This window comes from Mustela erminea, chromosome 9 (genome assembly GCF_009829155.1).
Source record: "Mustela erminea isolate mMusErm1 chromosome 9, mMusErm1.Pri, whole genome shotgun sequence".
Taxonomy (NCBI): domain Eukaryota; kingdom Metazoa; phylum Chordata; class Mammalia; order Carnivora; family Mustelidae; genus Mustela; species Mustela erminea.
Genome location: NC_045622.1, coordinates 104187902 through 104298763, shown reverse-complemented (window position 1 = coordinate 104298763; position 110862 = coordinate 104187902). Strand labels below are relative to the sequence as shown.

Genomic DNA, 110862 nt, shown 5'->3' with positions numbered 1-110862 from the left:
CCTTCTGCTCGGCCCTGCAGGAGCAGGAGCGCGGAGGCAGAGGGACTCCGGCTGTGATGGGGGCTTGGGGAGAGGGCGGAGGTCTTGAATCGGTGGTGCTGGCTCCTGTCCCTCATACACCAACGCCTGTACCCCGGACTTTCCAAGCCTCAGTTTCCCCTTCTTGGCCTCAGGCTAAGGGATCCCATTTACTGGACCCTGGAAACAGGTTAATCGATCCCGTGGGCGGCATGCCTATCTGGACAGCCTAAGATGGGCGGGAAGAAGAGAGGTGTTTCCCCAGGGTCCGACCCCATCCTACCGGACCAGGGCAGAGAGGCTCCCTGGGAGGAGCTGGGCTTTACCAAAGCAGCCCCTCTACCAGCTGGGGTTAGGTCTGGGGTCTCACCGTTGCTGGCCGGAGCCATCTAGCCCTGGAAGGCCCCTATTAACTAGGACACTTCTGGGGGTGGGCGGTGGCTGGCTCCAGCTGACCGGCTTGGGTCTCTGGGGGAGGTGTCCACAAGGGCCAGGGCTTTGAACAAACCACAGAAGGCTTCTGCAATATCAAAAGAGCTCTTAGTCACTAATATATTGGGGGGAGGGGGGCCGCTGTTGGTGAAAGAGCCTCCGCTTGGTTCCCATCAGCGGAGGATCAAAAAGCATTTGGTCAAAGAACCTTTAAATACCTTGAAAGGCAGGTGAAGCCTGTTCGGTAGCCTCCAAGAGGTACTGAAATGCTGGTCCAGAGCTGCTGGCAAGCTGGCTGCAAGCCCAGCAAGTGGAAGGGAAGGGGGCTGCTGAGCCAGGTGAGAGAAATGGTGGGAATGGACCACCAGCCCACCCTTACCTGGACTAGAGATTCACTGTGGGGAGGTGAATAGGGCAGAGAACCGGGCACAGATGGTCAGAGTTGGAAGCAACCTTGTAGGCCTTTGAACCAGGGATTTTAATCTGAAACCTACAGGACCCTCTCCCACCCAATTATGAACAAATTGTTGTGTCTATAGTTGAATAGGCATTTTTTCTAGGGAGGAGGAGGTCCATGAAGTTCATTAGACTCCCAAAGGAGTCCAAGGCGGAATCGAGATAAAAAACAACATCCTTGGGGCACCTGGGTGGCTCAGTGAGTTAAGCCTCTACCTTCAGCTCGGGTCATGATCTCAGGGTCCTGGGATCGAGCCCCACATCCGGCTCTCTACTCGGTGGGGAGTCTGCTTCCCCCTCCACTGCCTGCCTCTCTGCCTACTTGTGATCCCCCTTCAAATAAATAAATAAAATCTTTATAAAAATTAAAAAAAAAAAAAGACTAACATCCTTGTACTACAGATCGGTAAACTGAAGCTCAGAAAGATTGAGTGATTTACCCCAGATCATTCAGCTTGTAGCTGGCAAGCCAAGGTTCTTTTACGGTGCATCCTGATAAGGGAATCTCACGGGTTCCCATGGCTCTCAACCTATGTCAGGGTCCCAGAGTTGCCCAAGACTGAGAAGTAGGGGGTATCTCAAAACAGAGGCCTAAGGCCAAGATTTTGACTGAGTCTGGGGCTATCCCACGCAGCAGCTGGCGAGGAGAAGGGGCACCAGCTTTCATCTTTTGGAACTTGAGGGGCTGAGCCAAGCACATGGGGGAGGGGTGGGTGGCAGGGTGGCAATGGAGAGAGAGAGAGAGAGGAGGTTTCAGGGAGAAAAGATGTGGGTGGGGTTGGGACTGTAGAAGGCGCTTATGGTCCTGAATCATGACCTAAGGATACAGAACAGGGACCCAGTGCTCTGGAAGGTCAGCTTGTGGCAGAGACCTTGGTGCCTGGGATATGTCCAGTGCCTTGGTGTAAGGGAGCCATGAAAGACACCAGGTCCTTGCCTTGCTATCTCCCCACTATATTCTCCGTCCCTATGTGGTGTCATTACAGCCCTATTTGATGGATGAGAAAACTGAGTCCCACAGATGCCAAGTCACTGGCCAAAGCCAAACAGCTGGATAGTGGCAGAAGCAAGACCATAGTTTAAGTCCAGGATTCTTCCTCGGAGGCTGGGAACCTCTTCAGTATCGGGTATCCAAAGCAGGGGCCGGCAGAAGTGTGACCAGCGAGCTGGGGTCTTGGGTAAGCCTTTGAGATTCAGTGATGATGGGTCTGGGGAGAAGAGGACATTGATCGGCAAGCATTGATTCAGTCTCCACTGGGACAAGGCGGCCAGAGCCGCCTTCTAGGACTTTCTCATTGTGCCCTTCCCGGGGAGATGTTCATGTTATGCTTCTACCTTCCCCGGACTCTTGCCCTCTGAAGAGGAGGAAGGGGACGGCGAGCTGCAGGGACAGGGTGGCAGAGCTCATCTTTGCTGCTGGCCTGACAGATCAGCGGGCTCTGCTGTTGCCCTTCAAAGCTGCCTTCTGGCTGGTCTCCGCCTGTCCCTTCTGGATCCAGCAAATGCTCAGCCTGAGCCTCTCGCCACATGGATGGTGATAAGGAGAGAGGTGTGTTTGTTCTGTCTTGTGAGCTGCACAAACAGCTTCCTCAGCGTTTTTATTAATAATTCAGCCCATGGCAAGGGGGAGGGGGTAGGGGGGACCAGGAGCTGTGAGGAGACCAGGCCAGGTAGAGGCGGAAGGGGAACCCAGGAGCCCTGCCTCCAGCCGTGGCCTAGCAACAGAGCCCGGCAGCCTCAGGGGCCCTGTTTAGGAGAGCTTGGGCCTGATATCTGCTCCAGAGGGACAGAACGTCCATTCCTCCCTGCTCTGTTCCACCAGAAGCTGACCCAGGACACCTGGGCCCTAATGACCACACCAGATCGGAAAGAGGCCTGAGGGGCCCACAGTACTCCGTGGGACATCCCTGGGGAACCAGGTGCCGCCAGCATTTCCTGCCACGTCATGGAACCCAGGACAAAGAAGCCAGCAGTGTCGCAGAATGAGAAGCTTTCTCTGGGCCCCCCTCTACCAGGGGATAGGAAGGGGAGGGGCAGAACACCAGAGGCCCAGGCTCTCACCTTAGAGGGCTACAGCCTGAAGTCAGGACTGGGGTGATTCACCTGCTCTGATCTCTTCCCAGAGGACCTGCTCACTTCCGCACACTTCATCTCCAGCCTGTGCCCATTCTCTGAGAAGACAGGGACTCATGGTGGGCGTGGCTCTTGCTCATGCTCTAGCAGGAGAGTGCAGCCTTCAAATGGTCTGAGGTCAGACATCTAGAAGGACTTCCTTGAGAGGCAAAACATGGTGACGAAGGAGTCTGTTCGAGATCCATCAGGAATAAGTTCCCCGTTCCAACTATCACGCGAAGTGCCTTACTGGTACCATCTTGTTTACTCTTTATAATAGTCCAAGAGGTAGTATTTTTATCTCTATGGTACAGATGAGAACTGAGGCCCAGGGGTGTCAAGTAAGCAGCCTGCCTGGGGTCACACGGCTATGAATGGCTGGGCCGTGTAAACCTGTATTCTTTTCTCTCCCCAGTGATTCTGCATCCCCTAGACAAAGTGAATGAGGACCAGAGAAAGGGTGTCATCAGAGCTTTTCCTGTGTCCATGATGCAAGCAGGAATTAAAACCCAAAGAGGTTCCCAATGCCTCAGAGACTCAGTCTCCACAGCGACATCTCATGGGATTTATCTAGTATGTCCGAGGGACTGTCCATCTCTGACGTTCTGGAAGAGTGGCTGTCTACTGCCTCCAGGGAGTGAGCGAGTTTGGGATTTTATGTTTGAAAGGGACAGGCTGTAAGCTCTCAGATGGGGGCGGGCACCGGGTCTGCTCATGAACCTCCTAGTGGTTGGCAAAAGGCTGGAGACAGGACCAAGGGTCTCCCCTGGATTCTCTTACCAGCAATCTGTGTTGCTAGCTGTGGGCCTTGAGCTCCCTGGCCTATTCTTTCTCCCTCTAAACGCCTGGTCTTCACCATCTGTCATCCGAGTGGTGGCCTGTCAGAGGTCGTCTCCCCACCAACTCTGAAAAGCTCCAAGATTCTAAACGCTTATAAAGATCTGTTGAGTTGCCATGATGAATTCTGCGGTCCCCATCTGGACCCTCACATTGATAGATGGAGAGATTTCTGAGCAGGGAACCTTTTTGTGTGGAGCCCATTGATGGCACGAGGTAGGGAAGACATGACTATTTGGTCTTAACTAGCTGGGCAGTGAGAGGGGGAGCTGGTGGAGGGAGCAGGAACAAGTCAAGATGAAAGACCCCAGAGTCCCAGCCTTTTGGCCTGGCATCCTAGGGTTTGCCAAGAAGAGGTTTGTGGATTTATCCTGAGTTCTTGGCTGCAAATGGGTGGGGATGGCTGCAGGGTATACGAAACATAATGGCCCTTGACCAAGGGATGAAGGCTGAGATTTCTGGCCAGGGACTAATTACGGGCTGGAATCTACAGCTGCCTTTTTTTCTTCTTCCATTTTTAATTAGAACATTCAATCCAAGGAAATCTGTTCTCCACCGGAACACTCTTCATGGAGGTTTGCTTGGGGGAATTTCCTTATCTGTTTCTCAACTGAAAAGCTGTGGGTGGAGGTAAGTGTGTGCCTGCGCACGAGTATGTGTATGTAATAGGCTCCGTGCAAGTTCAACGGTATGGGGTGTGTGTATGTATGTGAGTGAGTGAGTATCTGGGGAGACTGGAGACGGAGGCTTGTCCCTTTAGGTGCTGGCTGCCTCCTGTGTTGGGAGAAGGTGGAGGTGTGGTTGGGTGTGAGCTGTGCATACAGTCATTTAAGTGGATTTCTCTGGGTGGGATAAGGAATCCTTGATTTTATAAACCCTGGCTCACCTTCATTTTCAATGGAGGGGCAAGCAGATTGCTGCAGCGGGGCTGAGGGTGTTGCCCTCCTGCCCGCCCCTTTGAGGAGCAGCGTTCCGGTGTGCCTATCTCTCCTGTTTGTGTGCTAGTGTCTGTGTGTGTGTGGGTGGGGGGGTGGTCGTGGTGTAGCTGATTAGGTATGTAGGTGTGCTCAGAGGGCTCCTTACCTGAAACCACCAATAATTAGTTTACTTCCAGGCTTTGCAAATTTGGGGGAGAAGGGCCCCTTCTCCCTGCCCCAGAATCAAACACTTCGAATTCTAGGATTCCCCTGAGTTGGGCTGTGCGGACCTGACGGGCTGAGAGAGCCAAGAGAGCCCCAGGGTTGGAGGAAGGAGGGATTTCTTTCTTACCCACTGAAGTGCTGGGTCAAGGAAAGGGAAGGGGGTGAAGTGGAGGAGCTGGCTTTGCGGCTGGCTTAAGTGGGAAGGGTCTCTAGGCCTCGTCCTCCACTGAGGGTGGCGATCCTGGCCCTTTCTGCTCGGGCTGTGTTCAATTCGGGAGGACGGCCAGAGTGGCGGACCCAGGCTCAGCCCAGGCAAAAAAATCCATTCCTGGTTTTTGCACACACCAGCCCGACTTCCCGGGACCAGCACTGTGTCGAGTCCCGAGCTGACGCCCTCGAGCCGCCACCAAGCGGAAAACCCGGAGTGGTTTTACACGCCTCTTGGAACGGAGTCAAAGGGCACCTGGGAGGAGGTGGGCAGCCGCACAGCCGCGCGCGGTTCGAAGCCGCTGCCATCAGGGGCGTCCCGGCCGGGCTGGTCAAGCAGTGCGGCGGGACCCGCAAGCTCGCAGGGCCCACCCGAGGGCTCCGTGCCCTCCCCGCGGGGGCTGCAGGCGGAGCGCGCGGGGCGGCTTGGTGCCCTCGGGGCGGCTCCGGGCGGCGGCGGGAGCGGGGCTGCAGTGCGGCGCGCGGCCGGCAGCGGGCAGCAGCGGGCGCGGGAGGCCGCGGTGGCTGTGGCAGCGGCGCTCGGCAGCGGGCGGGCGGCGCCGGCGGTGCCCCGGGCGCGCTCACACACGCGCTCACACACACACATACACACGGCCTCGTACACACTCACACACGCTCCGGCGCGCACACGCGGCGCGCAGGCCGGAGGGAGGAGGCTCGGCGCGGCTCGGCGGCGGCGGCGGCGGCGGCGGCGTGCTCGGCCGGCGGGCGGGAGGGCTGGCGGGCGGCCCCCGCTCCCCGGCTCCGCGGCTCGGTGCAGCCCGCGCGGCCCCCGCCCTCGGACCCGCCCCCGGGGGTCGCCCGGCCCCATGCCCTGCAGCGGCGGCGGAGCAGCGCGCGGCCGCGGGCGGCTCTGAGGAGCCCGGAGGGAGCCGGCGACGAGGGGACCATGTACCGGGACCCGGAGGCGGCCAGCCCAGGTAAGCGCGGCCCCGGGCGGGCTGGGGCGCCCCGCACCGGCAGGCAGGACGGCGGCAGCGCCGGGCGCCGTCTCGGAGCCCCAGCCCGGGGCGGCTGTCGGCCCGAGCCGCACAGACCTCACCCCATCCCCCCGGGGTCATTCCAGCCCCGGGGGCGCGGGCTTGAGCGGCAGCGACTCGGACCCCGGGCCCCGCAGTCCCGGCGCTGCCAGGCTTGATGCCCGGCGCCGGCTTCGCAGTGTCCCCACAAGGACCTCCTCCCCCCACCACCCCCCAGCAGCCCAAGGACAACGTGTGTGGCGGAGCGAGGAGCCACTGCCCCCGCGGGAACCGGGCAGTGCCCTCAGAGGCACCCCCGGGTCCCCAGCACCAGTGCCCCCGGGTGCCAGCGCTGGGGGACCCCAGGGCAAGGATCCCAGGCAGCTTTGGGCCAAGGTTGTGGGCACCGGGGAGCAGAGTGACATCGGCGGTGCCAGCTGTGAATTGAGAGGGTGCCAAGGGGCAAGTGGGAATCTGGTGCAGTAGCAGGGGAGGGGGGCTTCGGCGAGGGAGGGAGGGGAGCCGCAGGAGCCTTGACGAGGAAGACAGGAGTACCTGAAGGGAAAGAGAGCAGAGATTGGGGAGAATGGGGTGCCAGGGGAATGTGATCCTGGGTTTGGGGAGGGGGAAAGCGAAGATCCCCAAACTCACTCCAGTCCTGTCGGGGGAAGGAGGGGGAGGGGCGGGCTCCTTTGCATCTCTCCTGAAGGAGCCGGGGAGTGGCCCAGGAGCCCACGTCTGCTTGCCATCCTTCAAGCCCAGCCGAGGAGTTTTTCCTCCTTCCTCGGGAAATTGCTCTGCCATTTCCTCCTTGGCTCCTGACGCCTCCTCACACAGTGCCCACCTGTAGGCAGGTCCCCTGCAGCTCCTGCCCCAGCTGCCTCAGCTCCCACCTGGGGTGCCCCACCCCAGACCCAGCACCCCCCAGGCTGCCAGTTCTGGCAGCGGGGTCTCTGCTTCTGGGTTTCTCTGTGATGCTAGAAGCAAGGCACCCCAGCCTGAGGACTTGCCGAGCCTCCAGGCGTACCACTGCTGGCCTCCCTGGGCTGGGGGTGCTGGCGGAGGGGGCCGCCCTAAGGCTCTCCGTAGAAGGGACCTTGAGCCCCAAGGATTTTGAGGGCAGTCCCATGGACACCAGCTTCGTCCACTCTTGTCCCAGCCCCACATTTGTTCTCCCTCTAGGGACAGCCTCAGCCTGTCCCTGCCTCCTGGGGAGTCGGGCCCCCACCCCCATCAAATCGTCGCAGCCTACTAAGTCCATTGAGAAGGACCTACTGGGTGCCAGGCATTACATTCACTTAGTGCTTGGGGATAAGAGGGAGAGAGACTCCGGCTCCCTCTCCGGAACCTCATGCCCATCCATGAATGTCCTCCAGGTGATGGCTGAAGGAACATTGCCTTCGGACACCCCTCCCTTCATCTCTCTGAACCCAGGTCGCTGACCCTGCCTCTTCCTCCACGAGGCTGCCAGCTCCCAGCTCTCGGACTGAGGGCTGAGGCAGTCTCTGGCTGGGATCACCCTCCCAGAAACCAACCGCTTGGTTCAGAGGCCAGCTCTAGGGTATGAGGTAGAAGAGGAGATGCAGTGAGGACACTCCCTTTCCCCCTGCCCTGCCAGGCTGGCAGCCTCCCCTTTCCTGTTAGCCCGGTGGCCTGGGTGCCTGCCCTCATCCCTTCTGCCTCCCTCCTCTTTCCTCCCACGCCTGGGCACCATGACATCACTGATCCTCCGAGCACCTCTGCCCTCTGCGTGGAGGCCAACTTGACATGCTTGGCATCTTCTGGGCAAAGGGCCTGCAACCCAGTGTTGCCCCTGGCTTCGTGGCAGCCCCTGGGGTGTCTCCCTCTCTCCCCGCCCCCCAAACAGGCCTCCCTCTGTGGTGGAGACCTGTCTTACCCAGTTTCGGTTGCAGGGCCCACCAGTGCCAGGGGAAGGGGCAGCACTGACCCACCGGGAACAGGCAAGGCCTGGGGTTCACTTCCCACGGGACTGGATGGGGTCAGAAACAGGCTGGAGAAGGCAGAATCTGCTTTTGATCGTGGGTTCTCTCTGAGGGGCCAGAGTCATCATCAATCTGGCCTCTGTACCCAAGCCTCTCTGCATCCCCGCCCACCTCCTAGAATCCCTACAGCTCCAGGCCAGCCTACGCATTCCCTCCAACCCCCCGGCTTCCCTCAGGTCCCCCAGACTCTACTTCCCCAGGCGGGGCTGTGTGTCCCCCATTTCTCTCCCCTACCTCCCCTTTGCCTGGCACCTGGTAGGGGCGAGATATGCAAATTAATTCCTGTGTGATTCAGGCCCCTCCTTCTGGTCCCCCCCAACCAGTACCTTATCTGTCCCGATTCCCTCATCCCATTCCCAAGGACACCTGTGGCCCAGTCCTTTTTACAGTTTTTCCTCTCTCATGTTCTCCTGCTCTTCCATGTTCCAGGCTGGTTCCAGAGTGTCCCCGAGGTACCCTCTCCCTCAGCGCACTCACCCTGGTCTCCACAGGGTTCAGCCTGATGCTAAGACCCTGTCCACATTTCCCTACCCACTTGGGCCCAGGGCTCTGAGGCACTTCTGGGATCTAGCTCAGCTGAAGCAAGGGACTGTGGGAAAAAGCCAGAGCCCAGTGAAGAAGGAAGACCAGCCCCCCCCCCCACACCCCCATTGGCTTCTACTCCAAACTCTGTCCAACCTACCCAGCAGGTGCCTGCAACTTCCTCTCTGTCCCCTCCCTGAGGCAGGCGGCCCTCTCTCTGTCCTCAACCCTCCTCCTATGCTCATCCTGGAGCTGGCCTGGCCAGGCCTCCCTGTGTCCCTTGGACCCAGGCCCGGGGCCAGGCAGGGCCTCAGCAGGCCTGCAGGGGTCAGCGTTGCAGTGGGCGGGCAAGACAGCTTCAGGGAGGGGGGGGAGGGAGGGAGGGAGAGGTGACCTTGCAGTGAGTGAGCGAGCAAGGCCAGAGAGGGAAAGTCGGGGCCAGTCCCGGGAGAGAGGTCAGGTCCTGAGGCTGTCTGCCTGCCCCCAGCCCTCTGTGAGCTTGCCCCTGGGGTAGCATGTTTGGAAGTCTTGTCTGTCCCACCTGTTAGTGGGCTCTGCCCCCTACAGCAACTCTGCCAGAAAGGTCATTGTCAGGGAGCACAGGAGACACGCATGCTGCATGGGGCAGAGGGCCTTGGCACAGTGGGTCTCCTATCTCAAGGCAGAAGGATCCATGAGATTGTCCAGGCTCACCCTCCACCTGCTGAGCACAAGTTCAGGACAGAGGCCGTTGGGTGATGTGTGGGGCAGGAGTGAAGGGGTAGGGCTGAAAGGGCCACCAGGATTAGGGACAAGGACTGAGGTGTGGGAAGGTCCATGAGGCCTGACTGTCTGACGGGTTGATTCACCGTCAAACTCTCCCCCTACCCCATCTACCCCTCCACCCACTTCTCTACCCCCCCCACCCCATCTGCACAGGCCCAGACCTCCCTGGCTTGCATCTCGGGCTTTGGTCCCAGTCTAGGGCTGAAGAGCCAGCTATCTGCCAACAGGCCGTGAACAGGACGGGGTTGGGGCGGGGGCGGGGGGTGTCTGAACTCCTGGGTGGGAGGGAGGGCTTCTGTGGGTTTGGCCCCATGCTGCGTGCTCCTGTGGAGACACGACCCCTCCGAGGCCTTGGGTCATGTTCTTTGGTGGCTTTGTGAGAGCAGTGACCAGCCAGCTGGGTGCTTGAGAACTGGGGAACAGTGGGGAGGGAGATAGTCTCGAAGCTCCTCCTGGTGGGGGAAGAGAGGCTAGAGCTGGTGGGATTGGGGTGAGAACATGTAGGCCAGCAGGTGACAGGTGAGGGACAGCTGGAAGGCAAGGGAACAGGTGGGTTTCAGGCCCTGGGCAGCTGGGCCCTTGGCTCGCCCCAAGCTTAGAACCCAAGGGGCATTGAAGGCAACATAGCCTAGCAGCGAAGGACTCTCCTCTCTCACCCCCGCCAGCCCAGCTGTCGCCGGAGGCCTCGAGGGAAAGGCAGGGGAGGAGTGGGTGGTTCCTTCCCTCTCACACCCCTCCTGTCCTCCCACTCCCACTCCCCGCCCACCTTCTATCCTCTGAGGGACTTTGAATACTTATTGAAGCTGATGGACCGTTTTCAATAACTGCTTCCCCCAGGGGATCAAGGCTGGGCACGGCAGTGAGGGAGGCCATGTGGGGCCGGTGGGAGGCCAAGTCCTGAGCCAGGGACTCACGGCTGGAAGGGGAGTCTCTATGACAGTCTCCTCAGAGGTCCCAGTACGTCCCGGGGGGGCGGGGGGGGCAGGGGCAGCTCCGTGGGCAGTGCCCGGCAGGTGGCCTGTGAGGCTGGTGAGGTCAGCGCTGTCGTGGCGGTCACTGGTCTGGCCAGGTGCCGGAGCGGGCTGGTGCCAGCCTCGGCCCGGGTGCCCGCCTGCCTTGCAAAGGGAACCCCGGCCAGAGGTGCCAGGAGGGTTGTGCCAGTTTGGTGGCCATGAATGTGCCTGACCTTCCAGGCAGTAGGGGCAGCCCGGCTGGGCCCTGTCCAGCTTGTGTCTGGAGGGCAGGGCTTTGGTCTCACCCAGCAGCGTTCCCCAGGGGGTGGAACGGAGTTGGCAGACAGCAGCGTGGGACCTGTGGAAGGGGCTGGACAGTGCCCAGAGCCTGCGCCTGGAATTCTGGACCCAGTTGGTTTGGGAGTGGGCCGACACGTTGGTCCTGCTCCAAGGGGGCTCGGTAGCTTCCTCCGGGAAACCCGTTGGAGGAGGTGTGTCTCCTGGGGGTGGGGGGCACTGGACTGGGCGGGGAGCTGACTTGAATCAGGAGCCGGGATCTTGGGGGAACTGATGTATCCTTGTCACTGAATGCACAGAAACAGTAACTGGTGAGGGCGCAGCCGGGGGCGGTGGGGGAGCTCCATGCCCCTGCCCCTGCCCCTGCCCTATATGACGGCGGGTGACAGCTGAGCCGTGCTCGCTGATCTAAGTGCCGGCTGTAAACAGCAGTAATGAGTGTATTTGTAGTTAGGTGCGTTAAGGTGCGCGGAGCGGTGACGGGAAGCAGCGGGGAGGCGCCTCTCCTGGCCCGATCCCCAGTCAGTCCAGGCAGATGCCCTCCAGGGGCCCTGCCTGCCCGCCCCCCCCCACCCCGCCACACCCTCCCACCTGCCGCCTGGCGGCCTCTGAGGCTTCCATCTGCTGGGAGCAGCGAGGGCCTCACCTGGCTGCACGGGCGTATGCAGGTGTGGACGGAGGGCCCTGGGAGCTTTGGTGTGTGCAGATCCGGGCATCTCCGAGACAGCATGTGGGTCCGTCAGCGTGCGTGTGTTTGTGTGCACGTACTGTGATTTCGTGTGCGTGTGTGCACCCCTCCCCCGAAGCCCCGAAAGGAGGCCCACCCCCACCCCCATCTTGGAAGTGGCCCTGCCCCTTTGATGCCCTTCTCAGCGTGCAAGAAGCAGGGGACTCTTGGCAGCCTGCTGAAGGGGGTGACCCGTTCTGCCTAGCAGAGGAGACAGGAGGGACAGGTCTGAGCCCCAGCCTCAGGGGGCACCTACAGAACCCAGCCAGCTCTAGAGCCCTCAGGAGCCCCTGGAATGAGAGAACACGATTGCCAGGGTGGGGTGGGACAGGGTTGGGTAGGGGGGGGTCAGCCCTAGCAGGTGGGGATCTCACGGTGCTGGTTGGTGAACGGTGCACCCTGCCCCCCCCCCTCAGCCAGGCCCGGGTGGCGTGGGGTGTGGGTGGCCACAAGGGGTGCCCGCATGAGGCCCTGCATGAGGGGAGCAGAGAGGACAGTTCTGCGGCTAATGTGTCCAATTAAATTACTTCAAACCCTGCAGCGGCAGCTGCTCCCGGCGGGGCCCTGGGTACAAATTGGATCCGTCTCATTACCACGGGTGGTGTCAGCGGGGCCGGAGAGCGGTGGCCAGCTCCACCAGCACACGGCAGGCCTCCTCCCCCTTGTTCAACCTGGGCCCGCTCCAGCCTCCTAGCACGTTGGCTCACTCTGGTACCCCTGGTTTGCCAGGTCCTGCGCGCCTCCTGACGGTCCTGACCCACCCCAAACAGCTCGAGGGCCCCTCCCAGCCCTCACCGTCTGTCTCCAGGAATGGGGGTTTCAGGCTCTGTAGGGGGACCAGCCTCAGGAAGCCCCTCTCAGGGCACCCAACACACCCTGTGGCCTCCCTTGATGACACGAGTGCCTTAATCATGTCAGGTGATTGCTTGGGGAGCACTCAGGATGTCCTAAGCGCTTCACATATGTGGCACAGGGGGCAGCTTACTTAAGCTAGGTCTCTGGGGTCAAACAGCCAGCTGTATGTTTGAACCTCAGCAGAGACACTGGCTGCTCTGTCCCAAAAGCAAGTCGCTCCACTCTTCTGGCCTCGGTTTCTTTCTCTGCAAAATGGGTTTGATCATGGTTCTTATTTCACAGGCTTGGAGGATGAGGCGGGGTAAGGCGGGAAACAGCCTTAGCTAAGAGCCCAGCACATAGTAAACACACAGGCAATGACAGCTGTTGTCAACACTGTCCTGCACCAAGTGATTGATGGCTGGTATGAGCATTCCCGGAGTTCCAAGGAGGACGTGCCTGCTTCAGCCGTGGTGCTGGAGGAGGAGTCAGGGAGAGCTTCACTGAGGCGGTGTCAGTCCGTTACCTTCGGGATCGCAAACATGTGTTGAGCGACCCCTATGTGCCAGGTGCCATCCGAAGCACCTGGCACACATTAGCTCTTCCATCCTCCGACCAACCTGGGAAGGGGGAGCTTGCAGTTAGAAGTCGGCTGGGAGTTCCAGCAAACACCAGCCCACCCAGGAGCGTGAGCTTGGAGTCCAGGGCCTTGGGTTCTGAAGGAAGAAGAAGAGCTTCCCACGGGACGAGCAGGGGTGACGTGTTCGGTGTGGAGGGGACAGCGCGTGCCACGGCCCAGAAGCAGTTTCTTGTTCCGTGGAAGCAGCCATGGGAGCCTGAAAGGGGCTAGAAGGGAGGGCCAGTAGCAAGAGCTGAGGCTTGGGAAAGGTGGGTTAGGACAGATTCTGAAGGTCTTGGCATTCTGAAACAGGAAGACTGTATTTTTTTTTTAATTAGGACCATGGATTGCCATGGGTGACTTTGAAGCAGATCTCTATAAAGAAGTTGAACTTTGCAGTGGTGTGGAGGGTAGGAAGCCCAGAGGGAGGCAGGTCCATGGAGCTGGAGTCCCAGGTTAACGCATGTGTCCCCACCTTTGCCCCGCCCTTCCTGGGTCTCTCCCCTGTGCAGGGCTGAGTCTGAGGCACCACACCGTGGCGTCTGCAGAGCTCCGCTGGCCTGGGGCCCTGCCCTCGGCAAGCTTGGGCCAGGTAATGGGCAGTCAGGGAGGCACCAGGTGAAGAAAGGTCAGATGGACACTCCCCGGGGGCTTACCCTGGGACATGGGGTATCAGAGACAGCCCCCACCCAGGTAGGCTGACCCAGGGCCCGGTGTACACAATCTATCCTCCTGGGGGTCGACTCTGCACCCACCCCACACCATGGTCATCAAGGCCAGGCCCTGGGGGGCCCCCACCAGAGCCAGCCTGTCTGCACAGCAACTGGGCAGGCACCTTCCTCTCCAACCCCACGGCCCCTGGCACGGAGGCCCATTCCCTATAGGGCTTGGGTACATCATCTCACTTCCCTCGGGGCTCGTCCCAGGGCAAACACCCTCGCCCCCCAGGCGACAGCAGCACACAGACATGTTGGGATCTGGGCCCATGTGCACATGTGGTGTGGGTGTGCACGGGCAGCAGGAAGTCCATGACGGTCTACCTGGCCCGCCTACCTTGACTGGGGATTCGTTTCCCTGGGGATTTGGGTCAGATGGGCACTGAAGAACATAATGGTGAGGAGGGAAGGGCGGGTCAGGAAAGGTGGCAGGGGAGGCTCTCCCAGCAGGGCCTGGCGGGTCAACGGATCACCTTGTCCTTCACGTTTGGCATTCCATCTCACCTTCATGGCAGCCCGACGAGAGAGACACTGCCCCCACTGTCGTACAGGTGAGGAGCCGAAGGCCCAGAGAGGTGAACTGTCTCACCAGGTCACTCAGCAGAGCCGGGATGAGATTACAAGGCAGCCTGACTCCAAAACCTGGGTCCTAACCACCGGGCTCGACGGCCGCGGAGCCTGGTGCCTCTCTAATCCCACTGGGACCCCAGCCAGCCTGTCTCTCGGCCCATCGCTTGGAAGGAAGTGCTGGGAATTGGTACTGGCTGCAGAGCTGGACTCAGAGGGTGTCCCCACTGCCTCTGTAGTGCTGGAGGCATCCCCTGAAGCCTTTGTTCTCAGGTCCCCGGAGTGGGTGGAGCTTCCTTCCCACCCTGACTCCTCTCCCTCTCCGCAGACTCAGTGGAAGGTTCCTCTCAGCCAAGGGGAGGCTCTGAAAGGAAAGGGAGGCACCCCTCACTCCCTGCTTGGCACCTGCCAGCCCCGGAGGAGCCTCATGAATCGGCTGTGTGTGGCCCCCCCCACCCCGTTCCTCCCTCTTCAGCCCCCGCCTGGTTGGGGAGGTGCGAAGGAAGCGGTTTCACAGCCTGTCAGCTGAGGCCTAAAAATACCCAGAACTCTGAGATGCTTGGGCAGGGGGAGGAGAGAGCAGGGACCAGGATGGGGTGCTGAGGGGGGTGCCGGGCTAACTTGGCCAGAGACACCCTCACAGCTCCACGGTCCTACTCAGACGTGATGGGCAGCGATTCCCTCAATGCCCCCATCTGACCCCATTTCTGGGTCTCGAGAGCCCCGACCCTCAGACCAAGGGAGGGCTTAGTGTCAGACAGGAACCGCGGAGCCCAGGCCCTTCGGATCCTCTGGGCGGTGGCTCTTTCTCCCTCCCCGCCCCTGAGTTGGCTGGCATCTTCAGGCCGTGGGAGCCAGGCTGGGCGTGTGCCTGCTTCCTTCCTGGAGAAGGGGCCTGCTTCTGTGAGGGGAGAGGCGTGAGGAAAGGCAGCGTGGATGGGGGTGCTGGCAGGTGTGCAATGTGATGTGTGAGCCACCCAGGCACTAGAGCGGGGCCGAGGAGAAGGGGTGTGGTGGCCCACGTCACTGCCACGTGGCCGTGTGCTGACGCTTGGCACAGGGCCCCCCGCGAGTCTGCTGGCGCCCAGAAAAGAGGACCCGTGTGTGTGTGTGCATGTGGCCCCGCTGGAGCTGGCCTCTTCCGGGCGCCAGGAAGCTCGCGGAGCTGCAGGACGGAGCGAGTGTGGCTGTTGCAGACGGAAGCGCGGGAGTGGGCATAGCGGTATCAGCCGACACACAGTGCATCACGCAGCCCCGTGATGGTCACGGTTGCTTCCTGCGTGGAAGCGTGATGGCAAGGGTGCCCATGCAGAGGGACGTGGGAGGGGCTCCCCGGGGCACCTAAGGGACTCATGAAGGACGGAATGCAGAGTGGCAGCCAGAGCATGGGCTCTGGATCGAAAGTCATGGGGTTCCCGAGGCACCTGACTGGCTCAGCTGCTGGAACATGCCGCTCTCCAGCTCAGGGTCATGAGTTCAAGCCCACATTGGGTGTAGAGGTGATTTAAAATAAATAAATACAAATTAAAAAAAAAATTTTTTTTAAGTAATGGGGTTCATATCCCAGTTCTGGCATGTATCAATTAGTCATGTGACCTTGGGCAAGCTGACCTCTCATTGCTTCATTTCCCCATCCATAAAGGGGAGGTGATAATGGCACCCACTTCAGGGCACCGCTGGGGGGATTCGAGGAGCTGACGTATATGAACTGGCCAGAACCGAGACTGTCGCCGTGTCGGCAGCATGGGTACATTAGCTCTTCCCATCTGGTTCGCCCCTTCAGTGGCACAGGTGGGAGCACCGAGGCCAGAGAGGGCACATGACCTGCCCAAAGTCACACAGTAAGTTAGTGGCAGAGCCAGGACTAGAAACCAGGCTCCACTGTCTGAAGATGGGGCTTGTTCCAATGCAGCACTTCCTGATCGTGCCCCCACTTTGGACCCCAAGAAGGTGCTGGGACTGCAACCCCACTGGCATCGGGGCCTGAATTCTGCCAGCGGTTGGCTGGCGGGAGTCATGGGAACTTGGGGATCTGAGCGTCTTCAGATAACGCCGGTGGATGGGTCCTCCAGGGAGCGGTCAGTGCACTGAATTAGTAACATGCCACTGACTGACCTGTGGACTTGGCCAATGACTCGACTCTCCTGAGTCTCAGTTTCTTCCTTATAGTGGAATTCCAGTAATACATACATTGTAGGGCTCTCGTGAGGACTAAATGAGATCGTGCACGCAGTGGCTGGAACATGGTATCGAGTAAATGCTCAATTATGTTAGCTGCAGTTAGAGCGCATGCGGAGTCCTCCCGCTCAGCGCTCCAGAAGCAGTCTCTTCCTTTGTTTCTCCTTCAGCCTCTGGCTGCCCTTACTCCCCTAGACCGATCAGGGACAGGCTTGCTGACAACGAAGACCCATCTTTGTCTCCTGTTATTGGCTTCGCCCAGGAAGAAACAGGACCCTCCAGTGGGACTTAGACCCTGAACCTTCTACATCTGGCCTCATCACCCACTCGGTATAGGAACTTGGACAAGCACCATTTCCTCTCGGGTCCTTGGTCCTCCCTCTTTCAGGTAGAGAGGCTGGACCCCATAGTCCCAGAGCCGCCTGGTCATGTTGCTGTGTGACCCCAGAGAGTCCCTGGCTCAGGCCGCTGGAGGCGGTGGCAGGTTGATAGGAAGGGAGGCCAGCTGGCTGTCCAGGACGAGCGGAGCATCTGGGGCCTGCGCTGACGGGTGGCTTGCCATCATGCTGGCCCGCACCTGTGGCTGCGTAGGAGGGCGTGCGGGCCCGACTGGCTGGGCGCTGACATTGGGGGAGGTTCAAGGACAATGACTAGAGAGAGCCCTCCTTGGGACCCTGGGAGCTGCCACTGCAGCCATCCTCCCCCACGCTCCCCTCCTCCCCAGGGCTTTCCTTCAGCAGTCCTTTGTCCTCCCTGTCCTTCCTCTCTCCTTCCCCTTGTTGGAGTCTCCCAGTATCTCCCTGTCTCTGCTTCTTCCACTTCCGTAATCTTGACCATTTTCCAGGGTGCCTTCTTCCTTCCTCTCCTTCCACAGATGGGAGGCCTCTTCCCCCTCCTCTGTCTCTCCGCTTCCTGAGATTCCTTCTCTTTCCTCCCTACAATGTGGAACAAATGTCCCTGTTTCTCTGGATCTTCCTGGTTCCCCCTGCTGCTCTAGAGCTCAGGTCTCTGTCCTCCTCTGCATGGGCATGTCTAGACTCCTTCGTTTCCTGTCCTCTGGCCCACTCCCACTTCAGAGTCCTTTCCTCCCCAGTGTCCCCAGCTCCCCCTCCAGCCTTCCAGGTCCTTGGCGCTCTTTACTCCTCCACCAGTTCCCTCGCCCTCAGAGTTTCCCTGCCTCCTTCAGATGATGGGGCTGATGGGGCCGAGCCAGGCAGTTTCTCTGGCTGGTGCTGCTGTTCGGTACCTTAACAATCCCCCACCCGTGTGAGTTGAGAAAGGGGGTCAGCCCAGGGCCCAGGGACTGGCAGCCTTGCCTCCTAATTAGTTGGAAGTAATTGCCTGGAAAAAAATTTCATTTAGAATGAGACTCTGAGACTCCAAGGTAGAGCTGAGCCAACTGATGGCCCCTGGAGACCAGGAGGAGGGAAGCAGCCCAGGTCAGGGTCTCAGGAAGCCCCTGGACCCCCCCCCACCTCCCTGGCTTACCTCCAGGACCCCAGCCTTATGGAAGCACAGAGAGAGCACTGGGTTTGGAGTACCACCGTCTTCTTCTGAATTTTGGTTCCACTACTCACTGTGTGGTTTGGGGCAAGCGTCTTACTTCTCTGTGCCTTAGCTTTCTCTCTTGTCCCATTGGAAGAATGCCTCCGTATCATGAGGGTTGACTCGGACAATGGCTATGAAAGCACTTTGCAGGCTGTAAGTGCTATGGGAGTGTGAGGTGTCACTCTGTTCCTCCAGTATACTCTCAGATGAGATATGAGGATGTGCGGGAGTGGGGCAGCGAGGCTTCCAGAACATGGAAGGATGGTGAGCTGCAAAATGAAGGGCAGACAGATGTGGTGTCCAGCACCAGTCTCAGCACATGCCAGCTACACCATCCTGCGTGGCCACCTCACCTCTCTGGACCCCACTTTCCTCATCTGTAGAAGGCTGACCCTCATGCTTCCTCCTGGGGGAGGGGTTGTAGTTTTCAATGAGAAAATGTTTACAGAACTCTTAGCAGCTCTTGGCCTATAGTAAGTGCTCAATAAACTATATTATCTGTATCTACCATAAAGACTGTTATCTTTACTCCCTACCTGGATCCAGAGGGCTGTGATTTGGGGCATCGTCTCCAGGTGGTTTTATTTGCTTTGATGTTTGTTTTTGGAAAGAGGGGAATTTCCACACCCAGTGAGGCTAATATGAAGCCGTCCCTAGAAACACCAAGCAGATCTGCTTTTCAAAGAGCCCCCACCTGTGGAGTAGCGGAAAGGAGTGGGCAGAAACTGTGGCTTTCTCCCCTGACTCCCACTTTTTCCTAGAGAGGGGCTATGGGCAAGTTTCTTACTTTAAAAAACATATATATATTTATTTGACACCGAGGCAGTGAGAGAGAGAACACAAGTAGAGGGAGTGGGAGAGGGAGAAGCAGGCTCCCTGCTCAACAGAGAGCCAGATGTGGGGCTCAATTCCAGGACTCTGGGATCAAGACCTGAGCCGAAGGCAGACGATTAACAACAGAGCCACCCAGGCGCCGCTGTGGGCAAGTTTCTTATCTGGATGGATGTGAGGTAGGAAGCCTTTGCCCTCAGGGAGGCTAATTACAAGCCTTTGTGTTCATTGTGGTAGGACTCACCCAATAGCAGGAAGAAAAGTTGTGTTAGGGGCAGCAAGAAGTTTTTCACTTGGCCTGGGTTGACTACTGGGTTGAGTCTTCGCTGTGAAGCTGGGAGCACGGTGTTTCAAGACGGCCTCAGGGCAGCAGGACTGCCTGGAACGTGCGAGTTATTGGGCGGCGCTGCAAGCTCAGAGCGCCATATTTTCCTGGGATGGGTGAGGGGGCGGTGACGGCGGACCTTATGCCACTCCTTCCCCACCCGCCCAGCGCCACCGCGGGGGACCTTCTGTGTTTCTGCTCTAAGCGCAGTACCCGCACCAGCCGCCAGGAGGCGGTTCGGCGGGCTCTACTTGAGGGAAAGGGAGGCGGCATTTACATTAGCGGGGAGGCTTTTTCTGTCCTGAGTCCGAGCGCTGACTGGGTCCTCAACATCTGAGGACCTCACGTGGAAAGGGAGCTCTCAAAGTTGCCTGGTCGCCGCCGTGGCTTCAGCTCGTGGCTGATCAGGGAGCAACTGGCAGAGGAAAGTGGGATCACTATGCTTTAGTGCTGCAAACAGCTCCAGTCCTTTGCATCCTGCTCATTAGGGGTGATGCAGAGAGTGATGTAGAGGAGGGAGCAGTCCCAGGACTGAAACGAATTTCAGCACCAAGGACAGGAGCTCCTGCACCCTGTTTCAGAACCGTGGACAGATCCCAGGACAGCGCTCTACACCGCTCCTTCCTAGTATTTGTGGCGCAAATGATACCCCCAGAATATGGTAGTATAGCACCTCCCAGACGGAATCTCAGTCACTCATCCCAAGGAGACTTAGGACCAGAGAGTATAGTTAGTTCCCTAAGGCCACACACCCACAATGACACAGTGGGTGGCAGAACAGGATTCAGATCCCCAGTAGTCTCTCTCCAAATATTTCTCCACACTGGATTTCCAGTAGTTCTCTCCCTCCTTCCTAAATATCCCTGGCAGAAGCTTCACATTCTATTCTATCCCAGAGAGATCCCTTGAGCTGCCAAAGATTAACTGTACCCTTTCTCCCACCAAAACACCAATCAAAAAATCTGAATCTCAAGATGGAAGATTCCTAGCCCCTGAGGCTTTTTCAGGGCTCCAAGCATCAGGTGGGAGGGTGTTGGGCAGGACAGGTGCCCTGGCCTATAAGGAAGCCTGTGACTTGGGGAGCTAGAGTTGAGTCATCAGCATGAGGAATTCTTAAGTGCTCTGAGATCCTCGAATAAAATAGAGCACCATTCCAACCTCAGCTTCTTTGCAGCCGTGTATTATTAATAACAATAAGATGCTGACTTAGGCCAAGGCACAACGATGCATTATTCATAGTAACTAGTGGTCAAGGCCCGCACTTAATCATCACACGTCCCTGATCCTGCCCCTGCTCCACAATCCTGGTGGAGAAGCCGTCCACCTGAGCTCCTCCCTTCCTGAACTCCCGCTGTTCTGATGGACATGAGCATTTTCAGGGGTATCCAGGTGGCTTATCGGCTTTGGGATCAGCATGGTTGGGGAGGGCAGTTGATTCCCAGCTAACTCAGAGCTGGCACCTGATCCCCTTCATCTTGAATGGCTTTGACCCTCATGACTTCCAGACTCACCAGCTCTCTAGAGTTGCAGATGATCTCAAACCCCCTCCCCCATCTTCCGAGGCTGAAAACTGAAGCCAGATGTACCAGGCTTCCCTAGGTCAGGAACTGTGGGAGGTGGGGGTGGCTGTGGTGAAGGAGAGGTAGAAGATACCCCATCACCATTAAATATGGCAGGAGATGTGAAACCCTAGGTAAACTCAGGAGTACTTTGTAAACTCCTCGGCACTGAACAAACGTGAGCTGTTATTACCAAGGCCATGCTCTCTGCTGGAGGAGAGAGCCAAGGTAGAAAAGGCACGGAGAACTTGTGGATGAGGCCTTTGTAGCTCAGCAGGCCCTGCTCCCCTGATGAGGAGTTGACGTGCTGGTGGATCCTGACATGTCCCCGTCCAATTTCTTGCTGGAACAGCTCCTGGCCCAACCGAACAATCCTTCATTTGCTGTTTACTCACTTGGCATCTCCTCTGAATTCTAAACCGTCTGCATCCAGCCGGCCTCTGCGGCCCCTGCCAGCGCTCCCTCCCTAGCTCACTCACGCATTATCTGTTTTTATTACAGTCAAGGTTGAGGAGGCTTGCTCATGCTAAGCCCCTATTTTCAGTTACTTGTAACTTTCCAAAACAATTCCCCTCGGGCCTCCTCTTTTACCGGCCTTGGGCCCGCCCACCCCAGGTGAAGCCTGAGGGTTGTGGGTGTCTCCTTGGCTTTCTGAAGGACACTCAGGCAGACTGTCCAGGGGGCACGGGGCTAAGGTAGAGGCCCAGCTTTCCTGGGAAATGAATGCCAGGCTCTCTTTCCCCCTCCTTTTCCTTCTACCTGCCCATCTTATTTTCTGTTTCCCAAGGTGGGTAGCTTGGAGGAGGAGTTTTAGACGGGAGAGAGAGGGCAGAAAATTCAGCATGTCAGGAGGCCAGAGCTTTGCCTGGCTGTGTAAAGTTCAGAGTTTTGCTCATTGGTTTTCTGTTGCTTTCTCCCCAGTTCTGCCTTTTTCTGGCTCTGTGTGTGTGAAGGAAGGAGGGATAGGTACTGAAAATGTCTCCCTTTCCCATGCCCATAGAGCCCTAGGGCTGGTAGGCTCTGCACTTGTGAATACCCTCTCACCTTCCCCCCCATTTCCATCTGCTCAGCACACACGTGGAGGGACGCTTCCTTTGGAAACCTGTGACTCTAGCTTTTGCTGCTTTCCATCTTGAACGTCATCACGCAGCCGCCAAAAGGATGGAGGGGGGAGGCGCTGGGGCCTGATGTGTCGTAAGTAGTGCAGAATCAGGTGGGAGGAGGCAGGATTAGGATGGGAAGACGCTGGCAGACGTAGCCCCAACCACCCCCAACATCATTCTGCTTTATCTCCGGAATAGTGGTTGTGCCCTAGACGGTACCAGAGACAGAGCCCTGGGCAAATCCTGGGCTCCCCCATTTGTCTGTGCTTCCTGCTCACCCTTGTCTAACCCCAGGGGCCCAGCTCCCCAGCCCGTTCAGGGACCTTTAGGTGGACTGAGCCTCTAATGCTGGTGCTTTACTGAGGCTGAGGGCTGGGCCAGTGCAGGGAGGAAAGATCTCTGGGAAGGGTGTGTGAGAGGAGCCTGTGAAGCTCTTGGGGTAACTCGGGCGTGGCTCTCATTGGTAAAATCTTGGGGGAACTTCCTCCTCCTGACTGCCTTTTCTTTTGTGTTCCCTCTATTTCTTTCTTCTCTTGGCTGTCCTCAGAGTGACTTGGCTCAAGGCTGAGCTCTCCTTGGATAGGACAAGAGAGAGAGAGCTGTAAGGTTTGAGGTTTACAGACTCCAGGTGCAATCCTGGCTTTACCTCTCTTCTGCTCTGTGCCCGTGGGCAAGTATTTAACCCTTCTGAGCCTCAGTTTCTTTCTTTGTGAAACAAGTATGAGCCTGTTTACCCCCAGAGGAGATGGGAACATGATTCCGTGTTTAGCGTACATTACTTACTATAATGAGACGTATTTGGTAGGGAGAACAAGGGCCTGCGATCCAGGGATCCCAAAAGAGGGAAGCGGTCTAGGTTTGGAGGGTGTGGTGGTGATGGGACAACTTTGGAAGGCCTGGATCTGGAGAGTGTGCGTGTCACCAGCTGGGAGTACAAGAGCAGGCAAATTCCGGGAGGAAAGTCTGTGTGCACAGATTTCCAGCGTGTCCAGCCCCTGTCCAGCATGTCAGTCTTGCATCCTGGGCTGCAGGCTGCGGGCTGCGGGCTGTGGGCTGTGGGGGAGCCCAAGAGATGGGGAGACATGATCTTACCCCATTGGCTCTGCTTAGGGGACAGGCCTACCCCCAAGAAAAGGGTGCTGGACAGAAGGTCAGTTAATTCAAACTTGGGGAATGAAGAGACTTCTGTGAGCACTTTTCATCAGGAAGGGCTTCCTGGAAGAGGCAGGCCTACCTGGGGGCCTTGAATAACTTCAAGCATCTGTTCAGCACTTATTTATCCAGCTCTCCTGGGTACCAAACCTGGGGCTACAGAGATGGGTGATCGAGGGGTTCCCATCAGGGGAAAAGACAGAAAGTACTAATTATTAACCCACAATGATGAATTGCCATAGTTACGGGGGAGGCAGAAAGGAATGTGGGAGGGAATGAAGACCATCTCGTCTTGGGATAGTAACAGTAGGAGATAGAAGGAACGTATTCCAGGCAGAGGGAAGCGCTTGTGCCGAAGTGGGAAAGAGGTTGGCCTTCTTGAAGGCGGAAGGAAAGTGAGGCATGGCTGGACCGCGCCGCAGAGCCCACAGGGGAGGGCTGGTACATCCTTCACCTCAGAGGGAAAGGGCAGGCTCGTGTCCCTAATCCACCGTGCCTGTCTTCTCTGCGAAATGGGGATGATCGCAGTATCTGCTAGAACCCCAGCAGGGGACGTTAGGGGAGGTTTCCATCGCTTGAAGGTGAACCGCTGAGGCCCAGAATGGGCCTTCCCCGGGGTCGCAGGCCAGGCATGGAGACGTGACTTGAATCCGGGCCACCTGCCCCCGGGTCTACTTCTTGTCCCACTGCTCTGCCTCAGAAGGACAGACAGAATTTGAGTAGAGGAATAACAGGTCCTGGGAGAGGGTTCCACGCCAGAGGACGTGCGTGAACAACTAGACCTCGTGGATGATGGAGTGGCCTGGGCATCTACTCGTGGCCGTGGCCGTGGCCGTGTGCGCATTTGTGTGTGTGAGTGTGAGTGCAGTGTCTATGCGCGCCGTGAGCCTCCAAGGCTTGTGTGTGTGTGCGTGTGTTGGTGTGAACATGGGTATCTGTGCACAGTGTGTGTATCGTGTGTGAGTGAGCATGAATGTCTGTGTACGGGGTGGGTCTCTGGGGCTCTGTGTGTGTGTGCGCATGCGCATGTGTGTGTGGAGTGTGGGCCGCCTGGTTGTCTGTGCCAAGAGCGAGTCTCTGTAGTGTAGGCACGCGTGTGTACAAGCCATGGGTGTTCATGTCTGTGACCTGTGTATGTGTGTACCTCCTCCCCCTCCCTGCCTTTCTCCCCCCATCCCACACCCCCCCGCCAGGCAGCTGGTGAGCGTGCCCTCAGAAGTCCATTCCCTCTCCAGCAGCTCCCCAGGGCATCCCAGCAGCCAGCCGTCCTGTTTGATTCTGTTCATCCATAAATTATGGCTTGCTGAGGAGATGAGAAGGAGTTGGGAGTGGGGGCAGAGCCTGGCAAGGGACGGGCTCAGGTCTGTGGTTCACACCTGAAGCCCAGCCTGGCTTCCAGCTGTGGGCCCCCCCAAGTCCCCTCGCCCCAGCCCTCCCCACTCCTCGCCGCTGACGGCATTCACTGATGCTCTTGGTCTTGGTCAAGCCCCGGGGCACAGATCCGGGTGCACCGAACTGGGCAAGACAGGCCCCCTGGCCTGTGCTGTTTGGTGGGAAAGAACTAGATGAGTATCTAGTTCAGTATTTTATTCAACGCTCACTGTGCGCTGGCTCCGTGCCCCAGATGTCTCCACTACAGAGCAAACGTGGTAATACCGTGATAACAACGAGCATATATTGCCTACTTATTTTGCATCAGGCACTGTGCAGAGTACATCATATGTGCTCATTTCTTTAAACCTCACAACTGTCCTAGGAGACCTGTACTATGATTGGTCCCCATTTACAGATGGGGACACAGAGGCACACAAAACTTAGGTCATATGTCTTGGAAGAGGAAGAGCCAGAATTTGAACCCAGAGAGTCTGTTCCAGAGCCCTGACACTTCATCACTATACCCTAAAAGGAGGGTGCAGGCTCTGTGTGATAGGAGCTCCTAGGCAGGAGAAATTCATTCCCACTGGGGATCTTACGGAAGGCTTCTTGGAGGAGGTGTTTTTTTATCAGGGTCTAGAAAAATCAGGAATTGTCAGACAAAGATGGCATGGGGAGAGATTGAAAGGGGTCCTCGTGTGTGTGTGTGTGTGTGCGTGTGTGTGTGTATGTGTGTAGAAGAGAGGCTCAAACTCTGTCACTGTGGCCTCTCCCATCTCTTCCCTCCCATCTTGTTTGGGTGACAAGTGGGATAACATGCAAGCACTGAAACAGTATTTACTGAGCACCTCCCATATGTCAGCCTGTTGCAGAATATCCAGAAGGAGCAAAACAGTAAAGCCCTTACTTTCATAGACCGTGGAGTCTGGTACACAGTGGGCACTTAATACATGGTGGCCTCTATTAGTATCATTATTCCTAGAGGCCTGGGGTTCCTGCTCACTCATTCTTTCAGCAAGCTTTTGTCAAGCACCTGCTGAATGCCTGGCCCCTCCTTGGTGCAGGGGAAACAGTGGGGAACAGAGGGCAAGCCCCACCCTCAAGGAGCAGACATTCTAGAGGGGACAAGGGTGTGAGCTCAAGCCTGTCGTGCACCCTCGGAGACACACAGACTTTACCCCGAGAGCCGCTGCGCTGGGGGCGTGGTCTGGAGCATGGGTACCCCACCAGATCATGGTTGACCCCGAGCTCAAGTTGCCCAAGTGCCCACACAGGCCTGGGCGGGGGGTGGGGGCAGCCATGTGCCCAAGCTTGTGCCTCAGTCCCCGGACACCCCTGGGATCAGACCCAGGAAGCCCGGCTTTCCCCACTCCCAGCTGCCCCCACCACCCGCGGCTCCCCAGTGTCACCCGTCTGCCCTTGTCTATGTCTCGCCCCCGGGACCCAGGATGTCTCCTCCACTCAAGGAGAGGTTGTGGAACCCGGCCCTGTCAGAGTCTGACGAGGGCTGCAATATTTTCTTTCCCCCGATGTTAATATGCTGACACTAAGGGGACTTGAAACCATGTATGTCATCGGAGGACGGGTTAGAAAGGCCAGGGCGGTTGTGCCTGGAGAAGACTGGAAGGGGACATGAGCGCTGTCGGCAAGGATTTAGAGGCCTGTCATGTGGCAGAAGGAGCCACGTGTTCTCAGTGGCTCTGGAGGGCAAGCTTGGGAGCCAGGGGGACGGGGGTGGGGTGGGGGAGTTCTAGGGAGACAGACTCCGCTCAGCACGGGGCCCAGCAACCCTCCCTAACCCCGCCTGGCAGTGGAGCGCCTGCCAGAAGCAGCTTCTTGTCCCTGATAGGGCTGCCCAGAGGGTTCGTGTGTTGCTGGGGCCAGACTCCATGACAGCAGAGGTCCCTTCCAGACCCAAACTTAGTGATCCGTGCTCTGGGAATGGGGTCACTCCGGCTGGCAGGCAAGAACACACACCTGCACCCCCTTGATGATAACAGCGCTTGCTGGCTGAGGACACCGTGTCACTTTCGGTCATCACATCAGTGCAATTTGCAGTGACAAGCGTGTGTTTCACCCCAGCTTCGAGGGCTGTGGTTGGGCAGTAGTGGGGGCAGGGGGAAGGGTCGGACTCCTTGCCTGTGAGATGACAGCAGAGGATCCTGGGGGCCCCCATTAGGGGGTACAACTTGCCTTAGCAGCACACCTCCTTCTTCAAATGGAACTTTCAAGTCCCCATACGTGGTTTCAAGTCCCCTTAGATGCCCAAGATGTGAAAACAGGGAAATGTTGCTGCTTTTTGGAAGAGGGCTTGAGAGACCACAGCCTCATCTCGGCATCCTATAGCCTCTGACAAAGTCCGGGACATCTGTAGCCCCTGACAAAGTCCGGGAACCCTAACAGTTCCAGAGAGCACACAAAGCAAAGAGAGCCGACTTTGAGCCGGATGGCCTAGGTCTGAACACTGGCTCCGCTACCTCCTACCCGAATGACCTTGGACAAGGTTCTTGACCCCCCTTGCATCTTGGGGACAATCATAGTGCCTCTTGCTTCCATTGCTGTTGGGAGGACTGAGTTGTTATGTCGTGGGGAGCATCTAGAACACTTGGCTTATTGCCAGAGGAGAGGTCAGCTTTCCCACAGGTGAAGGTGCGGACATCCGAGAGGCTGGGCACCTTGCTCACGGTCCCATCGCTGTTTAGGGGCCAGAACAGCGCCTCCACCCCGTTCTCCTAGACTCCTAGCCCAGTGCTTATGCTGCCTGCCCACAGAAGGCTACTTGTTTTGGATGGGCACTCCCTGGGTCTCTGGCGGCTCTTCTCAGCGTGTCCTCTGGCTTCTGGGGTTGACAGGCTTTATTGTCAGGGGTCCCCTCCCTACAGCAGTTTTGAGAAAGACTTTTTTGGTCAAGATAGGAGGTAGAGCTCCTTGGAGAAGCCCCCCATGGCCAAGATGTGTGTGGAAGGGGAGGTACGTGGAAAGGGTGTGGGGGGCCAGAGGAACCCAGCCAGAGCACGGCCTCCTACCACGGCCCCACAGCTACCAGATCAAGAACCTGCTCATACCCACTCTGGTCCTGACCCTTCCCGGCTCAAAAACCTTCCATGGCTCCCACAGCGAGCCCCTCAGCCTAACAGACAAACCCCTTCCCCATCGGGCCCCACTCCCTTCCCAGCCGGTCCTCCTCCACTTCACACCCACTAACTTAGACCAACTCCTTGGACAATGCGCTTGACCCTCCCCCCCACCCCTACTCCCTCTTCTTGCCTTTGCTCTTGCTCTTCCCTGTCCCTGGATCATCTCATTCTCACCGCATAGCCATCCGCCAGACCACACCAAATACCACCTCCTCAGGGAAGCCTTCCCAGATAGCCCTCTAGTCCAGCAGGCATTTCTTCATTTGTGCTCCCAGAGCCCTCTGTTTACGGCTTAGAGGAAACTAACACTGCCAGCTGTAATTATAATATGTATCTATCAAGAGCCAACAGTAACCCCCTGGGGTAGGTGCCCTGTTGTCTCTACTGGAAGGCACTGAGTGCTTAAGACACTTGTCCAAGGCCAGTCGGCTACAAAGAGGCAGAAACTGCACTCACCCTTTGGGCTTTTCCTGGTTATTTTGGAGTCTGGAGGCCCGAGCTGGGTGTTCTGCCCCTCACTGGCTCTGGGGCACTGACATGCTAAGAGATAATCCCCTGAAATCTTGCCTCTTTCCTGTCCCACGTGCCTCATGCTAGATTCTTAGCAGATAGTGATTGAAGAAAGCTCAGACCAAAAACAGAATTTATTTTATTTAAAAGTGAGTTCAGGGGCACCTGGGTGGCTCAGTGGGTTAAGCCTCTGCCTTTGGGTTAAGCCTCTGCCTTCGGCTCAGGTCATGATCTCAGGGTCCTGGGAACGAGCCCGGCATCTGCCTCTCCGCTCAGCGGGGAGCCTACTTCTCTCTCTCTCTGCCTGCCTCTCTGCCTACTTGTGATCTCTATCTCTGTCAAATAAATAAATAAAATCTTTAAAAAAAAAAAAAAAGTTCAGCAGAGGAAGGTGTGAGGTCACCTGCTTTTCCGGCCCGCATAGCTCCCTCCTCCCAGACTCTTCCAAGGGGGTAGGGGCAGTTCCTGCAGAGACAACTGGAAAAGGCACAGGTCCCCTTCCTGGAAGGTACGTTCGCGCCTCTCTTTACCACAGACTCGAGTCTTGGGGCACCGGTGGCATGACCTGCGGTGTTATGGCCATCACTCTCCCCCCCTTGTTCTGCTCCCCACCACCCTCAGAAGCCTGGTGATTAAAGATAGAATCTCCCATTTGGCCAATGAGGACGAGCTGTGTTCCTCCACCCCAGAGAGAAAAGGGCAGGACCAGGACCTTGGCCTCTGCTAGTTGTCCAGGCCAGAGCTCCTGGGTGCCATGGGCTCTGAGGTTGACAGTGAGCTGGGGGCAAGGATGGGGCAGGGCAGGGAGGCTGCAGGCTCTGGACAGAAAGAAGCTTGGTTGACCTGGCAGGTGGACTGGAGGGGACCTGGTAAAGGTGGCCTTTTCCCACAGCTAGGAGGCTCAGGAAGTTGGGAAGGGAGAGGTGGTGCCCAAGCAGGACTTGAGGGAGAGCAGGGGGTGAACGGACCACCCAGGGCACTAGAGTGCTGGTAAGAGGGAACCCCAAGGGCCCTGAGAGCTGGATGAACCGCTGGGCCCTTCTCCGCGATGCCCCATAGCCAGGCAATGGAGACCGGGAGCCCAGAAGCAAACCGCAGGAACCAGGACCAGACAGATACCGTCAGCTCTTAATTACCGCCCTCGCTGGCACCGAAAAACCCACGCAGGCTCCTCTGTAAATAAACAGCGTCTACTTGCCTTCAGGACGTACCCTAGTGCATACGTATTTACAGTGCACGTGTGATCTCTGCTGCTCTCGTTCGACTCACTCCCCCACACGAGAATTTCTGGTGAAATTTTGCCTGCCTTGCATTTGCTTTGGGCTCATACTTGCAACCACCTGTGAGAAGACAGGGAGGAGGTTTAATCCGCATTTGCATGGGTGAAAACTGAGTGGTTATGTGACTTCTCCAAAGCCACAGCGAGCAAGGGGTGGGATTTGCATGGAACCTGGGGCTTGTGTCCTGGGCCAGGTCTGTCAACATAGCCACTTCTGAAATATAAGACCCCTGAGCTCTTGGAATGGAAGCTTCTGGTGCCCCCCACTCCCTTACGACCCCCCCCCCACCAGCTAAAGCTAAACCTGGTGGGGGGAGCAAGAGAGACAAGCTCAGGGGGCTAAGGGGTGGGAGGGCAGGGCCTACAGGGGCCACTTGGGTGGTCTTCCTGTCCAAGGAAAGCTGAGGGGCAGGGGCTAAGGGCTGGTCAGAGGATTCCAGAAATTCCCTTTTGGACTACACATTTCGCTCACCATCCAGGTTGGGCCAGACACTTCTGGTGGTCTGTTAGTGCCCGTGGGACAGATGTCCTCAGGCGTAGTGCCCTTTGGGGAAATGGGGCTGGAGTCGTGGCTCAGAGTGTCGGAGGGGATGGGAGGGGGCTGAGCAGGAAGGCTGTGCAGAGGCAGTGGCTTTTTTAGGGGGAGTAGAAGTGAGCACTGAGGCCTGGCTGGGCAGAGGGCACCCTTGGCATCTCCCTTTGAGAGAGCCCATGCAGGGAGGGTGTGGGAGGAACTTCAGCCTGCACAATTCCCCCATTTTACAGATGAGGAAACCGAGTCACAGAGAAAGAAAGGAACTTCCCAAGGTCAGCCAGCAAGTGTAGCTGGGAGTGGAACTTGAGGCTCAGAGCTCCCAGTGTGGGGGCCAGCTGGTAGGGTAGGGTAGTTGCTCTGGAGGTGGGGGGGCTCAGGGCTGAGGGAGGGTGGGCAGCGCTGACCAATGAGGGTCTGACCTGTGTATGTCCTCCCCAGGGGCACCCACCCGCGATGTCCTGCTGGTCTCTGCCATCATCACCGTCAGCCTTAGCGTCACTGTCGTCCTCTGCGGCCTCTGCCACTGGTGTCAGCGCAAACTGGTGAGGCTCCTGAGGGCCCTGGGGGGCGGGGCGGGGCCCTACATCCCGCCCCCCACAGTCCCTGGCTCCTGAGCTCTCTCAAGGGCTCTTGACCCACCTGCTCACGTAGTCGGGCCCATTTCCGCAGGAATTGACACGCATGCACGCACTGCATTTGCCTGGGTGCTGGGCCCATGTGTCGTGTGTACACCAAGAACCACACATCTAGGGACACAGCTGAGGACAGACGTCTCTCAGGCATTCGCACACTCTCCACTATAGGCACACACGCTCCGCCCCCTCCCCCAGAAAGAACGGTAAGCGCGGCCTGAGAACCGCCTGAGAACCGGGGCCCCCTCCCACCCCAGTGCCTGGCTCCCCCCTGCCCGCCCCCCGCTGTTCTCCCCAGCCCAGGGCTGGGCGTGGCCGAGCGGGGTCTCCTGACCAATGAGGAGGCGCCGCCCGCCCCGCCCCACCCCCAGCGCCGGTACATCCATCCTGGTTCTTGGGGTTTGTACAAGCACAAACGGCTTCTTTTCATTTTTAACGAGGGCTGGGGAATTAACGAGCAGGATTAGGCCATCAATAAGTAACGAGACCATCAGGAGGGATATTCATCACCCGGAGGAGAAGCCTGGCTGAGCCTCTACCCCACCCGCATGCAGCCCACAGCTCCCCAAAGGGGCCCTGGGCGGGCTACAAGGCTAGACCACCACCCTGCTTCCTCCCCAACCCCCCACCCTCAGTCCTGCTGCCCCAGCCCAGAAGTGCAGTGGGGGACTTTGGGGACTGCAGTGGGGCACCCCCAAAGGTGGTATATGTGCTGCCAAAGCAAGCACGGGGCACCCCCCAAAGGTGGACCCAGAGGTGTCCCAGATGTCGGGCCTTCCCTGGGATTAGGTGCAAAAGCGTTTCTGACAGACACCTCTAGCCCCTAGATTGAGAACTGAGGGAGTGGGGGCCAGGCGCTCCGTCTGAGACCCGCATTCTCTACCTGCCTGAGACAGACGGGCCTTAAGGATGAGCAGGGAGGGTCATGGCCCTGGGGACCATGTAGCCAGGGGCTTCAAGCCCCAATCCTACAGAAGATAAGGGTCAGAGAGCTCTGAGAAGGACCCTAGAGGCCCAGAGCCCAGCATGTCTCCTTCAGGAAAGGCAGACTCAGGAATGGGGAACACGGCTTCCATCCTGGGACGCTCGGTTTCCAGGGCTTCTTCCCCTGGGGAGAAACCATGAAGAAGGCCAGCTCGGCCCCGTGTGTCCCGAGTGTGAGTGTACTGGTAACCAGGCCCTAGCCCACTCTGGGCATGCTGTGCAGGTGCCCCAGGCTGGCCATCCCGCATTGTTCCTGGATCCCTGGTGTCTGCATCGTCTCCGGAATTTCAGGGACGGTGGAGGAGGGGACTTGGCCATGTGCTCCAAGGCCAGGGGAGGGGCTGAGCGCGCAGGCGCAGGCGCCCGCCCCCCCCCCCCCCCACGCTGGCGCGCGCTTCCACTCCGTGTAGGGTCTGTTCCGCTGTCTGTGTGCAAGTCCGCATTTGAAGGGTGAGGAAGGTGTGTGAGCAGGCAGTGCCGGTGACCTTGAGTGGGGGTCTGTGTGCTGAGTGGGCCACTCTGAGGGGCCTGGTGCAGTGCGTGTGTGAGTTCATCCCTGCCTGGTGGGGCGTGCTGCATCCCATCAGATCTCCACCTGAGTGAGCTGATAGCGACTGTCCTGATCTCTCCTGGTGAGCGCTGCAGTGTGTGTGTGCAGCGTGTGTGTGTGCACACGTGCGTGTGTGTGTTGTGGTGAGGGCCTCTCCCCTACTCCACTCACTTGGGGACCAGTGTTCAAAGATGACAGCTTTCATAGCTGGTGGAGGACCCGCCAGTATGGGAGGCACCTCCCCTGACCCAGCCTGTGCTCCCAGCCTCCAGCCAGGGAAGTCCCCTGGGGGTCCCAGCCGCAGATGGTCTATGTGACTTTCTCCCCACCCCCCCCAGCTTGCCCAGCGCCCCAACCCTGCCTCAATTCCTCCCCCACCACCCCCCATGGGGGGAGCTGGGAGCTTTCTGCCTGGGCTGCCTCTGTGCTTTCCAGGAGGGGATTTCATATGCCCCTTGCACAGTTCCTGGGCCTTCCTTGCCCACCTGTCCCCTCAGCAGCAGTGATAGTGATGTGACACCCCGACAGCCCAGATCCCATTTCCAAACATTAATAACTTCCTTAATCTCCAGCTGGCTTTTTCCAGATCAGCCTGGCCAACCCCCTCCCTGAGAAGCAGGCTGATGGGATTGGCTTCCCTTAGAGCAGCCCAGGGTCTCCTGGACCCTGCCTGGGTTTCCTGTCACTGCCCGTCCCCCCCATCCTGACCCAAGTCCTGCCCTGGCTCCTGTCCCCCACAGTCCCACAGCTCCCTGGAGCTGCAGACTGATCATGGCAGCGGGAGGGGAAGTTTCTCTGTGCTGTGGAAGGAACAGAGGCAGGCCCTGCCTGAACTGGGGACAGCCCACCCAGCCAGGCCCCCGGCCATGCCCCGCCTCCAGGAAGGGGCAGCTGACTCCCCCTTAGAAGAAAGTGCTGCCTGGGCACTTAGGTGGCTCAGTAGGTTAAGCCTGTGCCTTCTGCTCAGGTCATGATCTCAGCGTCCTGGGATCTCTCTCTGCTCAGCAGGGAGCCTGCTTCCCCCCTTCTTTCTGACTGCCTCTCTGCCTACTTGTGATCTCTCTCTCTCTGTCAAATAAATAAAATTTAAAAAAAAGAAGAAGAAGAAGAAGAAAGTGCTGCCTAGGATGAGTTCTCCTGCCAAGAGAGAAAGAGGAGAGGGAGTAAGTGGAGGGGTTGGGGGGCCTCAACCCGGTCGTCCCTGCCAGACACCGCCTGAAGTGAGAGAGATTTGGGGGGGATGGTGGGGGTGGGGTTCTGTCTGGAGAAGGGCCCTTGGCCAGCATGGGCAGCTCCAGGCCCGGATCGTCCCAGTCTGGACTAGACATTCCTGGGGATTTGAACTTCTGGGTAATGATGGGAAAGAGCGAAGACAGGTTTTGAGGACTCAGAGTAACCAACAGATCTGTTTTTTTCAGGCTCAAAATTTTGTCTCAGAGGCAACAGCCTGGGGCTGAGACCCCAGGGGGCCGGGGCACTCCCAGGGGACCCATTCTGAGCACTGCTGGATACTATCTTCCACACCGAGTCCTAGAGACCAGACAGTCCCTAATGTTTCGGGCTGCGTTCCCCAGGGCGGGGGGGGGGGGGGGAGGGGTGGGTGGCGGGGGGTGGCGGGTGGCGGGGGAGGCTGCTGAAGTGAGTCAGGAGAGACCTGTCCTATCTATGAGGAGGATGAGGGACCTGGGGCTCATCCAGTGACAACAACCCTTTTCAGAAGGGGGGGAAAGTAGGTCAGAGAGGACAAGGGACTTGACCAGGGTGACCCGGGGAGGGTACAGCGTTGCTGAGACCAGGACCCTGGCACCCCTGAGACCTGGGGGCGCTGGGGGTAGAGTGAGGAGTCTGCCCCTCTGCCCACAGCATTCTGGGGAACCCCGCCCAGCTCTGCCAGGCTCGCTCCGTGGGCCTGGAAGGGGCTGCAGCCAGCAGGAGTGTTGGGGACACGGCTGTGCGGCTCTTCGTTTGTTTCAGGGAGGGTAGACTGTCGTGGCCGCGGTGTTGAGCACAGGACAGGATGGTGGGGAGATGTGTGTGCACACGTCGGGTGTGCGTGTGGGTGTGTGTGGGTGTCTGGGCTGTCACCACCCCACTGCACGCATCGGCCCGGGGCCCAGGCCCGTGGCCCGTGGGTGCGCGTGAGGACGCTCGGTGGCAGCCAGGAATGTTAATGGTGCCCGGCTCTGCAGGAGCTAAATTTAGAAACCCAAACCGAGAAGGTGAATGGGGCTCACCTTCCCAGCAGCAGGCCTGGTCCCCACTGCAGCCACGGCCCTTCTTCTCACCAGGAGACCTAGAGACACATGCCCCCCAACCCCCTGCCTGGCCTGCCCAGCCTTCCCCCGACCCCAAGCTGGTGGGAGGGACTCTGGGGTGCGGGCCAAGTTGCCCCGGCCTCAGAGCCAGTGGGCAGCCTCTCTTCCTGAGGCTGCCTTCCTATAAAGGAGAGTGTTTGGGCCCTGTCCTGCCTCACTGCCCAAGGCAGGAGGACCCCAGGGAGCCCCCAGACAGTGCTGGACCCGGTCCTGGGCCGGACTGGGCACGGGGCCCTCTCCCTGCCCCCACCATTCACGTCACTGGCCACTGCCAACCTTGCCCCTGCAGGATGCCACCCCCACCATCTGGGGGTGGTGACGTGGCCCATATGACGTGGCCAGGCGCCTGAGAGCCGTCTGTCCGTGGCAGAGGGAGGTGTGTTTCTGGGAGTCAGCCCAGAGCCCCAGGAGATAGGCAGAAAGGAGGGGCCCCATCCCTGGGGGTCGGGGTTGGGGTGCCCTTCAAGGGGCAGAGTCGGTCCTCAGGCCTCATGGGGCCAAGGAGCTACCAGAGGGGAAACAGACAGCAGTGGAGCTGGCCCCCCACGGTGGTGACAGCTTCACACAGGGCCCCCGGATGCTCATGGCCAAGGCTGGGCCCCAGCCTACTCCCCCTGCCCCCGACCCAGGCCCGTGCTGGGGAGGCAGGGAGGGCACAGTGCTGTCTCCCCGGAGTGACCCTCGTGCTGTCTCCACAGGGCAAACGCTACAAGAACTCCTTGGAGACCGTGGGCACGCCAGACTCAGGGCGTGGGCGCAGTGAGAAGAAGGCCATCAAGTAGGTGCCAGGCTTCGAGTTTGGGGAGGGAACACGCAGGCAGCCCCACGTGGGAGGAGCCTCCCGTTCCCCGGAGCTGGCCACACACCCATTCAGTTTCCCCCTCGCACCGGGAGGGCGCCATTCTCTCTCCCTGCCCCCTGCCCGCGCACTCCTACTGCCTCAGGGTGGCTCCGTGCTCTAGCTTTTCTGCCTGTGCCCCCACCCGCCACCCCAGACCCTCCCAATGTTCCAAGGACCCCAGCTCCATTTTCTTGCCGCTGTCACTCCCGCTCTGTCTGCCTCCTCCCTCAACCGTCACATTGCAGCCATCTCCAGCACGCTCCTAGCTCCCCGCCCCCCGCCGGGATCCCCTCTCCTGGGGGGCTCAGGCTCTTCTCTAAGGCCTCACCGGGGTCCTGAGGGTGACCTGGAAGGTGGGCAGACCTCCGTGCTGGGCCGCTTGGGAAGCGGAGAGTGAGGACTCCTTCCTTCCCTGTCACTCCCGGTCCCCACGGCCTGTCTTGTTGCCCCAGACCCCCCCCAGGCTCCCTGCTTTTGCTCTGAGATCCCTCTTCAAGGAGGTGGGTTTGCCTTCTGCAGACCACCTCAGCCAGCCCATGGCAGAGGGTCACTGGGACACAAGCAGGGCGGCCCCCACCACCAACCACCCCACCTGGCTGGAGGCTCTGGACAGGAGGGTTCTCTCTGGAAGGTTCCTCTCTGATGAACCCAGGCCTTCCCCTCCACCTTAGCCTAGCAAGGGCCGAGCCTGCCAGCAAGGGGCTTTACCTGAAGGGGAGCCACCCCAACCTTCCCTGACCCCCACTTCCTTCCTATAACTCAAGGCCCGCACCGTCCCCGCCCCACACCTTGCCTTCCGCCCCCTTCCCACAGCCTTGTCCCTCCTTCTTGCCCGAGTTCTCCCTTCCCCTTCTCCCCTGCCCCTGAGGGCTTCCTTGCTGTTCCTCCTGTTTTCATCTCTTGCTCTGACCCTGTTTGGGGCCTTCACAGAATCTTCCTGGCGCGTGCCTTGCGGTGGGGGGGGGGGGGGGGGGGGGGGCGCGGGCAAGTGGGGGGGTGGGCCTGCTGAGGTTGGGGGCGGAAGGAGGCTCAGGAGGAGGCCTCGGGGAGCCTTTGAAGTGGTTTGGTTGCACACTCTCCAGTCTTCAAAGCAGAGAGCTGGCGGGTCTCAGGGGCTGATGCCCAGTGCAGCACCCCCCCCCCCCAGCTTTCTGAAGGCGGGGAAGGACCACGTGGGGCCTGGCCCAGCCCCTGTGCCACCTCCGTACGGGGCCCCTAACCCAGTTTGCAGCTGGGCCAGGGCGCCTGTCTGCCGAGTGACCATAACCTTGGGATGGACATGTTCTAGAGAGTCGTGGAAAGGGCCCGCGAGAGATGATGGGATGACCAGCAAGGGGGAAGACGGACAGCACAGCGGGCAGCGGGCTCTGCAGGCTGGCGCGGCGGGCTCTGCAGGCTGGGGCAGGGCGGCACCCTCGAATGTTCTTGAAAACAAAGGGAGGGCCACGGTGGCTGTCCGCTCTTGTCTGCTCTTTCCTATAGCTGCCGCCTCTGCCCACCTGCTGAGCTACAGAGCCTTTGCCTCAGAGGAGGGAAGCCACCATTCAGCATGCCCCTAGGTTCCTCGGCCTTTACCTCTTGCCAGAGCCCAAAGCCAATCAAGTGGCAGGAAGCAGGGCTTACCCGTTGCACTTAGGACCTCCTCTGAAGGGATCTTTTGTCAAGGATTCTGGGAAGTTGCATTCTTTAGCAGTGGTTCCCAAACTGTGTTCCTCAAAGCACTCCATAAATGATTACTGGTTGTTCCATGAATTACTGAGGTTTCATGGGTTCCGTGACCAACTACGTTTGGGAAGCACTGCACACTCTATCCCCCTCTTGGAGATTAGGGTATTCGTTGATACATTAAAGCCTCTGAGAAGTCCTGCAGTAAAGGAACCTGTGTGTCCCAGACTTTTAAAATTAAAGATGGTCTTCTCCAGTACCGCAGCGGACTACATGAGGGACCCTGGAGCTCCTTGGAACAGAGGGTGGGAAACCAGCCTGGCAGTGATGACCCCGGTGGCTCTTTCTCTGCAGGACCTAGGATTGGAGGACACTTGATTTTGGAGATCTGGAGGGGACAAGGGGAGGGAGGCCTTCCAACTTGTTCCATCTCTCTGTAACACTGGGGGAGGTGGACCAAAGGATGTCTCTGGCAGGAATAGGGTCTTCTGTCGAGGGAGCCTCTCCAGGAAGGGGCCTCCCAGTGCTGAGGGCCTGTCCTGCCTCTCCCCCGTCAGCCTCCACTGTGCCTCTCACAGACTGACTCAGGACTTTGGCTTCGAACCCTGTGTACAGAGTCCCTGTGAGACGTTTCTAAGGTGCGCTCTGGACAGACAGATGCTGCCCACACCTCCCTTGGGCCAGGACCACCATCTCTTCTGGGCCTGTGGTGGCCACTCAGCTTCTCTCCTTTGTTCCCAGGTCTGAGACAGAGAACCAAGGTCAAGGTCAAGCTCTGGTGTGGGGTGTGGGGGAGAGAAGCAGGTCCCCCAAGAACACATGTGCCCCATCTTCAGAGGGTGTGCCTCCCCCACAACATGGCCCTTGCCTTGGCCTTGAGCAGTGGCAGGGCCTCACCCCAACACTTCCTAGGGCCCTTTTCCCTAGATGTGTTTCTGAGGGCTCTGGCACGACTCCCTTCTAGAATGTTCCTTTGGCCTGTTTCTTCTGCCTTTCCTCTCCCTGTGCTCCCAGGCCTGCTCCCCAGGGCCCCAGGAGCCTGACAAGCTGATGGAGCCTCTTGTCTTTGGCTCCTAGGATTTCCAGGCTGTGCCTCCTGCTGGCCGAGGCTTCTGTGGCCAGCCCCCAGCAGAAGTCCTCACATTCTCTCTTCTTCCAGCCTATCTGCCTCATTGGTGTGACTTGTCTCAGAGCAGGAGGGGGTGGGAAGAGTGGGTCAGAGGGTCCCTTCCAGACCTAACAGCTCCACCTTGAAAAGGATCAGGGGCACAGAAAGAGGCTACCCCGGCTGGCAGGTCAGGTACGTGTCAAGGGCCTGGGGCTGAGTCTGCCCGTCAACCCCCAGAGAGAAAGGCAGTCTCCCTCCACACAGACCCCAAAACATTGGACCTGAAGGGCTCCGGATGACTCTGGTCACACCCTCAGCAAGGTCAGAGGCCTGGAGACCCTTCTCTTCTCTGGGAGGCCACCCAACCACCATATCTGCAACGAGGAGCCTATCCTCAGCTCGGCTGAGATCCACCATGCTCCCGCAGAAGCTGTGTCCCGGGAAGGGGAGAGAGCAGAGGAGGCTGGGGGACCTTGGGCCGACGGGAAGAGGAGAAAGATGGGCCAGGAGCACGGCCTGCCCCAGGAGTGGCTCAGTGGAGGTGGATAGGAGAGTAGAGAACTTCGGGTCTCCACTGCGGGAAAACCGACAGCCCAGCGGCTATGGCCAACCTTCTGGTTTGGCAGGTGGGGAGACTGAGGCCAGGAGCAAGGGGCCCCCCACACCCCCGCCCCCGAGACGTCAGCAGCAGGGTCTGATCTACCTTTCAGCTCTTTCCAGCCAGAAACCAGCACCTTCTCCTCCTCCCACTGCCCACGCCATCCTCCCCCAGGCCCGCCCCCAGCCCCCTCCCTCTCCTCCCCTCCGCTCTCACCATCTTTCTCTCTCCCACCAGCTTCCCGGGGCGCGAGGCTCCAGCCCGCCCACCAGCCGCTCGCCTCCTTTCTGCGTGGCTTCTCCCGGCCCTCGGCCCTCGAGCGTGTGAGCGTGTGCGGGCGCGTGTGTGCACATCCACATGGGGCGCAGCTGCCCCCTCTCTTCCTCCCGCAGGAGCAGACCCTGGCCCTCTCCGCTCTGTGTGTGCGCGGGCCCCGGGGCCCCGGTCCCCTCTGCCCCCGCAGGACTTGCGGTTCTTGTTTCTTCTTGTATCTCCCTGTTTTCTCCCCTCTCTCTCTGCCCCTCCAGCGATCTAGACAGAGACTTTTGGAATAACAATGAGAGCACAGTGCAGCAGAAATGGAGCTCCTATCCTCCCAAGGAGTTTATTCTAAACATTTCACCCTACGCCCCTTATGGCGACCCACGACTGTCCCTCAAGTGAGTGACTTTACCTGGTTTGATCCTATGTACCGAGTATCTGCGCACGCCCTCACTTCCCCTCCTGCTCCTGTCCCCGACTTACCCCAGCCGGTGCACCCATGGGCAGGCCGACCATGGAGACGAGCAACCCCTCCTGCCTCCCCTCTCCCTCCCGTTCCCACCCGCCCCCCTCTCCCCTCCCCCCCTCCCCCATCTCCCAGGGCCAGCCGAGCAGGAGAGCCTCCCTAACCCCCACAGTGGGTCCCCCCTCCGCGGCCCCCACCCCCCCCTCTGTGCAGTCAGGATGGGGTTGCCCGTTTGGTCCCTCCCTCTCGGTGTGGCTCGCTTTCTCCTCCCTGCTGTGTGCCGCTGCCCAGGCTGCTCGGTGGTGGTGGTCGGTGGTCGCGGTGTGGTCGGTGGTCGCGGTGGCGGTGGTCGGTGATGGCGGTGATGGTGGTGGGGGTGATGAATTCTGACTAACACGGCTTTCTCTTTCTCCCTGCCTTGGGGCCTCCTGGCCTGGACAGCCCGCTCTTCCTCCGTCGTTAACCCTTCGTTGTCCTGTGGGATAGAGTTGGAGGTGGCTGCCCTCCCCCCCACCCCCGCCGCCCCTGCCCCAGGCGGTGGGGAGGGGCCGCCCCTCCGTTGTCGTGGTGCGTTGTTCTCCGACCCCAGCCCGCCCGGCCCCCTCTCTCCTCTCTGCAGGCTCTGCTGTTCACCTACTTCGCAGTGCTGATGTGTCTCTCTCTCTCTCTGTCTGTCTCTTGTCCGTCTGTCTCTCTCCTCCTCTCTCACTGTCTCTTTCTTCCTTTTATCTGTCATTGTTTTCCTCCCTCTCCCACCCCCACCCCCGCGTGTGGCCCGCCCTCTCCCCCCCACCGCCACCCCCGGCGCCCCTCTGGCCCGCGCGCCTCCAGTGGCACCCTCCTGTCGGGCGCCAAGGTGGCCGCCGCGGCGGGGCTGGCGGTGGAGCGGGAAGGCAGGCCGGGGGAGAAGCCAGCACCGGTGCCGCCACCCGGAGAGGACGCCTTGAGAAGCGGCGGGGCTGCCCCCAGCGAGCCGGGCAGCGGTGGCAAGGCGGGGAGAGGCCGCTGGCGGACGGTGCAGAGCCACCTGGCCGCAGGGAAGCTCAACTTGTCCAAGTGAGTCATGGCCCTGTGGCCACCGGAGCCGGAGCCGTGAGCTCGGGCCGGCCCCCCCGCCAGCGGGGACAGCGGGACCCCCCGGCACGCCCGCTGCTGCCCCCAGAGGTGCCGTCCTCGGCCTCTGGCTCATTCCATTCCTTCACAAGACACACATCATCCTTGCCATCGGGCGCAACAGCCATACTGTGTCGCATCCCAGCCTCCGGCTGCTGCCCCGCATCAGTCTCTTTGCTTGCCAGTGACCAAGCCATTCCATTTTCTGCCCCTGAGGTGGCTTCATTTCAATCCTCAGGTCATCCCATCCTCTTTGACTGGCCGCCCCATCCCAGCCGTCAGGTCATCCCTCTGTGGGCCACCCGTGGTCGTTCAGCCATCGGACCATCCCATCCCTGGGGAGCTGGCCCGCTCTCAACCTGTGTTCGATGCCACTCACCAGCCTTTCCCCTTACAGCCAGCAGGTGGCTCTAGACCCAGAGGCTGAGCCATTCCATTTTTGACCATCAGGCGCCTCCATCGGCTTGTCCCACTCTTGCTCGCACCATTCCCCCCATCTGTCCTGCGGGCCCACCCTGAGCAGCTGGGCTGTCCCCATGGGGCCATCCTCATCTCAGCCATCCCCACTGGCTGTCCCGGTCTTGGGCAGTGAGCTGTCCCACTGTCAGCTGGTGGGTGGTGTGTTCTTGGCGGTTGGGTTGTTGAGCGCCCCAGCTAGCTTCTCTTTTCTGACGAGGGTGGTCTGGATGTCAGACAGAAGAGCCGTTTCCTTTTTAAAAGCTCTCTGAGCTTTCCAGACAAGACCGTCCCTCTCTTGGGCCGCGGACATAGGGCTGGCCCCTGTTCACAGCAGAAAGTATGTTCTCTCCTCCCCCACCATGGGGCTGCCTTATTCTCATCTTGGCTTCTAGAAACTTCCATTTCCCCACAGCTGAGCCTTTCCGGGCTCTAAATCCTTTGAACTATGACCATTCTCACCCATTGGGACGTATGTTCCATTTTCAGCTGTTAGAACTGCCTCACTCCCAGCTAAGGGAGCAGACAGCCTCTCACTTAGAAGACTGGCAGCCCTGACCCTTCTTAGCTGGGGGCTGTCCTCTTGCCTCCATTCAGCACCGCACACACACCCTGCCCCGATTCAGCACCGCACACACACCCCACCCCGGTTCTCTTCAGAAGGCCTATGATTCCCGCTTTGGGACCACAGAGGGCCACTGTGCCGAGACCTTATTGCTTGTTGGCCTGAAGGCACACAGGCCGATTTCTCCCTTGAGCCTCAGGAAGGTCTCGGAGGGAAGCCCCACACTCCCCGGAGAGCCAGGCCCAGCACCCCACCCTCCCCAGCCTACTCTGGCCACAGACTCCAGGCCGGCTGAAGCCTCCATGCCATCCGCTGGCTCCAGGCCTGGAGGCACCAATTTTAGTTTCCTGTGACTGAGAGGTTGTAAATTGGACTAATTTTGGATGTGATAGGAAACCAAAATGAGGTCAACAAGGAGGAGGAGGAGGCCGTCCAAGTGTCGTCCTCCCCTGCCTAACCTGCCCCCCCAACCCCCCGACAGAGGGCTGTGGGCCTACCTGGCCTGACCCTGGTGGTAACCCGGGCTGCAGGCCCGAGCTGAGCAAGACTGCTGCCCCCTCCAGGACCCCAGCTCCCAGCCAAAGCCATGTTTTGCCTCTCTCTCTCTCTCTCTCTCTTTCTCTCTCTCTCTCTTGTTCTCTCTCATTCTCTCTTTTCTATTCTCTGACTTTCTCTCCCTCTTTTGCTCTCCGTCTTTCTCTCTCTTTCTCTCTCTCTAGCCCATAGGGGCAGCCTAACTGTTGTCCTTTGCTTCCCAGGGTAGGCTCGTGGGGAGCAAAGCTGGGGTCTGGTTGCAGTGGTGAAAGCGGTTCCAAGGGCCCTGGAGCCCCTCCCGCAGACAGCCTGGGCGAGGAGGCGGGGAGGGGGGACATGGCTGCCCGGTGGCCCTAGACCAACAGTTGGCAAGCTTTCTTTGTAAAGGGTCAGAAAGAAAATCTTTAGGCTCCACAAGTCACATAGTATCTTTCATGCCGTCTCAAGCCTGTCACAGCCATAGACAGGATGTAAGTTAGTGTGTTCCAGTAAAACTTTATTTACAAAGACAAGTGGTGGGCCACATTTGGCCCACAGGCCACAGTTGGTCAACCCCTGCCCTTGACCACTAGATTGGGAGACAGAGGGAGGGGACAGAGGAGGAGGCTGGGACCTCTGAGGTTCTGGCTCTGCCTGTGGGATGTGCTCATGTCTCTGGCCGGGGGAATGAAGCAGGCAGGTTGCCTGGGGAAGCCCGGGGTCTCTGACTCTTCCTACCTCCGTCTCCTGAGACATTTGTAGGTACCCCTGACATGGGGAACGGTTAACTAATACATGTCCCCGGGCCTGACCTCACTGGGTCCCCATGGCAACCTTGGGACAGAGGCAGCTCAGGGATGATTTTCGCCCGGGCTTTATGAAGACACTCAGATGAATAAACTGAGGGCTGGGCTCACTCTTCCAAAGTCCCATGGTTCGGAAGCAGCAGAGCTGGAGCTTGAGCCCAGGTTCCTCTGACCTCATCCTGCCTCTGATCAGCCCTGTCCTGCTTCCCGTCTGTCCCTGCCCCCTTACCAGCACTTACCAGCATTTTCCAGGGATGCCGGTGGGCCTGCTAGGAGGGCGCCCTCTTGCGAATGCATAGTCACCCTGTCCTCCATCAGAATTGGGGCAAAGTGACCAGACAGGTGGTTCCTGGGGCTCCCGCCTCATCTGATCCTTTCCCAGCTCCCTCCTCTGACTGGGAGTCACTCCCAAGAAATCAGGAAGGGACCCTGCACCTCAGAAACAAGGAACCCTGGAAGGAGAGCAAAGGTCTGCAGCCCTGAGGCAGCCAGGGCAACCAGGCAGAGGCCCAAGGACAGAGGGTGTCCGGGGACAGTCCCCAGCCTCTGTGGCCCAAGCATAAGAAAGGCCGGCTTTCCCTGTCTCGTCACACAGTTACTAGGCCAGCTCTGCATTGGCCTGGATTTCCTCATGTCTCCAAAGGCCATCCGTACTTAGATCACAGAGGCAGACTTTCCTGGGGTCCCCCAGCGAGACGGCGGGAGGGAGCGGCGGCTGCTCCCTGCCGTTCCAGCACGCCAGGTCCGGGGCCCTGGGGCCGCCTTCACCACGCAGCCTGCACAGCTCCCACGGTCTGAGAGGCGTTTTTCCGCCAGCCAAGCTAAGGCCAGAGGGTGGGGTGGGCTGGGCAGGGCCAGCCCAGGGGTGGTGGTGGGGGCGGGCTCTGGGCGGGCGCGGGGCTCGGTGGCCTCCCGGGTGAGGTGGTGGCAGCTACGGCGCGGCGGCGACAACCGGGATGGAGGCCCCGCGAGGTCCGGCAGAGCGCGCCCTGCACTGGGGCCTCCTAGTCCTGACCCTCGGCTTCTTTCTCCTCCACTGTGATCCCTTCACCTGCTTCTCCTTTCTCTCCTCTCCTCCACCGGCCCCAAGTTTCGAGGACTCCACCCTGTCCACGGCCACTACCCTTGAGTCTATCCCCAGCTCCACGGGAGAGCCGAAATGCCAGCGACCCCGCACCCTGATGCGGCAGCAGAGCCTGCAGCAGCCGCTGAGCCAGCACCAGCGGGGCCGGCAGCCCAGCCAGCCCACCACCAGCCAGAGCCTGGGCCAGCTGCAGGCCCACGCGGCCTCGGCGCCGGGCTCCAACCCCCGGGCCTATGGCCGGGGCCAGGCTCGGCAGGGCACCTCCGCCGGCTCCAAGTACCGGGCGGCCGGCGGCCGCAGCCGCTCCAACCCGGGCAGCTGGGACCACGTGGTGGGGCAGATTCGAAACCGAGGCTTGGACATGAAATCCTTCCTGTAAGTCCCCCCCTTGAGCGGGCCGGCCCCTACCTCCCAACCCAGCCTCTCTCCCCTCATCTCCTTGGGGAGCGGCTGGCCCTCCGTGGCCCCTCTGCCTCTGAGGCAAGCAGACTCTGCCCACCCCTCCCCAGCCTCCTGCGGCTCGAGGCTTGTGCCTGAAGCCCCCCATGGAAGGATTCTTATCTGAGCCGCCCCTGTGAGGACCCCAACTCCCCCACTTCCATTCCTCCCGGGGCTCGGAGAAGGCCCCCCACCACCACCGCTAAAAGTCATCAGGGACACTGGACAATGCCGGAGAGGCCGCCAGGTCCGCCTCCCCTTCCGGCTAGTCCCAGGCTGCTCCCGGCCTCCCTGCCAGCCTCCTCCCCTCCTCCCAAACCTGGGCCCTGCCTCCAAGCCTCCAGATCACCCCTTCCCTGTAACCCGACTCTGCTCACCTTCCTGCGCCCGCACTTCCTCCCTCCCTCTCGCTTCCCCTGTTCCTGCCATCAGCCCTGTCCTCTGCCTCTCTGACCTTCTACAGCCACCTGTCCTCCGGCTCCCAGAAGGACCCGTCCCCTGAGGACAAACCTCAGATGTTCCCCCCAAAGCTTTAGGAAACATTCTTTCTAAATCAGAAGCTTCTTTCAAGTGCACAGGCCTGAGAAGTAACCACCACCTTGGGTATCTAACTGCAGCCATTCCTCATTCCGCCCAACTCAGTCCCATGCTGCCCCCCCACCCCCGCCCTGTCACAGGTAGGAGCCCTGCCCACCGCACTCCCTCTCTCTGGCATCGCTCTGGGCATCTGCACTCACTCTCGGAGCCCAGGCAGACCTGGGCTTTGGTCCCTGATATCACTCGCCTCCTCCGGCCTAACATGACCTTCCTTCCAGGCTCTGGGGATTATTTCCATCGCCCAGGTCTTCCCTGGGAGCACTTTTCATGGAGCAAGAGACCAGCACTAAGCCTGGGAGAGGAGAAAGGGAGGAGGAAGGGGAAGGCCAAGATCAAGGTCCAGCTCATTGGCAAGATGGTGGGGATTCTGAAGGCAAGCAGGTCCCTCCAAGCTTCCTACCTCTCCAGCTGAGACCCCAGCCCAAGCTTCCAGCGCAGACAGGAGTGCTGCCCCTGGCAGAGGCACCCCAACAGAAGAGGCCTTGTCATGCCAGCTTCCCACACCCGTGCAAATGGCCCGTTGCCCTGGCCTGGCCATCCATGCTGCCCGTGCCCTACTTGGCCCATCCAGGCAGCACATCTGCCGGGGCTTTCCCCCACCCAAGGACCCTTGGGAATCCAGCTGGTGCCTGCATGAGACAAGATGCCCAGCAGAGCCTCCTGGCTTCCAGGCCGCGGTTTGTTTGCGGACGGATACGATGGCACTGGTGCAGATTAGGAGAGTCAAGGGAATAGGTTCTTCTGTGGCTTGAACAGAACTGAGAACCGGCAAGCCCCTGCACCCCTCCGCTCCTCCTGCCCTCCGGCTGCTCTTTACACAGCTGTCACCCTGCTCTCTGTTCTAGCAGCCATCAGAACTGGGGTAGGAGCCATCCCCAGGCCCTGGGAAGAAGGGAGCCGGCTGCAGGAAAGCCTCCACGTACCGACCCTTCCCTGCCCGCTGCGCCCTTGCTCAACTGGGATTTGATGAGTGGCACTGCTGGACCAGCATCCACGGTCCACACTGCCTTGCCCACCGTTGCTTCATGGGCCCCTCGCCTGCTGGTCACCACTAGAGATCACCCAGCTCCCCCCTCCTCCACTTGTCATTCTTCCCAGCAGGGGTCGGCAAATTTTTTTTTCTGTAAAGGACCAGATTATAAATATTTTAGGCTTTGTGGGGCACGTGGTCTCAATCACATTTTTTAAAGTAATGCTTTAAACACGCATAAGCCATTCTTAGCTTGCAGGCTGTAGAAAGCCAGGCCACCAGCTGTACTTTGCCCACCTCTGACCCCCGCCTTACAGTTTAGCTGGTGTGCTTCTGAGGCCCTTCTCTTGCCCCAGATGCTGCTGGTTTACGGAGATAGCCAGGGCGGGAGGGCTAGCCAGACCTCCCAGGACCCCACCCCCTCTTGCAGGAAGGATGGTGTTCCTCCTGCTTAATGGCTGTGACCCCCCAATACCACCAGCTTCTCCCCAGACTCTCCTCCTGCCCCTCGTTCTCACCCTTGCAACCTGTGTTGCTGGAGAGAATGACAAATTGGGAATTTATGCAGAAGAGCCGTTTTGTTTTCAAGACGAGCAAAAGGAGTATCTGGAAAATGCATTAACCAGGGAAAAACATGTTGTTTTCGTTGGGTTCTCCTTCCCCCGGCTCTACCAGCTCCCAAGCAGCCAAATGGAATTTTACCAACTCTGAAACAGTACCGGTGGGCAGAGAACAAAGAAAACGAGGATTTGTCCTGAGGGAAGGGGGAGTTGTTACCCAAAAGTTAGATGCCAGCGGGAGTGTCAACCTGGAGTAATGTGCCCAGGACAAAGATATATGACCTCGTAGGCAGTGCAACCACTTGGCTTCCTCCCCTCCCCTCTCCGGGCCCCCGTTGCCATCTCCCATTTTCCCCGAGCCCAGCCCCCCCAGGTGCCGCGTGTTACCTGCTTGAGTTCCCTTCTGACAACCTCTCTAGGAAATAACCAAAGCCACCTCTCCCTGAACGGGATAACAGTGGTTGAAGGGCAGATCTCCCAACCCAAGATCCCCCTCTCCAGAATATTTCATCAGGCTTACCATCCTTCCCTTGGCCCTTCCTGAGACACGCTTTCCTCCTCTTCCTTTGGATGAGAGACCCAGAGCTGGATAAGCTCCACAAAATACCCAGAAAATGCCCATGAACTCTGATGATTTTATGGGGCAGCAGGTCACTTTCCGTCCCTGGAAAATGCAGGGTGACTCCGAAGTGGCCACGGAGCTCTCTGAGAATGCCGCCTATGAAAAACGTCACACCTTGACCTCTGGCCCCACGCTGCTACTCACATGCCAGCTCCTGGTCTGCCTGAACTGAGCCTCTCTCAAAGCAGAATGACTCCAGCCTCTTCCAGATCTTCCTCATTGCAGAAACAGGCTCCCTCCAGACCTGGCCAGGTCCCTGCTCTTTCTCTCTCTCCACCTTTGCTTTTTGGTGACTTCTGGACTGTTTCTCCAAGGAAAGGCCCCTGAACTGGACTCAAAAGCCTTGGTGGTTTTTCCCTGGATTTCCAGGAAGGGGGACTCAAAAGAAGGCCCAGGATGGCCAGCACACCACAAACCAGAAGGGACTTCCATTCTCCTCTGACGGGCTGTGTGTTCAGGGACCCCTCCTGGTGTCAAGGACATCTGGCTGACCATGACCTAGAGATGTCTTTATGAGGGTGCAGCGCCCACTGGATTTCCAGACTTCCTAAGAACCTCCCACCTGGGAGCCCAAACCTGCCTGCCCTTCCCAAAGCAAGATGGCAATGGAGCCCCTCCCTCTTCTCCCAGGGGCCCAGTGTGTAGCCTCTGGCCTTTGTTCAACTGGAGATGAGTTCTCCTTGGAAGTCCGAGTGCCCCAGGGCATATGCTCTCCTGATCCCCTGGCCTCCCCCACCCCACCCCTGCTAGCCTTCCTTAACAGTTTCCTCAGCAGTATCCTGGGCACATGCCCCTTCATCGGGCTTTTCTGCCCAGCCCCTTCCCCAAGTCTTTCCAGAGCACCTTGCTCCCTGGCCCCGAGGCAGGCAGGGTCTCAGGCCGTGGACACCTCCCCTCATTCCCTTCCTCCCCACGTCCACCCGACTCTGCTCTACAACTGTTGACAGTGCTAAAGTGTGTGTTTCTCTCCTGCAGGGCCAGTTTCTTACGCTTTTTTCTTCTCTCTCTTTGTCTCTGTCTCTGTCTCTGTCTCTCTCTTTCCCCTCCCTGCCCCAACCTGTGGGGCCTCCTCGTTTCCTCCCGGCCGGTGGGCTGCCCACCTCGGGCAGGGAAGGCAGGATGGTGGTGCTATCCTTGGTCTTAGGGCTTTCGGAACAGGATGACTTTGCCAATATCCCTGACCTGCAAAACCCAGGAACCCAGCAGAACCAGAACGCTCAGGGGGACAAGAGGTACGAGCACAGGCAAGGGCCTGCAGCGGCAGCGGCAGAGATGGAGGCGTGGAGAGGCTGCCGGCCTCCACCAGCCCTGGCCCGGCTGCTGGATGAGGCGGCGGTGCCCTCAGCGATCCTGGAGCGGGAGAACAGCCCCCTCCCCAGCTGGTGCCCTCACACACGCCACACCCGGGTGTCCCTTGGGTCCGAGGCCAGTGTGGCCATCCTGGGACCATTCTGGATCAAGCCTGCTCCCCGGGCATGCTTGCCCTCGCCCGGAGCAAGCCCACCTTTCTGCCCCATCTCCCTGCTTGGCTCCCTCCTCCCTTGCTGCCCCTCATCTTCCATCTCTGCCCCACCCCCGACCTCGAAATCCCAGTTTCTCTGGTGGTTGGTGGGCAGGGGGGATGTAGGGAAGGGGCACCAGCCTCTTCTCCCTCATCCCCGCCACCTCAACCTCCCTCTTGCCTGGAGGTCCCGCTGGGGTGAAGGTAGCACCCCGTCACCGCAGGGGTACTGCACAGGTGTGGCTGAGCTGCTTGGCTGATTGAAGAAGAACCCCTGGTGGGAGGGTGTGGGGCATGGGAGAGGCCTGGTGACCAGAAAGAACTGAGAGGCAGCCCTGAACCTGAGGTACCAGGAGGAGGGACTAGGGGGAGGGTCCGAGAGCAGGCCGCGGCTGCCGGGTAGGCTCCCTGTTTACACAGGCCAAGAAGAGGGCTGGGCATTTAGCCATAGTCTTGACTATCAGGAACTCAGGGAAGCACCTACTGGTGCCTCCTGTCTCAGGGAGGGCGTGGAGCCCTCGTGGGAAAGGAGACCGGGAAAGGTTGGAGGCTCTGGCAGCGCCACGAAGGTGGAGGGAGCCTGCCCTTGGTGTGGCTGCCGCCGGTCTCCTGGCCTTGGGCTGGGCCAGATGCACAGCTGTAGTCGCAGAGGGAGGGCTCCTCACCTCAGTCGGGTCTGCTTCTCGACACGACCAAAAGCCTCCCGGAGAGCATGTGGGCTGATGGCCAGGATGCCGGCCTTCTAGTTCTGGTTGTGGCAGAGACACGCTCTACAGACGTGGGCCGGTCACTGCCCCTCTCTGAGCCTCTGCTTCCTTGTCTGTCGAATGGAGGACTGGAAAGGGTGACCTCTCCCAGCTTGGGCATGCGAAGCTTCTCATAGACCCTCAGGCGGGGGCACCTGTCAGAGCCTGTGAACTGGGCAGGGATCCTGACACTCCCTGGGCCCCTCTAGGCAGGAGGGGACTATCCCAGGCCACCACCAGGGGCCTGTGGGTTGTGGAAGGGTAGGTCAAGAGTTAGCGACCTGCCTGCCCCTCCAGCAGCTTCTCGCATTTTCTTCCTATTCCAAGTTCACTGTTGAATGTCTATGGTGGACACAGTCAGAAGTTCCCAGAGAGTGGGAGGGAAAAGCGGGACAGGTTCTTTCACTCAGTGGCACAGATGGTATCACACCCGAGCCCATGTCCTGGGGGGGTGGGAGAAACAGAGCCTACCACCTCCAGCCCACCTGGCACCCCAAGAGTCCTGGACTGGGTCCTGGGTAGGCTAGAGTGCTGTGGGGAAGGGGCCAGGGGCCATGGGGGAGAGGCGGCAGGAGGGGGCTGGAGACCTCTGGAAGCCTGCTGAGAACCCGAGCTCCTTGTCGGGGTGGGGGAAGGTGTGAAGTGTGCAGGAGGCGACGCAGGCTGGAAACGAGATTTCACATCACCCCTGTGTTCATTAGCTGGCTCCATTTCCACGCACAGCCTCTTTTTACCTCTGCCATGTAGGTCTCCCGCCCGTGTTCTAACACGCCCATCCCTTCTGACCATTACATCAGCTGTCCCTGCCTTCCTGGGAAGGGTGGGTGCGGAGGTGGAGGCCGTGGGCCCTCACCCCCCACCCTGCCTAACTCTCCGGGTGGACACATGCCATTCCCACCCTGTCACACCCACCCCGTCCATCTCAGGGCCTCTGGGGTGTTTCCCAGGCGACCGGGGGCTGAGAAGGTGTCTGGCAGTGAGGGCTTCCTTCCCAGAACTCTCCCCGGCCCCAGGCTTGGCAGCACCCCACCAGGCTCCCGGCACCTTAGGGCTCCACCCCCCTAGACTCCTGGCTCTTTGGACCTTGGCCTGGTGGGCTTGGGTCATCTGTCCCTTTCTCTTCAGCTTCTGCCTCCAGACCCAGAGTCTGCCTTTCTGCCCCGATCCCCCACACTTTCCCATCCAGCTGACCCCTTGGCTGTCCTTGGGGAGGACTTTCAGCGCCCCAGGTCTGTCAGCAGCAGGTCCCTGGGCGACAGGAGGGCCCCGGGAAGAGGAGCAGCCATTCCAATTCCCAATCAAGGTAGGGGTGCGTCTAGCGAGCAACATGGAGATGGGAAGGTTGCTCACTACCTCCCTCCCAGGATCCTTGGTGGCCCGGAAGTCCCCCATCCAGGATCTCCCAGTCCCTTAGCCTCAGTCCTGCGGGCCCCAGGAACAGGATGCTGTTGGACCCGGGAGGGCGGAAGGAAGGAGGCCAGGACTAGCCCTGGCCCCCGTTCCCCGCTGCCTTCACCCATCCTGCCCTGCGTCCATGCCCATGTCATGCTCCCTGCCATCCCTTCCATCGCTCCTTGGGATCCGAATGGTGTCCACCGTGGCCCCACCCCCACCTGAGTGGGGCGCGGGGCAGGGCGGGGACCTGGCCACCCCCATCGCGCTCCTCGCCCCAAAACCACCATGTCTCCTCTGTCCCGGTGTGTGTCCCCCGCCTCCTCTCTGCCTCTCCTCTCGGCCGCCTCGCTCGTCCCCTTGTGCACCCTGCAGCCTTCTTCACCAGTCTTCAACTAACCTTTCTCGGCCTCTCTCTCTCCCCCTCTCCTTCCTCCCATCTGCTCCTCACAGGGATGTCCCTGGGCCAGTGACGGGGCCCCTCCGCCTCTCCCTCTGCCTCTCTGTGCACTTGTCTCTCTGTCTCTCTCTGTGCCGTGACCTCCGGTAGCTTCAGTGGCGCTGACCATCTTCCCAGGCTGCTTTGCAGCTGTGCTGATGCTGTGGTGTGGCCAAAATAACTCCGACTTTCTCATACCTTCAGCAGTCAATCTGGCGCTCTCCTCCTGTCCCACTCTATTTTTAACCTGACTTTACCTCTCCAGCTATTTCAGTGTCCTCTTCCTCCCCGTGCCTGTCTGCGTGCGCACGTGTCCGCGAGTGTGTGTCCCTGTGTGTGCGCGCGTGCGTGCGTGCGTGCATCGCTGTGGCCGCACTTCTGGGAGGGACCCTGGGGTGGCCCCAGGCAGGGCGGGGTGTCTCGTGCTATCTAGGCAGGGCCGGGTTCTCGCAGCAGGTGTGTGTGCGTCTGATTCGCAGGGTGTCTGTCCCTGACACGGCTCCCTGCTCTTGTCCGTTTCAGTCGGTCCCGAGTCACACGCACACCTCAGCATGCCTGGGTCTCCCTGGATGTTTCCTCTCGGGATCTAAGTGTGCATCGCTGTGTGTGTGTATGTGTGTCATCTCACTGCTGTGGTCGACCTGCCTCGTTGCTGTGCCCTCCTCTCCCTGGTGCCTCCGGGTGTCTGTCGGGCTTGTGTGCGCTAGCGTGTGTGCGTGTGCACGTCCGTGTGTGTGCACGCGCATGTGCACACTTTGCTGTTGGGTCCTGGTAACTCCCCTCCAGGGCGTGACAGATTCCGTGCATGTCTGTCTGCCTGTCGTGGCTAACTGTGTGCCGGCGGCTGGTCCGTACCGAGGATGTGTGTCTTACCTGCGTGTGTCCCCGAGTCTGAGGCTCTGGGACTCTCAGAGCTGTTCTCTTGCAGCCTGTCCCGAGCCCCACGCTGCCGGACTTCCTGTCTTTTCCTCGCTGCCCGCCCCACCTATCCTCCTCATGAGATGTTCCAGCCTGGTCCCTGGGCAGGCTTATAGTGCCCCCTTCCTGAGCCCTGGCTGGACGGAGCCTGGGCTCACCACCCAGCTGCCGGGCCAGAGAGCCCAGCTTCCCGGGAGCAGCATGGAGTCGGGGTGCACACAGGGCCTCGCACGGAATGGTCAGATCCGGGGCTTCTCGGTGGTGCCCCATCTCTCTCTGACCCTGGGTGAGAGCCATATCCCACGCGCAGTCCTCAGAGTGGGAGATGGGTGGGGACTGGGGAGCAGGGGGTGTAGACTCGTCCCATCCCACAGGTGGCTGTTTCAATCTAAATTAGTTTGAGTCGCCCTGGCCACTTCAAATGCTTAGTAGCCACATAGGGACAGTGCAGACATAGAACACGGCTGCCATCGTAGAACGTTCTACTGGCCAGAGCTGTGTGGGCAGTAGTCCTGACCTCACCTGGTCATTCTTGGGTCTGAAGGGCACCTGCGTCCTCAAGCAGAACAAGCACAGGCGGGGAGTTATCTCTGGGAGATAACTCTCCGGGCGTGTCTGCAGAGGGTAATGACGCAGGGGGTGACCTGGACATGCCGGGGAGCCTCCCCTGCCAGGTTGGAGTGATGAGGGCTGCCAGGGGACGCGCTCAGAGACCACCATGCAGGCAGTGACCGAATGGTGGGGGGCTTCCTGGGGACCAGGAGGAGTGGGAGTACCCACAGGGGCAGTCTACCTGGATCGCGCTTAAGTGAGGGAGATGGGCCCCGGGCACTGTCTGAGGGAAGACCAGCCCTCCCTGCGGACCAGAGCGTAGCTCCTGCTGGCCTACAGGAGGTGGTGGCTACTTGGGTCTCAGAGGACGTGCCGCTGCCACCCCGGCCAAGGTGCCCAGCCCAGCCCACCCCCGGACCTGCGCTCATTTGGAATCCCCCCGCCTCCAGGTTGCCCGCAGGAGGGAAGGCAGTGAACACAGCCCCGGTGCCGGGCCAGACACCCCATGATGAGTCTGACCGCCGGACTGAGCCGCGTTCCTCCGTCTCGGACCTCGTCAACTCCCTCACCAGTGAGATGCTCATGGTGAGAAGGGCAGGGCGCTGGGGCTCCAGGCAGGAGCTGAAGTGGGAGGCTGGGGCCGGGGAGGGGATGTGTGTGACAATTGGTGACAGCGTGGCAGTTGTCCACTCGGGTACGGGTACTAGCATGGTGACTGAGTGAGCAAGGCTTGGGTTCTTTTTTCAGCTTTTTCCCCAGAACAGGCTCTCTGTGCCTCAGTTTCCTCATTTGTCCAGTGAGAATAAGAATGCCCATGTTCCTCCTGTCTCTTTCTGGGTTGAGTAGGGGTCCAAGAAAACCTACTCATGGGGGGTATTTTTATGATCCGTAGGAGGAAAGGCTTGGGGCAGACTGGGTCCCCTCTTGGAGCAGTGTCCCACTGAAGGGAGGTCTGGGCTGGCACTCCTGGTGGAGTGGGGCTCATTTTCCCTCTCTCAGGGACCTCCCTTCAGCCCCCACCGCTGGGGGCCAGCTGGGGCCCAAAGATAAAAGAAGAGTACGACCCCCCAGGTCCTGATTGCTGGGACTGTGCTGAGGGTCTTCCGTGCACACCCCGCTCCACGGGGCTCCCAGCCCTATGGATCTGGCACATTTCCACCAAGGCACCTAGGCCTCACCCCCCGGGTGGCAGCAGTGAGTCATGGCCATGTGCCTCACCTGAGCTGGGGGAAGAACCCTGGTGAGGACCCCATGATGGGGCAGCCGGTGGTTTGCAGGCGGCAGTCAATCAGGGCTTTGTCAGCTCACAAGTCCCAAGGAGGCTTGGGCTCTGAGGTTGGGGAAACTGATGCCTGCTGTGTTCCTACTGGATGTCACTGGAGACAGTAATTTCTGCTCCCTGGACCCAGGGTCCCTCCCCAGTCCCTCCTGTAGAGCGAGGGAAGCCAGTTTGTGGGCTCTCAAGCCCTTGCTGGACATCATTCAGTTCAGAGTTCCTTTGCCCAGGCCCTGGCACGGCAGCTCCCATGCTCCCCTGGGGCCCCAGAGCCCCTGGGCCCCGCCCTTCTGCCAGTTAGGGTTCCAGCCAGCTCCGCCCATCCACCCCCCACTGCCCCTTTTTTTGCCCAGAGATTTTCAAATTATAATATGCACATGAATCATTGGGCGAGCTCGTAAAAATGCAGATTCCCATGGGGCGCCTGGCTGGTTTCCATTAGAAGAGCCTGCAGCTCCTGATCTCGGGGTCATGAGTGCGAGCCCCATGTTGAGTACAGAGGTGACTTGGACACATGTAACTATTTTCAAAAATGCAGATTCCCAGTCAGCAGGCCTGCAGTGGTCCCTCAGATCTGCATTTCTCTTGGATGCAGACTCAGGCGTCAGATTTTGCCTGTTCCAGAGCTGATTTCCCCTGGGCCTCTACCTGCCACCCCCCACCATGGGCCCCTGCGTGCCTGGCCCTCCACTGCCCTCTTGTCTCTCTCTCCCACCCACATAGGTGGGCCCAGCCATGCTGTCCTCTGGATGGGCCAGGCCACAGCCCACCCTGCCTCCCTGCCCAGCCTCTTAATTGGTTACAGCTTCCTGACAGTTAGGTTCCAAGAAGGAACAGTCCATTCCCAGCCAGCTTGCCTGCCGCTTGCTGCCCCCAGGGAGGAACTGACAGCCTCAGGCAGAGGAAGGAAGTGTAGACCCCAGGGCCCACTCACGGGCTTCAGGGTTCAACCAATGCTCAAAGGGGAGCAAGTAAGATCTAATGGCCCAGCCCCAGGCCAAAGCTGGCACATTGTCATTAATGGTGATGAGGAAGACAAGCAGGCCCCAGCCGTCAGAAGCTGGGGGTCAGGAGTCAGTGCCCACAGCTGGCCAGAGGAAGGGACTGAGGGAAAGGGGTCAGACAGGAGGCCAGGCCACACCCCGATCTGAGTCACCCCAGCCCTGACATGCTTTTTGATGCTTTTTGATGCTTGCTTCTACTGGGGGGGGGGGGTGCACCTCCCCTGGGGCCCTGCTAGGGGTGGCCAGTCTGGTTGCCATGGAAACAGCTCTTCAAAGCTGCCCCGGCTGGTTAATTAGGGCTTGGGACTGTGGTTTGGGAAAGCTGGGAACAGGCATAGAGCCAGGCTCAGCTTGGGCCTGTCACCCCCAGACCACCTGGTTTGGGAACCTAAACCACTCAGTTTGGGAACTAAGACCTCAGACAGGGCTGGGGTCCCCCGGGCTCCAGTCACCAGGGACTCCACCCAAACTACAGAAGGAACAGGTGGGGCAAGTGCTCTTTGCTGGCTCTGTCTACTCAGGCATGCCCCAGGCTCCCAGTCCCATGGCCAGCTGTGGCAGGGGCTGGGCTAGAGAGGGACCACAGTCCATTTGCACCATCCCAGCAACCACGCAAGATGGATCTTACAGTCCCGCCCTGCAGGTGCGCCATCTAAGATGCACTGGGAATGAGGCTGGTACCAGTAGTGGGCAGGAGCACAGGGGAACCTTCCCTGCATGGGGAAGCCACATTCTCAGTGGGTCTAGAGGGGAGCCTGATGCTGGAGCTCAGTGTCACAGTGAGGGGAGCCCGAAGGACACACGTGATGGCTTGGCACTGACCTGGCCTCTGGTTTTAACTCCCTGTTCTCTCCCGGGTGACTTGGGGCAAGCTAATCACCTCTCTTCGCTCCCACCCCAACTGGTACATGGTAGTGCCTCCCTCATCCAGATGTCGGAGGGAGTCAGTGAGCGCCAAGCACAGCACACAGGGCGAGGCCAGGCCTGGTCCTTACTGCTCTTAGAGTGATTTGAATCTTCTCCCCTGGGGCAGGTGAGTTCTCGCTGGCTTGGTGGGAGGGGGATGTCTCAAAATTGCCCTGAGATGTGAGACTGCTTTGGTGGAAAGAGTGGGCTTTCAAGTCAGAGAGGGTCCATGATGCTGTGCAATCTTGGCTGTGTGACTTAACCTCTCTGAGCCAGTCTCCTCATCGAGGGAGTGGTGCAAACCGTCTCACCCAGCTGTTGTCAGGATTCAGTAAGAAGGTGATGTAAGTCTTCCACCATGGTAGGTGTGCACTATATATATTTTTATTTTCTGTATTACCTACTAGTTCAGAGCCTGGGGCCACTTCCTAGGAGGAAGGAGGGGGCACAGGGAAGACTCCTGTAGGGGAAGTGGGAGAGAAACTGGGCTAACAGTTTTGTCCCAACTCGGGCTCTCATCCAGTCACCTGGGGAGCTTTCAGAGAGAGGGATGCCTGGGCCACTAGGACCCCTGGGTCTGGGGTGGGACCCAGGCAGCCCAGAAACTTCCCCAGGTATTCCCATGAGCAGCCACAGCTGAGATTTGGCTGGGAGACACTCCCTCCAATTAACTCCCCCTACTTTTTCGATGTCAGCTTGGGAAGGGGACACCCAAACCAGCCTCCACGTGCGTGTCCCATGCTGGGTGGGCCCAAGAGCCCTGCCCCTGGGAGATGGGGGCTGAACACAGGCGGAGCCCTTCCTCTTGGTGGCCCTGGTGGCCCTCAGCCCCAGTAGAGCGAGCTGAGGGGCTTTCTAAACAACTCCACGGCCCAGGCCTTCTCCAGCCCCATGCAATCAGGCTCTCTGGGGACTGGGCCTGGGAACCTGCATTTTTAGCATTCCCCACGTGAATTTATGCCTTACGCAAATTAGACGTTGCTGCTGAAAAGCCATTTTGTAAATCACATCATCCTCAGAACCCCAGAGAGTCACTTTCCAAAGAAATATCCTGGTAAACTCTTGAGATGCGAACAATCTCCCTCATCTGTTCAGCAGCCCTGGCTTTTGTGCTGGTGCATTTCACAGTGGGCCCTGCTGGGCTGTGGAAGGCGGGAGAGTGGGAGGGGGAGCTCGGGGACCTGGGTGGGTGGTGGGGACATCAATGCAGCTCTGACTGGGGAGGCAAAAGCAGCATGGCGGGGGTAGTTTGGGGCAGGGGCCGTGGGCAGACCCAGGGCTTCCAGGGCAGACTGGGGAGTAGGGTGCCCACTGCTCTGGGGTTTGGGGGCCAGGGGCTGTCCCAACTCTGCCCCTCCCAGGTGATGGGGCCATCCTCGCCCAGATGTGAATGTGAATGAGATGGACCACCACCAGCCCCACAGGGTGACCAGAGGGAGAGCAAGCGCTTCCCCTCGGAGGCTTGGCTTCAGGCCCAGGGAGGCTTCCTAACTGTGCTGGGCTGTGGTGGGGAGCCCCGGGGGAGGGCGGGGAGCAGAACCCTCGCCAACCCTGCCGGCCTCTCCCCCGCCCCCAGCTCTCCCCAGGCTCCGAAGAGGACGAGGCCCACGAGGGCTGCAGCCGGGAGAACCTGGGCCGGATCCAGTTCAGTGTCGGCTACAACTTCCAGGAGTCCACGCTCACCGTGAAGATCATGAAGGCCCAGGAGCTGCCAGCCAAGGACTTCAGCGGCACCAGCGACCCCTTCGTCAAGATCTACCTGCTGCCAGACAAGAAGCACAAGCTGGAGACCAAGGTGAAGCGGAAGAACCTGAACCCCCACTGGAACGAGACTTTCCTCTTCGAAGGTGAGCCTGGGGCTGCCCCCGCCCCCAGCCAGAGCCCCGCCTTCCCCTCCCGCCCCAACCCTGGGGCGCCTGTACTTAGCTGTGCGCAGGCGCGTGCACGCATACAGGTAGACACGCGCGTGCCCTGGCTCTCACGGGCACAGGCATCCGTCTCCGCCCAGGTAACCCCAGGCGCTTCGCGGTACCCCCGGTACCTGGGGTCGCAGCGCAGACGCGCGGAACTCCTCCTGAGGAGGGCGGGCAGGCGGGGAGGCGCGCACAGGACCCAGAGGGGGAGCCCCGGGAGTCCAGGCTACCGCCCAGGCTGTGTGTTCGAAACCCAGCTCCGCCCCTCTTTGGCTGTGTGACCAAGACAAGTTCCTGTACTTCTCTGGGCGGTGGTTTCTTCATCTGTAAAAGAAGGACAGTAATAGCACGGAGGAACAAATCAGTGACTTGTGAAAGCCCTTATGCTACCCAGAAGACCCTTCACACCAGTTTGTTGGAGACGCTCGCTCCGTCAGTTCCCCCTTCTCTGAGCCTTTCCTCCCACCCCTCCCCCACATCCAGATGCGCGGTGACAGCAGCTCTGAACCATGCCCGTGGTTCCTAGAAGCCGCTGAGGCAGATGCCCTTCCTCTCCCCTGCACACCCCCTCAAGGCCATCTTTATCTCTCACCTCTGAGGCGCCCAGGTAACCAGGAAGCTGGGCTGGGTTCAGGCAGCCATTTCTGTCCCCGGCCTTTTTGATGCGTGGACTCCGCGTGGAGAAGCCATTATGCTTTCCCGACATGTTCAGCCAGTGAAAATAAATCCCTGTGACTCCAACCACCATCTGCCTCAGGGTTCCAGAATTTTCAGTGTGCACCCCAGGGAATCTTCCCCACCTGGTGTCCCAGCCATTTGACACCCCACCCCTTCTGCAAAGTGACAGCTGGCTCACCTCAGATGAATCGTCCAGGGCGAGCTAGTGGGTGCTTGTGGGGTGGAAGGACCCTTCTTCCCGGCTCAGCGGGGAGACCTGTTTAGAGATGGACAATCAGGGAGAGGTTCAGCTGTCTGGAGGGGTGTGAGGCCAGCTGGTGGGGCGACATTTATGGGCAGAGCTTCAATCCCCTGATCTCTTCTGCAGACATTTATCCGGCACCAGCGATGGGCTGGGCACTGTCCTGAGTACTGGGGGTGCCGAATAGACCAAGGCACCATTTGTCCCTCAAGGCATTTCTGAGCTAATGGAGGACATGGGTGTGTAGACAATCAAGCCATACTCTGCGTGGCAGATGTTGTGGGAACCCACTGTCCTCTCCACTTGATGGTGCTGGAAGACATTTCCCACGATAAGGGCCATTCAGGATGGGTTCTCACGGATGAATAGGTGTTTGCCAAATAAGAGACTGACTCCCTCCTTCTGCTGTTGAAAAGAATGGACTCCAGTGTGGCGACCTCTTGGAGCCTCCAACATTTCCAGAACCGTTCACCTGGACCAATGCCAGAGGTCACTGGACAGGTCCCTGGGGGACTCCAAGATGAGCAAGACAAGACCTAGACCCCTTCGGTGGGAGGAAGGCCTGAAGGAATTCAGGGGGTGCAGGTTTGGGGAACACAGGATTTCCTCTTCCAGCACACCTGCTCCTGTGAGGGGCAGTTCTGCTTCTAGCATCTGGCTGAAAGTTCTAGAATGCTCCAGAGCTCTTCCTCTCCCCACATCTTCTCTGCCAGCCAGGCTAAAGCACGGGGGGTCCTGTCTCCTTCCCGCCCACACCGTGGTTCAGGATCTCACCACCTCAGGCCTCCAGGCTGACCTGCACCTTCTTTGTGCTTCGTGCCTCCCAGGCCAGCCCCTCCTCTGACCAAGCCTCCCCAGGTCCAGTGACTCTGGCTTCAGCCCTTCCTCAGACTCCCTCCCCTGGCACTCCCTGCAGCTTCCTCACCCACTCCCCGAAGCACATTCCTGCTGCTCCATCAGGCCATTTGCTGCCATTTATTCATCCTTACAAGTACTGATTCACTTAAACAAATATTTATCGAATGCCTACTACGTGCCTGAAACCGTGTTGGATGCTGGGATCTGGTGGTTGAGGACAGAGATGCCTTCCTGGAAGTCCTACCCTGGTGGGAGTCAGGCCCAAGGAAACAGAGGAGTCTCTGTGAACAGCCCGTGGTGGCAGGAGGTGAACAGAAAGTACTAGAATCTAGAACAGGGGACCTGACGCCATCTGGGATGTCAGGGAGGAATGCTGAGACTCTTTTGGCCAGGCCAGGTGGTGGAAGTGCCTCCAGACAGGGGACACCGGGTGCTGGAACTCGGGGAAGGAAGCTGGTGTGGCCGGAGCCCATCACTGAGTGGAGAGCGCTCGCAGGAGGGGCTGGGAAAGGACAGCGGGCCCGGTTGTACAGAAGGACTGGAAGCCAAGGCGGGACGTGCGGCTTTTACTCTAAATGCACTGGGAGCCCCTGCAAAGCTTTAAGCAGGAGGGTGTCACGATGGGATTTCTATTTTTAAGGGATCACTCTGCTGTGTTGACAATAGGTAGGAGAAAGCACACAGGCAGGGAGGGTGGTTTGGAAACTCTGGTGACTGTCTAGAACGTGCCAGCAGCTTGGATGAGGGAGGTGGCCGTGGAGACAGGGATAGCTTCCGGATCTGTTGAGGAACAGCAAAGGACTGGCTGATCCCTGGAGGGGGAAGCATGGCTTCTGAGGATATGCATCGCTCTTGTTTCTGTGTCTTTGCCCCTCCCATCTGCCTGAGGCCTCCTGGGGCTGGCTTTCTGGCCCAGGCTCTTTCAGAGATGATCGGCAGGGGCAGGGCTGCCCAGGGAGAGAGGGGCCCCTGCCCAGCCCTGGAGACAGACACATGACCCAGGAGTGCCTAAATGGTCCCACCTGCTCTTTAGCTGGGAGACTGCAGGCAGGTGATACAAGCCCTCTGAGCCTCCGTCTCCGCATCTGTAAAACATATCAGATGCCACATCCACCCTGGAGAGCTGCCGTGAGGGACAAGTGTGGCCATGACAGTTCTTGCTAATGCTTCAGGAAGTTCGGAATTCCGTCTGTTGCCTCCCATACCTCAGTGGGGTGGCAGGGGGCGGGCTTCCTCACAGGGACTTGGTGCCCTGGGGGGTCGCCATGCCCAGGCCCCATGTGGCCCCTCCGTCCTGCGCTTCACCCAAGCCGCCGTCTGTTCACCAGGTTTCCCGTACGAGAAGGTGGTGCAGAGGATCCTCTACCTCCAGGTCCTGGACTATGACCGGTTCAGCCGCAATGACCCCATTGGGGAGGTGTCCATCCCTCTCAACAAGGTGGACCTGACCCAGATGCAGACCTTCTGGAAGGATCTGAAGCCATGCAGCGATGGGAGTGTAAGGCCGCACTTATGGCTCCCTGGCTCAGGGGGTGGGCAGGTCAGGGCCAGCAGAACTGGTCCTAGTCCCCCTGCAACCTTGGGAATGTCAGGAGGGTGGTGGGGAACGGGCACCCAGGGGAGCAGAGTTCCCACGCTTGGTCTCAGCACCCATGTTTGGCCCTGGGGCAGGGTGGGCGGGAGCTGCTGAGCTGTGGTAAAGGATCTGGTGCCTGTGTAGGGAGGAGGGGCCCCATGGGGGATGGTGTATGGAACTGCCAGGCGAGGGGACACCGGGTGTGACAGAGGTGAAAGGTGGGGATGGGTGAGCACCTGGGCAGGGAGGGCCCTGGGGCAGTGGGGCCAGCTGGAGAGTTCTCTAACCCTCCCCTCCCCCCAGTCCCCACACTGCTCCTGTTCTCCCTCCCAGGGGAGCGGAGGCAAGTGGAGAGGGACACCCCTCCCCACAGCCCAGGCTCACCCCCAACCTTTCCCTCCCAGGGGAGCCGAGGGGAGCTGCTCTTGTCTCTCTGCTACAACCCCTCTGCCAACTCTATCATCGTGAACATCATCAAAGCCCGGAACCTCAAAGCCATGGACATCGGGGGCACCTCAGGTGCTGGGGCTTCTCGGCAAGAGTGCGGGAGGGACCGGGGAGGTTCTGGGAACATGACGGTCATGCCGGATGTGGAGAGCAGGGTCTGAGCTGTGCACTACCCCTGACCCTCTCCCCCAACCTTTCGTCTCAACTCCGCTACCTTAGAGCCCTGGGTGGCCCCCTTTGGAGCACCCTCAGGGTCTGTATCGCTTGGACTCCATCCTGACCAGAATCAGGAAGGAGGGGAGCACTGTGGAGGGAGATCTGGGCTCCAGCGCCAGCTCGAACCCTTGTCATGGGTGACCTCAGGCAAGACCTGGCCTCTGTGGGGCTCAGTTTCCTCGTTTGTTTTCATAATATGGCACTGAGTGATGGCCAAGGTCCCTTCCAATTCATCCATCCACTGGTCCCCCAGTTTCCTCTCATTGTTGCTTGGGGCTCTCCTCACCCTCTGGGGAAAGCACAGCCCCTCCTGCCCCAGCTGCCATTCCTGGAAAGGGCAGGGAATCCTGGGGAGCTCCAACACTGACCCTTCTGCCCATTCCCCAGACCCCTATGTGAAGGTGTGGCTGATGTACAAAGACAAGCGGGTGGAGAAGAAGAAGACAGTGACTATGAAGAGGAACCTGAACCCCATCTTCAACGAGTCTTTTGCCTTTGATATCCCCACGGAGAAGCTGAGGGAGACGACCATCATCATCACTGTCATGGACAAGGACAAGCTTAGCCGCAACGATGTTATTGGCAAGGTAGGGGCCTGGTGGGTGGGGCGACACACCTGACTTCCAAGAAGCAGCAGGGGCAGTGGGTGAGCTCGGAGCTGGGCCAGTCCCTTCCCCTCTTTGTGCTTCCATCTCATCTATAAATGAGAGGATGGGACAAAATCTTCCCTGGGTGTCCTACTGTGAGTTGGTCCAGACCACTAGAAGGGCAGAGAAAGGAGGAAGTGGGAGAAAGACATGGCTCGGGTCCCCAAAAGGGAGTTTACTAGACAGGACCCTCCGGCTGGGTGAGGACCTCAGAGCAGTGTCACCCAGGTCCCATCTGCAGAGGGTGAGCTTGGTGGAACAGTGTAAGAAGCCGCAGTCAGACCCCAAAGACCCGGCTTTTGTTCCCACCCCATGTGTTGCTAAATAGCTGTGTGACCTTGGGCAAGCCACTTGTCTCTCTGACCTCCAGTGTCTTCATTTATAAAACGGAGCCAATAGTACCGACCCTATAGCGCTTCACAGAGTAGCATGAGGATTACCCAAGATCTGTGGATGTTCTCCTTATAGAAAGGGACTTCTCCTCATGATAGACTTACCAAAAAAAATCCATACCTGGCCTTGAGTTTTTCCAGGATGATTCTGTGACATAATCCCTTCAGTTTTTCTACCTTGAAATGTCTATCCCTGTGTTCGTTTATGGTTTAGTGTGGAGAGTTTGGGCTTGGGAATCAGATCGCTGGGCCCCAGCCCCACTCTTGACAGCCATGACCTATCTGAGCCCCATTTCATTTCCACAATGAATGTAAGACAGTCCTAACCTCCCAGCATGCGGAGATGAAATAAGACAACATGGGTGAAATGCTTAGCACGCTGCTTCGAGTGTGTGTGTTAGCTGCCATTGTAAGAAAAGTCATTCGTGAAGCATTCCTGCTAAGGGCATGTCTGTCCATCCAGAGCTTTGACCAGGAGCAGTACAGGAAGCCAGGGAGGAGGGCAGGTGGAGGGGAAGGGCCAATGCCAGGAGCACGGGAGGAAAAAATGTGTGTTCCCTGAGGCGCAGCCCCGTATGGGGTAAATGACAAGTGACCTGGGCCCCCATGGGGAAGAGAGCCATGATGGAGGCAACTCTCAGATGGGGATGGAGAACTTAGCTACCTAAGGGAAGCCCCTGACCTTCAAGTAAGGTCCCAGGGACCTGAGCGCCCAACCTGTAGTCACAAGTGGCACCATTCCTCAGGGCAGCAACCCCCGTAGCCTAGCAGGACCCTGTGTTCCCATCAGCCTGCGGCCTACTGAGCCCCCTCCTTGACCAGCTCGGGCCAAGTAACCATTATCTACTTCAGAGCTCTTTGGAAGCTTAGCCTTTTGCTTTTGGGTGTTCTCGTGATACCGATCAGAGCCCCTTCTGAAACCGCCCCACCTTCTGCTGCCTGAGCCACGGTGGAGGATGGGTTCTCACTCCGGCCGGGGTCTTGGCGAGCTTGGGCTTCTAACCAGCCTCCAGGGACAAGGCTGGGGTCAGCTGGGGGAACCATGCCCACGGCTCCACGAGGCTGCAGAACCCCCAAAACAAAAGCCAGCAGGATCGGGCGGGTAGGACAGAGGCTGAACGGGCTAGATGCAAATTCCACTGTACCACTTACGACTTCCGGGTGAGTCTCTTTGCTCTCCGCACCTTCATTTCTCCATCTGTACAATGGAGATAATATACCTGCCTCGTGGGTAAGGATGCGGGGACCTGTGTTTATAAACTCCTGACCTCAGTGCCTGGCGGGCAGGAAGTGGCGAGAAGGGGAGCGGTCAAAAGTGAGAAGAGCTGGGGCGCCTGGGTGGCTCAGTGTGTTAAGCCACTGCCTTCGGCTCGGGTCATGATCTCAGGATCCTGGGATCGAGTCCCGCTTCGGGCTCTCTGCTCAGCAAGGAGCCTGCTTCCTCCTCTCTCTCTCTCTGCCTGCTTGTGATCTCTCTCTGTCAAGTAAATAAATAAAATCTTTAAAAAAAAAAAATGAGAAGAGCTAGACAGTGGCCAACAGGGCAGGGAGGGCTGGGCCTAGCTGCCTCCACCCCCACTGCAAAACAGGTCAGGAGTCTAACTGGGAAGGGCCAGGCAGGCCCAAGCTCCCAGAGGGAGGCACAGCAAGGAAAATGGGTCAGGCTGGCGGGGAGGGAGAAGGAGGGAGCCTCTGAGGGTAGGCCATCGCTCTAGGCAGAGGCCCCTAGGTCCCCGTGATCACGACCTCAGGGTACCATTGAGGAGATGGAGATCACCCCCTGCGGGGGCAGGGGGCAATGCTTCTCAGTGTCACTGATACCGTGCTCTTCCCTTTCTCCCCAGATCTACCTGTCCTGGAAGAGCGGGCCCGGGGAGGTGAAGCACTGGAAGGACATGATCGCCCGTCCACGGCAGCCGGTGGCCCAGTGGCACCAGCTGAAGGCCTAAGTGTGGCCACAGGAGGCCCAGGGGGCCAAGGGCCCGGGTCCCCATCATGCCCTCACCACTTTATGCACAATGCCCGGCCTGGCCCCCGCCCTAGGTGAGGGGAGGACCCTGAGGGCTTGGCCAGGGAGGGGTCCCAGGAGTCCTTTGGGCCCCGTTTCTAGGAAGTACCAGCCTCATCCTCCACCGGTCCAGCTCTGGGGGAGGGGCTTTGGGAGCCATTTTCCTGCTTTGCCCCTTTCCTTCCTGACTTGCTGATACTAAAGAAGTGGGGGAGAGCGTGAAGGCCAGACAGGCAGATGGGCAGACCCCTCCAGAGACCCGCCAGGTGGGCACAGTCCCCCGTTTTCTTTAAGGCAGTGCCTGGAGTGGAGAAGAGGTGCCCTCTCCGCAGCTCCCGATATGGGCCCCGGGGAAGGAAGGCCGAGGCGTTTGGCCTGGCCTGGCCAGGAGAGGCCCATCCCAGGGCAGTTTCAGGTGCCGGCTGGGCCCTGAATGCCGAGGATAGTATATAGCCTGCTCCGGGGTCCTGGAGCCGAAGCCTGTGTACTTGGCGTTGCGTCCACTTTGTGTGTGTGCGTGTCGGGGGGGTGGCACTCTTACCCTGTCCCCCTGGGGGCCACCCGTGCAGAGAGGGCAGGCTTTCATAAAGTGGGGGCAGGAGGCCAAGAGAGGTCAATGCACAGAGCCAGGGGTGGGCAAGGAGAGGCAGGTGAGGGGTGAGGGTGAGAGGTGGGGTGGTGGCAAAGGAGCAGACTCTGGAGCGGGACTGAGAACTTGGCTGCCTCCATCTCCTGCCCGTCTCCGCTCAGAGCTCTCCGGGAGCTCCTTGCTGAGCGATTTCATCACTTGAACATCATTTCACACCTTTTAGGCCCCTACTGCGTGTACCACATTCCACCAGGACTCCCCTCCCTTCCTTCTCAGGGGTCCCACGGCCCCACCAGCCCTCTTCCCCGACACCCTCCCCCAGACACCCTCAGCCGCCCCAAATCTCAGATCCCAGCCAAGCCGGCCGTGTTGCCCATGCTTCCCAGGTTCCTTCCCTGTCTGGGCAGACCTCTGCAGCCCTCCATCTCCCGAACTCGCAGACCTTCCCTTCCATTCGGGTCGGAGTCTGTGGTCCAGCCTTCTTTGCCCATCGCTCCCAGTCCCTCCGAGCAGCTCCTTCCGCCCTCTCAGTTCAGGCAGAAGAAAATCCAGACTCTGCAAGTTCTGAGGGTGCCTCACCCAAAGAAGCAGGGATTTCTCTGCCTCAGCCGTTGCAGAGACTAGAACTGGCCTCCCCTTGGAGACAGCAGATGCCGGGATGATGTCTGCTTAACCCTGCTCAGCCGCGGGAGGGTCCTGGTATTGATAAAAGACAGCTGGGGACAGTCAAATCCGGGCGGGGGGGTCTGCCTGCCTGGGCCTGACGTTGCCGGCACAGGCCGCCAGGTGGCGCCCGGACACCACGTCTGTGGTGGCAGCCTGGGACCACAGTTCTACCCCGAGATGGGCCTGACCCCAAGGGGAGACTCTGGATAAGGTCCCCACTTACAGAGCACGGCAAAAGCATGGGAATTTGAGAGCCATTTTCCTTCAGTAGGCTGCCCCTTGAGCTGCCCGTATCAAAATGTATTACACTGAATCTCACACCCGCGTCCTCATCCCCTCCTCCTAGGGTCTGGAGGAGCGTCATACAGTGTCAGTGAATCATTTTGTAGATTGAGGAGTGCTCTTGTAAAGCAAATAGTCACCCATATTTCTTGTAAATCCCAATTTTTCTGTATTGTAGCTTTGCTTAAAATGGGGCCCTGCCCCAACTGCAGGGTCTTTATCGGGCGGCGTGGGGACCAGCCCCCCGCGGGACAGGAGGGCAGCAACTCCGAAGGCTGTGTGGACGTGATCGGAGGGTTTTGTGGGAAGCCTCGCAAGGCGAGGGATCTGTCCTCCATGGCTCCCTGAGATCCTGTGCCCCAACACTACGGGGTGCCAACCCGGCCCCTGTGTCCCCTGGCCGGCTGCAGAGCCTGGGGGCGGGGGGAGATTGAACCAACCTGCAGTGAGTGGGCGGAGCAACTGCATCTTTTTTTTTTCTCGAGCCCCGCCCACAGAGCTCTCGGCGAATCCCATGCAGAGAGCATCTTCGGGCGGAGTCTGTTCCCAGTCTGACCCACCCAGGCATACTGGTGAACCCTGCCTGGGTTTTCCCAACCCCCAATACGCTGCGGCCGGGAGGCCGGGGAGGGGCGGCAAGTGGTGGGCCAAGGTCCTGTGGGGCTGGCAAAGAAGGAGGCGGGTTACGGTATGCGGTGAGGGCGCAGTTGGGCTAGGGCTAGAGGAGAACAGGGAATGGGGAACTTGAGGATGGGGGAAGGGCACGGAAGCCCTGCCACCGTCCCAGGACCTTGGGCAGATCACCCACACTCCCGGGGCCTCAGTTTCCCCATCTGTAAAATGATGGTAATAATACTTCACCTACCTCATAGGGGAGGTTGTGAGGCCGCCGTCACCTGACCTGGGGGTTGAGGCAGGAGGACTCTGAAGGTGCTACCCGGGAGCAAAGTATTATTACTGTAGCCTGAAAGCAAGGCCCACCTGCCCCTCCCCCTGCAGAGTCTCCAGGGATAGCCGAGGCTGACCTGGGCCCATCTATCTCTTCTCCACTGTGTCCCAGGTCCCTTCATGAGCATCACCTGCCGTCTTTGTGAGCGCCCTAGACTTAGTTGTTATCTCGTTCAGGTGTCCTTTCTTGTGACCATCTCCCTTCGTAACTGCTGTACAAATTCCACCTGCCACAGGACCCCGCACCTGCCCACTGGCGCCAGACGCCAGGGACGGGGCAAGGAAAACAGCCACAAAAAAAGCCAAGGGGGCCCCAGAGTCCCCAGCCCGGCTTGGGCCCCAGGGGTGGGGTTGGTGGCCACTGTTTGTATTGTGTTGGAGTCCTTGAGTGCAAGTGTTTTATTTAAAAAAAGACAGACAGACAGACAGAAACTATCACAAGAAAAAAAAAATGCAGCAAAGAGAAATGAAGAAAAACTGAAGAAGGAAAAAAAAAAAAAAGGAAAAAAGAACCATACAAAATTTTTCCACCACGCCCACCCTCTAAGCCAGCAAGATTTCCTCTTTGCAAAATCATATTTTTGTGGGAATGGGCCCTGCTTTTTGTGGCAGGGCCCGTTCTGATCAATAAAGGATCGTGACGAAGTAGGGCCTCGGCTGTTTCCTCCGTGGGTCCCAGCCCTACCTCACCTCCCAGAGAAGAGGTATTGGGTGAGGGGGTTGGGAAGCTTGGGACCGAGTCTCCCTGGGTCCCCTTTGGGATTTGGCTTCACTGGTGATGAGGCCCTCCCTGACCTTCCAGCCCTTCCTCAGATCTAGAATATGAACCCACCAGCTACCCAGAAAGCAGGAGAGCAGCCATACTTCCCGATCAGACCTGAAGCCAGGCTTGTCGGGAGTGGAGTCTCTTTGAGACTTGAGACCCTCTCACTCACCCAGCCCAGCATCACCTCCTTCAGCTCCCAGGGGACTGTCACCACCCTCCAAGGCAGGTCAGACAATCCAAACCGGGACCCTCCACCTTGCCTACCTCTCCCCCCAAATGCTGACTGGCCTATCGTGGTTTTGGGGACCAGGAAGGAGTTCCAGGTCTGTTGGCTGGATCTTTGGCTTCTCTCTACCCTTTTCTGATTTAATCCTTTAGGATTAGAAGAGTCCAAATTGAAAGAGCCCATGGCCAGTTCCAGTCCGAGGAAACTGGGCCCCAGTGTCTTCCTTTTCCAGCCACTGTGGTTCCCGGGCAAGTTACTTCCTTCCCCAGGACCAGTGTCCTTAGTTCACAAGAAAGCAATAACCATCCCAGCCCATTTCTTTCCCTCCCCGCACCTAGCCTGGGGGAAGCCGAGGCCTGGCAGCTCTCAGGATACTTTAGAAGGAAGGTGCTACATCTGTCGCAGACCCAGAAGGAGCAAGTGCACGTCTATCCCCATGAGCCAGCGGCTGGCCCTGCCCCCTCCAGAGTGAAGGGTGCCACCGCATCCCTGCTCCCCAGCACCTGGGGTGGGCGACCGCTTCCCTGCAACGCACCAAGAACCCCCACCTAAAGCCACCTGTCCTGTCCCCTTCCACCCCATCAATTTCTTCCAACCTGGCTTCGGTGTCCCGTTAAAAGGTGGTTTTCTTCTTTTGGCTTCTGATCTCTATCCCAGAGATTAGAGGGAGCCCTCAGGTCAGGTAAGTAGCCTGAAGAGCACGCCTTGCCAGAACTTCTGTTCAGAATCTCTCTGGAAAGCTGGGCCCGAGGGAAGACCCCCTCAGGGGCTCAGGGGCTCCCCCTGGACCTTTTGCCTGGTTCGCCCGCCTTCACCTTAGCTCTCCCAGCATCCATGCCTTCACCAAGAGATTTGCCCATCTCTCCCTGTGCCCGGGACCCCCGTCCTCTGGTGTGCTCTTCCCCCACGCAAACCCCTCCCGGATGCTGCTGTTTTCCCGAAGGCCATCCTGGGCCACGTCCTGCTCTCCTCTCCCTCCCCCACAAAGACAGCGGAAGGACACGCTTGATCTTGCTGTACGCCCCAGCCCGTGGCTCCCCTGACCATCTGTGTCCCTTGAAGATGCCCCACTCCCTGTGTCTGCGTCCTGCGCGTGTGCGTGTGTGTGCCTTGTGTCTTTAGATTGTGAGCCCCCCTGGGCAGCGACCCCTGTCTGATACATGTTCTGTGTGGCACGCCTAGGTGTGCTAATAAATGTCCATCCTCAGAAGAAGAGTGTCCAGGTGTCTTCAGGAAGCTCTGGGACAGGTGGCTGGCAAGACGGCATGGTGGTATTGGGAGGCAGGAGGGGGTTCTGGGCAGGGCCTCCGGGTCCCGAGCAGCACCTTCTGCTCTCCCAGGCCCCAGAGGGTGGGTGGGAAGCGGGGGATGACTGTCACAAGTTAAGAAAGGACATGCGCGTACACACATGCCCTAGTCTCTGTCTCTGCCACTCTGCTGGCCGGGTCTGGCTGCTAGGAGGCTTTGGGAGGGCACGATCCCACCCATCACGCACCGAGACCCAACCATCAGCTTAGGACAGAGGGGATCTCCTGTGGTGTGGATTCAGCTGAAGGTTAGGAGACCTGAACCCCATGGATGAGCAAGTCCCTTCCCTCTCGGAGCCTGTCCCTCACCCTGCTACTGCCTCTGCTCATTTGTCATCACGATCGCCTCTGCCTGCCCTCTGGCTCTGATCCCTGAACCCTGGGCACACACACAGCTCTTGGAGAGCTTCCAAGGTGCTCCCCCAAGGCCCACCCCCCACTGACAGCCCTGCACCAACAGGAATGCTGTAGACAGGTCCACTGTTACAAATTCCCCTCCAAAAATCTTTTCCCTTCCCCAACCCCCCGCCCCCTCCCCCCAACGCCAAGTGAGAAGTCACAGGCAGTTGGGGCAGGGGTGAGCTAGGACTCCCAATACCGTGCTCTTTCCAGCTGTCCTTGGCAACCGTCCTTGGCAACGGCCCCCTCCCTATCCTGGTCTCTCCATTTCCAGATGGAGACCCAGACCCCTCGATAGTGCTCTCAAGCCAGGAGTCTACAACCACTTTAGCCAAATGGTCTCATTTCCCAAGAGGAGCTGGTTCCTGGTGGTGGTGCAAGCAAGTAGCAAAGCCGGGAACTGGGCCCCAACAGGTTCTTCCTCTCCCTGGAGAGAAACTTAGCCTTGGCAGCCCCTGCTTAGCTGGTAAGCAGCCATGGATGAGGGTGCCATGTTCGGTAGGGGCCCTCTGTGCCTGCACATGGCCCCGGGGTACGCATGGGGCCTTGGCCCCACCTAGAGTTCTCAGGCAGGTGCAGCAGGGGAAGGGGTACAGGGTAACACACCAACGAGAGGGAGACAATCTGGGCTATGGGGGCCAGTAGGTACTCCAGGGTGACTGTGGTGACCCCGCCCCTCGCACCTCGACTTCCCCTACATCTCAGATTCGCACAGAGGGAGGTAGAGAAACGCCGGGTTGCATGGCGTTCTGAGCTGTAGCATCCCACCTACATAAACCCAACACCGTGTGTGCACATGGGGAAACTGAGGCCCAGGGGACCACAACGGGCTCCAAGTCACTTGGCCAATCGCAGAACTAGGACTGGAACCCTTGCCTTCTGAATCTGGCCTCAGGGCTATTTCCTATATGCTGTGGTCTGAGTCACGAAGCAAGAGGACAGTCTCTGGTCAGCTGCAGTTCCTACCTCGAGTGATTCTGAGACCTAAAATTCCATCCTCCAAGTTCCCAAGCCCCAGAAAGGACCACTGACCCTGACGGAGCTCCAGCCAGGGGAGCAGGGGCACCTGAGTAGCCCCAGGAGGGAAAAGCTCTGCAGCCAAGCCCCAGACCCCTCATTGTCCTGGAGCAGGAGGTAGCCTCCAGTCTTCCCCACCCACCCACTCCTTCCGTCCGTTCAAGGCCTCTTCTCTCACTTGCAAGTCAGTTGCTCCCAGATCTATCCCAAGCCTCCCTGGAACCCAGGCTGCTGGGCCGGACCTGACCTTTGGGCCTTGAATGACATCAGCCCTGTTGCCATGGTGACCGTGGCCGGGCAGCATCTTCTCATGGGAGATGAGCCTCTAGGCTTGAGGCTTTATGATGTTTTCTTTAAATCTTTTTTTCCTGAATAACGAGGAAAGAAAGTAATACCACGACTGAGTAAAAAAGAGATAAGGAGGCAGAGAAGAAGAAAAAGGAAAACAGAGTGAGGGATGTGGAAAGAGGGAAGAATAGACACACGGCGAGGGAGTGGGGGTGGGGCGAGTGCCCGGGAAAGGAGAGAGAAAGGTCAGCCCAGCTTGAGGGAGATTCACATTATATTAAGAGCCGGGAACCTATGAAGCAAGCTAGAAAGGACAAAAAAGGAGGTGAGAGTGGTTTCTGGCAGGCAGAGTGAGTGAGAGCGAGACAGGAGACCAGCCTCAAGCAGCCAAAGCCATTCGTAACAGAGGGCAGGCGGTCGGTCCCCAGACGGGACACAACTGTTGGCCACGGCCCGCCTGACGCAGAGCTGGCGCACATGGACAGGACCGCCGTGCCAGAGGGAGCCCAGGTTCCCCACAGCCCTGGGACCCAGTGCTCCCAGGACTTATAAATAAACAGGCATGTGGGAAACACACATTCTTTCTCCAAGAAATATAATTTATGTTTACAGCCAGTTTTTTTTTTCTTCCTAAAGAAAACACTACCATGTGGGGCCCCTGCCCCTGACGGTGTCCCTGAGTGTCCCCCGCCCTGGCCCCCTCCTTCCGTTATTGCTTGGATGGGAAAGATCTGGCCCTGGGAATTGTAGAGCGGCACCCCACTCCTCACCCCCTAAGGCTGTCCCTGGTGACGGAGTGGAGGCACACAGTGCTTGTCCCGTGCCCCACGCCGTGCCAGCCACCCTGACTGTGCCCATTTAAGGGAATGGAGAGTGCAGGCAGTGGGAGAGGCCCCGGAGCAGCCTCCCAGAGCAGAGATCCTCTCTCCTCCGCGCAGGAGGCCCTAGAGGCACAGTGGATTCTTCTCAAACTTGACAGCTGGAAGGCTCAGGCTGTGGGGAAGGGAGAGAGAGCTCTCTGCTCCCAGCGAGATTCCAGGCACAAGCTGAGAGAACAGAACAGAATCAGAGGCGGGAGTAAAGACCCTGCCTTCCAAGCGCCCCCTACCCCATGCAAGTTTTAGGGGGCCTGGGAAGGGAGGTATGTGCGATGGGCCCCAGCGGAGGGCCAAGAGCAGCTTGGGTGTTAGGGCCCCAATCCCGCTCTCACTTCTGTCCTGGGCACTGGCTCGGGGCCCGGGCCCTCCTCCAAGGGCAGTTCGGGCTCACACAGGCCTGTGGTCCACCCCAGAGGTAGCGGCTCCTGCACCAGGAAGGGTGGCTGTAGGAGATCCAAACTCCAGGAGAGGGAGGGCTGGTGTGGCACGCTGGGCACCCAGACTCAGCCAGAGGTGGTGATGCCGTGGACAGCGCTGACCAGCATCTCCGCTGTGCTGTCAGCGACGCTATCCGACTAGACAGAGACCGAGGCGACTAGACCGAACCAGGCTTCCCAGTCTGAGGACTGCCCAGAGATCAGCCAGGTGGCAGGCTGCTTACCAACCAGGAGTGTGCGAAGATGGCCCCCAGGCCTGCCTGTCCCTATAGCTCGCCCAAAGTGGCCCCTTCACTGCCCCAAGGTAGGGATCCGCCGTTCCCACAGACCTTCCCAGAACCCCTCCTCCCAGAATGGCCAAAGTCCATCATCCAGAGCATAGGCTCAGGTGCCCAGTCCCGGAGCGGCTTCCAGGGCAGGGAGGCTGCCCCGGGGGGCCCCCAGAGCCCGGGAGCCACCGCCCCCGATGAGTAGGTCCTCTTCCTCCTCATCCTCAAAGGCCCGAGCTGGGCGCCGAGGCGGCGGCCGAGGCATGGGCTCGTCGCGTTCTGCCATGCGCTCGACGGCGCCCTCGCCCACGAGGAAGACGGTGTCGGCGACGCGCGGGGGCCCCGTGACCGGGTTGTGGTCGTAGGAGAAGACGCGCAGGGCGCGCAGCGGGTGCAGGTCAGGGAAGCCGCCCAGGCGGTTGCGGTCCAGGTCGAGGATGTGCAGGCGGCCCATGCGCAGCAGCGCGGGCGGGAACTCCTCGAAGCGGTTACCGTAGAGCCACAGGCCACGCAGGCCCGTCATGCGCGGCAGCTCGGCGGGCAGCGCGCGCAGCCGGTTGTCGCCCATCTGCAGCGACTGCAGCGCCACCAGGCGCAGCAGCGGCCGCGGGAAGCGCCGCAGGAAGTTGCCCTCGATCCAGAGGCAGCGCAGGCTCTGCAGCTGCGCGAAGTCCGCGGGCAGAGCCAGCAGCCGGTTGCCGCCCAGGTAGAGGCGCGTGAGGCGCGGCAGGCGACACAGGCCGTCGGGCAGGCGCTCGAGCTTGTTGAAGTCGAGCGCCAGGATGCGCAGCTCGCGCAGCTCCTCGATCTCCTCGGGCAGCTCGCGCAGCCCCGTGCCGCTCACGTAGAGCTTCTGCAGGCGGCTCAGCGCGCACACGGCGCTGGGCAGCCGCCGCAGCCGCCTCCCGCTCAGCTCCAGCTGCTGCTCGCCGCTGCGCAGCTGCTCCTCCGCGTCCGACGGCAGCTCGTCCGGCGTGGACTCGGCGATGCCCATGGTCACGGGCCGCAGCCCGGGCCGCCGCCGCCGCCGCCACCGCCGCCTCCGCCTCCCGGCATCGCCCCGCCCTGGCCGCCCCCGGGGCCTCCCCGACGGGGCCGAGGCCGCGCCGGCTCCGGGGCCCCCCGCCCCGGCCTGTCCCTGCGCCGGGAGGGGGGCCGGGCCGAGCCGGGAGGAGGCGCCCGCTCGGGACCCCGCAGCCGCTCTCCGCCGCCCGCCCTCCGGCCTCCCGCGCTCCCTCCGCCGGAGGCCGACTGCCTCGGCTTAGCGCTGACTTGCGGCTCCGCGACCCGTCGCCCTGGCAACCCCCGACGCGTGTGCGGCTGCCAATGAGGCGGAGGGGGGGCGGGGCGGGGCGGGGCCGAGGTGCCACTGGAGCGGGGTCCGGGTTCTCGGGCCCACCCTCCCGCCGGCCCCGGCGACCCGCCGGGTGAGCCGGTGCAAGCCGAGGGAACCCAAGCTCCGCGTCCCGAAAGCCGGGCGCTGTGCCAACACCGACCCGACGTCCGACGCTGTCTACACCCCCAGCACGACGAGCCGTTTGGTGAGCGGTCGTGTGGCCCCGGAGCCGCAAGTCAGAAGGCACCGAGGAAACCTGGCGCGCGACCCGGGACTCCGCCCGAGTGGCTCTAGGGGAGGGAAAGAGGGGCGCGGTCAACGCCGGCTACTAATCGCCAGCGGCTTGCGCCCATCCTCACTTTAGGATAGTAATTCGGAGCAGTGTTACTTTCTGGCCGTTTTCAGGGTGGGTCACATCGGAGGCTTTGTGGGGACGGGGACGGGGACTTGGCTCCGCCCCATCCCCCCGCTCCCACTGCCCAACAGGTTCCTTGTTAGTGCGCTCACGCTCCAGTCTCCTGCCTTGTCCCGCCAGCTACGCTCGAGGTCTGTGTGTGGCTGCGGTGGGCAGAGGACTGGGACACGTGAGCCGCGCTGAGCACCACCGAGGATGACCACTGTCATTCGGCAACTCTCTTGCGCATGCTCCCACCAACAGCTGTATGCCCCTGCTTTCTTCCCTCCAGTTCAGAGCCCTCCTGCCAGAGCTCTTGGCAGAAACACTCGCTCCCATTTACTCAGAGTCTGCCATGTGCCCAGCGCTATACTCAGAGCATTGCACTGAGTCCTTGCAACACGTATGAGGTTGGTACCCTCATTACCCCAAAGTGAAAGGCGGAGAAACTGAGGCTCTGAGGGGTTTGACTTGAGCCCGGTGACTTGCCCAAGGTCACCGGGCTGGTGAGCAGCTGGGGTTTGTGCTGTTAATCACATACCGCACCAACATAAAGAAACGGTGAATTTTCTCACCAGGGAACCTCTAACTCTTTTGCCAAAACTACAAGGAAAGCATCATTAGTCCCATGTAGAAGAGGAGGAAAGTGGCCTGAGAGAGATTAGGGAACCTGCTTAAAAGCAGCCTCCGCAGGTTCAACCACTGCTCCATCCTGCCTCCCCTTGAACCTGGCTGGTGTGCACATGTAACTGATCTGACTCTCCCTCTAGCCTCCCTCCAGCCGCGCCCCACCTTTGACTCACCCCCATCCCCACCCCCACTGCAGACAGGGAGGGAGGCCAGCCCAGGGGCAGAGAGCAGTGACCAGTACCAGGAGAGCATGAGAACCGCTCGGAAGCTGGAATGTCAGCTCCTGGGGCAGACAAGTTTATCTCCTGCCCTGCTGCTCGGGGTCTGGCACATAGCAGATATTCGGTGAGAAATTTTAACATTTTTTAAATGGAAACAAACTTTTCATACCATGAAATGCTCCGATGGTTAGTGTACATTTTGATGAGTTTTGACAAATGGAAACACCCATGTAATATTTCCATCACTCAGCGTTCCCCTGAGCCTCTCTCAGTCAATCTCTGCCTCCCAGAGGCAGCCGTGAGTGTGACCTTTTTCGTCACGGATCCGTTTTGCCTGTCCTTGAATTTCATATAAATGAAATTATTCAGTTCCCACATTTTTCTTTTCTTTTCTTTTTTCTTTCTTTTTTAGTTTTTGTTTGGTTCCTGGCTTCTTTTGCTCAGATGCACAATATATATTTGTCGGATAAAGGGATGAAAAGGCATGGGGTTGACAGGTGATGCGACACGGAGGAAGGTATCACTGTGACCCAGGGACCCAGCCACCCACCCCTGTCCTGTGGGGGGCACTCACAAAATGAAAGGAGGACCCCCAGCCGAGGCAGGGGACTCAGGCAGAGATTAAGCGGAGCCCAGACCCAGACTGGGTGTAAGAGGGTTCTGAGCTCCTTCTGGACTTGATCTAAGCCCCCATGCAACTCTTTCTTCTGCTCCTTCGGGATAACCTTTTGGAAGAGACCAAAAAGCTGAAGAAAACCCAGCCAGGCTGCTGGGGGAGAGGAGGAGCACCTCCCCCTCACCCCCCCCACCGCCCCCCAGCAGGTTCCCCAAGGGAACATTCGTTGTGGAGGAGGAAGCCCAACCCGCGGCCCCCCCCCCCGCCACAACCACCACATGCTCCCAGCTGGCACGCCAGCACCAGGCAGCCCTCCTAGGCTCTGTGGGCATGGCAGGAACCCCAGGAGCCCCTGAAACTCTAGCCCCAGCCTGGTAGAGCTTCCTGGGTTCAAGGGCACAGGGGACCAGCCCTCTTTTTCCTCCGAGTCTTTTTCTTGCTCTGGGTAGATCATGTACCTTCACCTCCCACCAGGCCCTTCTCAGTGGGTAAAGGTAAAATGTGCTGGCGTTCGGGGCCCACGCAGGCTGGCAGCGGGGCAATCATGGTGATGAATCACGCCGGCACGGCAGGCGCATGGTCCTTGTGGAGCGTCACTAATGAATTAGCTTCACCCCCAGCACGCGGCTTCTCAGCCTTTCCCTACTCCCCAGGAAGGCAGGAAACTGAGACCGGGGAAGGGGGAGCACGGGGGATGGAAGAAAGGGCTCCGACAACTCCGGGGATGGGCTCCGACCCCGGCCGTCCCCTCTGCCCACGCACACACACCAGAAAAATGCCCAAAGTGTGGGTCCTTCAGACCCCCCCCCCCGAAACGGCTTTTCTATGCCTTCTCACGAGCTCTGGCTGCCCTGCCCACCTCCACATCTGTGGGGTTTTGTTTTTTTTAATAAATTTTTTGAAAAGTACAAAGCTCTCTGTGATAAACACCCCCGTGCCCAGTATCCAGCGTGGACAATTGTTCACATTTTTGTCATACTTCCTTACATCTGCGTTCTTTTACATAAAAAGAAGGCAGCACATGTCGTAATACGAAAGTCTCCTTTGTGCCCTCCAGTGTCTTCCCCACCGCGCGGACCCTGCCAAGGCTCCCCTCTGGCTCCCATTCCCCTCTCGGGGGCCAGGACCACTGGGGCTGCTGAGACTAGAATAAGATCATGGAATGTCAGCATCGTAGGTTCTTAGCAAGGATTTGAGCCTGTTAGATCCAACCAGGAAACATGGGAACAGGGACAATGCTGAGCTCTCTGTTAAAGATCTGCGAGAAGTTAGGGACCTTCATCCCAGAACAAGATATGGAGACAGGAAACTCACCAAGGGGTTCCCACGGGTTCATAATCTCCTGGGGTCTAGTCCAACTCCTTCATCTGGAGAAAAAGGACGTTGACTTTGTGTCCTTTATGCCACAACTCACTCTCCTGACCTGCACCACCAACCCACCCCCAACTTGAGTCCTCTGGTATTCATTCAACAAACACGAAACCCCTACTTGTATGCCTAGGCACTGGGGATTGCTGTGAATGTGAACATTATAGGCAAAACCCCCTGACTTTGTAGGACTCCTATCCTTGGGGGTGGAGATAATCTACAAAACGCATTCACGGTCTGTCAGGGACTAGGCAGGCTTTGCAGGAAATGACAAGGGAGAGTGTGCTGGAGGATGGAGGACCCCGCTTAGAACAGAGTAGCCAGGGAGACCTCCCCGACAGGGTGGCCTTGGAGAAAAAATGGGAAGGACGAGAGAGGGCAAACCATGCAGGCTGTTGTCAAGGGGAAATGCGTTCCAGGCAGAGGGCAGAGTGGTGCCAAGACCCTGGGGCAGGAGTGGGGATGGGTTCTGGAGCAACAAGGAGCCTGGGGAGCCGGGGGGAGTGTGGTTAGAGATGAGTCCAGAGCCAGCTAGTGAGGAGGGGGCAGACCTCAGTTAGGCCGTGACCTTTGTGGAGGCTTTGGCTTTGACTCTGGGTGAGAGGTCACTGTGGGACTTTGAGCAGATGAGTGGCAAACAATCTGACACGCATCTGAACAGGCTGTGGCTGCAAGAAAGGGGTGTGTGTGGGGGGGTTGTGCAACTCATACCCCTGTCTTGATTCTCTTCCACAGGAAAATGCCGGCTCTCACTTACGGAGCCCCTGTAGATTATCTCGTCCACCTTCCAACACAGTTTTTCCAGGCAGATACTAAATCCCCCTTCTCTGATGAGAAGACAGATCCAGTGGAGTAGCTTGATCGAGATTACCCAGCTGGGGAGGGTCTCACCCTATTGCAAAATCTGAGCTTTTCCTCCTATGGCTCGTTGTCACTCCCGGCTGGGGGAAATTAGAGAAACCACCCAGGTTGTCTAAATGCTCGCTCCCATTCTGCAAAGAGTAAAGAGCTTTCTAGAACTGCCCTACTTGGAGATTTTGATCCCAGGGCCCAGGGCTCGGTGTGTTTGATTAAATGGGGGTGGCATTCTAGGGCCCACAGAACAGCGTCGGAACCTCGAACAGGTTCAAGAAGGCAGAGCAAGGAGAGTCCCAAGTTCAGGGGCAGCCCAGGCCTGCGATCTGAGCTCAAGGTTTGCCTATTAGCAAATCCCAGGCCGTCTCTCTAATCAGAGGCAGACCCACGATGAGCCCAGGCTCCTTCACTAGGTACCCAAACTCATGAGCCTCGCTCAGCCGCCGCCAACCTGCTCCCCAGACTCCCTCGAAACTAGAGCCTCACCATGTCCTGAAGATCACATTCCCCTGGAACTTGAGCCCTGAGAGTGATCTGCCAGGTCTGTTGAAAGGTGAGTCTTCTCCCTTGTCCCTTCCAGGGACACTAGAGCTGCAGCAAAAGAGGCCAAGAGAGTGAAGGCCCCTCCATGCCATGGGCGGGAACCCGACCACTCAAATGGGTTCTGGGCATGACCCCTCCTTCTCCCAGGAAGAACCACAGTGCTCTCAGCTAGCAGCTGCCCTTAGGGTAATATGTTCCTCGATCTGTGGTCAAGTGCAGGCTGAACACTGTAGACCCAGGTCTCAACCATGACGGCCAAATTCTTGCCTGGCCTGGACCCTGCCCTAGGGAAGGTGCTGAGGGTCCCAACTTCTTCTTCCTGAGCGCCCAGCCCAGTTCCTTCTCCCGGGCCGATGGGATGGGGCCTGGACTGAGCCCCGGGCCAGTGGGGGTGGGCAGAAGTGATACAGCCCACTCCCATTCACCATCCTCCACTCTTTGATTTTCTACAATATTAAAGGTAGAAAAAAACTGGATCTCCGAGTCACCACTTCCAGATGAGTGACCCGACCCACACTAAACTGTGAGGCAAATGAGAAATACAACTTTTAAAAGATATTTTATTTATTTATTTGTGAGCGAGACAAAGAGCCGGGGTTGGGGAGGGGTGTTGCCAGAGGGAGAGGGACAAGCAGGCTCCCCACTGAGCAGGGAGCCCAACTCGGAGCTCAGTCCCAGGACCCTGAGATCATGACCTGAGCTAAAGGCAGACGTATAACCGACTGAGCCACCCAGGTGTCCTGAGAAATACATTTTTAGCGTGTTTATCTGTTTAGACGTAAGGGCTGTTTGTTTCAGAATCGTCCTGGACTCACCAGCACTCTTGCTCTCGGTTTCTCAAATGTGCCGGCTTCTCTCTGCTCCAGGACCTCCAGACACGTGCTGGGTTCTCCTCTTGCTTCTCTACTTGCTCATATTCCTCATCTTTAAGGTTTTCAGCTCAAACTTTCCTCTCTCAGAGAATCCTTCCAGAATCTTCCAGGGCCCATCAAGCCGACCTGTTACAGATCCTCGAGCTCCCACATTTCTCTTTGAACTACTTATTGAAGTACTTATTCCAATTCCAATTAAAGAAATGATTACCTGTGAATTCTTTGATTGGAAAATGTTTCCCCTATTATAAAATGTAAGCTCTATAAGGATAGGGACCTTGTCTGCCTACTGACCTTACTCCACACACTGAGCCCCGTGCCTGCTGCATTGCGCCGGCTCAAGGCATGTGTGTTGAATGAATGAATGGGTTGGAGACCCTCCCTCCGTCATGTGCCTTGGGGCCTTCTGCTCCACCTGAGCTACTCACCATCTCTGAACCTTAATTTTCACATCCAGAGAAGCAGCCCAGGGCCAGGGGGAGGTGAGCAAGGCACAAGATTCAGGGAGGGCACCAAAAAGCCCTCAGTAATTAAGATAAGTAACAGTTTAATGTAATATTTTTAAACCCAAAATTAATGCAAGAAGTCTATGATGAACAAAATATTAAAATTTTAAATGAAGATAGGATCAGTTATCAGTGCTGTGGTGAACCATATTGAGGCCTTTGGCAAAAGGAAAAATCAGCAGTACTCAGCCTGTCTTTACTTAAAAATGTTGGTGTTCTGTTCATTGTGAATTTTTTGCCTTCGCCTTCAATTTTTTCAGTAATTGCATTCAACTGTTGTTTCTCTTGATTACTGAATTTTCAGGCACTGCTCTGAATTTTGTGCCTGCGAAAAGGTCTCCCTCTCCTCACCCTATCCTGGCCCTGGAATGGGCCCAATCCCCCCTCTCTTGAAGAACGATCATGAAGCCTCAGGGAGTAATGTAGGACCTGGGGATTGTCATTCCGAGATATTAACTGATGTTCCACTGGAGACAATTTTCAACATATCCATTCCCATAGGAGCTGGCTTCCTATGTTCCCGGCTCTCGAAGGGAAACTCAGAACAAAGGGTCCAATCCCTGGCTTTGAGTTGCAAAAGAGGCTTTGAAACCCAGAGTTCAGACTACAGCCGTGCCAGAGCTGGGTTGAGAGAAATATTTTTTTGAAGGTCCAAAACCTTGGCTTTGAACTTGGGGAGAAAGGAGCTGATGATGTAAGTCCCAGAGTGGGAAAGCATGTGTCATCACAGAAGCCAAGAAGCCACCCAACAGGAGATAAAGCGTCAGCCATCAGGTGGCGGAGCAGAGCACCCCACGGACAGACGGCCTGCCGTGAAGGAGCTCAGGGGCCACCTGGGCCGAGGCAGAGGGCGGCATGAAAAACATCCCAGGTACACATAGGGGACACCAGGGCAGGTCCTTTCCTTACCACATGAGGCCTAAGAATACAAGAGGCTTCCCACAAGCACCCCCTGGATGTAGGGAGAAGCTTCAATAGCGTAGAAATTGGGGGGTGCTAGCCCCTCCCCTGAATCCCTCTACACACCCTTGTGTCACGAGGGAGAACATCCAGAAGTTTCTGCACCTCTGAGATGGCCTTGGTGGGCTGACAGCAGCTGATGGACCTGGAGGGGCTCCGTGGACGGTCCAGCTGGAGGGTTGTTTGCGTAACCCTGGCAACCACAGGTCAGAAGGTCTCAGCTGCTTCTGGGAGGGCACAGGTGGATTGACCCAAACCTAGGGCGATCATACATCTCAGGGGGAGTCCGCATAGATAGACGGCTTTTCTTCCCCTAAGAATGAGCTCCTGGGGAGCAGGACACGAGAGGGAGGTGTGGCAAAACTCTTGACTTGATTGGATCTGAGTCTTGAATGAACAACTTAAATTCAAAGGGGATGAGGAAGTTGGACTGCAAAGCCACGGGTGGATATCTTTGCTAAGTTCAGGTACAGACAGACCAGTGTGCATTTCTGAGCTCCTGACCATGTGGCTGGTGGGGAATCCACACCCGCTGTGCGCCCAGCCAAGCCAGGGGCCCAGGCTCATGGGACGAGTGTGGCCCCCATTTCTGGCTGGGTAGCCTCTAAGCTTTGCTCTCAAGTCTACCTGAGGATTCTGTGAGCTCCAAATTCCTTTTAACAAATTTCTCTTCTGCTACATTAGCTAACGTCGGCTTCTGCTGCTCGTAAAGCGCTATGAGCAGCCCCCACAAGCTCGGACTTCAGCCTGTGAGCACTAAGGGATCCCCATGATCACCGTGGAGGGTCCACTGTCCGGTGCTCCAGGGTCTTCACTGTGGTACCCAGGATGTCCCACGCTACCCGGTGCCTTGTGTATGCTCGGAATCAGCTTGCCCCGCGTTCTTCAAAGCCAGGGCCAGAGCCCTCCAGGAGAACACGCAGCAAGTCTCTTACTGTAGGAACCACACCTTGTCACTGGGGCCATAGCAAGGATGCTGGGGTCCAGAGTCCCATAAAGTCTTTCCTGAACACTACTCCTTTGGCGTCTCACCCAGTCTCCCTCTTAGGATGGGCGGTCCAGACCGATGCCCTTCTGACCTGTCTGTCCCTTTACCTGGGGACCTCAGAAGACCTACGTCACACTCACACACACTCACATATCCCTTCTCCAGCAAAAGAAAACAAAGCCCCATGCTGGCCAGCTGCATGTGCCAGGACCTGGCTCCCCTAGGAAGCTTCTAGGCCCCGCTTCTGCCTCCTCGAGAGCCTCATTCTGGTGATGCGACGGGGGAGGGCTTGTGTTCTGAGCAGACACCCGAGCTGCTTCCTCGCTGGCCCGGATTAACCGGTTATCGCAAAGGTTTTTCCAGGAGTGAAGCTTTACGATGCCAAGAATGTCCTTGGCCGAGCCCTGTCTGTAGCGGTGTCAGCGGCTCTTGAGAAGCACAGAGTATCTGAATGCCTGGGAGACCTGGCAGGCTCTCTCCTCTGACCTTGAACCGGAACCCTCCTCTTGTGGGGGAGGGGGAGTTTTCTAGATCTGTCTCCTCCTCTACCCTTGCATATTTGGCTGTACTGGAAAATTTCCTTGAGAATGGCCCTCCAGATGGTCAGAGAGGAAGGCAGGGATCGGAATCGGATTCTCATTTTCAGGCCCTCCATCTGTCTGGGTGGAGCAAACCCACCGTCCTCCCCAGGCAGGCTGCCTGCCACCCCCACCCCCCGCAGCCAGTCCCCCCTCCGCCCCCTCCCCCAAGGGAGCTCCAGGTCCACAGACAGATGCCTTTTCCCAGCTGGCCAGCTGTCAAGCCCGTGAGCTGGTGGCTTTGCGTGTTGCCACGTGACCTGGGCCAGATGGTACCTGTCACCATCCGCTGCCACAGTGCCATGACGGGCAGCAGCCTGACACGCGTCCACGTGCGTCCGAGGTGGGGCCCCAGAGCGTGGTATCCAGCATTTCTCTCAACCTGCTGTCCCATCAGCCCTCGGGGCTCCACACCCCCACACCGCAGCTGTCAGCACAGCACCCACCTGCGTCCCCAAACGTCCCCCAGAGGGAGGCCCCTCAGTGTTTTCGCTGAAAAGATGAAGGCCCACGGAACATTCCCGTCACCCGGCAGGCTGTGGGGGCTTAATGACGCTAGTCCTCGTCCCTGTACACCTCATCACACTTTCTAAAGCATCTGTGGGGGAGGGGATGGAAGCTTCCAGGAGCAGCTACAGTTGGCACCCACTGGAGTGACTCGCTTCCACGCCCAAAGCCTGGCTTCTTCCAGGTGAGGGGAGAGGCAGGCCGCCTCCAGGAGAGCCTGCCAGAAGCTGGCCTCGGACACATGACAGGGGCCACCCAGACCTCCAGACGAGGCTGGGCAGTGGCTTACCTGACCCAAGAGGCGGCTGCTCCTGGGAGGGTCCTGAGGAGGCCTGTCCAGGGCCAAGCAGGAAGAGACAAAGGCCAGAGCCTGTGCCTGTCTCAAGTCCCCACTCCCAGCTGGGCCTCGGTCCCCTCTTCTCCAGCATCAAGGCGGCCACTAGTGGCCCAGCTCAAGTCCTTCACACCCGCCATCTTGTGTAGTCACAGCCCGGGTCCTGCTACTCGCTACTGCCCAGAATGGTCAGGTGGCCTCCACAGCCTGTGGCAGGGTCTCCGACGGGCAAGGGGACAGGGCCCCCTCAAATGAAGCCGCAGTATCCGGGCCCACACTCACCCGACAGCAGAAAAGGGGAGCGACAGGGCAAAGGCCTTCACTTCGGTGGGGGGTGGGGGTTCAGTAACCTCAGTAGCCACAGGGTGGGAAGTTTCCACCCTTCCTGCCCTGGGGACACAGGGACCCATCATTGAGGAGGAGGACAGAGAAGGTCTCCTTAGCATGGTCGTCAAGAGCCCTGAAACCTAGGCCACCCGCCTTCCCCCGGGGGTTGCCCACCTCACAGCCTCACTCCTCTGTCCCCCGACCCCCCGCCAGGCCTTCAGCTGGCCTCGCCTTGTGTCCTTGCCCGCAGCCTCGCCTCCTTCAGCCCCCACCACTGGCCATGCTGGCCATGTCAAGGTCCAGCTCACACCTGCCCTCCCCGCTCGCGGCCTGCCCTGAGTGACGCGGTGCGGTGGGCAGAGGTCGGGAAGGCGGGTGTGACTCGGGGTCCACTCACAGCCCCACTGGGCAGCCGCCGCTCTGGGCTCCCACTCCGCCCTTGCCAACAGGTACCCACCCACAGTCCTGGCTGCTGTGTGACCTGGGTCGAGGGACTCCGCCTCTCTGTGTCTGTCCCCTCATCTAGAAGTTGGGGAAATCCGTGCTCTGTTCCAGGCAGGAGTTCCAGAACTACCTAAGTTCGGTGTTGGCCCCTCCTGGACCCCCTTCCTGCTCCTCACACAGTCCTTAGGGCTGGGGCCCAGGATCCAAACGGAGAGGCGGGGATGGGCTGCGGAGAGAGGCCGAAGGGGTGAAGGCAGGGGCTAAAGGAAAGAGGAGGTTGCTGTGCAGCCCCCTTCCCTCGGGTGGGGTCCAGAGCTCTAGCGCAGGAAACATCGTGGGGTAGCCCCAGCTCACATGGCCTGGAAACGGGGTGCAGGACAATGGGAGGGGGAGGGGACCGAGAAAGGGTGTGATGAGGCTCCAGTGTCCCTGACACCATATCCCCTACTGTGTCAGACAGAGCGGGGCTGAGCCGGAAACTTGAGCTGTGAAAGGACACTGGTGGGAAAGACAGACATGCGGGCGTGAAGTGCGGTCGTGTGTGTGTGTGTGTGTGTGTGTGTGTGTGTGTGTGTCCATCTTGTCTCTGTACGTCTGTTTGGCTGTGTCTGTGAGTCCGTCTAAGCGTGTGGAATGTCTCTAAGTCTGCCTCTGTGTCTATGTGTCTGCACAGACAAGCCTTTCAGAGTTTCTATGAAGACCTACGCATTTTTGTGCGTTTCTGTCTCTGCTGCGCCTGTGTTGGTCGGTATGTCCTGGTCTGTTGGCGTTTTTGTGTATGTGTTAGTATGTGCATGTCTCCAGGGGTCCGTGTATTTGTGTGCGTGTGACTGTGGGAGGGAGGGGCCGGTGGAACCCCTTCCCTCACCCCCTAAGCTCATCATGGCCAGGCCACAGTTGGGCCCCAGCCCAGCTGGCAAATCTCTGATCTGGTAACTCGCCCCTAACGCTGGAGACCATGGACCAGCAGGACCCACCCACAGACTGTGGGGCTGGCCCTGGGTCCGGAGTCTGGCTGTGTTTGGAGCTGAGAGACTCTGTGTCCCCTACTCCCCCCCTCCAGGGCTGGAGCCAGCTGGAGCCGCCCACATCCCACATGGAGCCCCAGCCAGGCCAAGTGAGGACAGCCCCCGGGCCTGCCATTCCAGGCAGCTGGTACACCGGGCCCCGCCCAGGGCCAGCAGCGCGGCTCCACGGTTACCCTCCGAGGGTGGGGGGCAGCTGCTAGACCACAGAGCCTGCCTCTCTGCCCGCAGGCTGGCCTGGGAGGCTCTGGAGACATTCGGGCCTGGGCTGCTGCTGCACCTCTGTCCATATGACCTCCAGCAACTCATGCACTCTCTCTGGGTTCAGGTCCCCCTTTATGAAATGAGGAGCTGTTGGTGACAGGAACACAGCACACAGTTGTGCAGTTGTGCACTGTGCAAATGCACCTGGTGGAGGTGGGGGAGGCAGAGGCAGCCCGGGTTCTGCCTTGCAGGCTGAGGGCCCTGGTGATGCTTTCTTCCCACAGGAAGTTTGCTCTTTAGGGACCGTGCTTGGGAGTGGGGACACCTTGTTCTAATTCTCACAATTACAATTAGAAAAGCTGCCCTGAGGCACCAGCGTTTTCCACCAGCCCCTGCCCCTCCCTAGGTCAATGTCCAGGGGTTCATCCAACGCACACCCCTGCCCATCTGTCTCTAGAGAGAGAGATCTCTGTGACTGCCTGCTCCTCTGCCCTCCCCTCTCCTTTGAACCATCCTATGCGGGACCCAGAAGGGCCCTGGAGGTCCTGCTCTGATCTACCCCCTGCATGCTTGCCCCGCCCTCCCCCGTCTTTTTCCCAGCTTTCCTACCAGTGACTGGACACACAGCCACTTCACTGTTCTTTATTTCATTAGGAAAGTAGCCAGGGGAGTCCCGGCAGGGACAGGGTGGGGGGTAGGGTCTGTAACCAGCTCCTGTCCTGCCCTGCTGCGTTGGCAAACCTGTGGGGAATGGAGATGAGGCCCAAGGGGCTCCCGGGGTGGGGGTGGGGCTTCTGGCCAACCTCCACCCCCATTTCCCACCCCTCACTCTAAGGCTGGGTCCCTAGCAGGGCTTGCTTGACACAGGCCTGGGGATGTGGGGCTGGCCCACATGGGGTGCCCCTTACCCAGACTCGGGCTCAGCTGGGAGTCATGAAGCGGCCGCTGGGAGGCGGGACTCGGTAGAAGGGGTCCGTGGAGATCAGGGTTCTGCAGGGCGGGGAGGGGTGCAGATAAGGGGGATGTGGGGCGCGGTGGGACCTTCTCTTCTGCCTGCCCCTCCCCTACAGCAGCGTTCAGCTAGGTCAGCCAAGCCACAGATGTTTGCCTGCCAACTCTGGGCCATTGTCTTGGAAATGTAATTTTTGAGGAATTGAATTGAGCTGAAGGAGTCAGAGTGAGGTGGAACCACAGTCCATGCAGCTCTGTCTCTGCCCCTTCCCTGCAGCTTGGCTGGGAGCTGGTGTGGAGGGGGCCTCTGGGTTGGGAATGAGGCCGGTGGGTTGGGGGCAGCCATGCAGGGGGAGGGGTCGCTGAGGATAGCAGGGGTGGTGGTGGTGGGGGCGGGGGGGTACCAGGAAAAGCAGTGAACAAGTCAGAGAGAGGAAATGGGTCTCTCAGATGGACCGACAGACAGACAGACGGAGGGAGGAAGCTGGGGAAAGGCCCGGATGCTTCAACAGACAGAGGGAGGGCTGGCTACCTTCCCACGTGGGGGTGCAGGTGACGTAGGCTTTCGGTGGGGTTGGGGGTAGCCTCCATGCGGGTGACCGGCTGGTTGAGGGCATAGCCCCCCGGCTTCTGTGGCTGGATACCCCCTCGAGTCCAGCCTTCTCGGTCCAGACCTTTGGGGATATTCTCGAAGTACCTGCAGCATGGCGGGGGGCTGTTGCTGGTGATAAGGGGGCCTCTGCCCACCTCTGTAGCTTCCCTGCCCTTCTTGGACGGGAATCTTGGCTCCAGCAGAGCACAAATGGCCTCAGATCCCTCCAGCCTCCTTCCTTTTGTTCATGCTGTGCCCTCTGCCAGGCACTCCCTGAGCCTCTGTCTGCCTGGGAACGCTGCTCTGGCTCTGTCCCTGAACTGGACGACCCTCCTTTGCACGGCCCGCTGATGCTAGGCCAGCACTTGGGAGCATAAAGGACTGTGTGCCTGCCAGCTTCCTCTCTGGCCCATGAACTTCCCAGGGGTGGGCAGTGGAAACCGGCTCATTCATTTCTCTCTAGGCATTCCACTTTGCATCCGTTTTGCTGATGCTCGCTAAGCACTGGGCCAGGTTCTGAAATGGCCAACGCTTCGGATGTGGACCCTGCCCTTGAACTTATGAAGTGAGGATGCAGAGAGATAAATGAGAAAATCAGTGATTACAACCCCTGGGGAAGGAGCCATGTGCCTGACACCTGGCAGGAGCGCGGGTAAGCCGAGGGGTGGGTGGGAGGAGGACCACACAGACAGGGCTGCAGCTGAGAGTCTGCTGGAGCTCCAGGAGGAGCCCGTTTGCCCAGAGAGGAGCAGGGGCACTGTTAGCCCCTGATACCCAGAGGGAGTCTCTGTCCCTCCCCTTCTCCCTCCCCCTTCGTGAGAAGTGAAGGAGCCACCTGTGTCACAGACCTGCGATATACATTGTGGCTTGGGTGCCACTTCTCCCATCTAAACTTCAAGGTCCCCATCCCAAAGGGGAGGCCAGCCCCAGGGATGGGAGGCAACTTGGGAGAATAAGGAGTTGGGGGTCAGTGTGGACACAGGTGACACACGCTCACACAGATGACAGATGTCGTGCGAGGAGGCCTTTGTCCAGAAAATTACACCTCCTTTATCCTACTCCTGTAATGCTCTTCCCATCCAGTCCTGGCCCTGGGAGTCCTCCCCGTGGCTCTCTGCCCACTTCTTCCTGGAAGCCTTCCCTGATGCTTAGCAAAGAGCTTACTTTCAGCCCAGAGCCCGACCCACCATGGACTGGACATAGTATCTTAGCAGATGCCATGTTGCTCGACCCAGACCCGCTTCAGCCCCCATGTTCTTCCCCTGCCCCTCAGCCCGGGCACCAGTGGCCTGTGTGGCATCAGAGAGAAGTACAGAGGAAGGCTGCCCTTGGGCTGCGGGGGCTTGCTTTGCCTGTAGCAAGGAGGTGCCTGGGATCTTTAGTATGGTCCCTGGGGACAGCCCTTAATTACCGATTGATGGATGTGGGGGTATCAGTACCCCAGCTCTCTCCCCTCCTTTGGCCCTCATCAGTCCAAGTTGTGTGTTTGCATTGTTTTCTAGAGTCTCCCCACCGGATATCTGGTTAATAACACGCTGACTTTGGGCTGCCTTCCTTTCCCCACACGACTTCCCAGCTTCCCCACTGTCCCCAGTAAGGGGTTCGTGCTCAAATCCTTGGCTCAGGGGCTGCTTCTGGGGGAACCCTCATTAATTCAGCGTTGTTCTACTTCGCAGGCTGTGAGCTCATCACGTGTCCCAGTGTCTGTCTGTGAAATGCATGCTGGCTTCACAGCCCTGGATTTGGATGGGGGTGGGGGGTGCTCACCCTTGGTTGTAAGTGGTCAGGTACCGATTATCCAGGTCAGGGTCATAGGGGTTCCGGAAGTAGCCGGGGTTGTTCAGGCTGAACCCCGTGGGCTCCTGCACCAGAGGTACGGAGGGGACTTGTCAGGTCAGGAGGGGGTGGAGATTTGGGGATGGGGCTGGGCACCCTGGCCTCACCTTGTTCCCCACGGTCTCCCGGCCCAGCAAAGCAACATTCGTCTGCTGCACCCGCTGAGGGGGCTGGAACTGCTGGTGGCTCATGCTGCTAGGCTCTGGGCCAGGAGGGGGCACCTGCAGGGGATGGAGCCACGAGAAAGGTAGAGGGTGGTCAGGGGGAGGCGGAAAGCACAGAGAGCAGACAGGCAGAGGCACATGGACCCCCAACTTGCACCCAGTCCCAGGACTTCGCCCTTCCCCCTCCAGGCACACCGCATGCCCTGGTTCAAAGACACCCTCACTTTCGCTCCCAGGACTTCACCCCTCCCCTGGAGGGTCCAAATATCCTGAATCTTCCCATCCTTAGTGCCCAAATGCCTCTGAGCCCAAGGAATCTCCCTGTCCCCTCTCGTGGGAATGCTCCCGCTCTGGGGGAGCCCCCACCCCACCGAGGGCCACTCACTCTAGGGTTCAGTGTCCTCTCGGTCACCCGGTTGTAGCCAGTTTCCCGCTCGGAGCCTCTGGCCAGCACAGGCAGGAACTCGTCCCCCTAAGGCAACAGAGGGGCCCCTGGCACCAGAGCTGGGCTGTTCCTCCCGCAGGCCTCTGGGTACTTTCCTAACTGCCACACAGTACAACCCCGGGCTGTGGGCTCAGACAGCCCCCCACCCCCACCGGCTCAGCTTACGTGAGGGTGGGTCATGGGGAGGAAGTCAGACCTGGTGACGCTCCGGCCAGGGAGGAGGACCTGGGAAAGAGGCCCACAGGGGCGCATTAGCCAGGCCGAAGCAGCGGCCCCGGGTCCCGAGCGCCAAGGAGAACTCACAACACGTTCATATGATTGGGGTCACCGAAGAAAGGGAAGAGTTTGGGGAGTAACAATGCTGAGTGAGAACCAGCAGGCCAGGGCTCTTCTCCGGACTCCAAGTAACATTGGCTCTGCCCCTTCTCTTTGAACCTCAGTCTTCTCACCCATCAGCTGGGAGAGTTGGACCAAAGTGGTAGTTTTTACCCACATGCGTTCATCTCGTGTAGCTCACATTTTCTTAAGAAGCTAGAAGTAGCCCTGAAATTCTAGCAGGCACGGGCCTGACTTACGGGGTCCCCCGGGAGGGCCTGGGAGGGTGACTGGAAGACAATGGGGTTCTTGGCGGACTCTTCGGTGAAGCCAGTCTGTTCCTTGGCGCCAATTGTTTTCTTCTGCAAGAGATCTGCAAAAGACATGGCCCCCCCGATACTGCCCCCCAACCTGGGCCGCCTGGCCCCACCCACATGGCCTCCAGAGGCTCCGAGTCCCAGCCAGCGGGGAGGGAGCTGGCTCCAAGGGTCTGGACGCTGGAGCTCTAGCATCAGGGGCACCAGGCAGCCTCCAGAGTCCCGGACAGAGAGGACAGAGAACAAGATGGGAGAGGAGAGAGGTACAGGAAGGACAGGCTCCGACAGGCCTGGAGACAGCTGGGGTCAGGATCCACAGCCCTCCTGAGCCACTGAGTGACCCTTCCGGGGTTCGGCGCTAGGGCCCAGGTCCCCCAGGCTGCCTCTGCAGCCTTCTTTCTTTTGCTGGGGATGTCTATGCCCCTGGCCAGCTCCCTCTGGGTCGCCCAGTGTCTCTCCTTGTGGCTGGGTGGGGCAAAGTGCCCTGGGAGAGAGGCAGGAGTGCAGACAGGTGCCTACCTGGCTGGTTTGAAGGCTCCTTGAGATACTTGGAATTGTACTCAGAGGTCATGAAGCGCGGGCCCTGGAACACAGAGGGCAGAGCACTGGGGCCCACAAGGTGGACCAGGGCCTGGAGGTGGCTGGTGGCTGTGGTGGCCCTTCAGTGCTCCGAGTAGACCGGTGCAGTACAGTCTGTGAAGGGAGGGCGGGTACAGCAGGCCCCGTGCAAAACCCTCCCCTACAAGGCAGCAGAGCGCCATACAGCCCACCATAAGTTCCCCGTGACCGTGAAGCCCGTCCCATCTCACACAGGACTTCCAGGAATAAATATGGGCCTCAGGGACCCAGACCCAACGTGAGGAGAGAGGCTAAGGGAGTAAAGTGGGTGCTCCCATCACGCTTCATGGCCCTGAGCTCAGGGAGTCTGGATGGGGTTAAGTCCTAAGTCCCAAGATAAGAGTAAGGAAGCGTAGGACGACGTTGATACTGTCTTGGAAATACCAAATATCCTTGGCTCTCCCCAGTTCTTCTAGGTACACTGAGACCCCAAGTAGTTGGCTTTTTGGGTGAGTCACAGCAGTGACTGTCTCCAGGAGGGGAAGGAGGTGGGTTTGGTCGCCCTGTCCCGCTCACAGCCCTAACTGGGGGCTGCCCACTCACATGCCGGGCGTTCTCCCACTCAATCGAGCCCTTGCCCTGCAGCTGGTGGAGCAGAGGCCCGTCCCTGGGCTCCAGCCCTGTGATGGACTGCGGCCCATAGTCCTGGGTGTCGAAATGGACCTTCCTGACCTGGGAAGAGGAAGTGGCTGGTCATGTTCCAGGCCAAGGGAGGGCAGTCACATCTTGACTCTGCTTCTGCCCTTAACCCCTACAGGGTATCCATAGCCTGAGGGGTCCCTTGACAATGAAGTCCAATCATGTCCCCCCTCTGCTCAGAACCTCACCATCGTCCCATTGCACTGGGAGTAGAACCCCATGGCCTGACAGAGACCCACGAGGACCGCGGCCCCTCGCTGGCCTCCAGCCACCTGCCTCCTTGCTGGTCTTTGTCACAGCAGATACTCGCACCACAGGGCCTTTGCACTTGCTGTCTCCACTACCTGGAACTCACACATCGCTGCAGTCAGAGGGCACTAACTTCCCTTGAGTCTTTGACTCATGTCTCCACAGCAAGCTCTTCTCCTACCCTCCTGGTTTGCAGTTGCAACCCCTTCACTACTGCTTCCGCCACCACGCCTCTTCCCTGTTGCATTTTCCCCCCCAGCACTTAGAACCTTCCTGAGCATCCTAAAAGGGATGCTCAGAACATATCAGTTGAATGAATGAATGAATGAATGACTTAGTATCCATTCTACTGCTGGTGATAAGGACCATCATCGTAATGATGTTAGAATGAAGAGGATGGGGACGACACAGACGAGCATATGTGACATTGGTGGTGAGGACGGTCATGTGGTGCTGGAGATGTCAGTGGGATGGTGGAGACCATGGGATGGGGATGGCGTTGGGGTTGGGGTTGGAGATGCGGGAGGCAGAGGTGATGGCAGTGACGGGGACAGGGATGGAGGTGGAGGGGAGGTGATGTGCACCATCAGGTGCAGGTGGGGAGGGGACTAAGGCGACAGAGGTGGGCAGACTCCCAGCCCGCGTATGGCTCCTCTGTGCCCAGGCATCTCAGCCTGGACCAACTCTTGGCAGCACAGTCCCACCCCGCTGGAAAGATCCTCACGCTGTCCGCCGCCCCCCGACCCTTCCTCCAGCCCAGCCTCGGGGTCTCACTGACCTCCTTAGTGGGGGTCGCTGCACTGGGCTTCTCGCGAGAGTAGCCAGAGCTGGTCTGATGCATGTTCCAAGGCAGTGGGTATTTGCCATCCGGCACCTCCAGGGGGCGGTAGCTCTGATTGGTCACTGACTGGAAATTGTGGCGGACTTGTTCTCTGAGGGGGGGTGGGAGCCGTGTATGACCAGGGCCACCTGGAAGCTGCTTATCTCTAGAAGCCGCCCACTTCCCCCAAACCTCCCCCAGGTGCCTCAGGAGTCCGCCTGCCTTGGGGCCCCAACTAGGTGCCATGCCCTGAGGGCCCCAGGACCCCAGACCCAGGCCAGGCAAGGTTCTAGGTCTCCGTGTGTGGAGTCCGCAGCTGGTCCAATGAGCTCCAGTGCCCCTGAGCTCTAAGGCCCAGGGGTGCAGAGAGGGAGAAAGGCTTGCACAGACCATACCCCATGGCTGGGTTGTCCAGGGCATCAAGGTTGGCGTGGTAGGAGACCACGGGCCGGTAATTTGATCTGTAGCCTGTGCCTTCATGGCTGCCCATGCGGGGCCTGAAATCCTCCCGACCTGCCAGAGAGGAAGCCAGGAGACGGGACCGGCCCATGGGGCAGGGGAGTGGACGAGCAGTGAGCAGGGTTTCCCAGGCAGGGCGAGAAACACCCCCCAACTCCCACCCCCACTCAGGGCCCAGGGGTCCTCAGGATAGAGAAGACATAGAACCAGGGACTGAAGCAAGAGCCGTGAAAGCCTGGCCCTTTGGGACTGTGGCAGCAGGGAATGGAAAGGATGGGGTAGGGACACGGTCAGCGTGGTAGAATCACAGGACGGCCACGGGGGAGGGGCAGCAGGGCCAAGCCAGCCTGGACATGGTCCCTGGGGGGCTCAGGCGCTGGATCGGTTTGGCGTGCTGGGGTCCCTCAGAGCATGTGATGGGCCAGAGGCGCTGCTCGTCTCACAACGGGAGGGTCTCCCCCTCTCCAGCCCCGAGTCCTGGGGTGTCTCCAGCACAAAGGGGCGCTCACCATAGGCTGTGCAATAGCTGGTGGCGTAGAATTTCAGGGGGTCCGTGCAGCCCCCCGAACTCATCTTCACATACGGAGAGACAACGCCCAAGGGGAGTTTCCCCATCATGGTGCTGGGGGGCAGGGCCCCAGCGGGGCGCCTGAGGAGGAAGCACAAGGAACCCCATCAGCTCAGTAGCCCAAGGGCCCAGAGTCTGCCTTAGGCCCGGGCTGCAGAGGCCCCAGGGGTGACGCTCGAGCCCCACCCAGCCAGTGCTGTCCCCCCTCCGGTCCGTCCCTCTCTCCGCCGACACCCACGCCCCATACTGAAGGAAGGACTGGTCACCTTCGGCACCTAATCATATACTCATTCCACCTTCCCCACACCTTGTTCTCTCCCCAGGTCACAGCCAGGAAACAAAGACTCCAAGTGATGAAAGATGAGCTCATAATGGGGGGTGGGGTGGGGGTGGGGAGCCAGGAAGGATTCAGGCCTGGGGTGTCTGACTCCCCGCACTTGACCGTAATCCCCTCATGGCCTCCTCTGGGGACTGAATGGACAGACACCCTCCCAGCCCGGCCCTGGAGCTCACTGCCAGCCCCGGGCTCCTTGTCCCTCCCTCAGCTCGCCCCGGGGCCTTGCAGAGGGACGTGGGCTCGGTCCTCCTGGGTCCCAGCCGCAGTCGGCCCCACCCTCACCTGCCCTCGGCTGTGGCTCTGAGGTCTGGGGAGAGGCTGCAGGAGGCAGGAGCTGCCCCAGAGAAGCCCAGGCCCTCTGGGAGGTGGCCAGGCCAAGAGAAACAGTGTGTCGCCTAGCAACCGCTGCCTAGCAACAGCGTCCCCACGCCTCAGAAGCCCTTCTAGGGCCAGGGCCCATGAGAGGCGGCGCTGGCCCAGATGAAGGCAGCTACGGGGGGGGGGGGGGGGGGGGCAGGCCCTGCCTCCTCGGCACCCCCCACTCCACCCCCTTCGCCCCAGTCTCCAGCTTCCCCTGACAGGGCTGGGCAGAGCTGCTGTCTTCTGAGTGACAAGAAATAAAAGATAATCTCGAACGATCACTCTCCCACTTATTAAGTATCCACTTCTCAGCAGACACTTTATATCCTTCGTGGCCAGTCCTCTGAGTGGCTCCTCCAGGTTGGCTCTTATTACCCCTCTGTTCACCTGGGGAAAATGAGGCTCAGACAAGCAGTGTCTTGACGAGCCAGAGATCCCGAAAACATCAGGAAAGAGAAGAGTTGAGACTCAAACGTGGGTGGGCCCTGATCCCACTTGTAAGCCTCTCGGGGAATCATCCTATTTCCTGTGTCCTGCTAGAGCCAGATCGGTGCCAAGCTCTTCCACACACACTTTTTAAAAAGATTTTATTTATTTAGGGGCGCTTGGGTGGCTCAGTTGTTGGGCGTCTGCCTTCGGCTCGGGTCATGATCCCAGCATCCTGGGACCGAGCCCCACGTCGGGCTCCCTGCTTGGCTGGGAGCCTGCTTGTGTTCCCTCTCTCATTGTCCCTCTCACTGTCAAATAAATAAAATCTTAAAAAAAAAAAAAAAAGATTTTATTTATTCGTCAGAGAGAGTGAGCGAGAAAGAGAGCATAAGCAGGGGAGCAGCAGACAGCGGGAGAAGTGGGCTCCCTGCCAGGACCCTGGAATCATGACCTGAGCTGAAGGCAGACGATTGATGGAGTCACCCAGGTGTCCCTTCCACGCACATTATTACCTCGGACAATCCCCAAACCACCCTGTGGCCGGGGTACTAGGATTATAGGGCCAACGTGCCCCAGAAGCTAGGAGTGTGACTCAAATCTCAAACCTCTTACCGCCCCCCAATTCCTCATCTTCACCGAGGGCCATGACCGGACCCGCCTCATGGGGCCGTTGGCAGATTTCCTGAGGGCCTGGCTTCAGCTCCTCAGTTTTTCAGGGCTCCTATGCTCAGCCCATTTTGCAGATGGGAAAGGTGAAGCCCAAGGACATTGACCAGGCCTCAGAGTTGGTGAAGAATTACAATGGCAGTGAGCCAAGCCCATAGCCCCTGCTGCCTTTGAGCCAGCCCATTTGCCCCACGGGGCATTGAAGCGTCTAACTTTAACAAGTGGATCTCTGGGGATGGGGTGGGAATGGGGAGCCCAGATGGGTAGCATTTGCCACATTTCTGTCGTGTAAATCCTCCCTGCATGGCTGCTTTCAAACCACCAAGGCAAGGTCACCGAGCAGGGAGTTGGAAAGTCGTGCTCAGCCCCCTATGGGGCTGCCACCGTACAGAGTTTGCGTCATACAGATCCAGTAGACAGAAGTGACCTTGAGACCATGAATGATGGACAAATACAGTAATATAATAAGGAAATGATGACTTTGAAGTATTTATTAACTTCAGGGGTTTTTTTTTTAGATTTTATTTATTTTTATTTATTTGACACATTGGGAGAGAGAGAGAGGGAGAGCACAAGCAGGGGGAGCAGCCGGCAAAGGGAGGAGCAGACTCCGCTGAGCAGGGAGCTGGCTGTGGGGCTCGATCCCAGGAACCTGGGATCATGAGCTGAACTGAAGGCAGATACCTAACCGACTGAGCCACCCAGGCGGCCCTTAAAAAAATCTTTATTTAAGAAGAAAGAAGAAGGGACGCCTGGGTGGCTCAGTTGGTTAAGCAGCTGCCTTCGGCTCAGGTCATGATCCCAGCGTTCTGGGATCGAGTCCCACATCGGGCTCCTTGCTCGGCAGGGAGCCTGCTTCTCCCTCTGCCTCTAGCCTGCCACTCTGTCTGCCTGTGCTTGCGCTCTGTATCTCTCTCTCTAACAAATAAATAAAATCTTTAAAAAAAAAAAAAAAAAAGAAGAAGAAGAAAGAAGAAGAAGCTTCTGCAAGGTGACAAGTGAATGAATGCACACAGTCCCGCTCTCCCCGTGTAACGACAGAGACTCGGGAGAGCCCCACCCATGAAACACGAAAGAGGGTAAGACCTCCATGGAAGGTTGGGACAGAGGGATGGAGTGGCCTTCCTCCAAGGCTGCAAGAGTTCAGACTCTGAAGCTGGTGGGACAAGCCCTGGCTCTACCATTTACCAACGAAGAGTCGATGCATGTTACTTGTGCCTCAGTTTCCCTTTCTGGAAAATGGCACCTACGTACGGGGTTGTAAAGCCCTCGAAATACATAAAGCCCTCAAAATACTCCGTGTCCAGTGTCCAGCGGGGGCTAGGCCTGCACCAGGCGGAGATGAGGGAGGGCTTGCTACCTGGAGGGCCCTGCAAGGGCAAAGGTGGGTAGCGCTGGCAGGCCAGGGGTGGTGATGGGTCCCAGGTGGCTGGGGCACTGTGTGGGGAGGCACTCAGTGGGGAGAGGCTGTGTCAGGTTTTCCTTTTAGCAGCTGGCGGGACAGAGGAGGTGGTGAAAGCTTTGAAATAGTTGGTAACGCTGTAAGGGAAACTCTGGAGCTGCTAGGGACAGCCTGGCCTGAAGCCCACAGAGGATGGGGCGGGGCGGGGGCTGGATTCTGGAGGTGTCTGCTCTTAGACTGAACTCCCATTAGGTCTGGGCTCTCAGTGGTTTGTCGGTTTGTTTTTGTTTTTGTTTTTTGCTGTGGGGCGACACCCAGCGGCTGTCACTGGAAACTGCAGGAGATGCAGCCGGTGGAGCCCTCCTAAGGCTGGGGGGCTCCTGAACGGAACTGAGGAGGGGGCAGAGCCACTGTCGCCTCAGCCACGGACCACTCTGCCTCACCTGCCCACAAGGGGCCGACCTGGCAAGGAGTGCTCTGGGAGGGCGAGGGCCAGAGCCTACAAGCAACAGGAGACTAGGGGCTGCTCACCAGGTGCCGGTCTGGGCAGTAGTCAAATTGCTGTGTGCCTTTTGGATCTCTTGGCTCGAGGCCTGTTTTCCTATCTATAAAACAAAGCAACAGACTAAATGACCCTTCCAGATTTTAAGCAGGAAATCCAGGGCCCAACTCAGCCCCTCTTTCCATAACTGTTCCCATTTATTAAGCATTTTCCGTGCAGGTGCCGAGCTGTGCCGTCTTTTCACTCTTCAGTCCAGCCCTACGAGTAGGGACTATTGTTACTCCCCCCGCTTTATACACGAGGAAACTGCCTAGGCCTCAGGAGCAGAAAGGGGTAGAGCCAGCTTTGACTCCAGAATCCACACCAAGTCCTGCTAAAACATGCTGGCAAATTTGGTGTGAAGTGCTGGCACTGTAGCAGTAGACTCTCACACCATTTGGTTGAGCTCAGTGATTTTCCAAAGGGACAGACTGCCCTGGCCACATGGGTGACCTCTTTCTTCTTCCTAGACCTGCCCCTTCCTGAGCAGTAAAATTCAGCCCTGTTTTCCTCCTGTGAGAAGGCACAGCTACAGACACCCTGAGGCTGGCCTCAAACACCAGCAGCTGCCTCGCCTCTGAAGCCTAGAAGACTGAGGCTCAGGAGCCAGCTAGAGGATTTGGGGGCCCTGGTGCCCAGAACTCCATAGCTGGGACCACTAGGGGAGGGCCCTGATGGGCATTCAGGGCTAGCGTGCCCCATCCTTTGCTGAGTCCTGAATGGGGACAGACATCTGCACTCTGGGCTCTGGGCTCTGTGAGCTTTAGGTCCCTAGAGGAATATCAACTCGGGCGAACAAGGCAGCACACCACTGAGCAGGTGTCATTTGACTTTGATTGACGTGTGTCCTTACGACAGACCTCGGAGGGCAGGGCCAACTTTGTCAGGAAGAGAGGTTCAAGGAGGGAAAAGCTTCCTAACGCACCCAACCTTCTAACGGGGGAACAGGGTGCCCTGGTGGGGCGTGAGCTCTCCATCACAGAATCAAGCAGAAGTTTGAATTCACATGAGTCTGGATGACAATAATACCAAGCTCTCTTTGGGGCTGTATTTGGTACCAGGCACTGTTCTATGTGCTTCACATGTATTGACACATTCAAACCTGATCACAGTGAGGTGTGTTTCTCGAGGGGGTGGGTAGCATCAGCCCCTGCATTTTACAAATGAAGAAACTGAGACACAGAGAGGCTACTTCACTTGTCCGAGGTCATACAGCAAATAGGGGGAGGGGTCATTTTTTGAATCCAGGCAGGCTGGCCCCCAGGGGAAAGCTGTTGGCTGCTTTGAGGTTGCCTCGTGGGTTGAACTAGAAGGTTCTCCAAGCTATGAGCTTTGATGGCAGTTTTCTTTTTTGAAACTTGTGCCTCCCTTACCCTCTCCCACACAGAGCTCCTTGGTCGGTGCTGGGCGCCTCAGTGTAAAAATCCACAGAAGAAAGGTTTAAAATCATCCAAATTGGCCAAGACGACTAAGAGGCAGGAAGCAGGCCTCTGGGGTGCAGCTGAGTGGGAGGCTGGGGTGGTGCCCAGAGGGGACTTGGTTATCTTTTTTTTAAAAATTGTGGTAAAATACATGTAACAGAAAATTTCCCATTTCAACCATTTTAAAGTGTACAGTTCTATGGCATTAAGTATGTTCATGATATCGCACAGCTATCACCAGTGGCCATCTCCATAGCTCTACCAACTTCCCAAATTAAAACTGCGCCCATGAAACACCCCTCACCCTCTTGTCCCCCACCAGGCCCCGGCAACAACCCTGCAACCTTCTGCCTCTATGAATTGGGCGGCTCTCAGACTGCCTGTAAGAGGGATCGTACAGTGTGTGTCCTTGTGTGTCCGGTTTAGTTTACCTAGCGTCATGTCCTCGAGGTTCGTCCCCAACGTAGCCTGTGTCAAAATTTCCTTTAAAAAAAAAAAAAAAGGGCGCCTGGGTGGCTCAGTGGGTTAAGCCGCTGCCTTCGGCTCAGGTCATGATCTCGGAGTCCTGGGATCGAGTCCCGCATCGGGCTCTCTGCTCAGCAGAGAGCCTGCTTCCCTCTCTCTCTCTCTGCCTGCCTCTCCATCTACTTGTGATTTCTCTCTGTCAAATAAATAAATAAAATCTTAAAAAAAAAAAAAAAAAGGCTGAATGATATTCCATTGTGTGGATATACCACGCATTGCTTATCCATTCAGCAGAGCGTGGACTCTTGGGCTGTTTCCACTTCGGTTTATTGTGAATCGTACTCCTACAGACATGGAAGCACTAATACCACTTTGAGTGCCTGCTCGCATCTCTTCGGGGTGTAGACCCTTTGGTGGGAGAGGAAGAGGCAGGAGGGCTCCTGTCTTGAGGGAGACCAGGTCACATCCCTGCTCTGCCCTGACCCTCTTCTAGAACTTGGCTTTGCTGTCCAGCTCTGGCACTGATGGGGCTGTGTGACTTTCCTTAATTAACAACCCCCTCTGGTCCTGCTGCCTGTGAAGAGAGGGGCGGGGCCGGAACAGAAGGTTTGGCTTGTCTGAAGTTTGAGCCGTGTTGTTTGTTTTGGCCTCAGGGCCTTGGAACTCTTTCTTCAAACAGACCTGGAAATGATGGTTGGCTCCGCACTTCTGTCATCTGCGCCATAGCCGCAGCAGTACCCCAGCTCATTCTCTCTCGAGGTCCTTCCTCACCGCCAGAAACTGAAATAGCCGGAGTCTGATGGCCTAAGCCCACTCTCTCTCTGTCTCTCTTTTCCTAAAAGGGAACAATTCCCTCGGTGACCTGAGCACTCTCTCTCCACCTCCCGCCATGCCCGCACAACCTCTTCTGGTTCGCTTCCCCCGCAGGTGGACATTTCCTGGAAGAACTCTGGCGTGCCTCTTTGATGGCTGTTCCGTTTCTGTCTGTTCTGCTTCTTTTACTGTCTCCTCTGGGTGAACTGGTTGATCTTGCACAAAGTTTAAAAATTCATGACTCCCGGGGAAGATGAAATGAGACAGAGCAGAAAACAAGAACACAATCTCAGAGCTCCAAAGGGATGAAGATATTCTCGGCAGTGATCGGCAAGGAATTCAGGGCAGGGGTCCAGAGCAGTTCTGGATACCCAGAGATCTGGGTTCAAATCCTCCTGCCCTGTGCTCTCGGATGCCTTTAACTTCGTGACGTCTGTCCCCTTAGCTGTGTGATGAAGTCATGGTAGTGCGGCCTCACAGCAGAACCCACACAGTTAGGCTGAGGGATTCAGAAGAGACACATGTATGTGTTTAGCACCCAGGCCGGCACAGAGAAAGCACTCAGTAAGTGTTTGGGATGAGTGTACATTTCCCAGCTTCCGCTGTGGTAAGATAAACACAGTGTGTCCAGTTCTGGGGGGTCGAGAACCACTACTCCCAGCCGGAAGGAGTTAGAAGTGGCTCTGTGTGTGTCCGGGGAGGGGGAGTGGTGAAGATCCCGTGTTGGGACAGAAGAATAAAAGATGGGGGCAGTCTGGGTCACCGAGTCACCACAGAGCCTGACTGCCCAAAGAGCCTTTGTCACTGTGCCCTGCAGTGTTCTAGAAGGGGCTGCCCGGCCACCATGAGGCCGGGCACAAAGACAACACAGACGTCATGCCAAGCTCCCCACGGGCCTGACATGCACACACCGTAAGCCAGCTGTCGGGGGGCCATCACCATCAGGGCTGGTTGTTAGCACAGCACAACCTAGCCCGTTTTAACTTGGGAGCATTATAATCTTTAAACACTATTATTTCAGAATTAAGTGCAAAAGGTTGGGCATGACATCGAACACGGGCCATCTTTCCAGGCCTCATTGCTAACCCTCCCCATGTGTGTGGTAAACATACACTGAAAAGGCAGAGCCTGGAACACTCAGCCACCCTAGGAAGGGGCTGCGCCATTCTCACTGGACTTGGACCAAGTGAGAAATAAACTTGGCTTTGTTAAGCCACCGAGATCGGGAGGTTTCTTTACGACCATAGTCTAACCGGCCAGGTGCCCTTCTGCTCCAGACTCACCACGAACCATTTAGAGACGCTCCAAACATACCCTGCATTCTGTCAGCCCCTTTACCCCCGAGGTTTCCCTCCGCCTGGAGTGACTTCCTGGAGTGACTTGCCAGTGGTCTTCCTAAAGCCTGGATCTGCGTAAGTCACTTCTCTGTCAATATCACTCAGCTCCGGAAGTAGCCTCCAGGAGGTCCTGGGAAGGATGCAGGCGGCGGGCACCCAAGGAGCAGTGTAGGGTTCCCAAAGGGGACACACTACCTGATGTTTTAGGACGGACGGAGACAGACAGGTTTTTAACAATTTATAAACCGAAATCACCAAGTAATGGGAACAGTACATACAGGCAGCATGCCAGGCTCTTTTCTTACGAGAAGGCAAACGTGCAGAGGACTTAGGAGGACGGGCGGGGAGCCATGTAGCCCGGCTTTACGTGCGATTGCCCCCAGCTCACCAGTGGAGCCACGTTGGGCAGCTGGCGTGGCTTTTGGGCACCTCTGGTTCCCAGCAAAGGCGGGGTGACCAGTGTGCTTCTGCCTTTCTCTAGGAGGCCTAAGGGAACTAAATGAGAGGCGTGCCTCACACGATAAGCACATCTCGCTATTCTTAGTCCCAGGATAAAGTTAAAAAGAAGCGTGGTCTTGGCTGTCCTTCTGACACTGACCAGGACACCGACCACACGACCACGTGGCCCTCCTGCCACACAGTGGACAAGCACTGCAGGTGATGGGGATCACTGGTGTGGGTTTCCAAGCACTGACTGTATACACGCATCACCACAACAAATCCTCCTGGATGCTGACGATCTCTCTTTTTTTAAGATTTTATTTATCTATTTGACAGAGAGAGGGATCACAAGTAGGCAGAGCAGCAGGCAGAGAGAGAGGGGGAAGCAGGCTCCCTGCTGAGCAGAGAGCCCGATGCGGGGCTCGATCCCAGGACCCTGAGATCATGACCTGAGTTGAAGGCAGAGGCTTAACCCCCTGAGCCCACAGGAGCCCCCCGATGATCATTTTTTATGTGCCAAACTGATAAGTAATTGTATCAGAAAGACAGTTAACATCTTTCGCTCTCTCCACCTACATACATATGGGCTGTTGGCATTCTCAAAGCTAGTTAATGTCACGGTTTAAAAAGAGAATGGCTTTTTTGATGGAAAACTTGATTTTCATTTTAGATGTAAATCATACTAGGAAACCAAGAAATCTTTTGTGATAGACCAGTCCTCGCCACTCCCATTTTTCTCAGTGAGGAACTTATTTTTTTTTTAGGAACTTATTTTTAAATATGAATTTTTGTAACTCGATTAGACTACTTTTAGCTGCATTTAATTTTCATTTGAACATTTTATTTAAAATTTTTAAAAATTCGGGGCACCTGGGTGTCTCAGTCGGTTAAACAGAGCTGCCTTTGGCTCAGGTCATGATCCCAGGGTCCTGGGATTGAGCCCTACATGGGGCTCCCTGCTCAGTGGGGAGCCTGCTTTCTCCTCTCCCCTGCTGCCGCTCTGTCTACTTGTGCACACTCTCGTGCGCTCTCTCTCTGTCAAATAAATAGATAAAATCTTTAAAAAAATAAAATATTTAAAACTTCAATATGTAGTTCTGTTTGTTTTCACTGTTACAGACGTGGTTTTTGACAAAGATGTCATAGGAAGCCAATCGGACAGGAAGTCTTTTTAATAAATGATGTTGGAATAACGGGGTATCTCTATGGAAAGAGAAAAGAGCCTCCAATCTTACCTCACACCGTATCTAAAAATTCATTCAAGATATAAAGGTACCTTTGTGACTCAGAGAGAAGCAAAGGCTTCTGAAACAGGTCACAGAAAGCAATAACACCATCAAAGGAAAAGCTGATAGACGACTTCATCAAAACTGGAAAGTCTGGCTTTTCCAAGGACCCTGGGAAGAAAAGGAACACACAACTCCCAGACTAGGTAAAAAATACCTGCAAACATATATTGGCAAAGTACTGATATACAGGATGTATAAAGAATTCCTACCATTCAATAATAAAATGACAACAACCAAATTTAAAAGTGGGCAAGAGGCTCGAGCTGGCATCCCACAAAAGAAGACATATGACGGTACCTGGGTGGCTCAGTGGGTTAAAGCCTCTGCCTTCGCCTCAGGTCATAATCCCAGGGTCCTGGGATCGAGCCCCACCTAGGGCTCTCTGCTCAATGGGGAGCCTGCTTCTCCCTCTCCCTCTGTCTGCTTGTGTTCTGTCTAACAAATAAATGAAATGTTAGGAAGACATTTGAATAGTCATAAGCACATGAAGAGAAATTCAGCATCATTCGTCGTCAGGGAACTGCAAATGAAAACCACAGGGAGGTGCCAGTTTCTACCCACAAAGATGGCTAAGTTTTGAAGGACTGACTGACATCCGATGCTGGCAAGCTTCTAGGGCAGCTAGAGCTCTCGTACATTGCCCGTGAGAATGTAAAAGGGTACATCTGCTTTGGACCACGAGCTGGCACTTGCTTTTCAACTAGACCTACACCTACATATGACCTAGAAATTCTACTTCTAGATATTTACTGAGAAATAAGAACATTCAATCACAAAAAGAATTGTCTGGAACCCAGTACCAGAAGGAGCTCAGGTGCCCATCCATGGAATGAATACAATAAATGGGGTAGAGTCGTTTGACATGATGCATCAACTCAACAATAAACAGGACCAAATACCAATGTGGGCAGTGCCAAAAACATTATGCTGACTGAAAGCAGACACAACCAGAAGAGTACACACCACATGATTCCATCTTTATGAAATTCTGGAACAGACAAAGCTAATCTGTGGTGAAAGAAAAAGTCAGAGATATGGTTGCCTGGCGTGTGAGGAGGCGTACTGTAGGGACTGACCAGGGTGGAACAGGAGAGAACTTTCTAGGGTGATGGTAATTCCTGTTTCCTGATAGGAGTCTGGTGTGGGCGCCTGCTGGGAGGCAGCACATGTACACTTACGATTTGGGCATTTCATTGTATGTAAATTTTGGAGCAAAAGAAAACAACTTTATTTTTTTTTTTAAAGATTTTATTTATTTTAAAGAAAGAGAGAGAGATCACAAGTAGACAGAGAGGCAGGCAGAGAGAGAAGGGGAAGCAGGCTCCCGGCCGAGCAGACAGCCCGATGCGGGGCTTGATCCCAGGACCCTGAGATCATGACCTGAGCTGAAGGCAGAGGCTTAACCCACTGAGCCACCCAGGCGCCCCAAGAAAACAACTTTAAATATGTGCGTCTGATTAATGATATGTGTTCCACAATATTTAGGGGAAGCGTTCTGATATCTATCATTTTCTTTGAAATGAATCAAAAAGTAGATGAATTAATAATTAATGGATTAATTAATTTCCAACCCTCCAGAAAGGGATGGAAAGATGGGCAGATAGACAATGAATCAAGCAAGTAAAAAGTTAGTGGGAATCTAAGTGACAGATAGGTCATACAGTTACTTGCTGTAAAAGTCTTTCGAACATTGCTGTATATATGAAATTTTTTCTAATACATTAAAAAAATTCCACATTTTATGTATTTGAAAAAAAAATTTTTTTTGAAGTAGGCTCCCTGCCCAACATGGGGCTTGAAATCATGACCCTGAGAAGAGTCACGTGCTCTACTGACTGAGCCGGTCAGGTGGCCCCAAAGTATTTGTTTTTATAGCTACCTTGTTAGTTTTGGCAAGTGACGCCATTGATAACAGTTTTCCCCATTTACAGCTGTGATGTGAAGTTTCTTTTCAAAAATTAATTTGTTTAAATAAACAAGGGACTCCACTTAAGGACAACAGTAAGGAAATACTAGTATAGATGGGACACGGATATGGCAAAGTTCAGGAGGGCAAGGAGAGGGTGTCTGGGAAAGGTGGGGTGTTGGGAAGTTCACGGCAAGATCTGGGGAAACCTGGATTTCCCTCCTGTCTTGCTGCTTCCCAGCTGTGTAACCCCCCAACCCCTTACGATATTCTTTTTTTTTTTTTAAGATTTATTTATTTATTTGACAGACAGAGATCACAAGTAGGCAGAGAGGCTGGCAGAGAGAGAGGAGGAAACAGGCTCCCCACTGAGCAGAGAGCCTGATTCGGGGCTCGATCCCAGTCCCCAGGGACCATGACCCGAGCCAAAGACGGAGGCTTTAACCCACTTAGCCACCCAGGTGCCCCCCTTACGATATTCTTAATAACACTTTCTTTTCTTTAGCTTACTTCATTGTAAGAATACAGGATATAGTACATACACCATACATAATACGTGCAAGCAACTGTTTATCTTACCAGTAAGGCTTCGGGCAACAGTAGTTAGGTTTTTGGTTGAGTCAAGAGTTGTATGTGGGTTTTTCAGCCCCCTGTTGTTCAAGGGTTGACTGCACCGTGGGTCTGATCCAGCAAGATGTACTAGTCCGAATAGGATAGGCTGTAACAAGGGAATGAATAAAGCACGAAATTGCCCCAATTTGAGAGCCCCTGAAGCAGTTTGAGAGTTTAGGCGACCCCCTCCCTGGTGTAGGCATCCCATCTAGAACATGGGTTGGATGTCTGTGGCAAGGTAGCAGCCACACTCAGGTATTTCTTTCCTGTTTTTGTTTTTGTTTTTTTTTTTTTAAGATTTTATTTATTTATTTGACAGACAGAGATCACAAGTAGGCAGAGAGGCAGGCAGAGAAAGAGGAAGGAAAGCAGGTCCCCTGCTGAGCAGAGAGCCCGACTCGGGGCTCGATCCCAGAACTCTGAGATCATGACCCGAGCCGAAAGCAGAAGCTTTAACCCACTGAGCCACCCAGGTGCCCCTCTTTTCTGTTTTTAAGATTGTATTTGTTTAACAGACACAGCGAGAGAGGGAACACAAGCAGGGGGGGTGGGAGAGGAGAAGCAGACTCCCCGCAGAACAGGGAGCAAGATGTGGGGCTCGACCCCAGGACCCTGGGATGGTGACCTGAGCCGAAGGCAGATGTTTCACCGACTGAGCCCCCCAGGTGCCTCGTCGGAGTGTTTCTAAGGGCCAGGCCTGAAAGTGGCTCTCCTTACTTCTGCCTGCGCCCAACCTGCCAGTTCCAACCACACAGCCCCGGCCTTACAGAAGGCAGGCTGGGGCCATGTGGTCTCCCTGCTTGGTCAGGAAGAAGTGTCATTGGGGCGGGCAGACCCCGTAGTCCCTGCTGCAACCCCACCTTCTGTGTGCCAAACCAGCCAGTCTTTCTTCTCACGTATGGCACACGCACATTCTCCCCAAGGGAAGCCACCCTAAGTCTGTCCAGTCCCTGCACCTGGCTCGAAGCCTGGGGTCTCCGGAGACATGGGTGCACCAGCCTCTTCCTATCCCATGCAGCTCATCCTGGGACAGGGACCCACAACTGGAAAGACAGGCACGCGAACGCTGGGCGGCCCATCCAGTACGGGGTGGGGACGGCACTGCACCGAGGTTCCTTCGCTCACTGGTCCTGCTTTGCAGGAGACTGCGCTCACTGTTGGCACTGGCCCAGCTCTTCTATCCGTGGGCCTCCTCCTCCGCCATCTCTGAAATGGGCATGGCACAGCCTGTCCCCCCGGAGGGCTGCGGACTCCCCCTCCTGCTCATGCGTGGTAAGTCCTTTCACAGCTGCAAACTGTGGCTCCCGCAGCTCACGGTTCTGTGCGCAACACAACTTGTCACAGACCCACTTGCTTCTAGTCAGTTCTGTGCCCCCCCAGTCACACTCACCCGAAGTCCTTTCCCGGACAGTTCGAGCACATAACCTGTCTTGCTGGTTCCCCTCTGTACCTCTCCTCTCCTCGATGGCTGTCTTGACGGTACTTGGAATGATAAAAAGGATATGCCCTCGTCTGGTCCTGTCCTGAGGCACTTTATCTGAGGGAAAAGTTTCTCCAGGTTTTTGTGGCCCTCAATTTTCTTTTCTTTCTTTTTTTTTTTTAAATCTCATCTTTTTCTACTTAGGGCATAGAAGATTTTTCAACCCTGAAAGGCCCTGGATCTCTGGATTCTATTTCCCTTCATTACTACTTGAACATCACATAATTCTTTCCTGAGCTCATCTCTTCCTCGTAACTCTCCTCCAAATGCAGACAGAAGTAGCCGACAGAAAGGACTAGCTTCTGGCTTTCCAACCTCTTCTCCATGGGTTGGCAGCTTGGAAGGCATGTGGGGTTCCTCTCAAGTTAGAGAACACAATAGGTTTACCAAATTTTGTTAATGTGTAACATACTGAAGGCCAGTACAGTGCATCTTTAAAATTAAAGTCTGGGCATCTTTAACTGCCTTTTTCTACTTAAGTTGGGAGACACGTTATCTAGTGCAGTATCTACAAAAATTTCTGTCTGTGGTACCCTGATGAGAGGGTGGGAGCCAAGAAAAACAGGAGTGAGGGTCCCACTCACAGGGGCCTGGCATCAGAGTCTCTGGCTCGGAGGAGCCAGCACTGGGTCGTCAGCAAAAGCACAGGAGCCAGGGGTGTGCGAGAGGTTGGGCAACTCATCTCTGTACCCGGGAATGGGGTTTGCATGGACCCTCCTGACCAGCCATGCCCAGCAAACAGAGCCGGCCTCCAGCTTGGAGGGAAAGGACGGATAGTGACGGGGAGATCCAGAAAGCTTCATGCCTCATCTCTGCTGCTGGAGGCAGGCCTAAATCCCTTGACACAGGGCAGTTTGAGCCCTGCCCTCTGACTGCCCCTCAAATCCAAAGTGCCTCCCAACTCCAAACCATCATCGGGAGGTGGCACCCCCTCAAATCCAAAGTGCCTCCCAACTCCAAACCATCATCGGGAGGTGGCACCGGTCCTGCTAGGAGGGCTCAGGGGGTTAAGCCTAGAGCTGCTGAGGCCATGCCATCATGTCTGCAAGAGTCAGGGGCCCAGGGGCCCAGCAGGAAACCAAGGGAGGGTCTCTGCCAAGTCGGAACAGCAGTCCTCCACAGACCACGAGATCCAGGAGAAGCCAGTCTCAGGGGAGGGCTGGCGATGGCGTTCCTGTTTGCAGGCGATGTAGCCAACGCTATCCGCTCACACCCACCCAAGGCCTGCCTTCAAATGCTTCCCCTCTGTGACTCTGAGCAAGTAGCTTTCTATCTCATCAGTCCTCACTTTTCTCACCTGTGAAAGGGGAATGACAACCCTACTTTATTCCTGTGACCATGGTGCGCCTTCAGCCGGAGTCCTCGTGATGCTCTTAGCAGCGCTGGGCCCGCGTCAGCAAAGAGCACGTTGCTAGGTCGACCTAGCAACACTGTTGCTAAGGTGCCAGGTCCTGTGCTAGGCACCTCCGTGTGCGACCTCATTTGGTCCTTATGCCCACACATGCAGGGAAGTTCCTTTTCTCTCCCTTTCACTAAAAAAGGGAGCGGTGCTTACACAGAGTGCAAAGGGTGCTCTGCTTACACAGAGCGGTGGAGAGGTTCTGTTGGCGCGCGCGCCCGGCTGATGAATGGGCCATGGGGGGTCTTCCTTCGATTTCTCAAGTAGTTGCCCATACCTGCCCCGCTCGACTTGCCCTCACCATGGGTCGCAGCGCATCGCGGAAGGTGAACACTTCTCTCGATGCTAAATAAATGACCTGAAATCCACCGGCAAATACAATGCTCATCTTAATGTCATCGCTCGCTTTACAACTACGGGCTATGATGGGTCGTTATGTAAGCTGCACTCACAGCGCCCTTCTTAAAGAAAACCACCTCGTCCTTGGCAGGAGTATCTGGATTCAGGCAAGACCTGGGACCCAGCAAAAGACCGTGACTCTTCTCCCTGTGATTGTGGGTTATGAGGTGGTAGATTTCTTCTCCGCACGTCTTTCCCTTTCAAGCCTCTTATCTTGGATAGCTTCCACTTCTCCGTAATCCACCTTAAAATGTCAGACTGCTGACAGACCCGTGTTCCTTAAAGCCACAAGAGCACCCCTTGCCTCAGGCCACCTGTCCCAAGGCCACTTTAGCTGACTGGGGAAGATCTGGCACCTTTCCACGCTCGCAGAGGGCTCCCTGGGACACCTGTGTCCCACGGATGGGCCCCGTTCCCCTGACAGCTGCAGGATGGCAGACCCACCCCTCAGACACGGCCCGCTGGGCTAATGGGGGGCTGTCGGCTCAGAAGTCTCCCAGACCTGCTGGCCCCTTAAGGCTGCCTGACTTCTGCATCGTGAACCCTTCCTCTTCCTTGAGCCACAGCAGCGTGGTGGATGGACTGACAGATAAATGTGAGACTCTCAACTCTGCCAGCAGAATCTCTTTTCCTGGTGATGTTTAAAAATATGAACGAGGTTTGTGACTGTGCCCCCCTGGCTGGAGCGACGGGACAGACAGACAACCTCCAGATAAAGCCCAAAGCCAGAACGAGACCCCTCTACCAAGACCCCAGCAGATCCCCTCCAAGGCAGAGAGCTCAGACAAAGGGGTGTGGCCTGTGCACTGGGAAGACTGGGAGTGATTGAGACACGAGACCGGGAAGAGAACAGCCTTTGTGAGCCGGTGGGACGGATCACGAGGCAGCCTGGGCGGCAGAACTCACTCCGGATGGGGCAGAGCAGGGCCCTGGCTCAGAATGAGGTCACCGAGCAGTTTAGTGTCAGACTGAGAGAGATGGGGCCGGCTGCTGTTCCCCAAAGATCCCTGGGGGGCTGCTGGCCCTTGCTATATGTTTATTAATTTTTTAAAAATGCACTGTGGCCGGCCTAGTTTTAGTTAATACCCAATAAAGGGAAAAACTGTTTACATAGCACCCCTGGGTCTGACGCCGAGCAGCTGAAGTTAGCAAGATCCTCACTTTCCGAGGGGACCCAAGCCAGCAGCCTGGGAGTAAAGCAATTCTTCAGAAGCATCCCAGTCCCAGGGGACAATGGCAACTGTTGAACATTATGTTAAATGAGACAAAATCAGGATCAGGACACCTCGAACCACCCTGGGGGGGAAGGCCCAGGCTGCCCACTAGGCCACTGGGGAGGGCCACAGCAGCATCCAGGATGAATGGGCAAGTCACTGCCCATTTGTGTGCATGTCTTACAGTCCAGTGAGCCCCACAAACTCTCCGGCTGCTTAACACCCTCTGCCCAGTGCCTCAAACGAGGCCCCAAGTGACCAGAGTCTGCAGGAAGCCCCCCGGCACGTCCTCTCCAAGGGCCCTGCTTCTGCCTCCCAGCTGTCACTCCCACATCTGCTTCTCGCCCCCAGGGCGTTTTTGTCTTCCCTGGCTGGTGAGACACCCCCATGGTTCTCAAGCAGGCTCGGCTTTCCCGCCTGCACAGGTGACATGCCAGGCAACTGGTATTAGGAGACGGCTTTTAAAGTCTCTGGCTGAGGCCTCGACCCAGCATGGACACCGAATAGCTACTGAGAGCCGAGTGTGCTGGGGGCCGTGTAGGAGCTTTGCAAGTTTTCTCTCTTCTCATCTGAAGCTCACAAACAGCTAAAATAAGGAGAGTCGTCACCCCCGTTTTATGGATGAGGACGTGGGGGCTCAGGGTAACGCACTCAGCCAGCAGGTGGGCAGCAGAGCCAGGATCTGAACCTGAAACCAGCGCCGACACTGCTTCCTGCATGCGAGCTGCCCTGGGTAGCCACGAGCTTACTTTGGGAAGCATCTAGAGCTTCCTGTCCCCTTCATGACACACAGGTTCACTGTCTCAGAATGATTGTGTCTTTGCCCTAACATTGCAAAGCATGAATTCCTACTAAGTTTCCACCAGTAAAGAAGAGTGATCTAGTGGAAAGTTCCTCCACTTTGGCAGCAGAACTAAAGGAGATTGTCACCTTCTGACGAAACAGCGACTTGACCTTGGACAAACTGCTCTCTGAGCCCACTTTCTCATCTACAAAATTAGCATAACACCACTTGTCCATAGGAGT

The 110862-nt window shown here is 57.8% G+C and overlaps 3 protein-coding genes across 13 annotated transcripts; 1 reads left to right on the top strand and 2 right to left on the bottom strand.

Moving 5' to 3' along the window:
• The first annotated feature begins 5737 nt into the window (after positions 1-5737).
• Positions 5738-69259, top strand: SYT7 (synaptotagmin 7). Of its 7 annotated transcripts, XM_032356929.1 has the most exons (13): positions 5738-6145; positions 30157-30260; positions 34898-34977; positions 38939-39070; positions 39970-40194; positions 43682-44050; positions 47972-48094; positions 52860-52995; positions 57173-57443; positions 60615-60784; positions 61267-61381; positions 61913-62112; positions 64409-69259. In XM_032356929.1, exons 1-13 carry the CDS (start codon positions 6115-6117, stop codon positions 64511-64513), a joined length of 2061 nt encoding a protein of 686 aa, XP_032212820.1. In that variant the 5' UTR covers positions 5738-6114; the 3' UTR covers positions 64514-69259. The 7 variants fall into 7 exon arrangements, with proteins under 7 accessions (XP_032212820.1, XP_032212821.1, XP_032212822.1 ...); XM_032356930.1 differs by lacking the exon at positions 38939-39070; XM_032356931.1 differs by lacking the exon at positions 39970-40194.
• A 2387-nt stretch (positions 69260-71646) lies between these two features.
• On the bottom strand, positions 71647-73954 carry LRRC10B (leucine rich repeat containing 10B). Its single transcript, XM_032359323.1, has 2 exons — positions 72271-73954; positions 71647-72106 (listed from the first exon to the last, which is right to left on the bottom strand). The coding sequence occupies exon 1, from the start codon at positions 73636-73638 to the stop codon at positions 72760-72762; it is 879 nt and encodes a 292-aa protein (XP_032215214.1). The 5' UTR covers positions 73639-73954; the 3' UTR covers positions 71647-72106; positions 72271-72759.
• A 12014-nt stretch (positions 73955-85968) lies between these two features.
• On the bottom strand, positions 85969-94048 carry PPP1R32 (protein phosphatase 1 regulatory subunit 32). Of its 5 annotated transcripts, none has more exons than XM_032356913.1 (14): positions 93945-94048; positions 93267-93406; positions 92694-92811; positions 92257-92410; positions 91134-91262; positions 90492-90555; positions 89916-90028; positions 89506-89565; positions 89281-89367; positions 88839-88952; positions 88663-88757; positions 86836-87000; positions 86261-86342; positions 85970-86093 (listed from the first exon to the last, which is right to left on the bottom strand). In XM_032356913.1, the coding sequence occupies exons 2-13, from the start codon at positions 93373-93375 to the stop codon at positions 86273-86275; spliced, it is 1278 nt and encodes a 425-aa protein (XP_032212804.1). In that variant the 5' UTR covers positions 93376-93406; positions 93945-94048; the 3' UTR covers positions 85970-86093; positions 86261-86272. The 5 variants fall into 5 exon arrangements, with proteins under 5 accessions (XP_032212807.1, XP_032212804.1, XP_032212805.1 ...); XM_032356914.1 differs by lacking the exon at positions 93945-94048 and adding an exon at positions 93633-93698; XM_032356911.1 differs by lacking the exon at positions 93945-94048 and adding an exon at positions 93592-93677.
• Between the last annotated feature and the right edge of the window lie 16814 nt (positions 94049-110862).

Excerpts from the sequence above, each read along its gene's own strand:
- PPP1R32 (XM_032356911.1), bottom strand. Across the intron at positions 91,263-92,256 it reads CAGCGACCCCCACTAAGGAG|GTCAGGAAGGTCCATTTCGA; the intron begins GTCAGTGAGACC and ends TCCTCTTCCCAG. Across the intron at positions 89,566-89,915 it reads AGGCCCTCCCGGGGGACCCC|GTCCTCCTCCCTGGCCGGAG; the intron begins GTAAGTCAGGCC and ends CCTCTTTCCCAG.
- LRRC10B (XM_032359323.1), bottom strand. The coding sequence starts at position 73,638 with ATGGGCATCGCCGAGTCCACGCCGGACGAGCTGCCGTCGGACGCGGAG.
- SYT7 (XM_032356929.1), top strand. The coding sequence starts at position 6,115 with ATGTACCGGGACCCGGAGGCGGCCAGCCCAG. Across the intron at positions 48,095-52,859 it reads AACGCTCAGGGGGACAAGAG|GTTGCCCGCAGGAGGGAAGG; the intron begins GTACGAGCACAG and ends CCCCGCCTCCAG. Across the intron at positions 60,785-61,266 it reads AGCCATGCAGCGATGGGAGT|GGGAGCCGAGGGGAGCTGCT; the intron begins GTAAGGCCGCAC and ends TTTCCCTCCCAG.